The sequence below is a fragment of the Enoplosus armatus genome, chromosome 11 (genome assembly GCF_043641665.1).
Source record: "Enoplosus armatus isolate fEnoArm2 chromosome 11, fEnoArm2.hap1, whole genome shotgun sequence".
In the NCBI taxonomy this organism is placed as follows: domain Eukaryota; kingdom Metazoa; phylum Chordata; class Actinopteri; order Centrarchiformes; family Enoplosidae; genus Enoplosus; species Enoplosus armatus.
In genome coordinates, this window is record NC_092190.1 from 17,262,883 (window position 1) to 17,406,174 (window position 143,292).

Consider the following 143,292-nt stretch of genomic DNA (forward strand, 5'->3'; position numbering starts at 1 on the left):
CAAAATAAAGTGCGTCAGCGTGCGTCAAACTGAATACTAGATTTTCATTGGTTAAGGAGCCTGATTCAAGAAAGCGCACGCCCCACGTGACCGGCTGCCATTTGACGGTAAAGCCGACATGCGCAATAACATCATGGGCAGTTAACGTTAAGAGTGACAGTCGAACCGATATTAATGTCAGTTTTTATACATTTGTGAATTCCTACTTTTCTATGCACAATCGTCAGCCGTTTTAGAAGTATTTGTTTTTGGAAGCCATGCGGCGGAGTAAGGCTGAAGTGGACCGCTACGTTTCCTCAGTACAGAGTTCCTCTCCCTCACTCAAAGAGGTAAGTTGAACCGGCGGCTAACGTTAGCATGCTGCTGCCATCATGTCAGACCAGCATGTTTCAGCCCGCCGATATGAGGACACAACCTGAACACCAGGATCAAATGATCACTAGTTGTAGTTTTAATTAAGCCGACGTTTGATCAGTTGGCTTGAATGTTGTGTTCGTTGTAACCTCTGTTACGCGAACGCTAGCTAGCCGGCATGATGACGCCTCGTCTTGTCCCCTTAACCCTTAACAAATTGCGCGGCATGGGGCTTATAGCAGCGCTAGCTAATTAGCCGTGCTAGTTAGCATCACTCACACAGCTACTTCGGCTACTTGTACAGGTATTACTAGTTGTATACATTTGGAACAACATGGCTTCAATTCCGCAATACCTGCCGTTAACTCGTGTACAGCAGCTGCACGCCAAGCCCTATTCAGAAATCTGCAATTTAACTTAATTGCTGACTCTATTATCTGTAAACAGAAGTTACTGGACTTGTACATAACTTAACGTTAATGTTGCACCAAACGTTTTCTAAATCGTATACGGTACTGACAAGAAGAAGAGAAACAATAACCTAATAAATATGTAGTTTAGGTTATTTGATATTATGAGAACGAGTGCGTTAAATCACACTAAACTACAAAATATCAAGGATGACAAAATCAAGTTACAATCACAGTAATTCCATTGTGGTCCTTAATGTAAACATATCCACATCATATTACCACCACAATGTATACCTTTTAAAATTATGAAAAACATTTTTAAATTGGGGTGCTTATTATCTTAATGTGCAAATGTAACTGGCACCACAGAATCTAAATCTAAAGGAACAAGTACCAATGTAGGTATTAGACCTCAGCAAGCACAAGTCGGTGAATCATAAGTGAAGATAATCCTGTAACCATGTTGGCTAATATTTTGTTCATTTTCACCATATCAGGACTGAGGGGTCATTTGTATCTGGGATATCTCCTAATAAGACATCTAACTTTTAGTGACGGTATCCCTGTGCTTGCTAGCGAACATAACAAGCAAGATAAATATGATTTAAAGTTGCTCAAAATATTGTTGGTTCACTGATGTTCATCTTCTATGTTTTCTTTCTGCAGAAGCCAGTCAAAGGGTTTTTATTTGCTAAATTGTACTTTGAAGCAAAGGAATATGAACTTGCAAAAAGGTAGGCGCGCACACAAAAGCCCTCCCCCTGTTGTTTACCAAATGTGTTATTACTTATCACGAAGTGTCCGTTATATTGGTAGTAATTTTGCATTTTTCATTCTCTTCCTAGACATGTATCAGAGTATCTCAAAGTCCAAGAGAGGGACCCGAAAGCACACAAATTCCTTGGACAGCTCTATGAGAGAGAGGGAGACATCAACAAGGCAGTAGGATGTTACAAGGTAGGAAGAACATGTCACTGGGGGGGGAAAGTGCAAAGCCTTTCCTTCCTGAAAGAGTGCATGGCATGGTGTGCTCCTTGAAATCAAGGCTCTCCTCCAAATGTTTTTAAAAAGAGGATGGTCAAACTCTGCCACAAAACCTGCATTTAATGTTATTAATTAATCCTTGGCAGATGCTACTGTATGGATTTAATGTTATTAATTGCAGGGTTGGTGGTTAAAATTCTTGAAGAGATTGATTTTATAATACAAGGTGTATGTAACTAACCTTGATTATTGGTGGACCAATCAAACAGGTATTTTGGGCTGGTATTAATACCTGCATAGGGAGTGGAAATAGTACACATTGCTCTGAATGCAGTTGCATTTAATAGTAAATTTAAATTTAAACTAACAATCTATAAATTGTATATGCTGTCTGATCCTACTGCCCATGTTCAAGTGGCAAATTTTGACAGTCCCATTCACACCTACTTTACCATGTTATAATAACTGATTTAATAAAGGCTACTGTATGCATGCTTTTAAAAATGTTCAGAAATAAAGCTTACTGTAAGTTTCTAGTGGGCTATAACAAAACTATCAGTATCGTCCTTAGCTGATGTTTAGAGTCTGTGTTTCCCTCCCAGCTGTGGTCTTAAATATATACAAATATACATTTAAACAAAAAATCTGACATTTAATTATCACAATGTGAGAAGAATGAGGAGATGGAACGTTTTATTCTCTGATATCACAAAGTAGGGAGACAAAAAAATGAAGCATGATAAAATCACAAATTTGCATCAGAGGGCTTTACGCAGCCCTCTTGCCTCTCAATTCATCATGTTTATTCAATAACATCATGAGGCCCCACTCTCCAACATGTGACTTCACCGTGGTACAAACAAAGTAGCCATTTTACTATTTCTTTTTCTTCCCCACTTGTCATATTTTGAATGCTGAGTCTCGCGCTTTAGATTACATGTCTGCAGGCTTTTGTAAAAACCTTTGTAAAAGAGACACTAGTATGTCTGAACCTCTTTATGCGTGTACGTAGCGGTCAGTGGACTTGAACCCAGCCCAGAGGGACCTGGTGCTGAAGGTGGCTGAGTTACTGGTCAGTAAGGAGGAATGTGACAGCAGAGCAGAGTTTTGGGTGGAGAAAGCTGCCAAGCTACTGCCAGGAAACCCTGCAGTCTTCAACCTGAAGGTGAGCCTCCTTTTCTTCTGAATCCCCAGTAAGACCTTTATTATGCACTACATCAGTAAGCTGTTGAAGTAATCGAGTGCCACTATTTTAACTTGTCTGTAACTTACTATGTCATTGTATTGTCAGTGCCTTAAAGTTAATTTTCCAACTTTTCACGAAGGAGCTGCTTATTAATTAAAGGAGGAAAGGATGCCACACTGACCCTCTGTGGTTTATCTGTGCTGTTCTATGCAGGAGCGTTTGTTAAGTCGTCAGGGTCAGCCGGGTTGGAACCGGTTGTTTGACCTCCTCCAGGCCGAGCTGGCAGCGAGGCCGGCTGACGCTCATGTGAACGTGAAGCTGGTTCAGCTGTTCTGTCAGGACGGGCGGCTGGATGAAGCTGTTAAGCATTGCCTGGCTGCTGAGAAAAGGGGCATGCTGAGCCACAGTCTGGACTGGTACACAGTGGTGTTGCACACACTGCAGGTCAGTATGGAAACATAGAGTATACTTGACAGGGTTGGAGAAGCATGCACTTTTGAAAGCTTCTATGGTGTTCTGTTGTATTTATCGTAGTTAATTCTAACCTGTTTTAACTTAAAATGATGCTAAACAATGGATATCCTTTGTTGCAGGAGTATCTCGCTCAGCCCAGCGTCTCTAGTAATGAGAAGATGTGTCGGCGTCTCCAGAGGGAGCTGCTATTGGCCCACTGCAGCCTGCTGAGAATCACACTGTCTGAGAGCAGCGTGCAGCCCAGCCTCGATGCCCTCAGTGGGTAGGTCATGTTCCTAAAATCCTAAAGTCAACTTCAGTCTACTTTTTGGATTTGAGAGTAAATGTGTTTTTCCAACCTTCCAGGTGACCATTTGTTTCAATTTATTCCACTAAAGCATCTTCACAACTGCAGGAACTGTGCTGTACATTAAACTGTTTGTGTGTGTGTGTGTGTGTGTGTGTGTGTGTGTGTGTGTGTGTGTGTGTGTGTGTGTGTGTGTGTGTGTGTGTGTGTGTGTGTGTGTGTGTGTGTGTGTGTGTGTGTGTGTGTGTGTGTGTGTGTGTGTGTGTGTGTGTGTAGTTTTGACCAAGCTATGCAGGCGCTGAGCAGTGTTGCTACCCGCCACGCAGACGATCTTTTTGAGGTGTTTGTGGAGATGAGAGGTCACCTCTACCTGCATGCTGCCACACTGCTGTTAAAGCTGGCTCAGGATCGCCAGCAGACCTGGAGGGCCATTATTGACCTGGCTGCACTATGCTACCTGCTGGCATACCAGGTACTGACACACCAACTAGCCGACTGCCGTTGAGGAATGGGGCTAGCCTATTACCAGGGTCTTCTCCAAAAGCAGGTGTTGCAAAAGTGGGGATTGTCCTATAATCAGGCTGTCTTTTATTTAACAAAATGGCTTTTTTTTTGCATTGCACAGACAGGAACTTTTGAATATAGACAGTGTTTGAATACAGTTTGGTTTGTTTGTCCTTCCACCAGGTCCCCAGACCAAAGGCTAAAGTGACCAAAAGAGACCAGTCAGCCCCACAGCTTCTGGAGCTGCTGGCCAGCGACAGACAGAGTCAGGCCGGCCACATGTTGCTAAATCTGAGCACTGATTCATCCACCTTGATCAGAGAGGTCTGTGCATGTGTTGTGGTTCAGTTTAGTTAAAGGCCTGGAATGAAAAGTGCCATATGTCTCTGAAGGGCATTGTAATAAATAGATTGGAATAATTTAATTTTGCATGTGCAAAATATGATTTGTGGAGGTTTTACGCTACAAACCTCTGTCACAACCGTGACGGATGCACTATTGCTTTGTCTTTATAGTCTTACACTAACATTACTCTAACATTCTGCATCATAGCGATAGACAGCACTGGTTTACTTAATTTATATGTTTAGAAACAGAGAATCATTTTATGTTTTCTGTGTGTAGGTGGTGGAGGCGTTTGGGAACCGTAGCGGTCAGGACTCTCTGTTTGAACTCCTGTTTGGACCACAGGCCTCCACTGGTTCTTCCTTTATTGCCAATGATGACATTCGTTCCATTAACACCATGGCTCCAGAGCTCTCTCAACTGGCCAAATGGGACGCAGGTATGAAACCAATAATCTGACTGAGTACTAAAGTAGACTGAAGAGCTCATTGTTGCAGTCCTTAGTTCCAAAATATCTCACATACTCCCAAATAGTGGCTTAAATTTTTTTCTGCATACAAGCAACCGTTGTGACATTTTAAGTACTCCTACATGGTCATAACTTTGGTGCCTCCTCTGTAGGCTCCATCCTGCTGCATAGTGGTGACCTGCAACACCTAAGCTGGTTGGGGCTACAGTGGACCCTTCTGGCCCAAAGACCGGCCATGCGGGACTGGCTTCAGCAGCTCTTTCCCAGGCTCACTCTGGAAACCTCCAAACTGGACACCAACGCACCAGAGTCCATCTGCCTGCTGGACCTGGAGGTAGGTGGAATCATGTGGGCTGGTTTGGTGTGACCACATAACGCGTGATGAAGCTTTGCTGGAGAGGTTTACACTCGTTTTCACTAATATATTCAGCACATCCCAAGAGTGTTATAAAACGTATGAAAGAAGATTTTAATCATGCATGTAGATGTGTGAAACAGGATATTTTTATTTATAGAATTAAATACACAACAATGTATAATGTACAATAAACAATTGCTTGTGAAACAAAGATTTGGTACACAGAATTTGTTCTAATGTCAGTCTCATTAATCCTGTCTTTAGCAAGTACATTAGAGCTTTCAAAAACTCACAATAGAGTACAATTTCTCCCCGGGATCAATAAAGTATTTCTGATTCTGATTCTGAAGATTTGTTGTCCCAGGATCACATGTTGACAGCCACAAGTGAGCATCTAATTTTCAGCAAGAGTAGTTTTAGTATGTCTGCAGCTGAGCAAAATGGCTATATAGAGGTCAAACATTGCTTTTTTTGTTAATGACCAAATATTTTGTGGAAAGACTCTGTAGTGTATCTGTACGATTGATACACTTTTGCTACTGAGGTCTTGTATTGGTTCTGAAATTCAGTCTCTCACTCATCTGGTTTACTCCATCCAGGTGTTTTTATCTGGAGTGGTGTTCTGTAGCCACTGTCAGCTCCAGGAGACGGCGAAGATCAGCAGTGGAGTGAACCATCAGCAGCTTTATGAGCCTCGTTGCCTCCCCCTTCCCCTCCTTCGCCTGTTGACCACTGACAGACAGAGGGAGTGGTGGGATGCCATCTACAGCCTCATTCACAAACGAGCAGCGTGAGTAAAACTAGCGCTGAAACAAAACATACAGTGTAACATACAGTTTAGCACTGTAGATATTCTGCTATTGAGACAGCACACAAGACAGCAGTAGAGTGCATAATGCATTTACAGATTGTATTCTGGTTGTCAATGAAGAGTTTGAGTGGTTCACAATCTCAACATGGTCAATCCTGCAATGTATAAAGTAGTGACGGTGCCAGTAACTTGTCTTTTATGGAACATTTGGTTACGGTCAAGAGTTTGAAATCCCAGGAAACTCATAGAAGGCAACAATGAACTCTTTTACAGTTTCCACACGTGTTGATAACAGGATTAAAATAACATTGAACCTCTTGTTGATGTCAATGTTGAGGCTGAGCAGGTGTTTTTGTTGTATTTCTTCATGTAGTCCTGGCATGTCGGCCAAACTGCGGATGATTGTGCAACATGGATTGAACACTCTGAGGGCTGGGGAGAAACATGGGCTCCAACCAGCACTGGCCATCCATTGGGCTCAATGTCTCAGCCAGACGGTACACACACACACACACACACACACATGCACTGTTTCCACAAGCTCAGTGAGTAGCCAGCTAAAGTATTTTCATTTTGGGGTCTAAACCTCAGGCAGGGGTGCTTGGCTAGCAGATGGAGTCACAGGAGATTTTTAATACTGAAATAGTTGTTTGACTGTATTTTTACAGTGTGCCAAAATTCACACAAAACACTGTAATTGTAATTGACAACTAAAGCATCCAGTCACAAGTTCTTGCTTTGCCTTTGTTAGTGCTACTGCATAATGATTGGGTAATGTGCAATAGGATGAACGCATCATACTGCAGCACTTTCACAGCATAAAGGCAAAGCAACACAAGGTGTAAAGATGGACAGGTGTATGTGATGCATGAACATCAATATGAATATATCAGTATGATCAACTTCCTTCATTTTAAGCATTACTAAGATGGTCAGCGAGAAAGGGCTCCAGATCATTTGTGGGTGGCAGTCGTGCACACATAGACCAGGGCCAGAAAAATAGCACTTGGATAACTCAGCACCTTGCCAGATCCTGCAGACATGTGTGCCTTTCCACCTGCTCCTTTCTGTCACTCACAGCTGCTAAATGTGATGAAGATGTCCAAACAGACACATGTGCTGGTTCTTTGACTATGTGTGCATTTGTTTTATGGTACATCTTGTAACACCTGAAGAAACAAAAGTGCATGAACTGTTTGTCTTACCTTGTTAATGTTGTTTTCCCTGCATTAAACTTATGCAGCAGGCTTGCCTTCTCTCTTTGATGTTCAGCTATCTTTGTATGTTTAATAACCCAGGGTGATGGAGTGCACTCGTACTACGACCAGAAGGAGTACATCAGCCGCAGTGTCTACTACTGGAAAGTTGCACTTCCATTGTTGGAAAAGATAAAGAACAGACGCAGTATACCAGAACCCCTTGAACCCCTCTTCATACACTTTCCCTCCAAAGACATTCAGGTAAATGCTATTGTCAGTTTCCTTTTTTATTATGTGAAATTCTGAGTCTAAGTGGTGATGTCCACTCTCAAATCCTGATGCAGTCTAGTCTTTAGTCTGAAGATGTTGAGGCTTTTGGCTCTGCATGCAAATAACCATCATCTTTTATAAGCTATTTTTATGAATGATGTGCTTTGTCTTTCAGTGTTTACGCCTTGTGTTGTAATGCTTTTATTAGTTTATAATTGATTTTAACACAATTTTACAGGTTTTTGACATTTTTCAACTAGTAAGTGTTTCTGTTGGTCAAATGGTAGATCTAAGAGTTTGCGTTTTGATTCGCACTGAGGCCACCAAAGCAAATGAATGCACCTTTTGATACTACAGTTTTAATTTGCCAAATGACCGATCCAAGTTGAACCATTTTGGCTTACAAATTTTATGTGTCTGTGTTCCTGTTCAGATTTCTTCTGTTAGGGATTATGAAGAGGAAGCCAAGATAGCAAAAGCGGCTCTCCTTGACATTGAAGGCAAGACCGAGGAGGCCATCGCTACCTTGGAAACCATCAATAACATGTCGTCCATCTGGCATTTGGCACAGGTTAGTCATACGCGTCTACACAACATAACTGGGATAAGGTCATCTTTCACCATCTGGGTTAAACAATAGCTGTATATTTTTAATATTTTAGTTTTTATAGATGTGTACCATCTTTTTGGTTTACAAATTCAAGAGCCAGTTTACTCTTTACTCCCATTCATGGCAGCTAGTGGTCCAACAGATCTTTATAAAGCAGGAATAGTGCATTCCCAATAATCATTAATGGATATCTTGTTAAAATATACATAACGAACTTTGTGGAAGTTTAGGCATAATAAGCATGCATTTGCCATAGGCCTTTGGAGCTGTGTCAGTTAAATAATGCAAGACAGAGTAGGTGGGTAGGGTTGATTCCACAAAAGGTACTTCTGCTCAATCTGACAGCATGGTGTTGTTTGCTTTTTCACTGCATCTTCCAATGTTTGCTGCCTTGGCACCAACATCCTCTGAGCTGCTATCTGGGACAACGCCCCTAATTCCTAATATGCTAGTGCTGCTGACACCTACACATGCCTTTGCTATTCGTTTTCTATGATGTGCTGTGTTTCCTTGGCAGATCTACCAGCGGCTATCAGAAGAGGCCAGCAACGGGGTTGAGGAGACCCAAGACAGATGCATCACTTTTCTGAGAAAGTTCAGGACCTACCTGTCAAAGATCTACAATGCTAATGCAGATGACATTGAGAAGGCAAGTCCCATTTCTTTTTGCTCCAAGCAAGCTGAACCTTAAAACAGCAAAAACTGGTGACACATTATTCAGGGAATGAGTTGGCATACTGGACACAGTATATCTTCATGCTTTTACAACCCTGCAGCTATGTAACCATTTATTACACTTGTGTCCCAGCTGCCTGTTTCCATGGAGGAAGTTGTGGACCTCCTGAACGATGTGAATCAACAGCTGGGGGACAGTGGAGAGGCCATGGATGAAGAGGAGGAGAAGGAGGAGGAGGGTCGAAGAAGACCAACCCACTCCAGCCCTGCTCATCCCACAGAAACCTCTGCCACCATATCCCACATAAAGTTCTCAACTCCCTCTCCTAACAAAAGCATCGTCTCCCCTTCCAAAAGACACCTGGTAGGTTCAGGTTATTGGTTCTCATTCAGAAGACCAGCTGAGATGTCTTAATGCCATCAATATATTAAGCATTTCCTTGGGTTTATCACAGACATATAGATTCAAAACACAAATTAAGTGACTTTTCATAATTTCTTTCCCCTTTTGTTCAGATTTCTCCCAAGACACCACCTCATTGGGTGGAGGACCAGAAAAGTCTCCTCCAGATGCTGTGTCAGCAAGTTGAAGCCCTCAAGGTCAGGATAAGAAATTAAAAATCTTTTTTTCTATTTAATTCCACACTGGTTCCACTTAGATGGAATAAATGAGTGAGTGAGAACAGTGCAAGTTTAAAAGAGAAACTCAAAGCAGTAGAGTGGTGAGTATGGAAATAGATGGGTACATTATGCTAAATTTATCATAACAAAAGGTAATGAAATTATATGGGTGCATGACATTGATTAACATATTAATGGCTTAGTAAATTATGTCGATATCCTACATATTCTTCTTTTAGTGTGAGTTAAAAGTTCTGCATAGATGTGTCCAATTGACTCACTTCTCATTAATGAATCTCCTTGTTTGGCAGAATGAGGTCCATGATCTGAGACACAACTCTTCAGGGACTGCAGGCTCCCCTCATCACAAGATGTATGGGGAGAGCTATGGGGCAGAGGGCCTACAGGAGCCTTTTACCCCCGCCCAGTCCTACCATGGGGCCCCCCTAACAGGTCAGCACACTAGATAGAACCAAAGCATATCTAAATTTTATAGTTCTATATTATTGTCTAAAAGTATTAGACAGAAATAGTCTATAAAATTAACAAAATCTTTACATATTTGTATCTTTTTTTTTTCTTTCTTTTTTAAGTTGCCACCACCGGCCCCTCTGTGTACTACAACCAGTCTCCAGCTTATAACTCTCAGTATCTCCTGCGCACAGCAGCAAATGTAACCCCCACCAAGGTAATTATCACGCTTTAACATTAGTTCACAATAATAAACATGTTCAGAATATACTCAATGGTGTTTGTTTTGTTTTTTTCCCCCCTCTCTCTCTTTACACAGGGTCCAATGTATGGCATAAACCGTATGCCACCTCAGCAGCATATGTATGCCTACCAGCAGCCCACTCATACACCTCCATTGCAGACTGCCCCAGCCTGCATTTATCCTCCTCAAGAACCAGTCTTTGGTGCCCCTCTTCGGTTTGAATCACCAGCCACAAGCCTTCTTTCCCCATATAGTGAAGAATATTATGGCCAGAGTGTAACCCAACAAACCACTAACCCTCCCCTGCCTGAACCTGGCTACTTCACCAAACCAGCTGTAGTCCCTGTTCAGCCTCCAAAGAGCATCGAGGGGAAGCCTATGGACTTTGGGAAGCTCTCCTTCAGCCAGCAGGCACCTGCTGAAGTCCCCAAAGTGCCTAGTTTTGGAGCAGGGGCAGTTGCCCAGTCAACGCCTTCAGGTGCTTTTAAATTCAACTCCAACTTTAAATCCAACGATGGAGATTTCACTTTCTCAGCTTCCCAGGGTAAGCACAGTGAAAGTCTGCTTGGTCTTCTTACGTCAGACATTCCCACTAAAACGGATACTGTCCCAGAGAAACCCCCAGCCCTTGAGCAGCCCCCCAGCCAAGCAGGCATCTTCACCTTTGGCAATAAAAATGCTACTGGCTTCTCCTTTGTTGATTCTGCGCCAAGCACAGGCACAGGAAGTCTGTTTGGCAAGGTGGAGCAGCCATTTAAATTTGGGGATCTTACTAAGCCAATGTTTGGGGTTGCCCAGTCTGCAGCAGAAGAGGAAAGAGCAGTGGAGAGCGACAATGACAGCACTCATGTTGAGGAGGATGAGGATGGTCCTCACTTTGAACCCATTGTACCCCTTCCTGATAAAGTAGATGTGAAAACAGGTGAGGAGGAAGAGGAGGAAATGTTTTGTAACAGGGCAAAGCTGTATCGATTTGACACAGAGACAAAAGAGTGGAAGGAGCGGGGCATTGGAAATGTTAAAATCCTGAAACACACCACTAAAGGGAAGGTCCGCCTCTTAATGAGAAGGGAACAGGTCCTTAAGATATGTGCAAACCACTACATCAATGCCGATATGCTGCTGAAACCAAATGCTGGCTCTGACAAATCCTGGGTCTGGAATGCCATTGATTATGCAGATGAAGAGCCTAAGCCCGAACAGCTGGCCATCCGCTTCAAAACAGTAGACGAGGCATCATTTTTCAAAGCTAAGTTTGAGGAAGCCCAGAAAATTGTGCTCAAATCAGAAGAAAAGCACGATCCAGAGGAGAAGAAAGAGGAAAGCTCTAAAGATTCTAAATCACTGGCAGCCCAGTTTGCTCTTAAAGAAGGGGAATGGGAGTGCACTGTGTGCTGTGTAAGAAATAAACCCACGGAAATGCGGTGCGCCGCCTGTCAAAGTGCCAATCCCAATTCTTCATCCAAGCCAGACATTCAGCCTGCTGGTGACACCAAAGCCAGTCCCTTTACTTTCAAATTTGGGACTGATTTATCAAAACCAAGTAGTTCTGGCTCTACATTTACTGGATTTGGTGCTTTTGGAGCATCTATACCCTCCTCATTTACATTTGGCACCAGCACTTCAAAACCTGCTGATACAGTAACCAGCTCGTTTGGTTCTGGCTTTGGGGCTCAGTTTGGCAAGAAGGCAGGGCAGTGGGACTGTGATGTATGTGAAGTAAGAAATGAAGCCTCTGCAGACAGTTGTGTTTCCTGTAAAACTCTTAAAGCCTCACCTAAAACAACTGTGACAGCACAAACAGCACCAGCTGCAGATGCACCTGTAGCGCAGCCCTCTATATCTGCCGTTGGCTCTGGGTTTGGTGCCCAGTTTAGCAAGAAGCCCGGGCAGTGGGACTGTGATTTATGCGAAGTAAGAAATGAAGCCTCTGCTGACAAATGTGTTGCCTGTAATACCCCCAACCCTGCTGCTAAATCAACAGATGGGGATACAGTATCATCACATCTGCCAGCAGTGTCAGGATGTGGGTCTGGTTTTGCAAAATATAATGGGCAGTGGGACTGCGATGCCTGCCTGGTCAGGAATGATGCATCAGCTGCTGAATGTGTTTCCTGCCATGCCCCAAATACCACTCCCTCTTTAGAAGCCATGTTTGCTATAAAGGATGGAGAATGGGATTGTGACACATGTCTGGTGAGAAACAATGCCTCTGCCTCTCAGTGTCTGGCCTGTCAAACACCAAATCCCAATGATAAAATCACAACCAGCGCTGCTCCCTCAGCCTCCACATTCAGCTTTACCTTTGGAACCAAGAGTTCATCAAGCCAGCCTGCTGGAACTGGATTCACAATGCCTTTTGAAACTGGCAGCACTTTTCAGTTTGGTCAAAACAAAGATACAAACTCTTTCAAGTTTGAAGCTCCTCAGTCTGGATCTAGTACCACAAGTTCTTCAGGCTTCTCTTTCTCAATGCCCATTCCAGCTGGTGGCTTCAAGTTTGGCATTCAGGACCCTGCAAAAGAAACTCCCTCAACTGATGATCAAACGCCTCCATCAGGGTCAGCCTCCAGTTTTCTGAAAAGCATAGCTGACAAGCACAAGGAGAAAGAAAATGTTTCCAGACCCTCAGTGGGCCAAACAGAGCAAGATCAAAATCCATTAATTGCTGGAAAAACCAATACATTCAGTTTTGCAGACTTGGCACAGTCCTCTGGAGGAGACTTCCAGTTTGGCCAGGGCGACCCCAGTTTCAAAGGTTTCTCTAGGGCCGGTGAGCAGGTGTTCTCATCATTACAGGCAACCCCCACCAAGACGGATGCCTCAAATGAGCTAGAGGATGACGACATGTATAAAACAGAGGAAAATGACGATATCCAGTTTGAACCAGTTGTCCAGATGCCTGACAAGGTGGACCTGGTGACAGGGGAGGAGGATGAACAGGTTCTTTACTCTCAGCGTGTCAAACTGTTCAGATTTGACACCAACACCAGTCAGTGGAAAGAGCGTGGTGTGGGAATCCTTAAATTCTTGAAAAACAGCACTAATGGCAGGCTAAGGGTGCTGATGAGAAGAGAGCAAGTTCTGAAGGTGTGTGCCAACCACTGGATCACCACAACCATGAATCTGAAGCCCCTGGCAGGTTCAGACAAAGCATGGATTTGGATGGCCAATGACTTCTCTGATGGAGATGCTAAACTTGAACAGTTGGCTGCTAAGTTCAAAAGCCCAGAACTTGCTGATGAGTTTAAGGAGAAGTTTGAAGAGTGTCAGAGACTTCTCTTGGACATCCCCCTACAAACCCCGCACAAGCTTGTAGACTCGGGCAGAACAGCACGCCTTATTCAGAAAGCAGAGGAAATGAAGTCTGGTTTGAAAGACCTGAAGTCTTTTTTGACAGATGAGAAAACAAAGATCAAAGATGATGACAGCCGGGGAGACATTACAACATCCAGCAATGTTTCAAGTCTTGTAATCAAGCCTCACGGTGAAACCACCGGCCCCACCTTGGAGTGGGATAACTACGACCTAAGAGAAGAGGCTTTAGATGATACGGCTGACTCATCAGTCTATGCCTCGCCCATCGCCAGCAGCCCCCTGAGAAAGAACCTTTTCCGCTTTGGAGAATCCACTGGTGGGTTCAACTTCAGCTTCCAACCTGGCATCAGCCCCTCCAAGTCTCCTGCAAAGCTTAACCAGAGCAGAGCCTCAGTGGGGACTGATGATGAGCAGGATGTAACCCAGGATGAAGAGAGGGATGGACAGTACTTTGAACCTGTGGTCCCCTTGCCTGATCTGGTGGAGATTTCTACAGGAGAGGAAAATGAACTGGTGGTCTTTAGTCACAGGGCCAAACTGTATCGCTACGATAAGGAACTGGGTCAGTGGAAGGAGAGGGGTATAGGAGACCTCAAGGTCTTGCAGTCTTACAACACCAAACGAGTGAGGTTGATAATGAGGAGGGACCAGGTACTTAAGATCTGTGCCAACCACTGGATCACAGTAGCCATGAAGCTGGAACCTATGAAGGGCGCAGAGAAGGCCTGGGTCTGGAGTGCCTTGGACTTTGCGGAAGTAGGAGAGGGTCATATTGAGCAGTTGGCTGTAAGATTCAAGCTGCAGGACACTGCAAACACATTCAAACGGGTCTTTGAAGAGGCCAAGGTTGCACAACAAAAACAGGAACTCATGACTCCAGTGACATCCAGCGTTGCCACTCCTCAAGATAGTGGATCCACAGCATCTGCAGAGACTGCCACAACTGTATGTGGGAAGGCTGCTATCGCTGTTCTGGAAGAGACCACAAAGGAACGCACTGAGCTTTCCTCCGATGATAAGCCAAGCGCAGCTGGGTCTCCAAGTCCAATCAACCCCTCAAAGACAGTGGTGTCACCCCCTAAGTTTGTCTTTGGCACTGATAGCCTTCAGAAGTTTTTTGGCTCTCCTAAATTTCATTCTGAGACTGAGGAATCTGGATCTGGTTTGAAAGCGAAAGATTCTGGACATCCTGCCATGGCTTCGCCTGCAGCACCTGCATTCAAAATCCCAGAGAAAGGTAAAAAAAAATTGTCTGATGTCTGAGTAACACAACTGTTTTTGTTCATTCAAGTTTTACTCCATTGTCTTGTTTCATCTGCATCTCATTGCTCCATCATCTTCTTAGATGACCCAGCCAAGACACGTCTCAAAATGTTCTAGGACAGATATTGTATTAAGATATTCTGTACCTTTAGTAAAAGTGTATACAGTAAATTATCTACAGGAGGATTTAGTGAACACGCTGAACATGTGTTGCATACCCTCAGAGCTTGAACACATTTCATTCAACGCATTTCACATTTTCATTTTAACACATTTAGTCATGTTTTATGATTATGGTACCAGCCTCACAATTAGTTTCTCTTCGCCCAACAACCCATCATCCTTTAGGACTGGATTTTAGGCTTTTCAAAGATAACCCAATGGCTTTTTGGACCAGCACATCAACCACCCAATTTGAACCCCCAGGTACTCTAATCACTGCAGTGTGTGTTAACACTTATCAGCTGTCACCTGGCTGGCTCTTACTACTAGACAGAAATAACCTGGATGCACGGAGTGGAAAAAACCTTGAAGCTAATGTGTTGCATGTCCAGTGTGTGGAGGTGCATTTTTTATTGTAAAAAATAATTTCAGTAATTAAAATAATATTCAAGTATGTCACAAGATGTAAGTGTCTCACAAAGGAGCGTATCTGCTAATTCATCAGGGTCCCGGTGGAAACAGTGTGTAATACAGTTAAATAATCTCATAAAAGGCAAAAAAATAAAATTTAGTTTAAAACTGTGGCTTATCTTAAATCTGTAGTGTCTTTAGAATCCGTTCAATTCCTCAAGCAGGTTTAGCCCTTTTATTATGGCTGAGTGGTAATTCAATATTATCATTTACTATCTTTCATATAATGATGTTGTGATTAAATTTTATATTTTGATATTGTGGTTCACAGCTCCCATATCTAAATGGATAAAAAGTTTATATTTTTACTCAAAAGTTAGTTTGAGCTCTTAAATACTTGTTTGATATTTGCTCTAGTAAAAATGCTAACTGTTGAATTTGTCTATACAGTATTCCTCTCGCCAACCAAAGAGCAAATGTCCAGTTAAGTTTAGTTGGACTTTCTCTCATCTGAGACTTGAATCTAGATTGAAGGGCAATCAGAAGATCTCATACTGTGCTTCAGTTCATAGGGGCAGAAAGGTGTTGCTATAGATACATGAAAAATGCCACATTCCCCCAATGTAAGCATGCTAAAATATATGTGACTATGGGAATGTGGTAGTGTAATAACTGTCGTTCAATGATTAATGACCAGTCAGCATTTCATTCTTCAATAGACAGTCAAACTAGAGTTTTGTATAGCAACAGGAGACGCATCAGTAATGTCTTTTGAAAGGTGAGCTGAGAAGATTCCACAGAGAGCTTTCCCTCAGAGAGGAATGCACCGTGCAAACGTCACACGTGCCATTTTTAGTGCAGGGTGTGTAGCAACAGCATGACATGCAATTCCCCGCCAAGTCTGGCTTCTGCCAGAGACGTGCACCTAAGCAATGGCTAATTAGAGTTAAAGCTCAGGTATTTATGCTATTTAATGCTACAGTACCATGTGTCGGACAGTAAGTGGTGGAGTCACACAGAGACGTGCATATGTAAACGTTGTCTTAATACAACTTGTCTCACACATTTGTAAATCAAATGCATGCTATTCATTTTTGCCGTGCATGACGTTTGTGTGTGTGGAACTAACCCCTGTGGTTATAAAGGGATTAAAGCAGCTTAATTTCTGCTTCTCTTCTCAGCAGTTCCTTCCCAGCCTGACTATCTATTGTTCTACTTCTATCGTATCTGTCTGTCATAGGCCCAACTCAGGCAGAAGGAGGCAGTGCGGGGTCGGATGAGGACTCTGAGGTGGAGGTTTTGTATGTCAGGGAACCCACTGCTGAACAGGCGGCTTTAGCCAGGAAACTACTGTTGCCTCTCACCTTCTTCTGCTACCAGAATGAACCAGGCTACACCAGCGACGATCAAACTGATGGTAGTAACAAGAGTATAAAAGTGTGTTTTGTTGAAGTGAACATGGTAACTGGGATGGCTCATATGACTTGTTAGATTTAAATTTTGCATTTTCCACAGATGGTATTGTTTTTTATTAATTTACCATCAGCTAATTTCATTATACCAAAATATGACCACTTGCTGCTAAAAAAGCTCTGCAGTGCTTCTCGCTGTCTGCATGATTACTGTATGTACATTCCACATAACCATCCTCTGATGTGAATATATGATAAATAGGTGTAAATATAGTAGATGTTTCAGTCAAACAAATGCAGTTGTTCTGGGAGTGACAAAACAACAAAAGGTCATGATTATATTTTCTTATGCATTTGTATTTGGAGTTTGTTACTGTTGTCTCTCACCATGACGACAAAATATGTTGATGTGCTGAAAATCTGAATACTTCAGTCAGAGAAGTAGACAAAACAAAGACGGTCTTACATTGTTGCTCATTGGCATTGTCCACGTTCTGTGGGAGTGAAGTGGGAACTGTGGAATCGACATCTTTCTTGATAGCAAGACAGTAATTTAAGTGTAAGGAAATGTGTGTTGGATTTGTTTTAAATTTTCAGATGAGGACTACGAGTCAGCAGTTAAAGCCTTGAATGGAAAGCTCTACCTTGATCCACCTGAGAGAAAGTCTGCAGCATGTGGTGATGGTATGTCATATCCTGTTTCACACACTGTTTTATCCAGTTACTCGCCTTCGCTTTTGTCATTTGTCATGTTGGGTTTAATTCATTTCGCAGACAGTCTTAAGGCTGTGATAGATGAAAAAACTATCTCTCCCACGTGTATATACTGCAATATACTGTACACTAAATGGCAATAAGTATGCAAACTTAATCAAAAGTAATGCTCTCCTCACCTGCTAGTCACTCTCTAGCCCTAAACTTGTAAACTTCCTTTGTGCTGCATTCAGAGCCAGACTGCCAGGTGGTGTGGGAGAAGAAGCCGACGCCGGAGGAGGAGGAGAAGGCCAAAAGCCTGCAACTTCCACCCACCTTCTTCTGCGGCCTGAGCACCACAGACAGTGACCCGGACCACGACAAGCCTGAAGACTTTGAGACAGAAGTCCGCAAGGCACAGCAAGACCTGGTAACGGACACTTAATATAAATAGTAATTCTAGTCAAATAAGCATGCAAGCAGACAGTATCTCAATACAGTAGATTACACAGTATTCATGCATGAGGTTAGCTGCCAAGTCTTAAAGTTATGCTTTATAAGATTTCCCACAATGAGAACATAATGGACTTGGCAGAGGTGAAAAGTCAATTTATTCCTGGTGTTGGGACACCGTCATTATTATACTAAGCGGTAAACATTGTAGTTTAGTTACCCTCTTTCGGCTAAAGCTGTAAGTATATTTAGTTTAATCAGTACAAGTACCAGTGTTATTGTAGTTTTAATTCCTAAGTTGTTTCAGGATGCCCAGTTAAACCAAGCTGAAAAGGCCTCCAGCAGCCCTGCTGTAGCCCCAGGAGAGCCGACTCCGTCATCCAGCAGCACAGAAGCTGCAGGCAGCACAGGAGCTGCAGGCAGCACGTCTACTGCTGCAGGCAGCACGTCTACTGCTGCATTGGAGGAGCAGACCTCAGACCAGCCAACAGAGACTCAGAGTGGAGCTCCTAGCAGCAGCTCTCCCATTGACCTGTCAACTAAGAAGAGCCCAGAGCCCGAGTCCAACGCTGGGACTGCAACTACTACAGCTACAACAGCTAGTCAAGGTGTAAACCACTTTCTGTTCATTCAGGGCTTTCCACAAGGAGCCAGCTAGGAGACTATTTCATCATATACACTGATGCTTAATCATATATATTACTGCGAGAAGGTCCATTACATCATATTTTATTTTGAAAACACGATTTGGGCAATCTGACATTAGTTTGCTTACGCGTTCTAGGACATTTTACACAGTAAAATTACAGTGTGTCCCATGACAGGAATAAAAAATCTGCATTCAATTCAGTGTTTAATGATAACTTTGTTCCTCCCACCACAGACTCCTCCAGCTTTGGCTTCAACTCACTTGGAGGCTTCTCTTTTGCTGACTTGGCGCAAAACACAGACAAATTTGCATTTGGAACGAAAGGAGGTTGGCTTCAACACTGACATTTTCTTAAGATGGTCTTTTTGACAACTGACTGACATAGCGTTACCAGTGCATCACCACAACAAAATGATATTTCACTGCATATTTACTGTTTTCTCTTTTTATGAAGACTCCAACTTCTCGTGGGCAAATGCTGGAGCGACAGTATTTGGGTCCGCAGTGACCTCCGCTCCAAAAAACAACGGCGATGAGGAGGGCAGTGATGAAGAGGAGGCTTCTAATAATGTGGACATTCACTTTGAGCCAATAGTGTCATTACCAGAGGTACCATTTTAAAATGCCAAGATCCAATATTTTGGTTTTGGTTTTTTTTAGACATTAAATTGAAGTTCAGTGATTGGGGTACAGGACGGCGCCTCATCCTTGTGCAAAATTGTGTGTGTCTTTCAGGTGGAGACAAAGTCTGGTGAGGAGGATGAGGAAATCCTGTTTAAGGAGCGCGCCAAGCTGTACCGATGGGACCGCAACCTCAGCCAGTGGAAGGAGCGCGGCATTGGCGACCTCAAGATCCTCTTCCACCCAGTCAAACATTTCTACCGAATCCTGATGAGAAGAGAGCAGGTGCTGAGGGTTTGTGCCAACCACACCATCACACAGGAGATAGAACTCAAACCCATGAACGCCTCAGCCAACGCACTGATCTGGACTGCCACCGACTACTCAGGTACACATATAGTCAGTTTCTGCACTGCGTTTGTCTGTTGTTTCAGTCTAATTGTGATTAGCTAGCTATTGTAGAAGCATCTGTGTAGTGACCACACAGCTGTACTCTGTGGTTCCCATGTTCAGAGTGTCAGTTGTTGTCATGGAGACATGCAAGCCTATGTTCTGCTGTTAGTTCTTGTCTAAAATCACATAATTGTACATTGATAACCTGCAATGTTTTAAACCAGTTACCTTTATCCCTTGCTTTCTTTTGCGTTAATATTACAAAAAGCATGTTGTACAGTGGATTCATCAGGTTTTTGAAGGCAAACATTAGCCAATAATGCCAAAATAGTCCTTTGTGCTAACATTTGTATTGATGATTTTCAGCTGTCCCCCCGCGCTGATGGTCTCCTGTCTTTCCCTTTTGTTTTTCCCAGATGGTGATGGCGTAGTGGAGCAGCTGGCGGCCAAGTTCAAAACTCCCGAGATAACCGAATCCTTCAAGAAGACCTTCTGTGAGTGCCAGAGTCGCATAGGCCAAATTGATGGCGACGCCTCATGTATCTCCTCGCCACAGATGTCCAGAGTTCAAGAGCACTCCAGAGACACTAACCCACAGGTGTTCCTCAAAGTGGCAGCCGACGGCCAACCACTGGGCACCATCACCATAGAGCTTTTCTCCCATATTGTCCCCAAGACAGCGGAAAACTTCAGGGCGCTCTGTACCGGCGAGAAAGGCTTCGGGCTTAGGGACTCCATCTTCCACAGGGTCATACCGTCTTTCATGTGTCAGGTGAGGAGGTCATCATGTTTAGATGACTACAGTTTCACACATAATTCAAATGTGAAACTTGTGCAAAGGTACATTTGTTGATAACTATGATGTGCTGACAAATCTATGCTCTCACTGAGTGATGGCTTCTCACCAGAGTTTACTGTATATGTATATATATTTGTACTCTTTTTAATCTACAATTTCAGCAGATATTTCAGTTTCAACAGAGCTGTGTTTGAGACAAATGTGGTTCACCAGTATGGGCCGACACTTTGAATATTACATGTCATCTACTGGCATCTAACACGATCATCATCATTATCATCATCTGTGGTGTGAAGACTTTGAATTTCCACACAGCAAAAGAGATCAAAAGTGTGTGTCCTCATCATTGTTCAGTTATAAACTCCTGCTTGACAGCACTGATAGTCAGAGTGGTGATCACACTGGACAACAGAGGAAGCAGTGCCAGAGTCTGCTCTGGTTCAGGGGTAGTTTAGTTGACCACACAAGCATTCAGCACTGGGGCTGTCACTTTTTTAGAAAAGGTTTGAACAAATTCATACAAACTCTTAATTGGTTCAAATTAATTTAAACGCAGCCTGTCCAAAAATACATTGTAGACTTGACATTGTTCATCCATTTGCTGCTTCTACACTTTTACAAAGACTGCAAACAGCATTACTTTTATCCATGATTTTTTTTTTCTCCATCTGTGTGTGTCACTGTCACATGTCACTGATGACATGCAGTGGATCAGACAGACGTTGCATTTCAGGAACGCCCCCTGCATGAGTACAATAAGGCACAGCCTGTTCTTTTTTTTAATTTGAACAGATCATTTTGAAAGATCATTTGAATTTTAAATCAGAAGTGACAGCCCTATTCAGCAACGGAGCTGAGATCATCAAACATTATGCTGCTCTGCCCTCCTTTCTACAAAATCTCTATCACTCCTATCTTGATTTCTGGTCAGTGTGCAATAAGACAGCAGAGAAGAAAACAGTCTGTTAGGAATTACAACATGAGGTTCAAAGTGTGGCCTTCTCGACTCATGTTTCAGTTCATCAATGTTCAGACAGCAGTGCTACAGCTAGATAGACCTTGTGACATATTAATGTAAATTGTACATTGTTAAAATGTAATTGTTAATAATAAAGTACAATATTCTTTTTATAATTCTCCATGTAACATTACTAATAAGTTTCCCCATTGGTCTTTCAGGCTGGTGACATCACCAACAGTAACGGCACTGGAGGCAAGTCCATCTATGGCAGTAAGTTTGAGGACGAGAACTTTGATGTTCGGCACACGGGCCCGGGCATTCTGTCGATGGCCAATTGCGGGCGCGACACTAACAACTCGCAGTTCTTCATTACCCTGAAGAAAGCCGAACACCTGGACTTCAAACACGTGGCTTTCGGCTTTGTCCGGGACGGCATGGATGTGGTGCAACAGATGGGAGAGCTGGGCACAAAGGGAGGAACGCCCACAAAGAAGCTTGTCATCACAGACTGTGGACAGCTGTAGCTTTTTAAAATGTTAAGATCAAGATTTACAGCTTGGTTTGGGTTATAAAGTTATGGTTAAAAAAAAGACTCTGGATAATGATGTGTTTCCTGTGCAGTGTGTACCCTCCTGCTAAAACTGAATCCGTAGTTATTAGGCATCTGAGAATTAAACACTGATCACAGGACTACTGATCAGGATCATAGAAACTTGGCACCAGTAGCCTGGAATTAGAGGTTATTTTTGCTATCCTATAACATAGTCACATATGGGGAAACATGGCGTAGTATGCGGGAGGAGGCGAACGTATACTTTTTGCTCTGTTGCACTTGCATCTTTATCATCACCTGTCAATACATTCTCGTCATTTGTTTATTTTGTGTGTATAATTGTACATGAACTACATTTTAATGTCTTTTTTTTTTATTTTTATTTTTTAGTTCTTTTGTTTTGCATGTGCTCAATTTCAATGTGCTGGTCCTCTTCATAAGCTCCATTCGGGTATTTTTTCCCTTTTTTTTTCCAAGAAGTCTTAACTATAATTGAAAGGTGAGGTTGAATGCATCTGTTGGTTTGTAACCGTGCCCCTGCCTTCTCTCCAAATGCTGCCTCTGTGTACTTCTTTGTGTCGGGCTCCCCCAGTGATTTTCTTTGTAAGTGGATTCCACAATGTGCAGATAATTGGACTTCATACTTGCCCACATGAACTTGAGTCATCTCACTGTGTTGCCCTGTGGACGGACGGTGGCTAGATGATGACATCTGGTTTGGATTTTACCAAGACGATCCATTATAGTTTGAGATTATCACAGAGTTGAAATGGTGCTTGTTGCACCAAATAATATGCTGATAAAGGAGAAATAAAGTTGCTTTACAAGTAATGGATGTTTGTTTCAAAGGTTTTCTTTTAAATGTTTCATGTTTGTCCTGGTTTAGTATTTCAGACTATTGTAGAAACATCTACCCACAGGCTGCATTCTCACCAAACATGCATGGTCACTGTTGATATTGATTATACACTAAATGTCTACCTGTAACCTCATCACATGTGCAGTGAGCAGAGTAATTTTTCATCTTAAATTGTTTCATTTGAAGGACTTTTAAAGAGCCTGAGTTTACATTCTACACTGGTTTTTACTACTTACTGGATTTTATAGGCTAATAGCAGTATTTTTTGTCTCATATTTAATCTTGATTACTTTGAAGACATAAATAAATGGAGGGTTTCTTGGTTCACCACTACAAATATCAAGCATTTAGGCCTTCATGTTGGAGAATTAATTTTACAGACAATATGACTGAACAGTTAAACTGATGAGATTTTTAAACATTAAAATAATTGAAAAATTTAGTTTTATTTTTGGTGTCTGGTAGTTGTTTCATCCTCGAGTTGGAGCTTGTCAATACAATAGATAGGTTAGTTTGATTTAGACATCATAAAATACAAATACCCATGGTACGTCAATATCTTTATTTACTAAGTCAAAATTATGAGATAGTAAGTTGTTATACCAGAGTATGTATGCATAGGTAGATAGATAGATAGATAGATAGATAGATAGATAGATAGATAGATAGATGTAGTACCACTTTCGACCACCAAGTCAAAGTGGCAGCAAAGCTCAGAGCCAGAGCTGACCCACGGTGACGTCAGCAGGATGTAAATACGCTGCCTCGCGGCCTGATCTGTCTTTTTCCTCTCCTGTGCTCTCGGGGCGGCAAGCGTACGCTCTCTCTCTGGACGACTTAACACCGAAGCAGCAGAATGATCGTCTACAAGTGCATCATCACCAGTAAGTAACCACGTGTTATGTACTCTTTCATGTACATTAGCCATCGTTACAGTCGAGGCGGTTATTTTGGCGCTGTTGTCTTATTGGAGATAGTTGGCCGGGCTAGCTAGCTAGTTAGCCATCGCGTGTTATCATCGACTGGAAGCTAGCGCTAGCCAGTGCTAACCAAAACTCGAGTCTTTTAGCCACCCTGATGGCTAGCTAGTTAGCTTTTAGCTTTGGCCGTGGTTCAACTACCAATAAGTTGACTAAAAGTGATAAAGTGTGTCTACCGTGTGCCTAATCTTAACGGGACGCTCATTTGCGGTAATATGGTACAAGACGGGGGGTTGGGATATAAATGTAACGTTAGTCATGATAAAGTAGCGTGGCGTACGTGGCCTTTCGGCATCACGTAGCTACCAGCTGCGGTTTTATTCATGGGGAAATGCCTTGACTAGCAGATTTTTCTAGAATTAGCATTAGCATCGCTGCTTGGGAAATGTGGCACAAAGCGCGGCTTCTTCGATCTCGTTTATTTAATCACTAAAACTAGCTGCAGATCAAGATGATAACGCTCATTGGTGTATATTGAGGAATGTAATCTTGCTGCCCAGTGTGTATGTATCTTGTAGTTTATGTCGCAACCAGAGGCTAGCCCGGAGATTTGCTTTGTGTTCAATAAGTGCGGTAACAGTGTTTCCTCCCGCAGACGATGAGATGTTCTCGGACACCTTCAAAGTCAAAGTAACTGAGAGTGGGATCTTCTATGAAGTTGAAGGAAAGGTGAGTTAACGTTAGTGATGCTCATGTAGATGGGATCCGGGTATGTATGACTCTGGAGGGCTTTCTTTCCACATGGTTGGCCTAATGCAAGGCCACAATGGAAAGAGGTCTTGCCAGTAAATCTAGTGTCATTGGCACATCCACTATATCAAATCAAGGCTAAGATGATTCACCAACCTGTAAAGCATACAGGTTCCAATTAAAGCCACCTACGAGGGAAAAAAATGGCTTGATGAGGATACATTTGTCAGTTTAAAAGAAATATATTGCACACATTGTAGAGAAATGTACAATTGTGAAGATGGCAACGAATGCCACCCAATGGCTTTTAATACATCTAGAGTCAAGTACACCTTTTTTTTTTAAAGCAGCTTGCCCTCTAGTCGCACAGAACAGCCCAGTATTAATGGGACAAGATCATCATATTAACTGTTGCATGAAGCAACATATTTCACTTGTTAGACTTGTCCGTGACGATCCACTTTATTGTCCCACACCTGAGATTCAGGTTTATACGTGTGATGTGTCATGTAGTCAGTGCTCCTTTTGTGACTCATACCTGTAATGGCGTTGTCTTTACATGACATCACTGCAGTCATGACGTTAAGCACATAAAGGAATGAGTCATGTTACTGGAAGTAAGTTAAGTTAGCCTCATCAGTAACTTGACTGAAACAACGAAGCCTCAAAGCCAATGAGTTAACAGCCCTGTGACATCAGATTTTAAGTTTTTCAGTGAGAGTCCCTGTTTAACAAAAAAAAACCAAACTGATCAATTTGGGAATGATACTAGGCTCCCATTTGGATTGCACATTTAAAATTTAACTACTAGCAAGTTTTTTGCTTATTTTAACAGGTGAAGTGAAGCTCATCCCCACACCATTAAGCCAAATGTGCCTCAACTGCTCACCAGCTGCCTTATCTATCATGTTCTCACTAATCCACCCATAAATGCCCCCCCCTAATTTCTAGACCGTCACCAGGACAGACAGGCTTGACGAAGCTTTAATTGGGGCCAACGCCTCTGCTGAAGAAGCGCCCGAGATCACTGACTCGTCCTCCATTTCTGGTGTAGACATCATACTCAACCACAAACTGCAGGAGACGGGCTTCGACAAGAAGCAGTACATGATTTACGTGAAAGACTACGTGAAGGCGTGAGTATCGGTGCTGAAGGTTCAATGCACCAAGGAAGAGGACATTCAGATTTTAAATATGAGGGAAACTTGATCACATGACAAATACTGAAGAATATCACTGTTTTCATGTCCAGCATTAAGGCCAAGCTGCAAGAGACCAATCCAGACAGAGTGGAGAAATTCATGGCTGACGTCACACCAGAAGTCAAGAAGATTGTGTCTAACATCAAAGATTACCAGGTAGGTAAACGGAGTCACACACCATATTGACATTAATGCTTAAAGAAGCTCCCAGTCAACTCAGCTAACTGGGGGTGGGGGGGGGGCTACCCTGCCTTGTCTATTTAACTACGCCCCATAGTTTCTAGTAAGTTATGAGACTATCTCTTTAAAAACTTAAAAGTTTAAAACACAATTTTGGCTATTGTCTTCTGACATGCTGTCTTTGTCTCCCTGCAGTTTTTCACAGGAGAGTCTATGGACCCAAGCGGCATGGTGGGACTGCTGAACTACCGTGACGATGGCATCACACCATTCATGCTTTTCTTCAAAGATGGTCTGCTGGTTGAGAAATGTGTAAGTACTCAAGTCATGAAGCAAGCAAGGTTTTTATTCATTGAGATGAAGCTGTAGAAAAACAGGCATTGGTCGTTCAGTTTGTCTGTGGAAAGTGCTTTTTCAGTTGTGAAGCAAAGTTGGGTAGTTTCTTGATGGCCACATGGCTTCACTTGTTGCTAAAGTAATCGCTAACCACTGGCAACTGTAAATGCTGTTAGCCCTGTTAGCAGGTCCTATTAGTCAGCTAGTCTTAACAGGGTTGCTAGCTGCACGGCCAACTAGCTAATGGTGGTTACTTCAGCAACAAGTAAAGCTATCTGTCAATCTGGAAACTCCATAAATCCGAGTAAGGCAGAGTATTCTCCTTGCCCCCCTCCATGCACAGGAGGTGGAGTACTCTTGGTAGATGAAGTGTATTAATGTGTATTCCTCTTTCTTGCAGTAACTACCTGGAACTACATCTGTTTTTCAATTGGCTGCTGCTGCTTCCCAAATGGCCCCAAGAGCAGACCGAGGGAGCACTATTTTTTTTTTTTTTTTTGCATCATGACTGAACAGAAACATTCTTGTACAATTTCTTAAATAGTCACATTACGTCCCACAGCACCACTCCCAAAGGTTGGGTGAATCAAACATGATTGGTCACTGAATACAGTTTTTAACTTTTTCTTTTTGGCTTTTGCAGTGTTTGATTTTTATCCCAGGAATTGGCCCATATTCTTTTTTTTTTTTTTGTGGTTCGAAAGTAAAAGGCAGGACAGTGGGTGAAACTCTGCAGGAAAGATCTTTTCTTGTCTGAATACTGTTTTAGCAATGACCTATACAGGTTGACCTCCTCAGACCTCTTTGTTTATGGTTGCATTAAATAAGATTCCATCTACAGTGAAGACTTCTGGTTTAATTTGAAAATAAAATCTAGTACCACCACTTTTCAGTTTTGCTGTATGTTTGTGGGATGTTGTGTAACTTTTGGTATTTTATATGACCACACACAAGTTGAATTTACAATTCGTGGAGTTAAATTATACGCATTACCACAACATGTTTCATAACATTTCTACTTCAGATTTCAGCACACAAAAGGGGAAAATCTGTAGTGAAACTAAAGTTGAATAGAGCTTTTCCACAGAGGATGTTTTGACTTGTCAGACTTGTAAAACACAGGTGTAACTAATATCATTAACGAGTTTAAAATATGCAGGGAAGCCATTAGCTGTCTGGTACAACATGCTTTGGAAAATAAACAGTAATGTCAAGTACAGTATGGAAATGTATCATGAATGTGCAATGTTTAGTGTTGGTCACATTACCGTTACCCATACAAATTAAACTGCTGCCAATTCAGCCACAGAAGGTTCAGAGAGACAGACACAAAAAGCAACTGTGATTAACTTAAAAAACGAAATAACCCTTTTATGTGTGTTTTTTTCCACCTTCCACTTCCAGACAGTTGCTGGTTATTCATTCCTCAACTTCCAAAAACTTCGAAGTTCCATGAAATCCATCACTGTGAACAATGCGTCCGTTTATTAGCAGACTACAAATGAACTCAAAAACATCACATCCGACCTGCATATGTGATAAACAGTATTTCCTTTTTGATATTCAGGAAGTCACAGAAAAACCTTACAAACATCAACCAGCTTGATTCAACTTGAAGGAGCTCGGAGGAATTCGCTGGAACTAGACAGTCTGCATCTCCTCCTCTTCCTCAGCAGACTGGTAGTGTCGGTACTCTGGCTTCAGTTCCCAGGTGCTTTTGTGGGCTCCCTTGCTGTTGTATGTCCCAATTTCCCTCATGATTTCTTTCAGGTAGGTCTGGGGAAACAGATTGAGACAAACCACCTATATATGTCTTATTTGATATATGGTCAGATATATTTAGACAGATGTGTTACATGTTTTTGTGTATAATTTGCATCAAGCAAAACACACATAACACAGGTAGAAAACTGTAATCTTCATCTAACTAAATGTCCAGGGTCCTTGTTGTTTCCCTATAGCTGTCACATATGATGCTATACGCTCTCCTCCCTGGTACACCGTCTTTATGGTGTACCAGCAGAGATCTTTAAAAGAATTGTTTGACATTTATAAATATGCTCTGTTTGCTCTCTGGCAGAGATTAAAATGAGAAGATTGATACCACACTTATTACTGTCTGTTCTCCACTAAAACGATATCCGGTTTGCTGTCTACCGTCTGCCTAAATGCATGTGAATGCAGCATCATTTTCTTACCAGAAAGTGTATAACTACTGCTTTAAAAGGAATAGTTTGTCATTTTGGTAAATTGTTCTCACTCACTTTTGTGCCGTGAGTTAGTTGAGAAGATCGATACCACTCTCATATTTGTACAGCAAATATGTAGCATTAGCTACAGCCTGCAGCCAGTTAGCTTAGCTTAAACATAAAGACTGGAAACAGCTTTTACTTTTGAAACTTAAAGTATACTTTGATGCTAATTCTGTACTTTTACTTAAGTACATTCTTGAATGCAACACATTGCATCTTGGTGGTTTAATTTGTAAAAAAAAACAAGGAATAAAAATGGCCCAATGTGGTTTTCCAGGGCTTATGTGCCAGATTATTTCTTGGTAAACGCTATTGGTTTCTGCCTGTTTCCAGTCTTCCAAGCTAAGCAGCTACTGGCAGTAGCTGCATGTAGTACAGACATGAGCGCAGTATTAGTCTTCTCACCTAACTCTCGACAAGAAAGCAAACATGCGCATTTCCCAAATGTGCAAACTTCTCCTTTAACTTTAAGTTTGCTTTTCCTTTAACTTTTCCTTCGAGTGGTTTGCGGTAAGTGCTGTCTCCATCTGGCTGGATGTTGGGACAGTCCCTGTCTGCTTTCTGAATGAATGTATGAGATTGAATAAAATGCCTGGCCAATTTTATACTATTTCATACTAACTTGTGGTTTCCCTGTGACCCCGCTTGTACTCACACACCCAGCTTTGCTTCTCATTTAACCTGCTAAGATCTTTCATTTCTGTAGTTACGGTACCGTTAAGTTTCCTGAACAGGCATAAATCCAACACAGAGCAGGAGCTGTGTGAGAGAGACCATACTCTCCAACCACCACTGGGGGTCCCTGTTGAGCTTGTAGAGACGTGCCCACTGAACCTGATGAATAACAGGGATGTGATTCAAGACTTTTCATAATGGGCATTTCGGTTACTTTAGTTCAGTTAATTTGAGTGTTAGCCAAGTGCTTTAGGAGAGAAATGATGGTGCGGAGTGTATTGCGGCGTTTGACTCCTACTCAGCCGATGGTTATGCAATCAGATGCAATCAGAGGGAGAGGAGGACCTCAAGGTCTCATCAGCACCTACACATTGCTGTTCTCTGCTGTTCGATGGAACAAATCCACTGCACTGTATCAATTCATCCCATGTTTGTGTGTGTGCGTGCACACACATGTTGGCACAAATTTCAGCCACAAAAGATTGTGTGAACAGGCATGAACGTCATGCCGTGGGCGAATTGTTCAAATTTAACAAAGCAAGGTGGATAGTGGGCAGGTGTATTGTTTTTTGGTCTTTCCAGCTATATTGTGTGTGTGTGTGTGTGTGTGTGTGTGTGTGTGTGTGTGTGTGTGTGTGTGTGTGTGTGTGTGTGTGTGTGCGCTCCTCACCACAGGTTGTTTAGTGATGTCCACCAGGTCCTTAATGTTGTAATACTGGTGCTTCTCAAAGGCAGAGAAGAGCATGTCCAACACGACCTGTCGCTCAGCTCTCACCATCTTCCCGTCCGACTTCTTCTTCTTCTCATACTCCACCTGAGAATCATACTGAATATTACTACGACTAATATTAATCATAATGACACTTAATCTGGTTTGATTCTAATGTCACAAATTGATCACAATCCATACAAGTGTGAAAAAATTTATTTAGTTGATATTTATTAGTAGTTTTTTAAATCTGCACATTGCGTTAAACATTACTACACATACTGTGTATTTTCTTTATTTCAGTAATTGTACTTGTTGTTAATTGTGTGGAGCATATTTACACGTTAACATCACTCCAGCGATTTAGTATTGCACTTTCATGAAGTTAACAGATGAAAAGTCAAAATCAGAGCAGTGGAGGCTGAGATATCCTGCCTTTTAGTCTCAACTATAGGTCAAGTCCCCAAAACACTGGAGCCTACGTTTCCCATGCTGCAACTCAACTACATCTTTTGTTAAAACCCTCCTTGCCTGGTAAGTCTTTCAAAATCCTGCAGTTTGTAACACAAGCTTTCAACTCAAAATAAGTAGTCTCCAAGCGCAAGCAGAGATGACATCACTATGACAGTCTCAGTCTTTAGAGAAACACGTTTTCACAGGTTGAAGAATACTCTGTGATGAGTAAACTGAACTTGACGTGTAACATTGTCTCTTTAAAAAAAAATCATTTTAAAGCTGTTAGTTGAAAAAACAGTGGTGATCACGAAATATCTACAAACAGCAGCTGGTTTGTGAGACCTACATGTGACTTCTTCAGGGCTGTGCAGCTCAGCCCTGCAACAAGTGCAACTACTGCTTTTTACTGTCTACTCAATCATTTTGTAACAATATCACTTTATCAAATGGGTCATAACACGTTATTATATCAAACTGGTTCACATGTATACAGCCTTGCTGTTATGACTTCTCACATTGAAATCGTGGTTGGCCACAGGCTTGAAGACGGTAGTGATGGCTCTCTCCAGCTGCTGTGACAAACGCTGAGGCTTGGTGGACTCTTTAATCTGCAGCCTGTCGCGCGCGCGCGCGCACACACACACACACACACACACACACACACACACACACACACACACACACACACACACACACACACACACACACACACACACACACACACACACACACAAAGAGAGATACAGTTTGCTTTGTGTTTTCTGTGATCTCTGCTGACAGATGTGCCTGTTGGCAGGGAGGCAACTGTCAGCACCTTGAGGTGAAACTAACCAAATAAGTAACGGCAGCTGCTCTGTCCAAAGATATTCTATTTATCTTTTGTAGATTGTCATTCGTCTTGACTCGGCCAGTCATTGAACACATGCGGCTGCCCGATGTACCTGCCATAATGACCATGATATATTCGTAATGATAGATCAACCATGAACAGATGAAGCCATTATTAAATCTCTACACCTCTCGTCTTTTCTCTCATTTCTTTGTAGATGAGTCATTTCATCCTCCGTATGTTAAGAAACACAAAACATAACTCTCCGAATATGATTTGAATTATGAATCTTAAAGCATTCAGATGCTTATTTGAATCAGTTTTTCCTCTTTAATATGCACATTTATGTGGCAAAGTGCTACATGTGATCACTTCATCTACAATAGGAACCTGTAGTGACGTTTCCACCACAACTGTTTTTGAACTGTGTCCACACACACACACACACACACACACGCCACCATGACAACATAATGTCCTGCATACTCTGTAGCCTGCCATGATGGAGGGACATTCATCAGCTGCCATCCAAATGGGAGATAATAAAACTGGAGAGAAAAGTGAAGATGGTCCAGTCAAATCAGAAATTAAACACAATTGGACAAATCTAAGTTCAGTTTGTACTCTACAGTACATCACAGTAGCACCCTGTAACGTCCCAGGAGGATCCCAACCAGATGATCAGCACAGAAATCTTAAAAAGGAGGGAACACTTCTTTGCCAGTCATTAAGTGCTTTCCTGTAACGTAGTGATTTGCTGGCTCACACCCTAAAGCAAACTGTGTTGTGTGTGTTTGCCTTGGGTTGTATTGTAGCAGTGCATCTGCCACAGTGATGCGGTTGCTATAGCAATGCCATCCACTAACTAGCTGGAATAACGGATTCCAATGAAGAGACAGAAACCATTTAAAACACACAGAGTGGATTCGAGTGTTTAGTGTACACAAATTAACAGTTGCAGCGATGACTCTGTCAACAAGCCGCAACTTCTCTGCTCCTGTTGGAATTCATTTGCAGCGCTCGAACAGTTTTGTGTTGTCCAGGGGTGAAAAAAGCGAATTCAACAGCACAGTTTTGTTCATTATTCCATTCATTTTAAGAATAATTCATCATTTGTCAGTCCTTGACTGTAACACACTGCATATCATAGAGGGGTGTAAGTTGATGGGAAACTTTCATATTTTGCACAAAGTGTTGTTATCCAGTGCCAGTAACAGCTGCTGTGCTTTTTTAAAATATTGAAACTGGACAGTTTGATCGTTTGAGTGTTGGTATCTTTGTTTGAAACTGTCTATAACATCCATTTGCTGTATTTTAATTTACAGTATATCCTATATCCCGTTATTCTAACCCAACGCAACCATGAGGCACAATAACATTTCAATTCACCTCATCTGATGCGACGTAATTTGATCTTGCCAAACTGCAACATTTTCAAAGTTCACTCACTTCTTCAGCTTCATGTAGTTGTCATTGACGACCGGTCTGCATTCAGCTCTGTGCACCACCATCCCCTCCAGACTGATTTCACCTACAACAAAGACAGTGAGTCAGCCGCTCAATCATGATTCAGACACACACACACACAGTTTGTTGGAAAAAAAGAATAAAAACTCCATTTAGTTAACTTATAACTTATATATACTTTTGCTATTGAGCAAAACACCCTATAAAAAGAGAGAAAATTGGGCATGATTCATGGCATTTTTATATCATATAGCAGCTAAAAGCTCCAATATATCCGAACAGGCACTTAACAATACAGAGGTGCTTGAAGAGAAAAAGAAATATGGACACCTCACATCAACCATGGTCCACCTTTCAAGGTAATTAAACACACATGTATTGGACATACATTCTAACCTCACACAATTCTGCAATCATACAACCATCTTGAAATGTGCGGTGATTGTGAGCGCTCGCAAGTCGTAAACATGGGAATCTATCCCGTCTCTACCGTCCTTCCAATATGACATGATCATGAATGAATATGCCGTTAGAAAGGCTCACGCACGTTCACACATGTTCAGCCAAAGTCAGCCACGGAGGAGACCAAGGACCCAGCGCTCACTCTTAACGGAGCCCGGCAGAGATGGGACAAAGCGCCAGGAGGACAGTCCTCTGTGCAGCGCTGCATGGAACCAGCGTGTCCCTCCACATGAAGTCTCACTAGCAGCAGTGGAGGCTCTCTGTACTAAGAGGGAGGGTAGAAATAAGCGGGTGAAATGTGGGATTGTGCTCTCGCCACACCTCCGAGTGACCCTTTACTCTTCCAGGTGTTGCATCATATTGTGCAACGTTTATGAGCAAAGAAATAACATCCTCTAGAGCTGAAACAATTAGTCGATCAATTGTTTAATTGGACGACAGAAAATGAATCAAAGACAATTTTGTTTGAGCAAAAATGCCAAATGATTTCTGGTTCCAGCTCCTCAAACCAGAAAGTTTCTCTGTTTTATGTCATTGAAAACTCATTATATATTTGGGTTTTGAAGATGTCATCTATACTCTGGGAACTTAAACTATTTTCTGACATTTTATTCGCCCAATTATTCATTGAAAAAGCATCGACAGATTCATCGATAATAAAAATAATAATTAGTTGCAGCTCAAATACATTGTGTTCTTCTTAGCATCCACTGCATTGCTAGTTTATCAGGTACACCCAGCTAACAGTGAATGAACAATGAACAATGAATCCTGCATCTATGAATCTTATCTTATCATAGTTTTTGTTCAGAATCAGAATCAGAATCAGAAACTGTTTATTGCCAAGTAACATACATTACAAGGAATTTGCTGTGGTCTGAAGGTGCTATTGTTTTGATAACAAATAAGTAGAATATAAAAGCTAAAATAACAATAAGAATAAAAATAAAAATAAGATAAGATAAATAACAAACAGTGCAGTGACCAGAATAAAGTAAAGTAAAGTGTCCAGATAAAGTGTCCAGTAGGGGGTGAGTGCGTTAATGTAACGCAGTGGGGACAGGGGTGATGTACGTTAATATAACGTATAGCTTGCGGTAGTGTTCGGGGGGGTGTCAGTGAGAGTTTGTCAGGTTGACTGCAGAGGGGAAGAAACTGTTTTTGTGGCGGGAGGTTTTGGTCCTGATGGACCGCAGCCTCCTGCCAGAGGGGAGGGGGTCGAACAGATGGTGTCCGGGGTGGGAGGGGTCGGCAGCGATCTTCCCTGCTCTCCTCAGGGTCCTGGAGGAGTACAGGTCCTGAAGAGATGGGAGGTTGCAGCCGATCACCCTCTCTGCAGAGCGGATGATACGCTGCAGTCTGCGTCTGTCCTTGGTGGAGGCAGCAGCGTACCAGACGGTGATGGAGGAGGTGAGGATGGACTCAATGATGGCGGTGTAGAAGTGAACCAGCATTGTTTGTGGCAGGTTAAACTTCCTCAGCTGCCTCAGGAAGTACATCCTCTGTTGGGCTTTCTTGATGAGGGAGCTGATGTTCAGCTCCCACCGGAGGTCCTGGCTGATGATGGAGCCCAGGAAACGGAAGGACTCCACAGTGTCCACTGGAGAGTCACACAGGGTGATGGGGGCGGGTGGGGCTGCGCTCTTCCTAAAGTCAACAACCATCTCCACTGTCTTTGAAGCGTTAAGCTCCAGGTTGTTGCTGTTGCACCAGGTCACCAGGTGGTCAATCTCCCACCTGTAGGCAGACTCATCCTCTCCAGAGATGAGTCCGATGAGGGTGGTGTCGTCCGCGAACTTCAGGAGTTTGACGGACTGGTGACTGGAGGTGCAGCTGTTGGTGTACAGGGAGAAGAGTAGTGGAGAAAGAACGCAGCCTTGAGGGGAGCCGGTGCTGATCGTCCGCGAGTCTGAGACGTGTTTCCCCAGCTTCACGTGCTGCTTCCTGTCAGACAGGAAATCTGTGATCCACCTGCAGGTGGGGTCAGGCACGTTGAGCTGGGAGAGCTTGTCCTGAAGAAGAGCCGGGACGATGGTGTTGAAGGCAGAGCTGAAGTCCACAAACAGGATCCTGGCATAGGATCCTGCGGAGTCCAGGTGCTGGAGGATGAAGTGTAGAGCCAGGTTGACGGCGTCGTCTACAGACCTGTTGGCTCTGTAGGCGAACTGCAGGGGGTCCAGCAGAGAGTCTGTGATGGATTTGAGGTGGGACAGGACCAGGCGTTCAAATGATTTCATGACCACAGAGGTCAGGGCGACGGGTCTGTAGTCATTTAATCCTGTGGGCCCTGGTTTTTTGGGGACGGGGATGATGGTGGAGGCCTTGAAGCAGGCTGGCACGTGGCATGTCTCCAGTGAGGTGTTGAAGATGTCCGTGAACACCGGAGACAGCTGATCGGCGCAGCGCTTCAGGCAGGATGGGGAGATGGAGTCTGGTCCAGCAGCTTTACGCGGGTTTTGTCTCTTGAAGAGCCTGTTCACATCTCTTTCAAGGACAGACAGAGGTGTCGATGCTGGAGGAGTGGGGGGCGCTGTGGGGGGCAGCTGTGGTGGTAGGAGGTGTGAGAGTTCAGCCCCAGGTGTGATGAGGGGGTTGGGGCTGTTGGGCTGGAGCTGGTGGGTGATGGTGTGGGGGATGGTGTCAGGACTGTCCCATTGTCTTTCAAAGCGACAGTAGAAGTCGTTGAGGCTGTTGGCGAGGCGTCGGTCGTTAGCAGAGTTGGGGGCTCTTGGCTTGTAGTTGGTGATCTGCCTGAGCCCCCTCCACACAGAAGCAGAGTCGTTGGAGGAGAACTGGTTTTGTAGTCTCTCTGAGTACAGTCGTTTAGCTTCCCTCACCGCCTTGCTAAACTTGTACTTGGCTTCCTTAAACTCCACTCTGTTGCCACTCTTAAACGCCTCTTCCTTTTCCAACCTCAGCTGTCGCAGTCTTGCTGTGAACCAGGGTTTGTCGTTGTTGTAACTCACCCTGGTCCGAGTTGGTACGCAGCAGTCCTCACAGAAGCTGATATATGAAGTCACAGCCTCTGTGTACTCATCCAGACTGTTGGTAGCAGTCCTGAAAACATCCCAGTCAGTACAGTCCAAACACGCCTTCAGGTCCTCTGCAGCTTCACTGGTCCACTTCTTGCGGTAGTGTTGTTGAGAATGGATGAATATATCATATAATGCAATACAGTGTAACAGCACCACAGTGTCAACACAGACAAGGTTGTCATGCAGGACCATTATAATGTCGGACACAATAGAGACACTTCTTTGTGGACTACAAATACATGTGATGTTTCAGGCATCCCTAACATGTGCTCTCAGTTTAGTCTCAGGTCGTTCAGTTTCATGAGATAACACCTGTGTTTTAAAGTCCACTTCCTCCACTCACTTACTGCTTTGGGATCATCCTAAATATGGCAAACCTGGACAAGATCCACATGGCCACATGATCAGATTTGACCTTTCATTAATACAAACGCCACAAATCACCCAGTCACTACAACGCTGGACAGGCTTTCTGAAAGGTCTCTGAATGCCTTCGAGCAGCCAAAGCCCAAACCTGAGCCGAACCAGACTGAAGATCTGTGTTCAGACGTGAAGACCTCGATTTACCAACGCTTCGCCATCCAATCTCACACAGCAGGAGAGGATCTGCCAGAAGGAAATTGCCCACATCCAGGTGTGCACAGCTGGCAGAACTTGTAGCTGTAATTGCAGTAAGTGGTGCTTCTACAGCTGAATAAAGTAACTTAACATGAACCACGTGTCATCGAGTTTAGTTTTCTATTTTTAACAAATGTGCAAAAGTGTATAATTAGGAGAGTTAGACTGATCAGTGCTGGAGAGTAACTAAGTACATTTACTCAAGTACTGTACAATTTTGAGGTACTTGTGTATTTCATGCTACTTTATACTTCTACTCCACTACATTTCAGAGGGAAATATTGTACTTTTTGCTTCACTACAATTATTAAAACAAGCATAAGATCAGCCTTATCCTTTACGTTGGGAGACGGGTCAGTGCAGCGACCAGCACACCACTTTTACACGGAATAAATAAATAATTGCCGTTTTTTAATCAAACTTCAGTACAATTTTGTTACTTGTTACTTTTCAGAAGATTTTACATGAAAACAATACATGACAAATATAATATATAATTATAAAATACAACGCGTTATAGATTAAAGCAGAGGCTCTGAATATTTTTGGCTTATGACCAAAAGGACAAAAAAGCAGTGACTGGCTGGGGCCCCTTCACACATTTCAGTTCTGCCAAAGAGACATTTGTCCTCTAAAGTTCTCATATGGTTTTGATTTTACTACTAATAATAAAGAGGTCAACTGATTCAATATTTCACAAAAAAGCAGTATTGGGAGCCGCGTTCATTGTTTGTTTGTTTTTTTCCTTTGCAAATTTTGAATCGACTGTCCAGGAAATGGCAGAGTCCAGTTGGTGAGCGTTGGCGTTATATTGGCAGCAGCTCGGTCTATTGTGCATTGTTTTATGATTTGGCATCGACAAAAGCCAGCAGAGAGAGAGAAAGAGACAGAGAGAGAGAGTGAGAGAGAGAGAGAGAGAGAGAGAGGAAGTCTACAGGGAGCTGTAGGGGTCAACAAACAGGTGGCGAGGCACTGATGATGAACAGATTGACAGGCCCAGATGACCTGAGGAGGAGGGAAACTGTCAAACTTATTTTAACGTTCTCTTACTATTTCCATAAACAGCTGAGGATCCTCAGGTGTGAACTCCTGTAGAGTTGGTAAATCCTCTAGGGATACCTGCCAATCCCCTCCTTTGTCCTCACGCTTCCCCCTGCATATATTACCAAAAATATGTAAGTCTGTACGCACATGCACAAGAAACCTCTTTTCAGACTGTGCACAGATCGAACCACAATTAAATTTAAGGGTACTTCACTGCTCAGACACTGGAACATTTTTCTATTCATTAATTATTTAGGCCTCCATTTATTGAAGTAGTGCTTGTAAAGTCACTTTTTAACCATTTATGATTGGAATACCAGAAATGTGGAGAAATAATTTAGTGGTAGTTAAGTTTGATTAAAAAATGGCAATTATTTATTTATTCCATGTAAAAATAGCGCGCTGGTCGCTGCACTGACCCGTCTCCCAACGTAAAGGATAAGGCCGATCTTATGCTTGTTTTTTCTTAACGTCAACAAACACCACAAAAAAGACCAAAACCCACAATGTGTTAGTCCATCTCTCAATAACTGTTGGGGACTATTTTCAACTGTGGATTAAGTATTTGCAGCAGCATGTGTATGTGGTATTGACACAGAAACAACTACAGTTCCCATGTTATTTGTAATAAAAGGAACATATCAGCCAGTGCAACAGTGTGGCTCATTTATGTGTTTTTAATAGTTTTAGGACAACAATGGAGTTATAAAATACACAGTACCAGGATTTGGTGGCTATAGAGGCAATACTTTTCAGTAGGATTCATTGTTTTTTTATGGGATTGGTTGGCGATTGTTTTTTTCAACAAATAGAAAAAGGACACAGCATATTCTACTCACATACCAACACAGATACCTATACAAGGTGAGAAAAAAAAGACTAGAAAACAGAATAAAAAGGTAAAAATATAAAAATAAAAATATAAAAAAAGAAAGGAGGGATTATGTGTAGCTTAGTGAGATGAGGGTCTAGAGGATAAACTATAGTTCAAGCCTTCTCTCCAACAGAGTAATAAATAGAGGAGGAGCCATGGACTCATCAGCCTTATCTTAAAAAAAAAAAGGCCTTGATGTATTCAGTGTTAACCACAGCTGAACAAATGCAGGTGCAACTGCCACAGTCACCATAGTAACCATCACACGCCACCTGACATCACGTGTCATGCAAGAGTCCGTCTTTAATCTTGAGGCGACAAGCGCTTTGCAGTATGTGTCACAGATCTCACTAATGTTCATCTTTGCCTTTTCCACAAATGGATGCAATTATGTGCAATTATTGGCTGGTGAGTGCCAGAGCGTTTGCCAGCAACACGTCTAAAAACACACCCACACGCAAGAAACATGTGTGCACACACGCACGGGACTACTGACACACACCAACATCCCTGTTGCCCAGTAGTCACGGTCGAACACCCTGTTTGATTTCACCGAGGCCATAAAGAAATGAGGACAGTTTCCCTCCTGCCACTCGTGTCTCCCTGTTGTCTCCCTCCAGAGGGACACCGTATGAAGGAGGAAAGTGCCTTTGTAAACATGAAAAGACACATATACTGTAGATGGAGAGAGACAGGACCAGCATGGGATGTGGACGGAGCACAGCATGTGTAGCTCAAGGCCTCTGTGTGTGGGATGAACACTTGAGATAAATAGTAGACTCCTGCACGTTAGCTTCACTATAAACTCTTAAGTGCTAGATCAGTGTTTTGGTCCACACCTTCAGCAGACATCCAGTATCCTAATTCTCCCACGCACCTGTTATTCAGAGCTGCATAAAGACTTGATCACATCTATCTGATGAGGAAAAGCTGAGGCTGAGACCTAACATCACGTCACATCTGTTTCCATGCAGCCACATGGTGGATTTCCATTCTGTCGGGCAGCTGCTCCTGCTGTCATTTAGATTCATTCAGGTGATTGAAGAGAATTTGCCACCAATTTTCTTTTATCGTGACTTCTTTCTTAGGTAGGAACAACATTTACGAGTGGTCCAGACAAACAACACTTGTTTGACTTAAAGGAATAGTTTAACACTTGGAGAAATGCGAGAGTTGAGAAGATTGATACCACTCTCATGTCTGCCCTTTAAATATTAAGCTACATCCAGGAGACGGTTAGCTTAGCTTAGCTTAGCACAAAGACTGGAAACAGCTAGTCTGGCTCTGTCCAAATGTAACAAAATCTGCCTGCCAGCACCTCTAAATCTCGCTAATTAACACCTTCTATCTCGTTTGTTTAATCTGTACAAAAACAGAAGTGTAAAAACAATAAGTTGTGGTTTTATGTTGGGCACCAAACAGAAACTTCCCTGTGTCCAGGCAACCAGCTGAGACTTTCTGCAACAGAGCAAAAATGCTTATATCCCAAAATGTTGAACTAGTGTTCATCATGGCTTTACAATTTTTGGAGCGGTTGGTATTTTGGCGTGACAGCTTCCATGATGGCTTGTTCTGTGTTTATTTGAAAAATTCTCACGCTCCTCAGGGACCAAAGGCAAGTCCCTGTCCAGGTGATATCCTCCGTTTCCTATAATGACGTTATACCACCTGTAATGAGAGAATACCATCAGAAAGAGAAGAGAAAGTCATGGTACAGCTCTGTGACGACACACCGCTGACAGCTGTAGTAATGTGCTCTCATGGTTGAACTTCTTGAGTAAAAGTGTAAATTTGGACGCGGTGGTGTTGAGCAGCAGCTTCTAGCTGCTGTTTGGATGTATGTGCTTTGATTTCCAAAACATGAACAAAATATTGGCAGAGAGATAACAGCCTATATGCACTTCACTCTTCTCCCACATTGTTGTGTAACACACACACACACACACACACACACACACTTGCTCTCTGCCTGCCAATCATGTCATACTCTAAATTACAGAGGTCTGAAATTAACACAAACAACGTCAAAACAAGAGCAAGCAAGTGCAGACACATCCTACATCCTAGATACTACTCAGTGATGATCCACAGTAAGAATAAGACCGACAACTGTTCAGCAATCATGTCTTAAATCTGACACAGGGCCTGTTACAGTCTGTACCGTCTGTATCTCTGCCACTGAGGATCTACAAGAAAGTTGAGGGAGTTCACCAAAAACATAAGGACTCGTCCAAAGGGCACCGTAAGACATTAGGTGTTGGGTGGAGCTATCCATCAACTGGTGTCACCATGATTGGGCCCTTCAGCAAATAAATAAATAAATGAATCAAACTTCAGGAGTTTATGTCACGACTCTGTTGTGGTTCGGATGCAAGAGTTTCCGGAGCTGTGAGTCTTGTCTCGTCTGGTTTTCAGCAGTTGTTTCTTTCAGTTTCAAACTTTCAATAAACATAGAACGGAAGAACAAAAGATGCTTCGGTGAGACTAAATAAGAGTCTGACTGATGATTGTGAATTTGAGATGATACCCACAGTGATTTCATGGTAATGCCGGCATATTTTCTTGGCTTCAGTCTTGTTATAATGTTGACACCAAAAACAAACCAGCAGAGTACGTAAGTGGAGCTTTTTAAAGTGTGCCATATTAATACAGTGAGATCAGGATAAGACTACAGAATTAAATCCAAAAAGCGGTAATCTTATTCATGAATTAAATAAATATACATGAATAAGCAGTATGATAAAAGGGAAATCAGTAAAACATACATAAACAGGTAGCTGGAAAAGGTAAGACCTGTATTTGCTGTATTTAAGACGCATACATATACTTAAAGGCATCACACATTTAGCTAATTCTTTAAGAGCAGAGAAAAATGGCCGAGTGAAGGTGGTAGAGGAAGAGAGAGACAGATGCGAGGGAGAGGAGGTCACTCGTCCACCCCCTCACGCTCATCTCTTACTCTCCATCTGCTCCGAGGCCCTTTCCTCAAGGCTCTGACCTTCCTAATGTTAAACACAACAAACAGCTTGCCGCCCACCAGGCCTCCATCCACCAACACCGTCTCTGGATAAACTATCCCTCCTCATCTATGTTTCACCATACATCAGCCTCAAACACACCGAGCCTACATACACTAGAGTTAGAGCAACAAATACAAATGCGTCGGTCAAAGACCAGCATGTAACATGGACACTGCTCTTCAGTATTGTAAAACCATTTTTTTTCTTTGCGAGGTTTACTTGAAAACATACTCATGCCTCTTTGATTTCTTTGGAGCCTTACGCTCCATTCAGTGTCTTCAAAAAAAAACATCTGACACAAACACAAGACCTGACCCTGGCTTCTGTAACTGTGCCTCAGGCTCACTCTCCAATGAGACTTTTTGGCATGATTTCATTGTTTCTCTAAAACAACACCTCCTTGCCTCGGATCTTGCCTCAGATCTGATTGAAGCCTGGTGACCTTCTGTATCTAAACTTTCTAAAAGACTTTAGAAAGACACGGGGTCAGGTGTATAAAAGATGCATATGCACAAAAATCATGCACATGTAAACAGGTGTTTATTCAAAAAAAAAAAAAGATAGTGCTGTGTGCATACGATGTGTTGCACCTTTCACTTTCATTTACCCTCCTCTGTTGGAGTGCGATGTTCCGCAGTTAAGGAGACAGAAATCAACATCTTTCGAATAAAACATTTTGTCCCATTAGCCACTGAGCTAACAAGGAGCTTGCTAATAGTCAGATTAAAAAATCTCAGACAAACACAATGAATATCTCCTTAAAATATTTTTGGCTACAGGCTAGAAAGCCACCACACTGAAATGCCTGCAGGAAAACCCTCCAACAAAGGATGACTGGGCTGCACTTGTAAATGAAACAAAGTGTATAGAGAAATTGACCTTTATTTTAAGACTACAATATGAACAATTTGCAAAAAACTGGAAAAATAGACAACATGTGCTTATAACATGTAACCCATTACATACTTCATTAAAAGACCATGCTCATGTCAACTATTTATTTACTTTAGAGGCATAATTTTATTTTCCTGTGTTTATGACCTTGCCATATTATCCTTTGTTGTGAAGCCCTTCTGAAGTCTGTTTCAATATGAGCAATGCAAACTACCTCATTACCAATCTGATATCACGGCTGGTGATGGTTTATAAGTTCAATTGGTGTAACCGCTGTTCTTTTCATTGACCAGTCTAAAGACAGTATTGAAAGAAAGTATTGATGTGCTAACTGGACGTGCCTACATCCACCTGCTGTTAACTGCTGTAGGAGTGGCAATCAGGCTTGTGCATGTGCATCCAGTTGGATAATTATTGAAATGTATAAAACAGAAATGTACATATGCACTGCTTTAGAAATCTGATTAAAAGAGAGTGTTTGCATTTCTGTGTCTTTCTGCATGCACAGAGTTTTATGCATACAGCACATGGACGTTGGCGTAACTTGATCCTAATATGTCAGTCCCTCCAGAAATGGGGGATCTAGCAATCAAATTTCATGCATCTGACTGCCCTTTACTCTATCAGGTATAAAATGCAACATATAGACTCTCTTTACTCTTTGCTTTCTCCTTTACACACACGCACACAGTAGTGACAGCCTTGCCTACACATGATGACAACAAGGAAGCAACAGGAGGGGGTGGGGGGGGGGGGGTGAAGTCACTGATTGGATCTCCAAATATAATTTTCCATTAGAGCTCATCTCTACCAAGCCCAGAGGCTGCTTCATTAAGGAAATTTAATGATTCCATTCATTAACTTTGAAGTGATTTTCCGATGTCTGTAAATGTATTCCGCCCACTCGTTTTGATTTCAACATGGACTCGCAGCATCCATATGCAACAAGTGGGCTTCAAAGTGCAACTAACACAGAGAAAGCTGGTGGACAATTGAATTACTAGTGGACTGGACTGCTGTAGGTCTATTTCTTACCCTTAAAATCTCATTGGCTGTTTGCAAGTTTTTCAAAATGGTGCCAGGTAAACAGGGTGTATTTTAATATTATGGAGAAATTTTTAAAAATGGCTTCATGTTTGATGTGGCTGGACGACAGTTACATAATATTTTTAATAACATCTCAAAGACCACCTTCATACCTTTGAATCTGTGTGCAATTTTATAATTTATAATAAATTTTTTTGATGTTTGACTTGACTTGATGATGATGATGATGATATAGGTAGTTACTGTGTTGGTTTGTTGGTAGTATGATGCCACCTTTGCCGTCTTCACATCAAGGACCACAATGAAAGTTTATCTTGATGTCTTATTGTGTCATCCTTGACATTTTTGTTGTTGTGTGTGATATCATGTACTCCTTCTCATAACGTCAAGTAAACTAAAACAAAACAACAACTTATGCTAACATGCTCATAATGCTGATGTTCAGCAGGTATAATGTTCACCATCTTAGTTTAGCGTGTTAGCATGCTAACATTTTCCTATTAGCAGTAAACACAACATGGAGCTAAAGCTGATGGGAATGTCATTAATTTTGCAGGTATTTGGTGATAGATTGTTGACGATATAAAGTATTGAACACATTCAAATTTTAACCTCATGGTGGCGCTAAAGGTAAAGCCAGGGGATCACCAAAATTATTACAATTCAGTCTGTGGGGCACGTCGATGTCCGTTCAAAATTTAATGGCAATCCATTCAATAGTTGCCAAGGCATCTCACTTAAAACCACAAATGTCAACCTCATGGTGGCACTAGAGGAGAAGTCAGTCACTGTTACTACAGTGATACAAACCACTTTAACATAATATATAATATAATAATATCAAAATTCAACATTCAAGTCTATTATGTAGACCATGTGACATTAATGCACCATTGAGACCCAGGGAGATGTGTCTGATTTTTAAAAAATAAAATGCTGATATCTGATCAGTTTGATCTCTCAGATTAACTTTACCTCCAGCACACACGCAGACAGTAGATAGACTTCCATAATGAATAAAGCAAGAGACTGACAGCTCTGAGACCCTATTTTAAGTGGTTGCCATGTCAGCTTCACAGCAGTCAGTGACTCCATGTTACACCACAAGCTCTTGGAGCAGCTCTATGAATAATTCACCACCTTTAAGAGGGAAGGAGAGTCCTTCCTCACAGCATTTTGGGAAATTTCATTTAAAACGTCTGAAGCTGTCACTTTGATAAAGAGACACACACAACAGCTGTGACAAACAGATTCTCACTGACTTTGAAGATAACGATCGTCCTCGATGAGCCAGTTTTAATGAACAGGAGGCAGAAAGCAGGTCAAACCTCCCACAATCCTCTCTGCTGCATCTTGGCCTCGTTTGCAATTCCAATTGAGTGTTGTTGATGATGATGATACCACTAATCGGTTATGATTAGAAAATCGCAGCAGAGACAGAGAGAGCTGTCACTCTGGGATCTTCTCCCAGATAAACACTCATGCGCAGACACAAACAAAAGCAGCATTTCAGTAACCCACATCAATTATTGCTGCAGTCACTGTGTTTGAATCAAGTGTTTCATTTATCTTAATGAATCTTCAATCATTCCTCCATTTACAGCACTAGCTCTGAGGTGTAACTAGTTGATAACCTGTTACACATATGTGACACACCTGTTGCTCACTGTTTCTTTTAAAGGATAAGAAGCAGTCTACAAAGTGTCATCAATTAACTCATATTTAGTTTGTTGGGGAAAAGAGCAATAGCAATGTTGAATATGTTTTTCATGCTCTTGCACACAGACAAGCAACCATACATGTACATCCAGTGATCAGGGTAAAAATTAAGATAAAAGTCCTTCACTTTTCCTCCTACTTGCAAACTTAAAACTAAAATCTTTCAAGTTTCTTTTCATTTAAAAATGCTCATTTATGAGAGCTAGTGTGGTCTGTTAAGTTGCTTAAGTCTGTTGGGGTTAGGGTTTAGTCGGGTGCAATACAGAGACAAAGAGCATCTTCTGAGATGTGTTTTAGAATGACTGTACAATATCTCATTGGTCACGATAAAGGACTTTAAATGAAAAAGGTAGGACTGTGGGTGCCAAGAGGGCAGATCTGAGCATCACAGAAACCATACGGTCGTTGAGCTTTTCTCACCGACGTGGACCAGAACACAAAGCACCTCATTAAACTGTCTGCTTAGTAAGAGGCTGGTCTTTGGAAGAAAAGCATTGTTGGCTTGACACACAAAATAAGAAGTAACCATCAGCCCACAGTAAAGTAAAGTAAAACACTTACCGACCTATGAGTGAACTTATATGCAGCACTGGTTAGAAAGTTGCATCCACCCATCAGCGTTTGGTAACCTTGGACTGCTGGAAACTGGGATGGATATTTTTCACAATTTACTGATGTTTTATAGACCAAAGACTTAGACTAAGTTAAGTGAAACCATAATCTGCAGATTAATCGACAATGAAAAGAATCAAAAGTTGCAGCCCTAAATCTAATCTTTCAACCCAGTGCCCTGCTACTCTTTTATGCAATGTTCAGTACAGCCAAGTAATTTAATAAACAATATTTTCCCTGCAAATCAAGCCCACTGTCTCTGCTGCCCTGCGGTGACAAATACTGCCACAACCCAGGTATTTTGTCATTGCCAGACTCCTGTACAAGTGCTGATAGATTATGCAAAATGACTGGCACTGCCTCCCTCCATCTAAAGTAGGTTACAAACCATCTGGACTGAAATATTTCTAAAACAGGATATTGTGGTACACATTTGTGGTAAATGGACTGCATTTATATAGCGCTTTTCTACCTTAACGAAAGAAAAAAAACACACAGACTGCACGCAAGGCGCTGGCCTGCCAATCGGTAGCAGTGTCTTGCACAAGGACACTTCAACACATGGACAAGAGGAGCTGGGGATCAACCGGCAACCCGGGGATTAGTGGACTACCTGCTCCACTTCCTTAACCACAGCCATAGTGTGCAGGCTGTCCGCCTTTGTTTGTACATTTGTCTTTGTGTGTGTGTCTGTGTGTGTATAAGAAATAACAATAAGTTAGTGGACAATACTGAGATTTCAACAAAGGAGGATTTTGTTTTGTGCCATTTTCTACTTTCTTCTCCCATGGTTTTGTAATTTCTTATAAAATGGCGCCTGAAGAAACACTGAGGGACATGAAATATGGCAAAATGAAGGTTACTTACGACACAAGAAACACACAGTTAATAAGTGAGTCACATTTTTACACATCTGCTCTAGGAGAGACACTGCCATGTGAAACACACACAGTGGTTGTATGAGGCATTTGTGCCAGTCTGGCGCAGTTCCCCTGAGGGGGGCTACAGGCCGAAGCATTAGCCAATTCAAAACCTGTCCTTCATGACCAGACCACCATTGACTGTAATTGGTCCATTTCCTCCACAGGACCCCAAAGCCAGCGCACATACAAGACACACACACAAGCAGCATTCGTGAAATCAGAGGACTGCTCGTTACCATGCAAGAAAGAAAGACATTTACAGAAATGCATTACCTGTTGCTTTCATTTACATAAGTAAGACAAGCACTCTACTTTTTCCCCTGTCATAACCAGAGACGAGACAGAAAAAGCACGCTAGTAAACGCCCAAATTAAACTGGACTCCTTTTCAAACAGATTCCAGTTCACATGTCGTGCTGTGTGGTAAACAGATGGATTTGGCTGCAAAAGGGAGTTTCACATTCAGACTCACACGAGCTGAGACAGTTTCACGCCACAAGAATTATGGAAGCAACCCCCCTCCATCTGGTGACAGGAGGGTGTGTGTGTGTGTGTGTGCACTAATTGCTAGAGCTCAGCTAGTGCTAATTGCTAGATCTCTCTTTTTATCAGAGATAATTAGGGAAAGAGAGCAAGAAAGAAAGAAAGAAAGAAAGAGCTCCTGGAGTTCGTACTCCTCTGTTGTTTGCTCTCATATTCCCTCTCTCTCTCTCTCTCTCTCTCTCTCTCTCTCTCTCTCTCTCCTCCCTGCATGTGACGCTGTCTGCCCACCCACTCCTAAAGGGAGAGAGAGAGAGAGAGAGAGAGAGAGAGAGAGAGAGAGAGAGAGAGAGAGAGAGAGAGAGAGAGAGAGAGAGAGGAGGGACAACGAGCAGCACAGAGAGCCAGTCTGTTTTCAGCTCCCAGTTCACTGTAGCTCCTCTGCCAGACAGCATCATCACACACTCTCAAACACATTCACCCTCACTATACGACGGCTGACAACACCTTTTCATTTTCTCAGCAGCAACAGCACAGACTCACACAGCCAGATCCAAAAGAGAAGAAAAAAAAAAAAAAAAAAAAGAGACTTGATTCGTACGGCACACACACCAGCTCTGAAGAGGCTGGGTCGAGGCTGGAGAGGGTGACTGAAGAATGGAATGGAACCTCAGAAGGATGGAAAGTGAACTGAGGCACATCAACCCGGACCTGCTGCAGCCCAGCAAGAGCTTCAAGAAGCCCTCTTCAGGCACCATCACCCTCAACGTAGGGGGATTCCTGTACACGGCCCACCGGACCACCCTTGCCAAGCACCAGGGTTCCTTTCTCGAAGAGCTGGCCAACGGTAAGAAGCCGGTTCAGCACACTGATTCCATGGGCAACCCGTTCATCGATAGAGATGGTCCAGTCTTTCGCCATGTGCTCAACTATCTCCGAACCGGAGAGCTCCAGCTGCCTGACGACTTCCGGGAGGCGGGGCTCCTGCGACGGGAGGCCGATTTTTACCGTCTGAGTGAACTGGTGGAAGCCGTGGTCGACTGGGAAACTCAGAGGGCGGCCCAGCGGGAGGCCGCCTTTTTGGAGGTGACGGATAGCCATGAGAGGTCGCAGGGCCTAAAGGTGTACTGCAGCGACCCAGTCTTCATCGACAAGGTCAAAGCGCGGCTGGTGCAGATCTCCAAGAGCCGCTTGGACGGCTTTCCAGAAGAATTTGTGGTGTCGTCCAACGTGATCCAGTTCCGCCACTTCATCAAGTCAGAGCCGGGCTCGCGGCTCGTACTGAAGGAGGACAGCACATTCTTGTGCACACTTGATTGTCTGAAACTAGAGACAGTGATGTTAGCACTGAAATCAGGCTTCAAGCTGGTCACCAGCCTCGACAGCAGCAAAGGCTCCGTGGTGGCAGCTGAGGCCCTGCACTTTGTCAAGTAGGATGGAGGGAAACGGCAGGGGGGGTGGGGCAGAGAGGGAAAAGAGTAGTGCCTGATTCCATGTCCACCCCACTAATGTAAGGTATTGGCTTGAAGATCTTGTAACGTGCTGAGCTGTAATGTGTCATTGGGTGGGATGGACTGTATCTTTACTGCACAATGCTGGCTTACAAACACAGGATCTGATATGTTTGGGGGAACATTGGGTGATTCTACAATCACTATCAGCCGAACGGCATTTTAGCATCAACCTTTACACGGTTTTGTAAGCTAGTATTTATAGAATTCAGAATGATCCAGATCAACTTAACATTTAGGATTTTATAAATTGTATTTGATTAGGTATCACACAAAAAGTACCACTCTGTAATATGGAAGACAAGAGTGAATCGTTCCATAGAGAAGACGAAGGGATCAAACTGAGATTCTGAACATCGACAGCTTTATCAGTGGATTTGTCTCTGCACAAGACCTGCTTCTGCTGCTTTGTCAACGGCTACAAACGCCTTCAAAACCAGCCGTGATGTGCACTGTTGTGCCACTCAGCTTTTACTACACTCTGCACGCGTGTGCGCGTGTGTATGTGTGTGTTGCTATACACTGTGTGTGCTGTGTTTGGTTTAATAGCTTGTGTTTACTTTATTAGCCTCTCTGGAGCCTGAAGGGAAAACCACAGCACATTATGGTGGTTTTGGATGGACTAACAAAACCTCACATCCAAATCAGACTGTTTCCTCAGATCATGTCGACAAGTTGAGTTTAAGTGCAAAGAACCGTGATTATTGTAAGGGCTTTGAATCAAGCATGATGCATGTGCACTAAATAAACTGTGTGTTTGTTAGTGCTGTGAGCCTCTGTGAAGTCACAACAATGCCTATTACTTTTCAATGTAATCATTTTACAAATAAAAGTGACATTGAAACTATTGGAAAGTGTTTTGAAGTGAATCTGCAAAAGTCTGTCATTGGTGGTGTAAGAAGCCTGTAGAATACAGCTTGTAATAATGTTGAGAAGTTACTTTGCCTTAATTATATGCAACATCAGAGAGCCAGTATTAAAAATGTACTGGAATTATGACTATTTGCTTGCATTCAATAGCATAATAGGTATACTGATCAGCCATTAATCCTGACCCACATGAGCATTATTAGCGTCAAGTTTCCAGAATCTTCTGATATAAATAAGTGGTGGAGACACACTGAACTGGCTCTCACTTTCAGCTTCATCAAACCAGAATTCCCTGCATAAATTACTCCTCTAACACTTCTCTGCATGTGCTAAACACTATTTTCCACGTCTGGAACAATCTAGAAGATGTGCCAAAAATTCAAGGATCACAGGGACAAAAATAACACTATGTGCAGCATATTCTATGTTGTTACACATATTAGGTGTCAGAACAGTAGAGGGTGTAATGTTCCTGGATTTCTGCTCCCTAAAAGAAGACAGATCAAAACCCCTCATTTTGAAAGTGGCTTCAACTGATCGATGCCCCTGAAGGATTGTCAACGGCAGAAGCCTACAGAAATGAACAGCCTTCTTTAGTGATAATCTGATCTATCAGGCTGCTCAATTTCTTCACATCACGATTATGACTTCAAAAAGAAATCGGAGTGCAATGCAGAGTATGTGTCAAAACATAATGCTGTCTGGCTTCAGACTAAAAGGAACGGCTTAACCATATGATGTATAAGTAGGAGGAACAAACTAGAAAATGTCTCTCTGTTTTGCCCAGTCCTGTGACATTTATTACTGCTGATCATGTCCTGAAGTTCTTTTTATTTCCACCGTCACTGCAACTTGGAGAAAGATAAACATAACAGTCTGCGCTTCTAAACGTTAAACACCACGTTAATGATCAACTAAAAATGTTGTTTGTCAACCGCCAGCGGCTGAAGTTCTTACTTTGCTGCACTGTTGGGCTACAGGTGCAGGAGTTGACCACACCCAACAGTGATACTGAGGGTGATCTTACACTTAAACAGACTTAACCAGATGAGGGTCGGTGAAACAATGCTTTTCAGTCTGGTGTTAAGTTCATCTCTAAAGTGATAATGTTGAACCTATTTGTGATAAAGGCCTTTGATTTTCTGAATTTGTCTTAAGCAAACAATCTTTCAACAAGCCGAAACTACTTCGTTTTTTCCATCCTGTGCATGAAGACACTATGTAGTAGTCCTAGTGTCTTACAGGGATCCTGCTGGACCCCCTTCCAGATGAACAGAGTAACCTTGGAGCCGGAGAGTGTTCAGGGACAGCAGACTTGTAAACTTGTGGTCAGAATTTGATGACAACGATCATTATTGATTTGTTTAAAAAAAGGAAACTCTCACAATGTCATCACACAATAATGTCCATCACACAGTGTCGGTTAACACTTTAATTAAAACATGTTCAGCTCTGCTCTCACCTTCACACCACCTGCTGTAATGACTGACACAAAGTTGTACTGGCTTGCTGCAACCACAGTCCACCTGCCTTTAGGGAGCCTCCCAGTTCCCAGTAAAGATATTTGGTATTTTAAAAGTAGGCCAGTCTGTGAGATAAATCCTGCCCTTTTCCCTCAAGGAGGACCTCTTTTTATCTCTCTGCATTGCACTCTGATGTGTGTCATCATCAGTGTTGGTAGTATTTTTCCTCCTAATAAGCAGTGAAAATATTTACTATTCCACCATCAGTAATATTATAGTTGTCAAAAGTGGTAACTGCAGTTATTCCCCTCTAGCCATGAGTTGACTTACTGGAACAATATGATTATTCCCCTCTTCTGATTTGTTTTTGTCATAATTAGTCTCCCTCTTTAAAGGTGATGCAGGAATGCCCTGAGCTTATGGCAACCTCAATGAACTAGTTCAGATGAAAAGAAATGGGAACAAAGTTGACTTTCTGTGGGTGGAAGTATTTTCCCCACCACTACCATGTGAAATGGTTGACAAGATGTCTTAACATTGAAGCTGCTGCTTTGATTTAATCAAGTAAAAAGGAAGTATGGTAGACCAGATGTGACAAGGGGGGACACTTCTAAAAAAAGGAGGATCAAAAGCCAAAATATCCAAATTTTCAGTCTCTAGTACGACTCAAGCTCCAAACATTTGATAGACTTCTCCTGCCTGGTAAATGCCAACACCTTTCAAAAACCACGCCCCAGTTTGAAACGCAGATTTTCTATTATTCCTTTTTTGTTTCCAAGCTCAAGTGTCACTGTTTTCAGAGGTAGAGCTCCTCATGACGAGTCAACTGAACTTCATAAACAGTAAAATCAGTACCCCTTTATATAAGCAATTAAATACATACCCTAAAAAAATTAATCAATATCAAACTAAATACATTCATATCTGGAGGGAGGAGAATGTCAAAGAGTGAATTTGAGCAACATTTATGTTGAGCAGTGCAAACTGAAGAATACAACTGGACCTACCACATGTCATAAGTCAATAGGCTGATTATACTGGGTCACAATAAAGGCTGACACTCGTGTGTAATGGCTGCATTTAATGACAAAAAAAGCTGCTTCCGCAGTAGGCGACGCTGCTGGTGCCAAAGCAAACGCAAGACAAGTCTGGTTTGGTTTACGTCCAAACAATGTGAAGCAGGGATACGTCAAGACCCATTTATGGAAACTTGTGGGAGTGGACATGTTTAAATTTAATCATTCCAAACATTGAAAAGCATTCATCTCCTCCAGAGTTCATTCTGTGGAGTGGAAAAACCTTTGTGAAGCAAGTTAAATTGCCTCCTTCTGCCTGTTGGAACTGTAACTATGCAGAGTTGCCTTGTACTGAGTTAATTAGTTACCGAGCACACCAACAGTCAGCCACCTTTGAATGAAACGGCCTCTCTCACGGTACTTCTAACTGTGCTCCCGCCCTCCATGGTGACTGAAACCATCTGCTCCAGCAAGCAACGTCATCAAACCGCTCGACCAGCCGCCACCACCCACGTCATGACTCATACTCCCACATCACCCTCTGACATCAGGCGAACCTCTTCCTCAGCCCACTCCTCACAAACACAGACAACAAACACACAACGCACATGTAACTGTGCGACAAAGTGAATGTGAGCGCCTTCAAGAGGAGATAAACTCAGTGAGCCAGGGCTGTTCAGACGTCAACATCAAACCTGAGGCCTTTTTTTAATTGCATATCAGCTCCATGCATTTTTTATGATGGTGACTGCTTTAATTATTAGTCGCAGGGTCAAAGTGATCCACGCCTCATCAAAAGGCAGCTCTGAGCGTTGAGGGAGGCAGGAGGTGCAGGCAGAGAAGGAGGGGAGAGGTGGTAACAGCAGTGAGAAAAGCTCAAATCATACTACTATCAACAGTCTGTCTTTTCACCTGTTGCCAGGCAAACTCAACTCCTCCATCGCTCGCTCACAAGCTGCTCTCTTTCTCTCCTTAACACACACACCCCTTCTCATTGCGATGCCTTCGTCGTGTGGTGCCACTCGGCCAGAAAATGACTAACATAACTCAGATTTTTAGCTTTTAACTCCAGAAAGTGAAGCGATGGCAAAGGAGGAGGAGGAGGAGGAGGAAAGAGAGAGATAGAGAGAGACAGGGTGATGAAGGAGAAGAGGAGGAGGAGGTCAGACCCCTTCCACTTCTACTCAGAGCTCAGACAAAAGATGCAGTGCCAACTATTATTCAGTCAAAAAAAGAGATGAAGGGTGGATGATGCGGGGTATAATAATATATCTAGATATAGATTATGTTTTTCATGAAATAATATAACTATATCTAGAGTGAAGCTGCCAATAGTTGATACTTTAAATCTGAGCTTTTTCATACTAAATGTTCAAAAAGTGTTTCCCTCAAGAACTGTAGTTTTTCCACGGGGCATAAAAGCCTGTGAAACAGCATTTACATAACGCGTGTCTTGGGAAGCATTTGGTCTCAGATTCAACCCTGAACATGTATTTTTCTTCAAAAAGAAAAACTATTCTGCTCTTGTACCCTCCCAAAAAAAATGTAAACTTGATTATAGCATATTCTTAAAACAACTTCAGTGCAACAATAAATTCAATGTTCTCATGCACTACCAGTTTAATGTTGATATATTCTACTATTTAAAATCACAGGAGTTACATGAAGGTGGAGTGTGTGATTTTTTTCCAAACAAAATCACGACAAATTGGCTGACACACAGAAAACCTGGGGCCATGAAGTATTTTTCCAGCATACATGGAGGAGTACCGGATAGTTTCTGCGTCTCTGGGCAAACAGTGAAGCTTCCATGTGTAGTCTGCTGTGTGCACTGTAGTAAACGGGCCACACGGTACATACACACTGCAAAGATAAATGGCAAATTATCTCACTAATATAGCGCTTTTCAACCTTCACAGTCTCATTCACCCATTCACTCACACACCGATGGCGACCGAGCTGCCATGCAAGGTGCTGGTCTCCATCGGGAGCAACTTAGGGTTCAGGGTCTTGCTCAAAGACACTTTGATGTGTGAGAGGGAGTGGGAGGTCAATATATATAGCAAACATTTACCCCGCGGCCATCTAACAGGTTGATCCAGCCACACATGCCAAGTAGTAAGTGGATATATAAGTGGCTGTATTTCATGTATTTTATAAGACGGACAAGATTTAGCAAGTATAAAGTATTTATCAGCACATTCTCTACCACACATCTGTTTCTTAAGAGGACATTACGACTGAAATTAAAATTTGTGAGAAAATACCACATTTTCCCTTCTTAACCATGTCTCCTGTCAAATCTGAATTATGACTAACTGGAAGCAGCTGTAAGTCTCACACCTAAACTCGTACAGTATGCAGCATTAATCACACAGCCTTCCATTCTTTCCCTTCAACACTTCACTGCTCAGTTTGGGAGCGCTGGGGCTCGTCTTCAGGACGCAGAGACATGCCATGCTCAGCTCAGGCCTGATGCAGACAATGCAAAGCAGAAACTCTCCACTGAAAGCCAGACAAATGGTGGGTGAGCAGCTTTTCTTTTCTTTTCTTTTTTTAAAGGCAAGTTTTGTTACTGCTGAGTACAGTCCTCCCACACAACACAAAATGATTTTTCTTGCTCAGACATCTCACACAAAAGTAATACAAACATATGGACTGTGTGACCTGTGTGTGGCGGAACCGCCATCATATTAGATGTGGACAACACTGACTGGCTATTATTACATTTTTAATAAAAGAGCCAGCTCATGCAATGGTCCAGCAATAATGTGATGCTCCTTTATTCATGTGTCAGCGTGCATGACTCCCCACAAAGATAATAACCGAGTGTAATCTACCTCTAAAAGCCCACTGGTGCAGGTCAGCTGAGCCTCTGGATGTTAAATACAGAAATGGGCTGTTAGGTTCCTCATTTGAAATGCAGCAGGGACGGGAGGAAAATAAAACACACAACAAGCTCTCCAACTCTCCCTGATACAAAAGGACGGATTGCCGAAATACGAGCTGTAATGCCAGCATCTCCTTATGAAATTACAAGTGAAGAGATTCAGAGGAAATTATAAGAAAAATGTAAAATCACAGCATTTGACTACAGTCTACAGCCGTCTTTGCATAGTTACTTTAAATATTTGCCTTGTTTTAAGTCTAAAAAGGACGCAGGGGAATTTAAACACACTTAGACAAAATGAGAAAAATAACTAACTGAAAACTGGGAGAAAAGACTTGAATGAATATGTGCAATGAATGCGTGCAATCTACTGTTGCCGTTAGGAGACGTGACATTACCATTAACATAACGGGCTCTGCAGACACAGCGGCAAGGGTCATACCAGCGACAAACTCCTCAACACTTTTCACCTGCAGCTTCATAGACAACAAGACTTAAAGAGGTTACCTTCCCTCACAGTTCCTTCCAATGTGCTTTACTATAACCTTTTCAGTCTTTCAACAAGCCGCTGCCAGAGACTCACATCATATCTACTGGCGAGAGAGCGTCACGTTTTAGCCCTCTATCATTATTCTGGGTGTCACGTGTCTCTTGAGTGGGAGCACAGCAGGGGTTGGACAAACCTTTATTTCATGGAGACAAAACAGCAATGAGAACACATATGACGTTTCTCTAGCTAAACAATTGCTGGCTCACGCTCCTATTTTCACCTTGGGCAATAACAAACATGCATCTCTGAGAAGAATAGCAGGCCTTGAGTCACAGTGATTCAGCCCTGTGCTTCACTGTAACTGCAGGGGGAAAAAAACAAATGTGAAATCTGCATTTTTGAGCAACCTGCTGGGTGCAAACAATTTTTATTCCACAAATGCAGACTTTTGTGATAAAATACAACAGATTTGTTTTTTACATACAGAGAGATGAGTTCATGCCAAGAGAACAGCTACAAACCATCTGCCTGCCCACATAGACAATCATGCTCTCTGGTTACTGGAGAACTCTGCTACCACATTTCCTATATTTCAGCGACAGGTGACACTTTTCTCCATGTGGTGAAAACACGAGTGACATGCTTCCCTTCCTCACTTATCATCGAGGTGCCTTTGAACAAGATGCTTCACACTAAAATGCACCAGAGGAGTGGTACAGTGCCAGCTAGTAAAAGACTGTGGTTGTAATGGCTGTAGATGTGTAATTCTTAAGCTTTACCATAATAACACAATATTTGGCAAAATTACAAATTTTACAACTATGTAATACAATTCTTCTCTGTAATTTACAATTAATATGATCAATATATTCAGCAAAGGAATGCACCATTTCTATTTCAAAGCACAATAATTCCTACACAGTCAATTAGTGTTTGACAATAATCTGTATAATAGACAAATACATTAGAGCCTTTAAAGCTGATGTGCTGTTAAGAAACAATGCATTCTTACACTCTCAATGTGTTGCTGCCAGTGTGAATGTGTGGAACTGTATAAACATGAGAAGAAGAGGAGAAAAGAGCACAGAGCTCAAGTGAATGTTCATGGATAAATAAATGCCGCAAAACAAATGTTGATTTCAAATGATACCCATGATACTCATATTTCGAGAATAGTATTTCTTCCATGTAATTTCTGGAGGTGCTGTGAGAGAGCAGAGAGCAGAGGGCAGTGCAACAGCAAAGAGCTTACAGCTTCAACCGGCTCTGACAGTGAGTATACCCAAGAGGCTTGAGCTCCCCGACAGCAAGCCTCCCCGTTGGATTAACGTAGGCAGAACACAGCCTTCACTCGCCGAACAAGACTGCTCCTTGACGTCAGCCGTGGAAACAGCCCAAACCATACAGCTATTAGTGCATAACTTCAAGTGCAGCGGGGGGAACTGCTGAAAGCTGATGAATGCCAACAATTCATACTGTGTGCCTGCAGAATCCTTGTGAATGAAGTCAGATACAGTCCTGAAAGCACGTGTTGTTACTGTCGTCTGACTACAAAGTCATGCTTTTCAAGAGGTTTTCCAGTCAAGAGATTTTCCTGTTTAAACCCTCAGCGATTCATGAGCCACACTTTTGGAATGAGTCTACAAAGCTAAACCAGCCACACTCCTTCAATAAAACACCTACGACAGTCTGCGCAGGATCCGACAGCCTGCACAGTTCCAATGGTTTTGTGCATGTTATTACACGTCAGGGACTTCAAATAACACAGCAGGACAACAGCAGTTTGTCCCTTTCAAAACGACAACGCAGACATTACAGAATCGCAGCCCACATCTCTGCTTTTGTCAGCAATTAACAAGGTCTTGCCTGTATTTGTCAGTGGAACTTGTTGTGAAGAGAGAATCCACTGGTTTTTGGAAGTATGTTTCCCCTGTTTTTAAAATTTTAACCAAATTTCCAGAAAATCTGCAAAAGAAAATGCGTTTCCTTCCACTACCAGTATACAGTTGGTGATGCTACTGTTGATGCTCAACACAGACACACAGAAGTCTGCCGGACAAAGTAACAATACTATACGTTGTGGCCATCAGTTTGAATTATTGCATCTGAAGAAGGTGCAAGTCAGAGGCATGAGTCGGAGCGGTAGCAAATTTAAAACGCTTTGTCATTGCTGAAGAGAACAAAGCACAGCGTCAATTCAAAATTGACCCGGAGTCCGAGAGTGAATTTATTTTGGCTGCAGACCTGCAAATCTTTAAAGGCTCTGAAAGCTTTTTTCTAAATTAGTCTTTTACTGTGAGCGAAGAAGTTGCACATAAAAACTAAGTTTTGGTTATTTAACATTTAACAACTGTATTTGCGTTTTTGTGGTTTTAAAGTGGGTGGGGCTTAGTTGGGGAAAGTTGATGTCACATCTTTCCATGCACCAATAAAAGTTTAGCAACATTTGCTTGAGCTGTCAAATTTGATCAAACACACAGTCCTGATGAAGCAGATTAGCTGAGTTTTTGAGTGCTAAACTCTTAATAAATAACACGTAAGGATGTTTTTATCAAACCTTTAACACTGATTATTACTTTTTCAGTCATGAATACTGAATATTGAAGTGAAATTTGAGGGGCTTAAACTCCCGCTCATCATTATCAGTGCACCAAGCAGAATGAAGGATTGGATGTTTCCTACCAAAATGTACCTTGAGAGTCGTAGTTAACTTTGTAACTTATGTCTCTATGTACACAGGCTTGTGCATTTGATATTCTAATAAAAGATTTGGATATTTTATAATTGTATAAGACAAGAAGAGTTGAATCCCTGATGAGTAAATAGCACTGTTTTTAATAAACAAGCACAAGAGAATAACTGACCATTTATTGTGCTCATATTCAGGTATGAAGAAAACACAAAGCATGCACGACATAAAACTAAAAAATTCTTTATGTAAGAAACTTACTGACTGTAAGATCACTATAACAGTAATAGTTGTAGCAGCACCAGTTGAGAACACAATGTTTTTGGTCTTTTTGGTTATTAAATAAAATTCCAGTCATGGCATCTTGTCCAGTTTAAGCATCAAAATATCTTTAAGAAAAGTCCTGCTAAAACACAGCTTTGACATAAGTTCATGATGACATACATTTCAGTAACGGTGAATATCAGGTTTGTTGTCTGCCTTCAGATTAAAACATCTTTCTCTTGGACCTGATGATGAAGTTGTTACAGGAGAAGCAGAAATACAAATACCTATGTGTGCTTGATAATACAGCAACTAAGAAATGTGCGTTGACAGAAAGAATTCACACCCTAGTGTTCAACAAGTATTCCGCATACCTAAACTGAAGGTCTGTGTTTAAAACAAAAGTGCCAAAGTATGTAGTCAAAGTTACAACAGAGTAACTCCTGGGATCTATAGTTTACACATTGACAATATGAATGCAGACACTCTGTTCTTGGTTTTTGAGTCATTTCAAAAGGACTCTGGAATTGCAAAGTTTTGGAGAAAAGCTTCACAGAGGCAGCAGAAGGAAAGCCATACTGTAACAGAGAAGTACATTACATCTGGCTTTCTGTTCTCCCCTGCACGCTTCTGTGGCAACTAAAGCCTGTTGCTTAGCAACCTCTTAATCAATACCTGGTTCTTGCCGGAACAAAGCAGAACAACGAGAGGAGAAATAATGGAGGAACATTTAGCTAGGAGCCTTACAGTACAAAAGCTATGCCAGACAACCATTCGTGTACGCATCAATCACTGACGGTCACCATTAGCAACCTCTGGCTATTGTTGGTTCATTGAATACTTGTATAACAGAGGTGGAGGAATGTACTATACACTGTCTGAAATGTTTGGATTACAGGGATTAGACACCGCGTGGCAGGGTGGATTACATATTTTCTAACAAACAGACATGGGCCCAACTCTGTCCATGTCTGTTTGGTCACAACAAGAAGTCACTTGATGTGTGTCATTGCCATACAGTTTTCTTATGTCATTATGTGCTACTTAAACACAATACTAGTTGTAGTTATTATACATCAGGTTAGTTATGTTGGATGTAGATGCATTTCCATTAACTCCACCTTGGTAGAACAAAATCAGGGAATTATAACAAGGTTGTCCTCTCAACTCAAAACTCAACTGAAAATTACCCATTTGGGGAGTGATAGGGTACTTTTTCTTCATTATTCTGTGAAAATCCTAAACGAGCAGAGAAGTAGTGATCTGAGGGTTCGTTTGCAAATGATATGGTCGTCGCGATACTGTAGTGGAACAGTAGCACAATATACAAATACAAATATTAAATATAAAGTGTTACAAGGAGCATAGGGATGGCAACGTAGTAAAAAACGAGATATAATACATTTCTTTGTTTTGCTTTGTATTTAATTTGGTGACCTGATGACAAAGTGATCACATAGAGAGGTAGAAAGGCAAAAATGTGGATGTTGATTATATATTTGACTTGATTTTTCACGCTTACATCTAATTTTTTTTCTTAAAAAACCTGCTCTGTCCGAGGTGTCAAGAATCAGTCAAATATGAGTAGGTGTGAGGCAAAAAGTGTGCGAGTGAGAGTGCAAGTGCAGATCAAACCAGTGCAAGTGTGTATGTGCACGTACAGTGTGTGTGTGTGTGTGTGTGTGTGTGTGTGTGTGTGTGTGTGTGTGTGTGTGTGTGTGTATGTGTGTGTTTAAGAGAGCGAGACTCTGTGAGTGGGAGACTGGTGTCATACAGTACACCGTTCTGTGGGCGAGTGGGGGTGGAGCTAAGCGTCGGTCAGGTAAATAGAGACTACACACCACCACATCTCAGAGGACATTATCCTACTTCTTGTTTCCAGTGCACTTTCACAGTCGAGCCAGCCATCTGTAGCACCAACACCTTTAAGAAAAAACCAAGAGGTTTTTTTACGCATCCTGAATGCCATGTTTCCACATTCACAAACACAAGAATATTATACCGATGATCCTCTCTGACACTGGTACTAAAACCCAAAGTTTTAATAGATCTTGAGTAAGAATTGATTTTTTACTCTTAATACACATAATCTTAGCCAGAAATGTCCGTGCAGAGCATGAAGTGTTGCTGTCTTTGGTGGTAATAAAAGACTGAGGGTAATAGAAAAAAACCCTTGAAAAATAGAAACTGAACAATCCATTATCACATGTAGGAGGTATTAATGCACATGCACACAAGTGTGGGTGAATCTAAAGTGCATGAGGGAGGTGACAGAATAAACCTTGTGGCTGCAGGATGTACCCTGATGAAGAGAAAGCTTTATTTCAATTTTCATTACAGTTTTGAGGCAACCTTTACAGACAATGACACGATGAGAAATCATCTGCATGAATATGCAGAAAGGTCCTTTCATTTGGACTGTGGTTATACACTCAGTTGCCAGTTTATTAGCTATGACCTAAAAGTAATGAAATGTAATCCAATAGTCCTACAATAAATCATACCTTAATGGAATTTCAGTTTCAACTGAAACTGTTTTAGAGAGGTGTCAATTGACCTGTATGATCATTTTGGAGGCTGCAATTTGTGGTGCTGTTGAACTGTATTGCGTTATACTGACAGGTGTTTCTATTATTTTGTCTACCCCCTTTATATCAACAAGATTAGGCTAAATAAAGGCTCCCTCTGGTTCATCCACTAGCGTTCTCTCTTTCTCTTAGACTATTTGTGAACGCTGACAAATGTCATTTGAACATCAACAAAATTAAACAAGCTTCCCACGGGCGTTCACATCAGTGAAGGTTGGGTGATTTGGTTGAAATCTATATCACAATATTAAAGAGATATATCTCTTTATAGTATCGATACATAAACATTTGGCAGATCTATGCAAAATAGTCAAAATACCTTTCATTGCAGTCAAACATATTCCGCTGTTCAGCTCTTCCAACACGTCAAACTAAATTGATTTTGTTAGTTTTGTCACAGTCGCATGGCTGTCATTGTTCTGTTGATGGGTTGGCAAGCATCAAGAAGGAAAAACAAAACATGCAAGGTTGTTGAAGTGATGCAGAATAGCCAGAAAGTCCTCGTGTCTGTCTAGACTGTGAAGGACAATGAATGTTATCCCTCAGGATGCCGGGCTTCAGGAGGGTCTGCATCCTTCCTCTGATGTTGGGGAACATATTGTGGCTAGTGATAGTAGCTAGCATAGCCACAAGGCTCAGTGTTAATTAATTTACCAAATAATTCCTCCAGTCCTACCTGTGCCATTACAGTCTTTAAAGACGCTGTGCCTGGAATCATTTATTTAGCAAACGCTAATACAATATGATCACAAGATATGATTCCACTGAAAGTCGCTAACAATAATAATGATTCCTGATGCCGCCCTAGTTCAGATTATAGCACACAAGCAAGGCTCTTTGTGCTGCTTTCTGACTTCAGCCCCATAGTGATCATCAGGATAGGGTTTTGTTTTTTGCAATGCTGACCACAAACTACACAAATAGACAGGAAACATGATGAGAGAGAGGAGAGATGACATGCAGCAATGATCCCCATCAGAGTCAAACACGTATAGACAATGAATTCGATAATGAAGTGTTTCTTAAAAAACCTAATATGCGTATGTGCTGAGGAGCAATTCACCATTTAGACTGTCCTGATTATATTTCCAAACATAGGAGAGCTATAAAAGGCATTCACTGCAGGAGGAACCAGTGCTACAAAATATGTTTTTAATGCCTTTGTTGTAAAATCTACATGAAATACTGTGGAAAAAATTCCAATAAGTCAATTTTAATGCATTTCCAAACTAGGGAATCTGGTTTGTACCAAATTTGACTCTTTTTCCTCACCTCATTAGTAAATCTACCTCACAAATATTTCTTTACTCTAATTAAATTTTCAATTTTATACAAGGAAACATAAAAAATTATATTCTCTGATTCAAAATGCTGGAGGACAGAGTGTCCACTGTGGACACAGATGGTTGTACAGGAACGAACTTGTATTTAGTTTCTGTGAGCTGAAAAAAAAAGAAAGACACAGAAGGTACACTCTTACTTTCTTTGTTTTCATCTGCACTACATCCATAAAATCAGAGTTAGTTAAGATTATGACTGGACGTTAGTGAATAGTGAATATATGAAAGTGTTCCAGCGTATTTCTTCTACTATCAAGTGTGTTATGATGTTTCTCTTGCTACGTGCTCTGCCGCTAACAGAAATAATCTAATTCATGTGCTCCTCTGCTTGCCTGTACCTTGTTTTACTGTCTGCTCAGCTGCTTAATGAGGAAATTAGTTTAATGTTTTCCTGTTTCTCTTGGCTGTTACTTTATATCAATGTGATAGCTGATTCGTGACAAGCTCCCTCTCTGCTCCTCGTACAAACATACACCATGGAAGCTTGATGGTGATTTCATTTTGTGTTTCTTTGCCTGTTTCTACGGAGAAGTGGGAGAAAGTTCACATGCCAGGGGGATCTTATGAAAGATTTACTACTGAATTGAAACCGTTTCACACAGTGGGCTGGCTTTGTGATCCCCTTCAACACCTGGCAACATGCTACCTGGACAAGACCCTGATGGCATTACAGTGAACAACTAGAATTACCGCCATGTAAGTGGCAAAGTGGCATGTAAAGATGGATTCTTATAGAGTATAGCTACACAAAATGCAGTGCTTTTGTTTTCTTCTGGCGTCTCTCTATGTGTCCTTCCAGTCAACATGCGTGTGAAATCTGTAATTGCTCAATTTATTCTTAAATTATCACAATGACAATGATGATCAGACACAATGACCTTTGACCTTTGACCTTTGAGTCAAAAGTGTCACCTATTCAGCGTCCGACCAACTGTGAAATATGGTCACACTTTCTCCTTCTGTTCCTGAGCTATGGTGTTAAATAATGGCCAAAAAAGTCCAGGACGTTATGATGTCACAGTGACGTTAACCTTTGACCTTTTGGGTAAAAAAATGTCATCACTACATCATTGTATCCCATCAAGCCACTAAAACAACAAAATGCCTCCAATCAACATTAACCACAGACATGGAAATTCATTTAAACACATGACTGCACTGAGTAAAGGCATCTGAATCTATAGCCATCCATAGGCTCACAGTTTGGACACAGCGCCCCCTTCCTGTCAACAACGGCAGCCACTATTGTCTTGTACTAATGAGGCCAAATGTTCTCAACTCTTACAAAAGCAAACTGCAAAAATGTGTATTGTGTAAGAAGCGGAGTCATAGGTCAGTGCATGTTGATGAAGTGGGACTGTATTGTTAATAAATAATGCAAAAATGTTTGATCAACATAATCGACAGATTACTCAATATAAAAGTTCCTGTATTTAACATGTGAACGTGTTTTTGCTGCTCTCTGTATATAAGTCCTGTCACACTGACAGCCTTCTTTCACTCTGAACTGCACTAGAGAACTATACACTGTTTTACTTGGTTTACACTTTGGAAGTTTTGGTAATTTGCCATCAAACCACTTTGGGCATGATTGGAGTATGCTCAAAATATGCTTTTGTTTTTGTTTTTATGCCAACACCACCCAATTACACGCACCCTTAGCAGTACCTGAAAGATATTATGAGAAGGAGTCATTTCACTGTTACCGAGCACTGGCACCCTGGGGAGGTACAGAATTGCTTTTGACATTTTACTGATTGGAACAGCCTGCACCCTGTTATTTATTTACAATTATAGTCTTCACTGAATTATGGGAACTTTTTTACGTTTTATTTGATTCCTTTTCCATTGTGTTTTGTTTTCCGTAATTACCCTTTCCATTGTCTTGAAAGAATGATTAAATCTGCTTAATTAACATTTGCTTTTATTGGTGTGATGCGTTAAAGTGATCAAATAGAACTATCCCAATAAAAGTAACTCCCTAATCTATTGTAATTCTCGAGTCACACGCGCACAGACACCCAACCATACAATTGCATCTATTTTTAAGCTCTGGGTCTGATGCAAATCCCTGCAAATCCCTCTGCCTCATGTATATGTATGACACATCGTGCCTGGCAGCAAACGTCCTCCATAAATCAGAAGCCACTCTGAGTATTCTCATGAATTTTACAGTGCGATCAATGTAGAATCTATCAACACCATCTTTCCTTCAAAACAAGAAAACCCAAGAAACTAGAAGCTCTAAACTCTGTAAAATACCTTCAAACTTTTTGCCCATTTTCTTCAATGCATACACTGTTTTTTATGACAAGCGAATTGTCATTAAAATCCAATTTCAGACGTTTGTGTAAAGCCTTACTAATCTGCAAGGACCTGCAGCAAGAGTCTCAGATCATATCTGTCTAGGACATGGACATTTGTTTAGCTCACAAACCACACTGCCCTGTGGATTGTCACAGGAATCACACACACTGTCAAATCTATTTCAGTTTGAACCCTCTGGCCCCTATCAAACATGTGTTGGAGATGAAATTATCCAGCACAAAAGAGACAGAGAAACGATGGGGTTTGAACAGCTGAGTTGGAGACTGACCTGTGTCGCACTGGCTGAAGACAGCCATGGTCGGTCCACCCACTGTGTGCATAGTGAAGGGATGATCCTTTGGGACCTGCAGTGATGCACCCTTCTCCCCCACAGCGCCCAGGGCAGTCAGCTCCTCATTCAGGCTGAAATGTACCTGAGCAACAACAGCTGAGTCAGGGGCCCCGCTGACTAGTCATATTAACAACCAGCTCTTTGATTCATCAGATAAGGTCAGATATGATAAGATGAAGCGGTATTGATCCCCGTGAGGAAGCTGGGCAGCAAATAGTGACGGGATACAAACAAAGAAGAAACAGGAAAAACAACAGGGAAAGGAACGTCTGTCAAATCAGCCGTGAACAACATCTGCAGTATTAGACGAAGCTGTCTCACCTCTGTTTTGCCTTGCTTCCTGTCAGGTGGATGAGAAGACAGAAACAAGTGTGCATCACCGATACTGATAATCACAAGGACAGGATTAATACATAAGAAAAGCACCTGTATTAAAAGCTTTTCACTACATACTTTCCAATGGTAATCTTTCCAACTTCTCCCTTCTCTGTGGCCTTGTCCCACTGCAGAGATAAATACTTGGGAACCTGATGAGAGATAAGTTGATTTAAACACTATCATTAGTAAAACTGACAGCATTAGCTTTATTAGCTGGCATACAGTCCGTTGCTTATTAACTTACACGACCTTATTTTGTCTAAATACATCACAGGGTGGATGACTAACAAACATTTGTAACAGTAGAACTTTTAATGAGCTGGAATAAAAGGTTATCCTTTATGTATAATCGCCTGATCGCCTCGTCGATTCATTTGATAATTTAATAATCTGCAGGTGGACAAACCTTAACGAGCCACACGCCTTTACTTTGTTTGACGCCCGTTAGATTAACCTCCGTCTTGTCTGACATAGTTTCAGCGTTATTTGAGTTTGTACTGACGCAGACAAACAAGAGGCGACAGGCTGCGAGTTAACGGCTCAATTTAGTCAGGAGGGCCCAATTAAGTGGAAAACTACAAAATAAAATTTCCTGTTACATCTTTCAAAATAAATCTCCGATCAGCGACACTGATAGAAATAATTGCACAGGAAGACTACAGGCAGCATGTTGAGCCGGAGTCGTTAATAGCTTTTATATTATGCTAAAATAGTCTGCTGTTGATTTGTACTTCTTCCACTGTTAGCTGCTGCACTGGTCCAACTTTATTCTCTGAAAATAAAGTTTTTTTATTTTATGTAACTGGATGGAAATCTACAAAATTCTTGTATGTGTATGTGTTTCCCAAGTGTTTATTTAAACAATGAAATCACAAAGGTCCAGGGGCCAACCACCAAAATGCTGAATTCTTAACATCCAATCCGGTAGCCTATGTGGAATAATTTGAAACTCACAACAGCTCGATTAATTTACAACAACTATTTGATCTTTAAAGACTTCATTTGCCATTTAACTGCAGGACAAAGAAATTGAAAAAAAAAAAGGAAAAAAAAGAGTACCGAATGACAAGTCAGAGGTTAATGTCTCAGGTGTGTGTAGTTTTGGGAACTGCGGGTTACCAATTAAAATGACATGACATCCCACCAGTGAGGTAATCGCACAATAGTGTGGCAATCTGTTTGTGCTAATATAATCGATTCTATCAGTTGTAATGTAATGTGATCAATTTGATGTTAGAATATGCACCACTAAAGCACAATATCAACTAAGACAATAAGGGCCTTAGTTTGTGTTAAATAAAATGACCACACAATGCAAACTTGAGCCATGTATTATTCCAGCAGAGAGATACTGTACACCACGCAAAGAGAGGGGGAGGACAAAATATCCTTGTTATAATTTGGATTAAAAAGGGCTGTGAACTGATATTGCCACAGGAGCTCAACACAACTTCCAATCCCTAAAGTCCAGACCTCTGAATCAGCACCCACATCTTGGATTTAAGTTAAACGAAATTATGATTCAGTCTGATTATCAGACCACTAAAGTCCAGGCTCAAGCATGGCAATTAATGCACAACACGTCCATGCTGTAGGTGGCTTTCTAGATGAACTGTAGCCCATAAGTTCCTTTCATCACTAACATTTAAACCACACAAATCATTAAACAGAGGGCTTACACAGTCTTGTCAAAATGATTAATAAAGCAGCAGATTTGGACTGTGGCAATAAATCAACAAGTCAATTTGCATTTAAGATTTAGTGAACTGCATAAACAGTTTCTGGCAATAATAAGATGTTGATGAAAAAAGCATTTCTTATTTAAATTTTGAAAGACAGGGTGCACAACAGTACTGAAATCGAACATAGTAGCGTGTTTTCTTTTTTTTTGTTTTCTATAAATGAATATAATTAGGATTCATATGCATTAATATACTCTTACCCTTTGTCATTTATCATGATTTAAAAGGTGCATGAATATGTGTTTATTTGAATGAAAAGCCATTTAAACTGTTGTAAAATGAGACATTTTTAACAGGCTGGCAGCATCACCATGTGGATCAACAGAAAACCTGCACTCTTTTACACTGATACTGTCAACAGTCCAGTCTCCTCACCAACATGTTGAAGATGATCTCTAGTCAGCATCTGATACTATGATATACACCTTCTTCCTATTTATGTTTAAATTAATATGTTTCATAACCTCTACAGTATCTCCACAGTCCCCCTGTCTGCCTCTCAGCGTATATATATCAGCAGGGAAATCAAATCCATCAGATTTCTATCCATCACTGGGAAAATGAATGTCTTGCCTGCCACTGACCGGTCATGACATATTTTCATCAGTGATGTCTGAGCTTGATGAAGTGTTGGGCGGTTCTGGTTTACACATGACTCCTGACAGTTATAATCAGTTGGGAGCTTCCTTTTCTAGAACAACTACACAATTTATAATGTGATTAAAACATTGTATGTTTGGGTTTTAAACCTCATATAATCACAAATAGAAATAGAAACATAGACCACCAAATGTATGGTTATGATATAGCCTCAAACCTTTTCATCGAGATTATTTCTTCTTCTGGTACTTCATTGTTTACTCTACGTGCACTATGATACAAGAGGGTGGGAGTTACAGAGGAGAGTTTCTTTTGTTTATATCATTTTTAATCTTTATTTAATATGCCATTAACATGTGATGCTTTCTTGTTAAAAATGAGGTTTCCCAAATAATATTTAAAAAGCCTTTTCTGGCTTGAAGTCACTGCTGTTATGGGTCATATGAAGAGGAAAGCCAGTTCAATACTACACTAATTATTTCAAGGTCATTAACATGAATCATTGGAGTGTGACTCGCATGTAATTAGTGCACAAACTGCATCAGAAAAAAACAAAGAAGAAAAACAAAACATTTATGACAGATTATTGAACAAATCTGTCATTTTACAGTTGAATTCCTGGTTCTGGGCATCTCTTGAAAGAAAGAAAGAAAAAGCTTTGAAGAAATCATGTTTCTAACAGACCATTCTACTTCATTACTGCAATGTTACTGAAACATTTTGATATTTATTATATACAAGTGATCAGTAGTTTATAGTTTCTCCAATGCCTGTAGATCCCCTGATCATCTTTGGAGAGAACTGAATAAACGTTTTCTCATTTCTGAAGTTCATGTCAGAGTGAAGAGCTCTGTGTAAAGAAACACGGATTATCTATAACACAGCATCTTAGTGGTGGATAGCATCTGGAGTAACTAAATACTTTTACCCTTCACCACTGCCGCTGATTTGTATGTATTGCCACCTTGTGGGCAACTACTGGAACTGGACATGGTAGTGCTGTATGAACAAATGAATGTTGTTTTGCATTTGAATGTTCTGAATAGGAATAAAGCAGGTGATTGTCATGATGTGGATGCAATACTTGTTGTTGCAAATCAGCATGCCAGAGGTGTCACCAATTTTTTTGTATCCTCTTCCTCCTTTGATTTATGATAAACACTGTATAACTGGTGTCATGGAACTGGTCAACTGATATGTTTTATCCAGCACTTTGGTCCAGAGCATAATGTATTTTTATTTACGGTCCCCAGAAGATGAATCTTAATTCTCTTTGGGACACAATGACCCTTGCTATAGTTCCGCCATCAGGGTAAAATGTCCAGATTTACATAGGAAATTAACAAAAAATTATTAAAATTACTTAGCATGCTCCCTAGTAATTAATCTTATTCCACTTCTATCACTCTGACACTGACTTTTCCTGTAGCACCACTAGGCCAAAGTGTACATTTAACACGCAAGATATCTCATGATCTAATAGGAAGATAAACAGATAAACACTTTTCATTTCACATCTCATGGCCTTCCCTCTAACACTACTGTAACCCCACTATCAGTAAGATGATGAAAACAACAAAATAGCCTTGATGCTAACAGCCTTTAGTGGCTAAATGGAACCAGTGTTCAGCTGGTTTAGTTTTTAGTTTTTGATTGTTATGGAACCTGCACTCTCAGCACAGCACACAATTAGCTGAAAGTAAACACTCACCAAGCCCTCCATGTGAAAACACTGCACCTGTATTGTCCTTGGTGGATATGGTAATTGTGTGCATATTTTATTAACAATAGGCAGCAAGGAGTTGTGGCACTTGGCACTGGTCTAAGGACTTGGATCAATATAACTTCCTGTGCCCCAAATGGATCTCTCCGCAGTGTGACCCAGAACAAACCAGCCATATCTGTGCAACACAAAGACTTCACTCAAAGAAAACTGACCAGCCGTCAGCACATTCACATAAAGCTTAACACACAGAAAGCTCTCATCTACGTCAAGACATGGAGACACGGCCTCCAAAGTGTCCCGGCTGCTGGCAGCAGTTTATCAGCATCATTGGAATGTGTTGAAAGTGTGTGTGTTAGGGTGTGTGTGTTGGACAATGAATCCTAACTTCCTCTTATTACCAAAGTCTGAAGCTCTGTGAAACTCCAGAAATCCTCTATCAGTCCTCTGCCGGTTGAAAGATTCAGAAATCTCTTTTCATCAGGGATAAAATGAACTTGGCATTGAGTGGCTGAGGGTTTTGGCTTTCCTCTCAAGGTCATCCTCGCTTTGAGGTTGGCATTTCTTTGCCCACAGTCAGGGTATATTTCAGGGGCCAGAGTAGGGAGATAAATCAGCCACAAAATCAAATGCCAACACACCGAGCTGTGTGCACTGACAAACCCTAACCTTCAGATGCTAATAAACATTCTTACATTAATACCATCATATTATTTTGATAGATTTTGGTCAAGTAGCTGTCTCACTGAAATTACATTTTCTCCAGAACCTGACATGGTTTTTCATTAATGAAATATAAAACATGATTCCCATTGTTATAATACAATATGTTGAAGGGCTGTTGCCATGGCAGCTCCCACTTGGCAGATGCAGTCTTTAAAATAGGACACCAAAAATAAAGGGACATTTTCCAACAAACATAGATATCTTGTTGGGCTTTGTAGGGCTTTAAGAGTTGTTGTTCAAGGTTTCCTGCTAGAATTCAATTATTTTTATGTACCAGTAAGAGATTTCAAATTCATTTTTCCTGTCTTTTCCGGTTTGTACACCTAGATTGCTTGGCCAATACAGTGCCAGTTTGGTTTTCATGCACGCTCGATCACTGATTTTCCAGTGAAGAGAAAGGGAAGAAGATTTCTATTTCACAAATCTCTCCTTTTGTGTGACACTGGGTTTACTGCGTTGTCGTCAGAAGAGCCTAAATCCTAGATGAATGGATTCATCCAGGTGCTGAAAAGGTTTCTCAGGGATATAGGTCCATCCTAAGTCATTAGCAAAGTGCAGTGGTCTGTGCAAATTGTTTGGTCTTGCAGTAACGCTGAAAACCTCCTGTTTCACTTCATCCCAAAGGCATTTTACCAGGCTGACATCTGCAGACTCCACTATAATAAACTGAAGCATGTGTCATGTTCCTGGAGCCATGCTGTGATGATGAGCGCTTTGCGATGTGGCAAACTATCCTGCTCCATCAAAAACCCTGAATTTACAGTATGTCTATATACAGGTGTATGTATAGGCTTTGTGTGGCATTAAAATGTTGCCCATTTTGTAGTAAGGGAACCAAAAAACAGTCCACCAGTAGCCTGTACCTTTAAAAAAAGGCCAAATAGATCAATTTAAGATGATGTTTTTCCTCTTTTCAGTCATCTGATTACAGTGTTGTCAATATAATTTGATTTATGGCAACGATCTCTGTAAACTCCAGACCTTTACTTGCAATCATCATGAAAAGACAGCTATCAAACCATCTCTTGAGCCTGTCTGCATGCTCATATTGAGTAGCAAACCACACGATGAACTTTCTAGACCGAGCCGGATGGATTTCATGAGGTGTATCTAGAAAGTCGGCCGCAGATTGTTTCTGTGTTTCATTGTCAAGCTGAATAGTCCACAGGATTAATTAACTGGCTTGTATTTATGATGAGACTCTTCTCTTGAGAAAATATTATTTTCATACACACTTGTACACTGAAGTGTGGCCCTCTCTGGTGGAAACGTTGTGAAGTACTGTGAACAGCTTTTGAGAGGTGGAAGGTTAATCCGGCAGATTTCATATATTTATATATTTATATATTGTATATATGTATATTTCTACATTCTGCATGATGTAGACAGATGCTGTTCTGTCCTACAGCACATCTCTTATCTGGTAGCAGCAGCACACCATTGCTGCAACTTCAGATTTAGAGACAGGAACAACTGTCAACAAGTATAGTTCAATATTGTAAATATCAGATGTATATAGTACAAGTTCTATATTGTTGATGAAAATGCATTCTTTAGCTGTGTATGTGAAATATATAAATATATCAAATACACTAATTGACCTGATGGGGGTGCTATAATTGAAGGTCTTTTTCTCAGTAAATCATAACTTCCAGAAGGAAAGACTCATTTTCACTTTACCAAATGCTAAAGGAAGGTGAGCAACTATAGGAAATTGAGGCATTGAGTCATGTTTGTATGTGTGATCAACAGGATATGCTTCTACAATCCTGAACTTTTCTTTTAAACTTTAAACTCCTTAAATATAATTTACACAGACATATTTCTGAAACCTATTTTTGTATAACATCGTTATGTTGTGTAACATCTCCTTGTAGTCTGAAGTAGTTTTTACCAAACATTGTTTCTGTCGACTTGAATGTGAGTCTGTGCATCCTTAGATTCTCTCCTTCATTATTAAATACAGTATTTCCACCAGCTGCTCTCACGTTTCCCTTTCACTCGTCAGTCAGGCATGCAGATCTAAAGTTACAGCTCTGATTAATTCATTGTGCTGGCTCTATGCTTGTCTGTCAATGCAATACTGAATTAACAAACAACCATTTTTATAATGACACAGCTTCTTAACATTAAAGCTTAATCCAGATTTCTATCGTACATTATTGTCTATCTGCTCTTATTGAGGAGTGCTTCACTTATATACAATCACACCCATGAAACTGCCAAGTAAAGCCTCACTGCGTATCATTTCATAGTAGCGCATATGAGGGAAACATATGCTATATTATTTCACACTGTGAACATACTTTATACAGTGCCTACCACAAACTAATGACTTTTAATGATTGAATTTCACTGATGAGACAGTCAGAGATCAGACTCCAGAACTTTGTTTTGACATGACAGAGGAGTCTTCCAATAAGTATTGAGTCTGCTGGTTGTTGTACATAAGGAAAGAACATGTCCACAGACCTTTACCCTCATTCAGCTGGAAGACCAAAACAAACACTGAAAGGTTATGTATAAGACTATACATTCTTGACTGGGTGGATTTCCATGTGACATTTACCTGGAACAAATAAAAGGTGGTCTGACTTTACTCATGACAAAACCTCCCTAAACCCTGTCACTTTAGCATTTATACTTTTTTTGTGACGTTACAAAACACGTTCAAGAAAAGAAAAACTGCCTCAGTAAATCACAGCTGAAATATCTGGATGCATTACACTTTTAATGCGCCCTTGAGATATCAAATTATCTAGGTATGAATGTGTGAAACTATATAAATAAAAGGCAGCTTCTTTCCTGCTCTGTTCAGCACCATGGCATCTCATACTGGCTTTTAGAGTTCACAATATTTCTTCTGTATTTATTACAGGCACGTTCAGCTGTGCCAGGTTAGGTTTAGACTACAATATGTGTGGGAAGAAAAACTCATGAATGAATGTGGTGGACCTGGGTATTTAAACATTTGGTAACACACACTGTGATTTTCTGCTGGGAGGACCGTCCAATACAAATAAAGCCAGCATCTATTCCTGCCTCCATTCAGAGCAGGGAGGCTCAGTGGACACAAGCCCCAGACAGAGACACAGACACCCTGCCCCGCATCACTGGGCATGGCCCTGAACTCTCCACAGCCAAAGCCTCTGTTGTTACAAGAATTTTAGGTTGGTTTCACCACCGTCATCACCACTCTGTCTTTTTAGGCTCAAAACTACATGTACTTCAGAGGACCTTGGCTGACTATATTTAGCTTTAACAAGGCTGAGGGAGATATCGTCTAAATTCACACCACATACAGTAGAAATGCAGGAGAGTTTTTTTAACTGAAGTAAAAGTTTAGTGAAGTTTCTTTCTAATGTGGAGCACATAAACAGTAAACCTTGAATTATCATTCAACTTTTGTGGAAACTCTCATCCGGAAGAGACGGAGATTGGCTGTTGTAAACACAGTCAGTATGGACAGTAACGATAAGGTTTGATTGTCTGGTAGCTATAACTACATTACATTACGTTCATTCGACAGACAATTGTACCCAAAGGGACTTACACTTGATAAGACAGGAGGTGAATTGAATCACCTGAGCAAAAGCCACCCCTCATTATCCAGTTGTCCTTGAATTAAATCACAAACAGCGGATGTAAGGAACATCTTTCAACCAGCTATATAGAGAGCATGAAATTGTTATTGTATGAATACATCGTGGGTTATTACTTTCACTGAGAACAGAACAGAGTGTTTACAAAATGAAAGCAGAGTCCAGAGTATAAATTGTTCATTATTGTTGGGGCGGTGGCACAATAGTGCCGTGTGTTTTTTTTGTTGTGGAGTGCCAGTGTGATTTAAAGCTGCTGACAGCACCAGACGCTTACACTGCACTAGGCTCCTGCTGTCTCTCGTCCTCTGTCGTTTGTATCGATGGAGATAGCCTGTCTGCTTGCCTGACAGTCTATCTCTACTTCTCTTCTCTGCCTTCTCGCTCCTCCGCCTCCTTCACTGACCACTGCTCTGTCCTTCCTCTCTATTAGTTACCTCCACTCCTCCTCTCTCTATTTCTAGCATCTCCTTCCATCCCCTCCTTCTGTTCGGGGCTTTCACAGACAATCAGAACATTTACTTCCCAATGGCCAAAACTAGCAAACTGAATGAAACATCTCATTCTTTTACTTTAACTAACAAAGGACAGATCTTTCAACAAACATAGATGCAGTATTTAGCTGCATGTAGATCTGCAGATCGTTTAACCTTGGGCTTACTTTTAAGCTGCAAAAGTAAGAGTGGATGAATCAAAGGTAATACAGAGAAATGAGATGTAGTATGATGCTCAGGCTGAACAAGCAATGATTAAAACTTTGAAATCATTCATGTGATTGAAATATATACAGCATTAAAGACTGTGGAGCCCAAAATAAGGCCAGTAGCTTCAAATTTAGGACGTTACAATATTTTCATGGGAATGTCCAGTGGTGGAGGTGAAATATTCAGATTCTTCTCTTATGTGAAAAGTACAAATAACACACTCTAAAACTATTCTGTTACAAGTAAAAGTCCTACATGCATTCTGATGTTTGAGATGAAGCTAATTTTTTAACTGTTTTATATTTTCATCATGGATCATGGATTATTTTATTTTTATTTTTTATATTATGGTCCCAATTAAACAGAGCTCAAAGTGACACCTTCAAATGTCAGTTTACTATGATTCATCAAAGTGTCACATTTGAGAAGCTGAAACCATTAAATGTTTCAGGCATTTTTGCTTGACAAATGACTGAGACGATTAATCAGCCATCAAAAAGAAATGCTGATAAATTATTTGATAATTGACAAATCAACTTCTTGATTAAGTGACTAATTGTTCAGGGTCAATTTTTATATACTGTTGGGTAGTTTTCTTTTAATGCATCAGGTTTTAAAAGCTCTTAATTTGTATAGTAACTAAAGCTGTCAAATAGTGGAGTAAAAAGTACAATATTTCTCTCTGAAGTGTAGTAGAGTAGAAATAGACATGTCATGAAATGGAAATACTCACGTAAAGTACAGATACCTCAAAGACAGACTTAAATACAGTACTTCAGTAAATGTACTTAGTTACATTCTACCAATGGGGATGTCTTATCTCTGAGGAACCAGTAGAGTGGTGGAGAAGGTCTCCTGCCATTTAGAGATTAAATTGAGTTTTCCAGCATGTTTTACCTGTTTAATCCATCATAACTTAAATCATTGGTGCCCTCCTGTAAGAGAAAATGTGCTTTTAGTTAACAGTGAACAGAAAAGACCAGAACGCAGAAAATGACAGTTTAACACCAGAGTTCACTGACCTGCAGTGGCAACATTACAGACCAACAAATGTTTACATTTTCTCTCAGCCCCTCACTCTCTCACATGAGAGAGAGAGAGAGAGAGAGAGAGAGAGAGAGAGAGAGAGAGAGAGAGAGAGAGGCCCCAAACAGTACCTGTGTGTAGAATAATCCTTCAGTGTAGTTAACACCTGTGTCTGCAGAGAGATCTAGCAGCTCTCTCTGTCTACCTTTGTTTCAGAAACACTGTTGTGATGTTGATGTTTTGCTCAATCCACTACAAATGCCCAGGAGGCTAGGATTTCATTGAAAGTATATTTACAACCTATATCATTTTTGTTTTATCTTTTCATCTGGTAATTACTGTACTCATTCACATTGTCTGCAGGCAGAAATCCACATCCCTTGATTATTATCACAATGTAAAAATCACATCAAAATAAAATGTATACTCAGATAGAATGGGGTTGGGTTGTTAAACATCTGTGTTAAATACACTGTATTTTACTAGATGAACAGATGTTTTCATTTGTAAAATCTTGATTTGGAAATTGTCTGCTGTCAAATAAATGTTGTGGAGTAAAAAAAACACTATATTAGTCTCTGAAATGTTGTGTAGTATGAAGTAGCATAAAATGAATAATACTCAAGTAAAGTGCAAGTACCTCAAAATTGTACTTGAGTATAATATTTTGCAGTACTGGTACACTATAGTACTTTCAGTAAGTCTTAGTGTTAGTCTTAGTTTTTTCTTACCTACCTCATTTTTGTTTTATTTTGTTGTTCATTATGTTTAGTTTTTATTGTAAAGCACCTTGTAACTTTTTTTTGAAAGGTGCTATATACATTATGTTATTATTATTATTATTATTATTATTATTTCATTATGTTATTTGTATCGTGAATTATGTCACTGCTGTAAACTCCTGTGACATTGCAATTTTCCACTGGTATTAATAATCTATCTATCTATCTATCTATCTATCTATCTATCTATCTATCTATCTATGTATTTTTCTATCTATGTTTCCTTGAGTTACACAGAAACTACATTATCTATTGTGATGTGCCAAAACTGGTTTTTGAGGGAGCGCCCTCTCCTCGGCACTTTCCGGCATTTTTCGGTGATGTTGATGTTGGGCTCGTCACCGCCTCTCCCAGACTGCTTTATGTCTGGCAGCAGAGACCATGCGCGGTCGCCATATTACGGAGCACCCCTCCCCTTCAGTCCCGTCACAGCACAGAGCCACAGCAGCGGTGCGGGAGGCTACATACTGAACAACGCTACCGCTGGGGAGGACCAGTGATACAGCAAAACCAAGACCAAAACGAGGATTCAGTGGAATGGATTAAACCTTTGCACGCCGCTAATAAGTGATTGTATTCGGTTTTACATCACTGTGCACCGGATGAAAGGTTGTTTGTTTTCATTTTCTTTCCTTTGAGCAAATTCAGCAGCTAAAACGGTCACTATAGTCTGTGTTTAGCTAGCCGGTGATGGAGACTGGCAGCTAGCTAGCTGACGTTACTCCTCTGTCAGGCTAGCATCTAATATAACGCTAACTTGCTCAGCAGCTATTCTACTTTCAATACGAGCAGCCATTACCACCTAGCTTCTCATTTGAAACCCCACAAAATGTTAGCTTGTGCTTAACAAAGGCACAAACAGATAACGCTGGTAGTTAGCCGGCAAATTAACGTACAACTGGCATCAGCTGACGTTAGCTCGCTAGCTACTCAGCAAGCGGACTCTAGCTTCTTTTGCCTGGCTAACTGTCACCGGAGAACAGTGAATCGTGTATGGCAGGCTGCAAATATTGGCACAACTTTGCCTGATATTTGCGAACAGCCGATACTTGGTTTAAATATTTATTTTTGATCGTGTTGTCTGTTGACCGTAGTTTTGTCAAAACGGCGCCGTTAACGAACTGCAACCTTATTGCATACTGTCAGAGACCAACTACCCCCCGGATTCTCTCGAAATGCATCATCCGGACCCTGCAGGAGACTCTGGCAGTGTTAGAAAGATGGCGCACCCGGCTGTCTTTCACAGAAGGGGTAGCAACACAGGCAGCGGGAGCGGCTCCGCGCTGTCAACACCGGCAAACCCGGTGGTCAATAACAGCCACGTCCCAGCAGATGATTATCAACCCTCCCTGTTGATTCAGTGCCAACCTCCTGCTGGTTCATCCTCCCCGGGTCCCCATCATATTCCACCCCACAGCCTGAATCTGCATTCCCAGCCCCAGGCCACACAGTCGACTGGAGCGCAGATAAAAAAGAAGAGTGGTTTCCAGATCACAAGTGTGACTCCAGCACAAGTATCTGTGAGTACCAACAACAGTATTGCAGAGGACACGGAAAGTTATGATGACCTGGATGAGTCCCACACAGAGGATCTCTCTTCTTCTGAAATCCTGGATGTGTCCCTCTCCCGAGCTAATGACATAGTGGGAGCAGAGAGAAGCTCTTCTGAAGAGACATTGAATAATTTCCATGAGGCAGAGACCCCTGGAGCTGTCTCCCCCAACCAGCCTTCAAACCCCCATGCCCTGAACCAGGCTCAACAGCATGGTGGGAGCATGGTCAACGGGACTGTGCACCATCACCATCAACATCCTCATCATCCTAACCATGCCCAGGTCTACCCTCTGTCCTCTGGGAGCAACCCTTCTGCCCTAGCTTCTGGAGCTTTACCTTGTGTCACCCAGAAAATGCCTTCTAACATGGGGGTCTCTCAAGAGAATGTTTCCCAGGCTGCCCCTCCAAGTATTGTTGCTCAGCCTGTGGGGGTTATGGCCCCTGGATCTGTCCCTGGAATGCACAGCTCTGCTACGGGCACTACAGTTAGCATAGTTAATCCCCAGACCAGCAGTGTTAGTAATGTGAATATGTTGAGCTCTGCCAACGTGCCTGTGAGAGGGGGGATCAGCACAAGTGCTAGCAGTAGCAGTGGTGGCTTCCCTCTCAATGTGATGAGCAACAGTGGGGGGAATGGAGGTGGTGCTGTTGCAGCTGGGGGTAACCTTATAACCACCACTCATGTCAGCATGATCCAGCAACACCAAAACATCAACTCCAACATCGCTATGACTACTACAACAACTGCTGCTGCTGCTGCTGCTGTCAGTGCCTCTGGAGGGGTGGGACTCTCCAGTGGGATCCAGGGAAGAGTTGGATCTGCTGTGCTGCAGCCTGTGAGTGCCCCTGTCACAGCTTTGGCCTCAGCACCTGTACCATCCATGCCTGCCCCAGTTCCAACCCCTGCGGTGGCTACCACCAGTTCTCGCTTCAGGGTGGTGAAGCTGGACTCTAGCTCTGAACCTTTTAAGAAGGGCAGATGGACATGCACTGAATTCTATGATAAGGATACCCCAGCTTCTGCTCCCAGCTCCTCTGCATCTGACACTGGGTCTCTCAGCATACGTCAGTTTGTCTCTGAGAGCTTTGTTGGGGCCTCAGAGAGGGAAAGCACAAGTAGTAGTTCTGTGAGTAGCACCATGAGTACATTGAGCCATTATACTGAGAGTGTGTGCAGTGGAGAGGCTGGGGGACCCACAGTACCCCAGCATGCCCAGGATTATGCCTCCCCACCCCAGGGCTTTCAAGGAATCCTCCCCAGTGGCTTAAGCATGGGAGTGTCCCAACCCCACATGCACCCCCAGGATATTACCCATTCACATGTGAAGACTACTGTGGCCCCCTCTGCTCCCTCAAACATTCATCAGCCTTCTCCCATGCCAGGCCACCAGACCACCATTGGACTCCCTACGCCTGCTGCACACCAGCAGCATCTCACCTATGCCCAGGCAGTTGCTAATCAATCCTTAGGCTCCACACAGGGCCTCATGGGTGTTCAGCAGCAGAAGATAGGCTATGCCTCCCTGCCACAACAGCCACCTGCTACCCCCCAAGCAACCCCAGTGCAGGTGAGGCCAAATGAGTACACCCAGCCACACCAAGGTATCCCCCAGGCTGCTGCTTCTCAATCTCTGTCCAACCAAGCTGGATCAGCTCCCTCCGGGCCAGCTAATGAAGCGTGTCAGATGATTGGAGGCCCGCAGCAGTCACAGGCACTCCATCACACTCAGCCCCAGCAGCCCTCTTCCCTTCAGGCCACCACCTCCAGTATGCCCTCTCATGTAGGAGTACCAGGTCTTGGCCAGCAGCCTCAGAGCCACCCCGGCCATCTGGATTGCCAGCAGCAGAAGCCACAGTCACTCTCAACACAAATCCAAAACCCGGGTCTGGGCACCCAGCTGCCCACAACAGTCCACCAGAGACAATTGTCTGCACCAAGTGTGCCTCCTCCCAACCCTCCGAGCGACCCCCAGGCCCAGCCCCAAGCCCACAACACTGGGAATAGTGGTAGGATGCCCCCACAGGGTGTTCCTCAGAGCCAACAGTCTTGTGTCAGCTTGTCCCAGGAACACAGCAGTGCCCAGGCCCTGGCTCATGCTGCCCAGGCCAGTGCCCTCTATGCTAGTCTGCCCACCTTCACCACTACCCAGCTGCAGGACGCCCAGCGGCTGCTCCTCCAGCACCAGTCGGCTTTGTTGGGGCTGCCCAAGCTGTCCGGAGGGGAGTCTGGATCTGGATCCAGCACTGGCCAGGGTCAAGAATCTGAGGGCAATGCCGCTACCGCCAGTGCCTTAACTGCATCAGCTGGTCTCAAGACTGTTGATGGAGAGGAGGATGGGTAAGATATTCTATTTCATTACTTCCTTACTTTGTTTATATTTATTTGATGACTTGTAACCACATTTCTGATGTGTATGTTAACATGGGCACGAACATTTTAGCACTAGTCTGGAATCAAAGTAGGTTACTGAGAGATGCCTCCTGTTAAATGTGCTTTTGTAACCCAACTTAGCATTCAGAGTCTGTTTGAAGCTGAACGATTTCACTGGTTGCTGTGGCAGCTGTGAGGGAAGAAAAGTGTTATTGTTTTCCTACATGGGCAACAGACAGTAGCCAGGCGGCCACAGTCTGTCAGTCCTCTGTCAGTGGGACACAGTGCAGGCCTCAGCTGGATGTGACGTCTCTTGTCTTTTATCAAGTGGCTGCAATGATTCGACATTTTACCTAGCCTGCCTCCTTGCTTGAATCCCGACACTCTGCCTTACAGGGCACAATTTCTGCTGGGTGCACAGTTCGCCGTACACACTGCCTCAGCACATTTGTTGTTGAAAAGCAGGAAACAAGGCGGAGGTTGTATGATTATTTAATTAGAGATAGGACAAGGCAGGTAGCTGCAAATGTGGTAGAAATGAACACAATAGTCTAGTTCTACAGATGAAACAAAACATTACAGACAGTATTTCATTTTGTTTTACAGTCCATCTCACAAAGCAAGGCTTAAAAATACTCTTTCAACCTTTGGATGAACTCATGAGGAAGACACGGTGGTTAACAGTATAGTGCAGTAGTCCTTTTTCTTCACTAAAAGCTTATTGATTTTTTTTATCTGTCTCTCTCTCTCTACTCACCATCTCTCCTTTTCCTCCATCTCTCTTTGTCACTCCTCCAGTCACTACAGTTGTGCTAGTGATTTATGTGATGAACCAGCCTTACAGTCCTCTGGAATGTCCTCCCAGTAATGAGTTTTAAGAACTGATTTTAAGGTTACAGGGGAATTTTAATCACCTTGCAGCAGCCACAGGAAATTGCTCACATTTCAGTCTCTCTTACAATCTTAAGCTCTTTTTCCTGACTTCTGAAAACTTTGTTATTACCTCAGTGTTTAGGATGATTTGCATATCTGAGCTATAATAATGAACAGGTAGGAAGGAGAAGCCAAGATGAGTTGATTACTGGGATGGTTTTCATTAGTGTAAAGGGTAACATGGATGTAATGATGTTGGTTTTGTTTCTGCTTGTCTTTATGGGCCAGTTAAATGGATACTGAAGGATGGCTACTGTTATCACATGATGTTTAACTCTGAGGAATGTGAAATCTATGGGGATCAGGTGGATTATTGTCTTTGATGATAAGTAGCATTTGGGTGAAACCAAAGCCCTTGTTACAAATGGGAAGATTGTCTTGGTGAATTAGGCTCACGGTTCATTTCTCTGTATTTTACCTACTGTCACACGAGTGCAAGTAGTTGACAGTGCCTGCAGTAGTCAGTGTTTCCTTTGAAGCAACTCTAACTGGAACTGGCTATTTCTCTGTCATTCTTAACCAATGAACCTCCATTGACAAAAAAGTAGTGCAAACCCAGAGATGACAGCACAGCCTCATCAGCTGATGCAAGCACACACTAGCTCATGTGCACTTACTAGGCATGTCCCAATCAAGGCCTTTTCCCCCAGAGTAGTAGTCATTTTATGTTTGATCATCTGCTTGATCCAGTTTGTTATATATATATACTTTTTATTCTAAGACTAGACTAGATATACATACATACATTTAGAAAAAGTTCTGTTCTCCAGGGTTATATGTACATTATGTATAGCACTGTTAAGTCACTTTACTCAATTTCCTTGTGATAAATGACACAGATGGATGGAAATAAAAAAACTAAACCTGATGGAATGTATTATTTCCCTGGAAAATTTGTGCTCAACATGCATGAGCTAATACTGAGCCTCCAAAAAGCTTTTCAACAGCTCATTAGCTCGTCTAACCATCGTTGAGGTCAAGCTACAGTAACTTCACTGATCAGTGTTACTCTTTCATCATCACCCACATAACAATTTACAAAGCTGGGAGAACCCGAGGTGTGTTATGTTTTATTATATACTGTATAGTCCAACTTTTGGTTTTGTGCTGCTAGAATCAGTTTCTGATTGATTATTATGAGCAGCATTTATTGAAGTTGAGCATTAATTTAGAAGTTATTTGCAGATTTAAAAAGTCCTGAATGAATGGTTTTTAACGTACTGTTAGAGTTTGTGAAAGACAAGTAAGTGATGTATTTCAGTTGTATTGGTTGGATTGATTGGTTTTCACATTAAGTCCTTTGGACAAATGGGGGGGAATATCATAAGGATTTAAAATGCAGGGGTTGGACTAAAGGATTTCACACTTCACACACAATCTAATTAGCAACAAGTATTATGCATTGTGAAGTTCATAATATTTGAGTTTTATTTGTAGGGTTGTGAGAGACGTGTTGATTCCACTCTGGAAGCTGTCTTGAGGCTGTCTACAACTTGCATATGTTGCACCAATGTTGACTTGTGTTGAGGAGAAACAAAACCAAGTGCACTGCACAGTGGGTAGTTCAGGGAACCTGGGACATTGAAGCATTCCCAGCAACAACACACAACCTGGATGTCTCTGCCTGTTTTAGAAAACTTGATACCTCTGTCACTCACCTTTTAACTTAATGAAATCTAATTATGGCTGGCATTATTATTTTCAATTTGCAGTAATTTTTACAACAGAATTTTGGAAAATGACACTAATAGTTGATGCCCACTATCATTAAGTTATCACACTAAATTTCATTGTGGTAACACAGGAGTGACTGGTATTAATTACTTTCATTTTCTGGCTGAAAATGATGGTAATTTTGTGTGAAGAGGCAGTAAAGTAGAAGTGACTGCACCTTTTTGAATCCACTTTAATGGAAGCATTTCTAAGACCTGGGACCATTTTCCTTTGTGTACTAATTGCAGAGGAGCCAGAACCTCTCATAAAATCTGATTTGTTCTCTATCTGGTAGAAATGTATACAAGCGTGTTCTGGTTGGGTGTGTGTGTGCCATGTTAGTGGTTATACAGTTCCTATGGTCTGCTGTGTGGCTCCTGTCAACATATTTTCTGGTTTTAATGTGTCAGATGACCCTGTCCTCATAAATCGCCACCTAAGGCGCTGCTGTAAAACACCAGAGTATCTTTTAGAGAGAGAGTGTGTGTGTGTGTGTGTGTGTGTGTGTGTGTGTGTGTGTGTGTGTGTGTGTGTGTGTGTGTGTGTGTGTGTGTGTGTGTGTGTGTGTTGAATGTGGAAGGGTGTCAATTGTGCATTTGCTCTATCTGCACTGACAAGTCATTAATGGGATATGCTCAAGATGGGTGGGTGGTCTGTATGTGTGTGTGTGTGGGCAGGCTGCTGCTTGACTGCTGGGATTTATAGGCCATTCATTGTAAATCAATGATGAGAAAACGGTGCCAAATGTTTAATGGCATATGCAAAATGTAACTTATGTTACTAAACATTAAAATGTTACAGTTTGTTTAGTAGATTGGCATTAACTTTAGTGCATGGTATTAAGTTTTGTTCATTATTATGTCTGTTGGAGATCTGGCTGTGAACTCATTTCAGATACTGTATAAAGCCTCTTGTTTACAGTTTTTGAGTTCTAATTAACAGATTGGATGTTTTTGTTTTGGATGTAAGACTCATTTCTCCTTTACTCCCTCTAGTTGGTATAACTTCCAGGGAAACACTACGATGATACGTCCGCTCAGATGTCAATAGCATTCAACAACGGTATCGTGTTGAATAGTAGAAGTACTGTAGCTGTTGATCTGACAGCCCTATGTTTAAAAAAAAATACCCCAGGTGTCGTGTTGGTGGGGGAGTGTTTCTTCAGCTGCCATGAATGTATTTGACTGGCCAACGGCGTGCCAGTGATAATGCATTGTGGCAAAAGTTGAACCAGGTACTCTGTCTTTGCAAAACTGGCCTGGATCTATTTGCCGAAGCCCCTGCTGTGCCAATGCAATGATCTCATTGAAATGAATGAGGATGCAGTGCTATTGTTGGTCTGAACACGGCCTAAGTGTGTGTGTGTGTGTGTGTGTGTGTGTGTGTGTGTGTGTGTGTGTGTGTGTGTGTGTGTGTGTGTGTGTGTGTGTTTGAATGTGTGAAGGCTCAGGGGAATGTGGGTTGGCTGGCAGCATGATTGCTATCTCTGCCGCTGTCTGTTTTGAATGTAATCTTCCCCCTGGCAGTGCGGGGAGCCAGTGTGTGCTGGGCCTGTTGCTCATTGTGTGGAGATCAACGAGATCCCCAAAATTCACAACGCACAGAGGAAGTGACCCAACCTGACCCTACCCAACTTAGTCAGGTCTACTGCAGCTGGTTGAGACCACTGAGGACACAGCAGACTGGACCAGATGGAAAATGTTTTAAAATAAATTATAAGCCTTTGCTGAAAAGTGATATTTCATATACCTTTGATCTGAGCTGATATAGTTGTTCCTAGCTTCATTTGGTCCATTTTCATATATGAATCTGATTTATTTAGCAATTTTTCAACAAAAATAACTTAATTTGCTTGTAACAAAACACAGAATGTGTCAATGATGCGCTCCTTGTACTAATTAACATAACAACAGCCCTTAATGATTTCAGTGTTGCTCATAATAATAGCACTTTGCTTGTACAGCTATTTGCTTAACAGTACTGAAAGTTTGTAATTTTTAGAATAATAAACTGGTCAGTCACTGACAAAAGGCTGCTGAATCCAAATTATTCCTCTGATTAGAGCAATCCTTTTGTAAAGCTATTTAATCAAGCCATACAAATATTTCCCAGATCATTTTGCAAAATTGAGCTGGAAATGAGTCATGGACTTAATATACACTCAGGTGCCAAGACTGGACAGGTGCTGTGCCTTTTTTTTTTTTTTTTTTAAGCAGTGAGAATTGTTTAATGATGTTACGACAAACACTCAACCACAGTTATTTTTCGTAGCAAATGCAACAAATATTGTGGCATTGTTTGGCTGTTGCCTTTTTATATCTGGTTTGTCCACAGTTGCACATCACTGAAGTGTTTCACTAAAAGTAAACAACATTTGTTATTTGTTATGCTGCTGACACCTCCCCCATTCCTACCACATAGACCAAGCCAGAGAACACCAGAACACAGCAGAGCAGCAACATGCTGTGTATGAGCGGGAGGGAGGGAGGGGGAGAGCAAGGGAGGTCTCACTACACGCTACTGAATGTTTACTATGTCTTTCTAAGCCAAGCGGTAAAAGCATGAATGGCAGAAGGAAGCTAACCAAGGAGATTGTGAGCAGTTTACTGCGTGTTGATGAAACTGAGGTTGATACAAACCACTCGTATGTGCATGTCTCTCTATAAATCACCCCATGTCTTTGTCCTTATTTGTATGCTTTGTGCAGATGCGTCATTGATTTCATTTGTCTCTGCCCCCTTCTCTCAGATGGCTTATTTTTCCATCAATAAACAGGATTGTTTCACTTAAGAGTGCGTGGGAAAACTAATGGCTTGTAATGGATGATAATGGATTGTGTTTTAGCCTTTCATCTATGAGAAAATTGCCCGCCCACCCCTGAACACACACAGTGCCATGGTAGTCTAACCCTGACAACAAACTGCTCTCTCTTTTTATTTTTGTACCTGTACAATGTAGGCTGCACTTAGATTTCTGCCTCAACTATTATTTATTTGTTAGTTTATTTATTGTCCACTGAGGGGTCTGTAGTGCAGTGTCTTTGGTCATCACATTATAATTACACTCAAAATGGGTTGTCCCATTGAGTTCACAAGAGGTTCAATGTTTGCCTCTCTGTTTCTTGTTTGAATAAGACAAAAGATAATAACTTTGATAGCGCTGCAAATGAAAAGCATTAACCAAAATACATATTGTTGTGCTGATTCACTTCCTTATTAGTTCAGGAGGACATAGACTTTGACATTCCTCGTGTCCCTAGTAGATTGTTTGGTCCAGTGCTCAATGCTAACATTTTATAACAACATTGTCAGGTTTTTGGCCTCATGCTAATAGCAATAAGCCAATATTGTTTTTGGGATCTATAAAAAGTATTTTACTGTTTTTAATCCCATGGATGGTGAAGGACTTTTCTATAGGCGTCAGTGTTTCCCCTAGGATGGAGTTGTAGCAGTGGAGGTGGAGGGAGGTGCTGGGGGGTTACTAAATGTCTTCCGGCACCAGAAGAGCTCTTGAGGCCTATATAAGTACATACAGTATCTTGAGCATCACTTCTCTTTCTGTTTAAATGTTGACATCTACTCAGTTCTTGTTGTTATGATCGTTGTGCTGACATTATCAGGTAAGCGCAAAGTTTCTCGTTTATATGCTTTACTCACAGGTGTGTGAATTGACCTGGATATGAAGCGTACGTAGCACAATATACATACGACGTTTGTTTCTAAAGAGATAAAACGAAGCCCTCTCCTCTCTTCCCTTCTCCTTTCCCCTCCTCGCTTATCTTTACTTCGTTTCGCCTCTCGTAAAAAAAGAATAGAAAAAAAAAGATTGAAACAGGGAGACCCTTGAGAAACAAGTACTTGCATGTTAACATGGGGTTTGAATAATTAGCTCTAAGTGGGAGACTCTTGCTGGAGCTACTGTGTTGTTGTAACATGCTGTATTAAGGAGGGTTGGGCTGCTAGACGAGGCTGATGGCTGACTGTCATTGACCACTGAGCCCTCTACCATTGTGATTTACATTTTTTTTTTTTGTAATTGGATGATCTGTGTAATGAGGTAGCTTAAGCATAGGCTAATAGGCTATAGGGAGGAAAACTAAGGAAAGACCGGGTGAGTAGGTGAGGAGGGGCTGTGAATGGGCTCAAATGTAAAAAAAAAAAACAAAAAAAAAAAACACAGTAAGAGTTCATTCATCATTTGTCATCAATAAAGGAGGATTAATTACTTTGTGTTAATTGAGGAACATGTGTGACACTATGAAGTGGTGCTGATGGAGGTTTCATGTTCAGCCACACATTTTTATTCTAAGGCTTTAGTGGACTGCCACTGTCATCCCCCTAAACATGCAGGCAATGTGCTGAATCATGGCCGACATTCCTGTGGCCAGAACACTGTCCAGTCAGCTCCAGGAATTACACACTCACAAATAAAGAGAACGCTGTGGATGACTTTGCTATCGGCAAAGGCATTCCTGCTTTTTTTTTACTGCTTTTATTCAAAGTAACTGATAAAAAGACTTAATTCATATCAGTGTTCTCAGTGCTGACAGGCTGAACAGACCAGCTCAATAGTTTCTTCAGGCTGTGCACAAAACTATACAAACTATTTGCATGTGTGCGGTCACCTGATGAGATGTGAGATGTCTTGCACACTTGACTGACTTGTCAAACATAGCTTTATCTATACTGAGATGAGTGTCCTAAGTTAAATATTATTCACTGGATTTAACGCTGTTTTAACTACATAAGGCGAAGAATCAGCGAAGACTGCAGCATCTATTATTTCCATTATTGTTTAATCTCATTTATTATTTACTAGATTAATAGTTTGGTCTATAAAATATCACAAAACAATCCCAATTTCCACAGTCAAAATGTTGTCTTCACATTACTTATTGTAGGAAGTAAAGATAATTTCATTTCCTACCGTAGAAGGCTATGAAAACCAGAAAATATTCACAATCAACAACTTAAAGGACTGAATTGGATTTTGCTTAAAAGATTATTTCAACAAGTAATTGGTAATCAAAAGGTTGCAGATTAATTGACTAATGTTTCAGCTCTAGAATCCACACACTGCATGTCAAAAAGGGAGAAAACATCTTGAAAAGGCACCAACTGAACCTTGGTCTGGTGACTGCAAAGAAGTGCAAAAGAAGTTGAGAAGGACAGATACCAGCAGACAAATGATGTAATACTAAATTTCTACTGGCAGCAAGTGTTTTCAAAACCTCTTTTGGATCAGTCTCATGCCTGTGTGAAGCCAGACTTGGGACAGGGTCAGCATTGCTTTGCAAAAAGACTGTAAGCATGCAGAAACGGCTAGCCTGGGTCTGTTTTAAAATCACTCCTTTACAATTGAGATTTCCTGCTCAAATGTTAGAGCCAGTGTGTGTCACAGGGGTAACTGTGTATTTATCTGGTTTGCTCAGGTTGACGGTGTCAGATAGTTTCGGCCTTTCTGCTCGGCTGTGATGACGCAAGAGCTCTATCCAGAGTGTGTCTTTTCCCATAGGGTTTGATATTCATTCTTGCTTTGTGTGAGCTAATCCCCTTCTCTATGCTCTGTGGCTGAATGAGGAGGGCTGCTGGTGGGAGGAGGGTGCAGTTTTTTTTTTTTTTTTATCTTTTTCCCTCCAATAGTCTAGCCAGCTGCTTCTCTTATTAGCATGAGTAAAGCACAGAGACACTTGGCTCTTCAACATGTGTGTGTCCGGTACTTTAATGTCTGTGTTCTTTACTTTTCATTTCCCATATATTGAATTTATTCAGGTACCCCACCCAAGAAATGTTTTTTCTCTAGTATTTTAGATGTACGACTATTTATTTATAAGTCTGCGTTGATTGAGCAACAAATCTTTTGAAGCAGATTGTGTATTGTCAGTCCCCACTTGACTAAAAGTCAGAAGCCAAAAGTGACACAAAACGTGTTTTTAATTAATTTAATAACGTATCTTATACATTTCCTTTGGTCTCTATTGACACAGTCACTGTAGCTTTTCTGCCTGCAAACCATTTTCAGCTCTGTAGAAGGTGCTGTACTACCCCCTGCTGGTCGGCAAGCTGTGAACTGCCCACATACTTCAGGCTCATCATGTGTATGCTGTTTTTAGGCTCAAAAGCACCATATTTGTCAAGGCCTATAAGTCTTAACATTGACTGGTCAAATGACCGTGGGAGAGTGCTCAAGTACCACTGCTGTGAACGCTCCCTTTCAGGCATGCTAACCTTGGTGCTGGGAGGAGAAAGTGAAGCAGCAGAGCCACAAAATCTAAATCTATGTTGCCACATGCAGAATGACCTCTTTCTGACCAAGTGGTCCATTGTCGGTGCCATGTGTACGGGGTTAGTCAGCTGAACAGATTATCATAAATTTGTTCAATTCTGCCAACACAGTATGGAAATCCATTTCCCTTTTAACCTTCTTGGGCTTGGAATGATTCTTCTTGCTGAGTTTCTTGGCCAATTAACTTTGAATCATATTAGCCATTTTTCCAGTCCTATTATAATGTGTGTGGGTTTTTTGTGTGAAGCTTGTTTTGAAGCTTGCATGATATATGTAGTCCAAAATAACATTTTCACTGTGTGGTGCTACAGTTGAACGTTAATTGGTTTGAAAAGGTTTATGTATTCATGTGCTGGCACTTTTAATATGCATCAACATCTGAGACTTATGTGGGAGTTATTGAGGTCACAAAGCAGTCGAAAGAGTCGTTCAAGTTGCATAAATGGCGATGTGAGTTGTTGTAGATTTTAGGATGAAAGGAACTCATAAGCAGTATTGCAATCCATTCACAGGAAGTAAATTAATGAGAGTTAAAAACGTTTCACAAAACAAATCTCAAATCAAACTGGAAGGGAGGATCGAAGAAAGAGGACGAGCAAGTGCGGTATTTCAAACATGTTTGATATTTAGGAGTTGAAATCTGGATGATTATGTCAGTACTTTCCGCAGGACCACAAGAGCCAATGAGAAGGACCAGTCTAGACAAGTCCCTGGAACAGCTGTCAGTGTTGCTAAGCAACGGAAAACATTCTAGCCCTTGAGGCTAACGTTAGCTAGCATACTGCTGTTGACAGATATTAAAACTAAAATCTCACCTCCAGTTCTTGTTGAAGAATAGACAATTTTCTCATCCAGACTGGTTTAGCTTTCTGCTTTCGTTTTTTGTCACTGCAAAGCAGCGGTTTGGATTTTAAAACTCCTGTAGTCTGAGCCTGGCTGTAATGAGCAGGGGACTGTTAACAGCTGCTGTGGAAAGCACATCATGGTGAATTCCACTAACATTTAAAATAACGGCTTCAGTGAGACAGTGAGCAAAACGAATCAAACCTCCTTTGTCTACTAGCAGACAGAGATGACAGCTTGCAGACATAATGAGGCTTTGTGCTCAAAGAAATGCAACAAGTGACTCAGCTGGCTTGTTGAGTCTGATTTTTTGTCAGACAAGCAAGGCACAACAAAGACATGGGGTATTGACTTTGGGATTAATTGGTGGCATTCTGACAGAAATTGAATGCTTCTAACAGGAATCCAACCTTACAACAGGAGGTCTATTCAGGTCTTTTGTGAAGTTTAATTGGCACTGAGGCATGCATTGGTGCTAGTATTTGCCACCAGATGGCAGTGTATACCAGCCCAGATCTCTGAAGTCTTCTAACAGCCTGTGGGATGTGCAATTTAGCCTGGCAATACAGCACTGTGTATATATTTTCAAAGAAGTCAGATGAATGTGTTTGCCTTCTGAATTTTGAATAGAAATCTAGTGTAATGATAGAGCATGTTGCCTCACAGTGTTGATCTGTGATTGAGTCAGCAGGTTTATGAATGTGTATTAATTATGTGTATTTCAATTAAATATATAAGGGTAATTTTCAGTGTGACGGGGAAGAATCCTACTATGGGAAAACTGCTTAGAAACATCTCAAAGGGAAACAGTGTGTTATGCTCAGGAGGAAATTGAATGAATCCTAAAGGTTATCTGTGAGGTTTTGGTGGACTGGGAGCAGTTTGTTAATTAGATTTTTGAGTCTTTAATTCCATTTTTATTTCCATTGTAAGGTCACACACAACAAGCTTGTCTGTACTTCCTCACCTCCTGGTATATTGTCATTAATCTGCTTTTCTTTTTTCTGTCTTTCATGTTTCCCTGTGGCCTGCATTTTTGTTGCAACAGGTAAGATGTTTTTTTTGTTTTGACTCAGTGATCCAATTTTTAATTGAACATGGTTATGAGATGTGCATTAAGCTGACTACTGATTCTCAACTGAACATGCTGAACCAACTGGCCTCATTTTACTTAAAGTAAATCTACGATGTGAGGTTCATTAACATCAGACTGTGAAGAATGTAGCCTGATTAATTGCTAATTCAGATGTGAGTAAAGGAAGTGCATGAGGTTACATTTTATTTAAGGAAATTCCCCATTTAATATTGTTAACGTCCACTTGATATCAAATCCACTGTGGCAGCAAACATACGTCTCCAATCAGTCTCTCATTTTTCTTGAGGCAAGTTACAGAAAGCTCCATGAACAAAATTTACTTAAAGTTACAGGAGGAGTTACAGAGGACTGTTGACTTGAATTCTGATTTGTCACCAGAAGAATCAGAATTAGAATCAGAATCAGAAACAGTTTATTGCCAAGTAACATACATTACAAGGAATTTGCTGTGGTCTGAAGGTGCTATTGTTTTGATAACAAATAAGTAGAATATAAAAGCTAAAATAAGAATAAAAATAAAAATAAGATAAGATAAATAACAACAGTGCAGTGACCAGAATAAAGTAAAGTGTCCAGGTAAAGTGTCCAGTAGGGGGTGTGTGCGTTAATGTAACGCAGGGGGAACAGGGGCGGTGTACGCTAATATAACGTATAACTTGTGTTTGTGTTGGGGGGTTGGGATCAGTGCAAGACTTTGGCCGTGTTCATCAGGTTGACTGCAGAGGGGAAGAAACTGTTTTTTGTGGCGGGAGGTTTTGGTCCTGATGGACCGCAGCCTCCTGCCAGAGGGGAGAGGGTCGAACAGATGGTGTCCGGGGTGGGAGGGGTCGGCAGCGATCTTCCCTGCTCTCCTCAGGGTCCTGGAGGAGTACAGGTCCTGAAGAGATGGAAGGTTGCAGCCGATCACCCTCTCTGCAGAGCGGATGATACGCTGCAGTCTGCGTCTGTCCTTGGTGGAGGCAGCAGCGTACCAGACGGTGATGGAGGAGGTGAGGATGGACTCTATGATGGCAGTGTAGAAGTGAACCAGCATTGTTTGTGGCAGGTTAAACTTCCTCAGCTGCCTCAGGAAGTACATCCTCTGTTGGGCTTTCTTGATGAGGGAGCTGATGTTCAGCTCCCATCGGAGGTCCTGGCTGATGATGGAGCCCAGGAAACGGAAGGACTCCACAGTGTCCACTGGAGAGTCACACAGGGTGATGGGGGCGGGTGGGGCTGCGCTCTTCCTGAAGTCTACAACCATCTCCACTGTCTTTGAAGCGTTAAGCTCCAGGTTGTTGTTGTTTTTGCACCAGGTCACCAGATGGTCAATCTCCCACCTGTAGGCAGACTCATCCTCACCAGAGATGAGTCCGATGAGGGTGGTGTCGTCCGCGAACTTCAGGAGCTTGACGGAATGGTGACTGGAGGTGCAGCTAGTGGCGGTGTGGATCGCTGTTACTCCTTCTGAACACAGTTATAATATGTGTTGATAGACAAGTTCTATTGGACTTTGGCAGTTGTTGCTACATTTCAGCAAACCTTTCCTCTATATAACTGTAAATCCATACAACAGCTTTTTTATTTGTGGTCACCATTTTAGAATTCTTGCTATTTTGGGTCAGCTTTGACCAAATTGTCCAGATGTAAACTCAGAAATATCATACTCATTAAGGCCACCCGAGTGAGTATTCCAGCAGTTTGTAAGGGTGAAGACTGTATATGTGAACTGCATTCACTACCAGGTATCCTCTGCTAATCATTGGTCCCGAAACAGGCCACAAACCAGAATCCTAAATGATGTCGGGGGTGGTGAACTGTCACTATGAAATTGCCTTATTAAGGTTTCTCATAGTTGGCATATGACCTTATCCTGGCCTATGTGTAGTCGGAATAGAGCAGAAAATGAAGTTCATGTATCCTGAATATAAGAGCAGAAGGCTCATCTCCATGAAAGTGCCATGATGATGGTGAGACTGTCAGACTGTAAAGCTGTGCAGGAAACAACTAGTTTGTTTGTTTGTAGCTAAGCTGTGCTTATGATAGCTCTGCTGTCGTCAGAGATTTAGGCCCTGACGCTGGAGTCATCACTAGTTAATCCACTCACTGCCATGTCCTCTTCTCTTCCCTTGTAATCTTGCATGTGATCTCTCACACATACACACACACACACACACACACACACACACACACACACACAAATGAGAAGGGGTCAGGATCTGTAGCGCTAATTGTTCCAGAGTTATTGATTTGATGAACTCTTCCTGACCTACTTCAACAGTTGATTTAAAAGACAGAGTAAACAGAGCAGGGTCATGATTCTTTTCACTGTAAATGAATCTAGCCATTTTTTACAAGCTTTTTACAGCTTTTCTCTGTTAACAAACCAGCAAATAATGGCGGTGAAAGACATGAAAAGTTGTTGAATTTTATTTTATCAGTGTCAGTAGAGAAACTTTTAGAGTTTTTTTTTTTTTAATTAGCCTGGCCTGAAAAGTGAGCATGACACTTCAGAGGTTGGAATAAGTACACTTGCTTAAAACTGATCCTAAATAGACAGCATGTAATTGGATGGCTGATACTGTGTGTTAGGTTGTATTTAGTTGGACTAGTCATTAAGGTTAATGTATATCTCATCAGCTCACAAATAGAAACGCAGGTTTCCTGCTGATGCATTCAGTCGGCCAAAAGCATCCGTGTACATTAGCAGTACATACGCCCACTGCTTGTATGGATTGGGCTGAGAGACCTGCCGATTGTGCTGGTGGGAGGTTTGTTGAGATGTAGACTAGGGCATGAGAGGGAGATGACTCACTTGGTCTCGTGGTTCTGTGGAGTATTAAGAGAAAAACAGCCTCCCACCAGCCAACACAAACACACACATCATTCTGTTATCTACAAGGTGGAGGCGGTGTAGCAGGTGTGTGTGTGTGTGTGTGTGTGTGTCGTAAAGCTCTATGACCCAGACATCAGTGTGAGTAATCTGTCCTCCATCAGACTCTAACAGATGATAAGAAGATAAAACATTTTTTTTATTGTTCAATTCAAATGGAAGAGGGAGATAAATGGAGACTCTCATCTTTGTCAGGACCAATCTGAGTTTAAGACCTCGGACATTTTCTAAGAAGTAGTGCCATTGATTCCAACCACTTAAAACTCCCTGAAGATACCCCAGCTGACTTGATAATGGTTTCTCTGAAAAACCTGAGGCACAAAATCTTGCTTTCACAGTATTCCTCATTGCTTTATATAAATCAATTTCTGACAACAGCGAATATATAAACAAGCTATAAGGTGTTATTATGTAACAGTAGCCTGTTTGGAATATACATTTTGAGTTCACTTATTTTTAATTTCAACTACCAACAAGTTATATTACAAAGTAGATGTTATCAAAGTCATTAAAAGAGTTAGTATTCTTATATAGTGTGATACTTAAAGTAAGTAAAGAAGTCTAAGTAAAATTCATGATTAAAGTGTTACATCAAGACAGGCCTGAATTAAACTGTGTTGATGTGTTGGCAGGTACATCCATTCTGTACGGACATTTCTGAATGGAGATATGAATCCCTACATTTACCCTCCAACCCCATAGTGTGCCTTCTCTCCTCGTCTTTATCGCTGCGGTTAGCATTATTTCTGTCCTCTGTTGTCTGGACTCGGAGCGCTGTGTGTTCTTTGGCTGCTAATCCTTTTAATGCCAGGTTTCACTCCACATTACTCAAACCTGCTGCTCACACACACACACACACACACACACACACACACACACACACACACACACACACACACACACTCTCTTATGTAACTTGGATCTTCTGTGTGTGTGTGTGTGTGTGTGTGAGAGAGTGTGAAAAAGAGAGAGTCGGGACCTATTCTGAAACAGGTCTAAATAAATAATGCAGATGTTGTTTTCTGAGCAGCTTACTACAGATAGCATTTAGCAGCAGAAGTTCAACCTGCTTTAATTGTGACATTGTTTTTTTTAATTTTTTTGGCTTGAATCATTTATGAGGATGCTCGAGGACCACACCTGTTTTTTGTTTGTGCATGTTAAGCTCATTTGCTAGATGTGATTTGCACATTTTCCCTGTTTTCTGATGAATCATCAGTGGTGCTTTAGGTTATACATTTATGCCTTAGGTTATACATATACATTTTTGAAAACGTGTATATTTCCTTATTTTTTTAGTTGATAAACAATAACATTACTTTTCTTAATGAAGGGATCAAAGTTTGTTTCAAGGCGTTTGAGACATGTTACTCTGTTGGTTAGCTAAACTGAAGTGCTGTAAAGCAGACTGCTGTAGGAGTGTATGACCCAACCAGAAGTCATGTGAAAACTGATTCACCACACCTGTTTTTTGTTTGTGCATGTTAAGCTCATTTGCTAGATGTGATTTGCACATTTTCCCTGTGTCTTTATGTGCAGAATCGTCATCGGTGGTGCTTTAGGTTGGTCAGATAGTCCAGTAGATCTGCTGTGATGTGAAGTGCGAGAGGATATGTTTCCTTCCATCATGTATCCTACAGCTTGCTGTTTAAGTGGTATATTGTAAAAATGCAGTTATGTTAGACATATCAATATTTTTTAATTGCAGAAAAGCTGATTATCCAAATGCACAAATATGACCTGATGATTTTCAAAATTTAGTGGAAAGGTTCATCAGAATATCTGGTTTGAGAATCAAATTGAATGTGCTATCTGTCTAAACACATTGCAAAAAAGAAACACACAATTTACATCAGTTAAACCATATTTATGTATCTTTTCAAGACAGACAAACATTTGTCTTTTCATCTGTCCACAACTTTTTTGAGACTGTACTAATGCTGAGGCGGTGGATCCAGACATTTCTAGCTCTTGTGTCTCTGGCTGACACTCTCTCCCTCCTTCTCTCCCTCTGCCTCTCCCCCAGTGTGTGTGAGTTTAGAGCGAGGACTAAGGACTTGCTGCTGTCAGCCCAAATGCTCCAATAGCACCCCTCTCTCTTACGTATAGAGGCCGAAATGGCCACTCATCATTCCTCCCTGCCTCTCTGACTGACTCACTCAGTAGCTCTCTGTCATTCTCCATAGTCAGGGTGTGACTATGGAAAACCACTGCCAGGGCTTACTGGTAAAGTCTGTGTGTGCTTTCCACTATCAAACTACAGCTCAGCCAAAAGCCTTTACAATTCAACAATTCAATAGGCCTCTTTTTTCATCGCTGGGACATGCCAGGCCCCTTTTATTAACTTTTAGAGATTGCATTTTCCCTGAAACGCAGCAAATGTGAGTGCAGTTCCACTTCCTGTGAGTAAGACACATAATTAGCACTCCTCATCATAATCAAAAGGAAACAATAGTGGATAGTTAGTCCTATTTATGAAGTAGTGTTGTAATGAAGCATGTTTATTTCAGTCATGCAGGTAAAGAGCTTTGGAAAGCACTGCTTGGGTACATTACCATGGAAATAAACCAAAGCCAGACTACATTTTAGTTTTTGGCACAGGATTTAAGTCTGAAAGGCATCCACTGTGAATTATTACTCATTGGAGCCTGGTCAGGTATGCACTGAACCAGTGAGTGAACTATGGCCAGTGTTTAGATGATGACTTGCTACTTGTTGAAACTCTAAACTTCCACAACAGCTATCAAAGCTACTCATTGTGGATCTAAAAAGAAGCATGACGCTGCCACTGCATTCAAAAATTGGTTTTGTTGGAAAGTTGGATGGAAATTTGTCAGTGTTTCATGTTTTTCTGATGGTCTTGTGTTTGTGCACTTGGCTGTTAGAACAGTATGTCTGAGTGAACGGGAGACCTGCCTGTTGAACTGGTGTTGTGGTATAGTGTATCTTTTACACACCATTTAGGGTGGACAGGTTAAAGTAATCAGTGTATCCAGTAACTAGCGTGTGTGTAGTGTGGCAGCTGTTGGCTCTTGGCCAAGTCACTTTTTGTGACGTTAGCCTGCTGTACAGTAGCCTGATGCTTGCAGTGCCGGACTATACATTTGGCATCAAATAAGCTAATGTTATGATAAAAATCATCAAATGTTTGTAACAGCTGTATTTCACATCACGTGGCATTGCAGCGTTAGTCCTAGTCCAAGAGGTGGTGGTTACGTCCATCCACTGACAGTGTGTATTTGGACTGCAGGTATGTTAGGCTAACGGGACGCCACATATACATTTTTGAAAACGTGTATATTCCCGTATTTTTTTAGTTGATAAACAACAACATTACTTTTCTTAATGAAGGGATCAAAGTTTGTTTCAAGGTGTTTGAGACATGTTACTCTGTTGGTTAGCTAAACTGAAGTGCTGTAAAGCAGACTGCTGTAGGAGTGTATGACCCAACCAGAAGTCATGTGAAAACTGATTCACCCCAGCACACCAAGTCAGTTAGGACAAGTGAAATCCCCCGCATTGTGCACATCCTTTACCTGTTGTTTCTTGGCCGGCCGTCTCTAAGCCGGCGGAGGCTCTATCAGTGCATGTTGTGTTTTCTGCCTGTGGAGGCACTAAGCCATCTTAAGGCAGGCTTTCAATGAGAAATGACAAGATAAGACCCTGCAGCACAGGGTCTCTTGTCTATCACGCAGAGGGCTGGCATAGAAAATGACATGGTGTAAAAAATAAAAATAAATAAATAATGATTTTGTTAATTTTGGAACTGCCAGAAGTGTCAGAGCTGCGTTTGCAGATTTGAGGGTGACTTTGACCTCTCAGTGATTCTGACAACCTTCGTGTGACAATGAAAATATGTCGTCTTATTGGTAATCTCTGTCTCCCCCAGACTTTTGGGACAGTCTGTACTGTCAAGTCCCCTTGTACATCCCACCCAAACTAGACATTTATATTGCATCTACATTACTGTGGTCTCATTGATGAAAACTGCACGATTCTAAAGAGACACTCGATTGTATGCTGGTCTGTAAAGAGATTTTGATTGGTAGTATTTGGGATGGTAGAAGGCTATGCAGAGGTTCAGTGATGCTGAAGAGTTTGAGGCTCAAAGTTTTATTGTATATCTGTGTCTCTGGCTATAAAGGGAAGAGGGCTTATAGTGCAGGAGCGGGGAAATCACCGGGCCACATGCTAATCTCTGTTGAGGGTTTATGTAACTCCCAGAATCACATGATCACACGTCACCACCCGCCCAGCTACCGTCGGTACTCAGAAATTCACTCACTAGTCAGCCATTCAAACACAAATGGATGACATAGACAGAGGAAAAATGAGGAGCACACACATGCACAGTCATCATAACCTGGCATGCTGCCTTTGATTCCCTGTGCAGCTGCACTCACTAATGCATCTATAGGGCGTGACCCAGGTCTGCTCACTACATTTAAGAAGGATACGAGGGTTGTCAGAAAACACTAAACAAAGAAGTTTGGGAGGCACTGCTCTGTTACTTTTGGAGTGTACATGATCCTGCTGACTGACGTCTCCATGAGAGTGCGGGGAGTACGAGTGCAAGGCCATGACGAGATGGCGATGAAGCTTTTGTTCTGGGAGCTGGAGCAGCATCTCAAAAGGTAAAATAAAGACTGGGAATCCCCAGGGAGGCAGTACAGTGTAGCGCTGCTTGGACCAATCACTACAGTAGCTGCACACAAAGGGGCTGCATGGCTATATTGTCCTTTCCATTCAGTCATTCATGGCTTTGAGGGCAGCGTTAACACTGAGGGATACTTAAAGCAGATCCTATAAACTGGTTTCCTGGGCACTCAATTAAATTTAATATCTATAGTAAAAATATTGGAGGGTGCATTAATGTATAATTGCAGTATAAATTTGTGCCACTTACAAATATCTCAAGGCGACTGAGTAATTAAACCCACAGCATGTTTCTTTTTTTGTCACTGAAGTGCTTGCCATATTCTGCTGTTTTGTAACATCTCTTGTTGCCATCACATTGGTCCATCTGGTCCATCATTTCACATGAAGTCACCCTCTCTACAGTATGGCAACACATAAATACCACAGTATAATAGCTTTACAAGATGAGCCTTGCTCCTTTTTCTTGTTTTGTATTTTTTATTTATTTATTTTTTTTTACAAACTGCACTGAAAACTGGAAACTCTGAAGTTTACATTGGTGCTACACAGTTACTAGTTTGTTAGGTACACCTGTACAATCTAATGTATCAGGTGTCGATTAAACTCCATGGTAATTTTAAGGGCATAGTTAGAGGTTGTGTTGTATTAGACTGCATTATCTTGAGAGGTATTTCTAATATTGCCGCTTTTGGGTATGTAAGCTTCTTTATTTTTTTTAAAATAACCTTACTCTCTGTAACAGATTTTTGTTCAAGCTTTGATTTAGTTTTATTCATAGTAAAAATGTATGTTTGATTGAAATGATAAATTAGGTAGAGATGTAATGCATATTTGATTGTGTGTTCTCATATTTATTTAAAATGCCCTAGTAGACCAGACCTCTCTTGATGGACCTTGAGCATTAGTCTGCATACAGTTTGGGTCATTTCTGTCTTGGGTTGCCTCAGTAGGTCACTGGGCTAGTGTTGTTTTACAGCAAAGTAACAAGGCCATCAGTTGGCTGACCTGCCTTTTATAACAGTCTGTGATTGCCCCCAAGCCTCACAGGAACAACATCATAGGTCAACTCCACTGGTGATATTGCAGTAGAATTGAAATGTTTAATGGTTATAAAAGAATGAAAATATGAACCTGACAAATCTAAGCAAGCCCTAATCAGCATCAGAAAACATTAACTTGGCAACAAATCCAAAGTGTGTGTGTTTCGGAGTGTGGCCACATTAGGCGTGGGTTTTATTCCTCAAGAGCTGCAGTTGCACTGGCTATTTGGGTCTGGATAATTGGCTAAAGCCTCTTCCAGTCAAAGAAGAGACCGGAAGAGATAAGTGTGGCTTAGAGGCTCTTATTAAGCTATTTGGCTTCTTGTTAACGTGTTTGATTGAGATCAGAGGTGAGCAGAAGCTGAGCGTCTGATTCACGGTACCAGTGCCTAATAAGCCAGGATGTGTGCTGTGATACCCAAATTAGCCTAAACCCCCATTTTACAGGTGACGGCTGACTTTTAAATCACTTATCACATTTTAAAATGGACTTCAGCGTAGCTCTAGATGACCTGCATTATCTTTTCTGGACCTTACATACCTGTGACCTCCCCTCCCTATACACCTGATCTTTATTATTTTATAAGCTGAACATTTGGCTTTTAGTCAGTGTTTCAAAGGTTCTCTAAATTGGTCGACCATTTTTATATTTGTTTCTTTATTGTCTGTGTGTGTGTGTGTGCATGAGATCAGAGGCAATGTCAAGAATGTGTACACATGATTTTGAGGGTTTTGGGTGTGTATGGAATTTATGACAGTGGCCAGGGTGTGTAGGGAGGTGTGTGTGTGTGTGGGGGGGGTCTTGTTTAGAGGATGTCTGTGGTGGGAATTTCTGTGTGGAGTTTTAGGTGTGTCTGTGCAACCAAGATACTCCCTCTATAAAGTGTTGTGAAGGTGTGTGGAAATGTTGTTTGAGTTAGATTGACCTCTCTGGTGTCCCTTGTCTTGCATTGTCTTAAAGACATTTGACAGTAATCTCTCAGTGAAATGGGTCATATAATATGTTCCAAACAGCAGTCGTCAACTTCATCTCGGGGGGGAGTTCGAAATCGACATGTTGTGATCAAGTCAGTGACGGTCCAGGCATGTCTCCAAAAGAAGCTGCTTGAGAATATGCCTGTTGCACCTTATTTTGGAAGTGGTGTGATGGTGCCTTTGCAATTGATTTATTCTGTCAAAAATATCTCCTTATTATTTTGCACCAATTAAAACCACATAAGTATGTAAGTGTATGAAATATGTCATTTCAATTGTCATATAGTCCAACAGAAATTCTAACAGAAGTTAAACCAGTTGCGATTAATATGTCTTTTTAGTATATTTTGACCATTAAGACAGTTCTGCAGTGCTGTGCAGGGCCACATGGGGGCAACATGCGTATAGACATAATATGGAAGTCCAAAGCTTTTTCTTTGAATACCTGCCCAGAGATTAATGGCTTATTTCTATCTGATTATTATCCTCTGGATGTTGATTATATACAGAAATGTGTTGAAAAATATGGTGTATTACATTTTTGAACACCCAAATAATGTTGGGGTAACCATGGACAGTGTGCCTCTGTATACTAGTTTATTGTTCCCAAATCAGGGCAATTAATTCTGCCGAAAGGGCTATATTATAAAAATGCTGTGGTGAGCAATTTTAAACATTCGAAACATCCCTAAAATTGAGGTAAATGATGCATCAGTGCATAAAATGTCATGTATTAAATACACATTTGTGACCTAAACCTCCAAAACGACTTATATTCGATATGAGAATATATGGTTTTTGTATGAGTGATAAATGAGGACCAATTAAGACCAAACTATCAGCCTAGGGATTCCCTGTAAGTGTTACCCAGGGATGAAAAACACTTAGCTTCCTTGTTAGGGAGATAAAAACAAGATTACATCTCTAAGGTTAAAACAGGTTAATTTCTTGTGTTAATAATACCAACAAGGCAGCACTAGCGGTTGGCACATTCACTTTTCAACAGGATGATTCGTGAGTATTGTCGCTGTAGTTTAAAGGACCAAAATCTTGCCCTTCCCCTGCCTGTTTTTCAGTACTACAGCTCTTTCTTCTTCCCTTCCCATCCGGTTTTCCCCGGTTTCATCCACCTCCTCTCCGTTCTTGGAATATTTTATGCAAAAAGCATGTCAGCTGAGCGGCAGGTGGGGGCGTTCCTGAATAAATTATTCAAACGACCTCCGTCTCGACCAATCAGGGAACGTCCTCTTTGCTTGTCGCTGGATGAATTATGCGGGCTTGTCCCGAGCTGCAGATTTTTTTTGTGTGTGGAGCCGAGATGAGCTGACCTTGGCTTGTATTTGTACCGCTGCGGTCGGTGCACGAGCTTCACCGGACAGAACATAGAATAGCGCGTGTGGATGTGTCTCGCGGAGCTGGTCGTGTGGAGGTCGAGACTGGACTCGGGGTTGTTTTTTTAGCGGACTGTGAAACATGACCAGCATGAATTCGCCGTGCTACACCGTGGCTATGGATCTAGGCGTCTGCCAGCTGAGAAATTTCTCCATATCGTTTCTGTCGTCGCTATTGAGCGCAGAGAGCTCGCACGTCAAGCTCGACAATAGGTAAATACTGTGTTGGGGATACTGTGTGGGAGCGCTGTCCTCTGTATTCAGGGCTCAGCTCCCTTCACTTGCACCAGTAATGTCATCGCTGTGTGATGGAGGCAGTGCTCAGTTGATGGATGCTACAGTATCAGCACCACTGCCATAAACGCTTTGTAGGAAAGGGCATTAGGACTTGTTCCACAATGACACCAGGGCGTTGATTTAATAGAAATTTCCAGAGGCTTCCTGTAACAACCCACATTTCTATAAAGGGAAGAAAGGCTGGTTCGCCATAGGCTGCGGCTCTCCTTTTTTTTTTTTTGTATTACAACACCGATCGGTTTAAAATGTGTTATTAATTTCTATTTTCTTCTTTTGCAGCTCGTCAGGAGCCAGCGTTGTGGCCATAGACAACAAGATTGAACAAGCAATGGTGAGTTTTCAACTTGTTTCTCTCTTTACACTTCGGAAAATGTTACAGAGGCTTTAAATCCATAGTATTATATGGGATGGATGTTTGTTTGAAAGATAGGACTTAATTTGGGAATATATTCAGGGATAGGAGACTTATTGTGATGAAGTAGTACATTGCATTCCGTTACATGCTGTTTGGTTATCTGCGTAGTTTTGTGCGGGACAGGGACAATAGTGTATTCATTTAAATATCTGGCAACAAAGCAATAAAGGAAGCTTTTGTTTATTACTGTGGAGTAAAATGAATGTTACCTGGTATTGTACCGTGCTGGGTACTTTAAGAAATAACCGTGTAAGTTACGATAGGGCCGAAATACAGTTTGTGCTAATGTGAAAGTGGTTAGCTTAAATGTAGCTGGATGGAAACTAACCTACCGGTTCCCCCAAGCCAACCGCTTCAGACAACGTCACGGACGACTTATTTAAGTGGCTTTTTTTTATATCAGTGCAACAAATGTGCTGGCTCACTCGTGGTATTATAAAATCAGGTCTGGGAACTCAGAGCCTCTTTCCCAGGAAACCGATCGGAGTTTTATTTTCTGTTTCACTGTCTCTGTTGTTGTCGCTGCTGTCAGCGCTGTTGCTAGGCAAACTTGAAGGCTCACACGCCTGGTTATAAATATCTCGGCCTCTGATTGGCCCACGCTTAAATGTGGGCAAGCCCAATGACGTAGCACCTGGGAATACTCTGTTTTTTATCACATATTATCACCAGATTAGATTTGATATGGAATCATTTTTAAAGATCTGTTTCCACCTCTGCCATGATGCATGTATAGTTTGTAATATCTGTAAGCAACAATCATTTTGTACATATTATTTGTGGTTCTTTGTGGTTCAATCACACATTTCAGTACTGAATATGTTGGCAGCACTGTTAATCATTCATATAATAGATAAAAAAAATGCTTTTAAATGCTCTTTTGTCACATAAGTGCGATTTCCCTCCTTTGGACCAGGACCGCATATGAGTTTCTTTTTCATTTCTTGGCATTTTTGTTACTAGTGTTAGATTTATTTCTTCTATGTAATCTAATTTCTGGCATCATGAAACACCTGAGACACAAAGAATTTGCTGTACTGGGCCATAGGTTAGATAAGGTTGAGAAGCTTTGGGTTAGTGCCTGACTCTTCTTTTATGTGAATTTGATGATGTTTTCCTGTAGTCATAAACCCATATCTCTGTCCGTCTCAGGACCTGGTGAAGAGTCACCTGATGTACGCCGTGCGTGAGGAGGTGGAGGTCCTAAAGGAGCAGATCAAGGAGCTGATCGAGCGCAACTCCCAGTTGGAGCAGGAGAACACCCTGCTGAAGACACTGGCCAGCCCAGAGCAGATGGCCCAGTTCCAGGCCCAGGTTCAGACCGGCTCCCCGCCTGCCCCTCCGACTGCTGCCACACCGGGACCCCCAAGCGCCGCCACCCTCGCCCAGCCCACCTCGCACAGCTCTGGCCCTTCGGCGTAGCCCGGTCTGCACAGACAGACAGACAGACTGACTGACTGACAGTTTTTTTGGAGTTCTGCTACAGCAGCAGAGCTAAACTTTGCCTTCTACAGCAGGAGGTGACGCTGTTAAGACAAGAATTTGCACATATTTATCTCTCAGAAGGATGCAGCCAGCGGGACGAGCGTTGCAGGGCTGCACGGCACAGTGGGGGGTGACAATCTTGAGATACTGTATGGGGGGTGGTTGGTGTCGGAGAAGGATTGAATCATCGAACATTTGCCAAATAACCCTTGGACATATCAACTAGAATGTCTTACCAAGAAGAAACAAAAGAGCTGATCAGTGGCGACAATATACTTAACTATAGATTTAAAAAAAAAAATCACTGTGCCTGTGTCTGGATTTTAAGTGATGTCGATTTAACTGATGACGGCAACAGAGGAGTAGGAGCTGGAGGATTGTATTGGTTGTTACTTTTTTTGCTGAATGATGTAAATAAAAGTGGTTCTCTCCCAAGGCTAGATCCTAAAGTTACAGGTTGAGAGATTTGAGAGAGAGATGGAGAAAAAAAAGCCTTCTCAGAGTGACAAATGAAGAATGTGAGCAATTATTATCACGACAACGTCCCCATCTGGAATGGGGGAGTCGGGGGGGTGGGGGGTGGGAGGGCATTTTGAACAACACTTGACAGAATTGATGATGTTACTTCAACTGTGGGTTGGTGGGACGAACAAAAACGGTTTCTTATGGAGAGGATGATATTCTATTTCAGTATTTCACTTTCAAGCTCCTCATTTTGCCCTTGACAAAGCTCATCATTGCTGTTTTCTCAACCCTGCAGTGGCATGTAATTCAAACCTTATTTGACAGGGTTGAGACATTGGGCTAAGCTGCATTTTCTCTTTTCCTAACAGTTTGATGGGCAGAAGATGATGTATATTTCTGTATAGTGTAAGTACCATGTAAAATAGTGAGGGGAAGGAGAAAAACAACAGATGCTATCTTGGCCACACAGATTGGAGCGGGTTGAGCGAAGAATGTGCTGGTCTTGCCCGGTCTGTGTCGTCTATTTTTAATGCTGTATTTTCAAGACTGTGGATCGACAGGAGTTTAGGTTATTTAACTGACAACACACAGCCGACATTGTCAATAGCCCTTACTGCAACATTAACTCTTACTGTTAAACCATCTTCACCTGGCTCTTTTTTTTTTCTTTCTGGAGTATTGCACCTTTATGATTTGTTTCTTACTTTTGACAGTGAAGTACTTCTGGATGAACAATATCTTAAAACTCAACATTTAAAAGAACAAAAAAACAAAAACAAATACAAACTCTGAAGCTGTATTTTCTTTTTCATTCTGTGTATGAGTTGTATGCTCATGTTCTGTGCATGTTTCTGCAAAGACCGGATGAGATATTGTAACATACATACCACAATTGCACTTGATAGCTGCACTTCACAACTTTCAATAAACATGCTTAAGGAAGAATAACCACCTGGTCACCCTGTCTTTCTTATTCTTCCTCATGGCTGCTGAGCTCCGTCAGTCTGGCGGGTGTGACCGCACCGAGCCTCTGAGTGCTCACAGGCACTTTGTCTCTATGAGAATCCAGTCACGTGGAGTCATGCTGCTTCCTACATGCGTGGTATGTAGAGTCTCTGTTATTGAATGACTGCCTACTATGTTGTTGAACCCTCTTGTTAGTAGAGAGGTAAAAGCCACGGCCAAGTGGTGTTTGGATTGAAGCTGCTACTGGGTGGCCTTTTCTGATTTTCATTTAGATTAAATTAAGGTTCAACCAAAAACATTTGGAAATGCTTACATTCCTGATAATTTCCTAGGAAGTTTGGTACCACTTAATGGTGGAATTTCAATAATTTGTCTACAGGGTAAGCATACCATTCAACATACAGTATATTAGGAATAAGATTTACAACAATCAACGATTGCGGCTATGAGACCTCCTGTACTATATAATACATGCTCTTCTTCATGAGTGACTGTGATACACATGCCTCAGATGTTGCATAAAACATGATTCTTTGATGTCTCACGTTTCTCTGATGCTGCTACATATTGTTTATGTCATGTTGTAGCATGGTCCATTTAGGCTTAGCTAATGTTGCCATACAGTTATAGTACAGCTACTACTTTAATTGATGGAGCCCTCATCTACTACAGCCAAACCCCAACAGGTTGTGAATATGTGTGTGCAGTTAAACACAGGGAGAAAAGCAGGAGTAAAACTGTGCTCCCTAAATACTTGACATTTATTTGAAAAAAGATTCTTCTCACATAACACAGACAAATACTTAAACAGACAGATATGGCACATTGTCAGCAGGAATCACAGGCCGCACACACACACACACACACACACACACACACACACACACACACACACACACACACAGGTGTCAAATGAGTGATGAGACACACATGTTCTCCAGCCGGCGTGGTTTTAGACTGTCCATAGAAAAGCTGTCGGTACCACAGACTGCAACACTGTAAACGCTGATCGAGGGCAGGGCGATGTCCCAAGGAGGGGCTGGTGGAGGCGGTGGTCGGGGGGAAGCTTCTCTCTCTGAGATCTGCTGGATCCAAAGCTTTGGCGTCAGTCTCTGGGCCTCTGGAAGGGGTCGGGGGTGTGCAGGTGTGGGTTTAGCCAGGCTCGGGGGGGAGGGGCTTGGGGGGGTCCGCAGGCTCTTTCTGGATCACATCCCCATACGGATGCTCTGGATGATCTGAAATATGGCTGAGAGCAACAGACTGTGTTTGTTTCATAAATAAACCCACCACGTTCTCCTAGAACATTCAGTAAATATTCTCAGGCTGTGAATGGACATAATATGGTACATAACAGGACATTTTTACACGTCACAGTAGGAAAGGCACAGGTGTAAATGATCAAATGAATGATGGCTGAATTCCTTTTAGCTGCTTCAGTTTCAGGCCCTGGTATCATGCATGCTGTCATGGCTTACTGGGACACGTGAATAGAGCAGAGCCATTGTTAATGTTATTAGTAAAACCTGTGCTTTTTCTACTATGAAGCCAAGATGTCTGCTGTGAAAAAGGCTTATTAACTCTAATTGTGTTTAATAAACCAGATACAAGGCATACTGTACTGCACTCGAGATTGGACCACAAAGAGTTCAATACACTATTACAAACTCTTATGATCGTATTTAAATTGTTTGATGTTTTTTTTTTAATATCTTCAAATTCAATTTAGTTCTTTCCAGATTTAGGGATCGACCACCATATTAGCTACATTACTTTACTGCCATATTAGTGTCATTGACCACCATATTAGCTACATTAGCTTACTACCATATTAGTATAACGGATGACCATATCAACTACATTGTCTTACTCTCAACAAAGCAAAAAAAATTACATAAACACACACTTTCGTCTGTGCATACCTGATCCACACACAACAAATACAAAGAGGGCAAGCAGCCAGGGACCCACAGGATATTTCTCCTCTTGTGGCCGCTAAGGAAAAGACACACACACACACACACACACACACACACACACATACATAGTACATTAGCATTACTGCTACAAGCGAAATGTGACATGCTGCAGAGTAAAAGTAAAACAGAGCAAAGAGGTTTCCTCTTTTCCACCGCTGGCCACGTTGTTGTTGCTCCAGCTTTTCTGCTTGGTCCTCTTTGTCCTTAGACCTGCCACCACTGGTTATCTTAGACGAGATGGTGATGTTGCTCATCAAAATATCCACAATAACAACTTTGTGGTTGGGCCGAATAAACCCAAGTGTCTAATTATAGACTGTAAGGTGCTGAGTTAGCGTTTTTTCAGGGTTTTTTTTAAATTGTGGCTCATGCGGAAAAGATGAGTGGAACAGCCTGAGTCGTCAGTCTAGACTGATTTAGGGAGAAGCCATCAGCTGAACCAGATGATATAATCTGTTTGGACATGTTACACATTTGTTTGTCGTTGGAGAAGCAGGTTGTTACAGTCAGTGACACAGCGATGAGCTCAAGTGGTGACAAAAACAGCGGTGTGTGTTTATCCCGTTACTGAGAGTGAAAACAGAGCCTGAGCAGCTGCGCCATTTGGCTGTTAGGGTACTGTACTCCACAACCCACGTGAGAAAAATGGTGATTTGTGGTGAAATACTGCAGTGTAATCTTGTAAATGGCCAAAACTCTATTCTGGCCTTAAGTCTCATTCACACCAGCATTATAAAGCTAAGACTAGGGTTAGATAATAAATTGTCAGACTGGGATTGTTGGGTCGTTTTTGCGAGAGAAAGGGATGAGCGTGCTCTGGAGCTTTTGATCGTATCACACAATCTTCCTCAGCCTTCCTTTCTTGACCTTGGAAACTATGAGAGCAGCTGCTAAATGAACCTTGTGGTGAGCTCAAGACTGAACGTCTACAATTCCACAACAATTGGGCAAACTCCATCTGCTGACAAAGGTGTGATACAATCAAAGGTGAGATTGTTTTGTCTGAAAATAGCAATAAAATGTCCATCACATTTCCCCAGAGCCAAAGGTGGTGTGTTCAAATTGCAGTACAAAACTTACAGTTTACAATGATATAAAACAGAGCCAGGAAACCCTCACATCTGAGAAGCTACAGTCAGTAAATGTTTGGCAAACTGGCTTGATGAATGACTTGAATGATTCATAGCTAAGACATAAGACATCAATTGTTTGTTCCATTAAATGTCAAAACACTGGTGGAAAATGACCATCATAACTTCCCTGAGCCCAAGTTGACATCTTCAAATGACTTGTTTGCTATCAAATATTTGATGGAAGAAAACTATTAAATATTCGCCTGTGAGATGCCGAAGAATTTCTTTTGGCATTTTTACTTTAAAAATGATTGGAACAACTTACTGATTATCTATTGATTGATTAACCTGGGTACCTTTTCTAAAATCCCTCATACTTACTCTACAGTTTGGCATGCATTCAACACATATTGCAGCACCGGTTTCCAGCCTATATAATCATTATATATAACACTTATCCTCACTCTTGTACTCCAAACAAAGTAACGTGAAGTTACACTGCGGAGGGCGGTATCGAGCAGAGTGAATCCAGCCTGAATAAATGACATTTCAGTGAAACAGCTCAGCGTGGTCATAACGTGCACTGAATACACCCCAGAGGTGTTGCTGTATGACATATGTGTAATAAGCAGGGCACACTTAACGGCCGGCTGGCATCATCATCACCACCACCATCACCATCATCATGCTGCTGTATTCATACCGGAGTGAACGTCACCTATCTGGGCTAATGTCATGCTGGCATCTCGCTCACCAGCGTCTTGGCTACGTTTCCTCTCTGCGTGATGTTCTTGCTGTGTTTCTCGTTGGCCATGCGGATCCTCTGTTTAGCCACCATCTTCCGGAGCGATTATAATACCTGGGATAAATTAGCCTGTTATCTTCTGGAGTTGCAGGCTATCGACAGCACCCCTGCATCAAGCTAGGAGACCTCTGACACAGTGAGACCGGAAACTCGCTCGATTCTCTTTCAAAATACGAGCGTGGATCAGACGGACGTTGTCGGCGCACGGAAAGACATTTTGTTTTATTTTACAAAACCGCAGCTGGTGAATTTGTATTCGACAGATTCTTTTTTGTCGTGTTCCCCAAACTCTCACAGCAACGTAAATGTGAAGTGTTTGTCAAAACGTTTATTCTGAAGGTAATCACAGGAAGTTAGGTGGCTCATTTTGGGTGTCTTCACACAGCTCCTCTTTGCACCTGGCGGAGATGAGCGCGTGGCCAGGGGCGCGCTTCAGTCATCGATAATGGACGATAATTGATTACATTTGTGGGGTCGGGGGTAAAGAAATCATGACAAGTCTGTTCTGTCACTACCATGCGGTTGACAAAGTAAACTGCACAAACACTTGTAGTCTGGAGGAATGTTTCAAAGAAGATGCTGCTGTAATTGACCCCTGTGGGAAATTCACATGTTACAGCTCTGTACAAGGCACAGGCTAAGATGTAAAGAAGCAGATTAAGACCAATTTAAATGAAACTAAAGAAATTACATTGAAAAGCTATGGTCTACACACAGAGAAGAATATCTGTGCAATATGCATAATATGCAACAATAGAGCAGAATAGTTCTTCTCCTCTTCATGGTAGGATTTAATCATTCAATTTCATTTTTGATTGTTATTACTGCTAGGTTTTTATTTCTTTTCTTTTTGATTAAACTCTGTATGGGGAACTGAGTGTTGCTGGACTATTCAGGAACTGATGCTTATTTGTGTCTCAAACGTCAAGCTGCGGCTGCCTTGTGTGTATTTATTTTTTGTATTATGTTGTGTATATCTGTGATTTGTTGTGGATTATATTCAGTGTTTTTTTTTATTTGTGTGTGGGCGTTCTGATCTGTTTTGATTTTGTATCTCTTGACATATGGAGGAGGATACACACTATGACCAATCCAATTACAAACAGGAGAATCGTTTAAAAAAAACAACGAAAAGAAATCAGAAGATCAAAAAACAAATTAATATACACTCAGTAAGTACACCATCTTAAACTACTGCAGTGTAATTCAACAGTCCTGTTATTATTTCTACCTTCATGAAGGTTCAAATGTTCAGCACCACAAATTACAGCCTCCAAAACGACCCCAAAGTTAATCAACATTACAACACAACACACAAAGAAGCTTCTAAGTTGGAAATTGCAGCCCCGGTGCAATATTTTTAATGAGACAGAATAATTGGAGTGAATGAATTATTCCAGTCCTAATTCCACACCACAACTCTGCACGCTCCAAGAGACTCCAGCCACTGAAGCACCTTAAATTATAGCCTTTATTTCTATGCATAAAGGGGAGAAATAACCGGTTGCTGGCGGGATCTTTTAAGCTCGGTATGATAAGCTGCAACTTTTTCCACATAATGTATGGCTTGCAAACAGTAGCCTTGTCCAGTAGATATCGTAATAAAAGCAAACAAATGGGACCAATATACATTTCAAACTAAAGGCCAGCGTGGTGAATGAGGACTCAGCTTTACTCGGTATGATGTGCACATGTTTCTGAATCAGTTACAGCTGACTTACATCATTCACTCCATCTGACAAGACGAGCAAGCTGTCTGCTCAAAGAGAAAGGAGGCCAGAGAGAGAGAGCGAGAGAGAGAGAGAGAGAGAGAGAGAGAGAAGAGGTTGCCTAGCAACTGTATTAACGGGTTTGCTTGGGGAGGGACACACAAACTCCACCAACAGGGAGAAGAAGAGATGGTCTGAACTCGTCTGGAGAGTGGATTGACACGTGTGTTACACTGAAGGGAAGGATCTTGTTGGTTTGTTGGTCTGATTATTGATTATTACTGATACTGATTATTAAACAATGCATGCAGCTTCATCACCAGGCAGAGTTACGTGTTGACAATCAGCAGTGCATCCATCCACCCAGAACTTCAGAACTGCAGTGTCAGTGTCTGTGTCTGCAGTTGCCAAGTTTTGGCTTCACAAGCTCCTCCTGAAACCACAAAAAGTGTTTATGTCTCTCTTTATGTGTGAGAGAGAGTTCTCGTGAGGAAGCAAACAGAGGTCCTGGCTGCAGATCAAATGTCCTTGTGTGTTCAAAGTCACCATCAATGCATGACCTGGATTTCAAGCTTCTCTCTTTCCCATCCCCGGGGTCTCCATTGTCTGTGTGTGTGTGTGTGTGTGTGTGTATGTGTGTGTGTGTGTGTGTGTGTGTGTGTGTGTGTGTGTATGTGTGTGTGTGTGTGTGTGTGTGTGTGAGAGAGAGAGAGAGAGAAGACCAAAGTTCTCCTGTAGGAACGAAGAGTATCAGTAAACCAAGAACAACATGGACATGAATGACAGAGAGAGTAGAGGGAGGGGCTAGGACAGTAACAAAATATTACTTTTTTTCGCTGTATTCAGCTGAGATGAAATGTTCAAACCCTAAAACATCAACACACTAATACATCCAATTCTCCATACATCTCTTTGACATCCAGATGTGATCATTTCTGCAATCAAACATCAATGAAAAAACTCCACCTGAGAAATCTGTACTGGTACTTTGTACTACAAAAAAAAACTAAAGTCTGCCTTACAGTAATGAATACAGGTATTTACACCCTTAAATGGAATTAAAGTTAAAATAAATAAATAAAAATGCACATGATCTTTATTGATTTTAAAGTAGTGATTATCATACTGTTTGTTTTTGTGTATGATTTAATCTTATTCCAATTTTGTTTTTTGATGAATAAAGACTTATCTGTACATATATCTATATAAAAGGTTTATAACCAATGTCACGTGTTTATGTAGCTGGGTGTAAATTTAGTCAAATTCTCTCAGCACTTTGGTTTGCGTTTCCTGTCTCCGTATAAATCCTTCTTTACAACTTTCCTCAAACTCATGTTTTCCATCAGGCGGTGAGAAAAAAAATTGCTTGGAAAGGAGGAAGGACATCTTTTTTCAGTTTTCAAAACCACCCTTTCCTGTCAAAATGGCCTTGAAATGAATACAGTAAGTTATACGCAAGAATGTGAGGGGGAAATGCAAACAAGGCTATGCTAAATGTACAACGTATTCATTTATCTACAGGTGGTCAAATGCACAGACCAGACGTCCTCCATTTGTTCAAACACTGTGTTTTAAATGTACACATGAATGATAAGAGAACGTGGCAGTAAACACTGATGTAAGTACAGAGTGACCTATATGTTCTTGCTTTCAGTTGGACCAAACAAAATGCAGACAGCTGCGAGGACGCCGTTTACAGATGCTCTGGACGATAATTAGGCCAAAAATCTGCAGAAATGTTAACGTGAAGGCACATGCACGTGCAACACAGCAGCTGTAGTGGACTTTAACAGGGGAAACATCTGACATCTCATCCTCGCGTCAGGGAAGCACATTAAAATAAATACAATGCTTAATTTAATTTGAAGTGAATTTCTCCTGCGGTGCAAAGCTGCCCTTCATCCGTTGTCACTTGAAAGCACCTCCATTGTAAGAAAACCCCACCCAGACTAGCCTTGTTTTGGATCTGTTTTCAGAGTGTAACATTGAGAATGTTTGACCTAAATTCTGTCTTGTTTACCTCAAACCTGCTCCTCTAATTACAGCCCAAACGCACCTTGCAGAGCAGAAACACGTAGTTTAACCGCTGCACGAGAGGAGGGTAAATAGCAGTTAACGCTAGCAAAATAAACCAGAAACGTGAGGGATGAATTCAGGTAAAGAGAGACGAGGGTGGGGCATCGGTGGAGGAGGGAAGGAAATGTTTGATGTCTGCATGTGAGGGTGTGACATGAACAAAATAAGCTCTGTATGAAAACATATAGGCGGGTTGCTGGGTTGAAACTCATTACGTCCCAAACAAGCCCCCTTCTTTTCTTTTGATTGCCAGGCTCATTTGCTGACCCACTGCCACTGGCCTTGATGCTGCCGGTGCCAGACAGAGCTTCATCTGTCATTTCACATGCAGTCTCCAACACACCAGCAGCTCTGCTATGTTCAGTCTATTTCATATCAGCAAACATTGATGTCTAATCTCATTGCTGTCAGCATCAGTAAATCACTGAATCCACCAGTGCTGCTGTCATGAATTGGAAACAACACTAACTTTTCCTGCCGTGAGCACGGGCCTTTAACAGTGCTGGAAAAGCCAAGAAAACCTCCAGCTGTGTGTTTTTTCCAAAACAAAGTCAAATACATGGGCAGGACTTCCACTCCCAAAATTAGAAAAACCTGCCAGTGAAAATATTTACTATTAACTATAATTCTCCAGGGAGCTCCAACATACACAATGCATTTGGTACATGCCATGGAAATAACATGTCCAGTTTCTCACAAATATATACAAATATGGTCAGCACACATCATTTTATCCTCTTCTAGATTTGTCAAGCCTCTCTGCTAAGTTTGGGATGCAATGTCCTTCTTCATGTTAATTAATAGCCCATTTGTAATGTAAAAATTGTAAGTTTTATGCACCTTGCTAGCTTACTAGAAATACTTGAAAAACTAGTTTGTGACCACTATTATGTGTGGGTCCCCGTTTAGTTTGTTTATGTGCACGAGGATGCACAAGCATGCAGGAGAGCTAGTGGTTTCACACTATTCCACTGATAAACAGGCAGCATGTCAAGAAACACAGTAATGTGCCAACAATGGCAGGGAGGATTCATGGAGGTAAACAATGCAGGTTTCAAACTTTAAACTTCAAAAAAGACATGAAGAAGCGCTCAAGGACACATGCAAAGCACCTGGATGTAAGCTTTGTTTCCACTCCACAGGGCACCTTAAACAGCAACAAACATATTGTACATTAGGACGATTTATTGGCTGGATGCAGTGACTTCATGGTGACAACAGGAAGTCACTGCTGCTGGCTGAGAAACACACCACACATAACACCCCATAAAACAACCAATTGTTGTTTTTACACTTTGTTTTTTGTACATTTCAACAAACAAGATCTAATGTGGATTTTGTTACCTTTGAACAGATCCAGGCTTGCTCTTTCCAGTCTTTAAGCTAAGCTACGCTAACCACCTGCTTTATACTGAGGTATTTTGAATACAGTTTCATATTCTGGTGTTTTTATTTCTCTTTATTGTAAAATCATATATCTATCATTTATGTCATCACTTCATGACATATTCTCACTAAATAAACAGTTTTCAACAATAATCTAACTGCATCACACATCTTATGAGGCGAGGATGACACTGACTGGCTGACATCTGATTTCAAGTGAAAGGCTTTTGTAGGCTTCATATAACCGTCTCACCCTGGAGGACAGACAAGGGAAAAGTGATTAATTCAGTGATATGAAGGTCATTTGGTGTTCTTTTGGTGAACTGAGTCACTTATTACCTGGTAAATGATTGGCTGCATTTTGTACACTCAGAGAACACATTACAAACTTGAATCAATATGGTATTTCTCAAAAAGGAGGATTTCACAGTGCGTCACAGGAAGGCACGAAATCAGAACAGTGAATCATACAACATGAGGAGGGAATGAAAATAGGAAGCAAAAGAGCACCGGTTTAAAATAAAACAGAGGGATAAATATATACGTGACCACAACGCAGACATGATTTTCCAAAAGTGAAGTATCTCCATACAAGAAAACCAAAAGGAGCAGAATAAATCCTGGCATCCCACTCACCTAAACTGGTTCAACTGTCCCCTGAGACTGGCAGAGTGAGGTGTAGCAGTGCTCTGCACCCCACCCCCACCCTCTTCTGCTATGTGACCCACTTTGAATGCCATACTCAAGGACTGCCTTAAGATGTGTGTGTGTGTGTGTGTGGTGTTTGCAGTTTTTCGACTCTAGATGTTCTCGTAAATGTATAATAAAAAAGAACCTAAAATATGCCACTACAACACACACAAAATAATTTCATCCAGTAAGAATGTAGAATAACTATAAATTATATGAATTATATATACATATTGAAAATAATCAAATTATACAAACATTATACATATACATAATGCAGCAGCAAAAATTAATAAATCATTTTTTATGGAGCAAAATTAGCTAACAATTTTTTTTGTGTTTTCCTGTGACACACTGGATAATTTATGACCAATGAACCTACAGTTCTTGTTTACTAAAGCCTTCATGCTATTTAAAAATATCACATTAAGAAAAGTGGCTTTTGTAAACTTACACTCCAACACTCCAGCTCTTAGTCAGATCAGCCGATATCACCTCTGAGCGTCCAGGACACTTTTTATTTATTCACAGGGGATAATGGAAGTCATCCGAGATGTATGAGACCAAGGTGACTTTGTTTTGTACCCCAATGTGTCCCTTATGGGTGGTTGCAATGCTGAAGAAACATATCTGCTTGCACGTTTCATAAATATATGGGGGCATATGTTGAGGAGAAAACTGGTAGTCTAGCACTAACAGTGAAAAAAGATGGAGATGTTGGTCTTTCTTAAGCTTATTATATCATTTTTTTTACACACACCTCTTACCCATGATGCTGACGTCATGTTTTATCCTTGCTATATTTATTTATTGATTTTACTGACCACTTTTTCATTGTCAAAACTAAGCTGCTGATGATGTTCGCCTCGGTACCTGGCAACATCTGCGGGTCCTGGGTGGATGTATAAATTCTTTTGAACCAGGACATACAGTGTCTCCAACCTTTTAGGCCACAACGTCTCATTTTTAGACATAACACAAACATTCTTTCACTAAATATCAGACTCTGTTCCCCCTTTTGGATGGTTGCTATAAGTGATGATCTGACCAATCCGCAACGTTCAGTACCACAAACCCTAGATCTGCGGCCCAGGAGCCACACCTGAAACTAGACTCCTGCACTTGAAACGCAGGTGAAGTTCCTGAGTCCCAAAAACGCTTCCTGGATTCTTGGAAGTTCCTTTGGTCTAAAAGGGTTCATCTGAAACCGGATTGACACACAAACACACACCCACATGCATGTGTTAAAACGCCACACATGGATGGACACGCACACTGGCTGATTTGCTCATGCCAGAGCGCAGAGTCACTTGTGCACCCGCCCACAGTATCTTCAGGGGCCCCGATTTACACTCTGCTTTTCAAACATGACGTTAATCTGCTCTCACTGTGACCTCATACATAATCCAGCCAATGACAGACACCGTGATGAGTCAGACTCAGTATCACTTCCTCTCACTCATCCAACTTTCAGCAACAGCTACTCATCAGGTGAAGGTGCGGAAATGGGTTTAATCTGTGTTGTTAAAACAACTTCCAAAGAATCTTAACTCAGGGTCCTCTCACTAGATTTTTCTCCAGGGCTTTTAACCACATGTCACAGTCTTCATCAGTGGCAGGGGTTTGCTAAGCTGTTGTGGAGATAGACAAAAGCAGGAGTTACATTTTCCCAACCTATACATGACCAGTTTATCACATGACCTAAATTACATACTGAAGTCATGTGATCACAGCTGAGCACACACATCTGCTGATGAAGACTGAAAAAAACCTATTAAGTGGACCTTGAGTTAAGATTATTTTGTTGAATTACTATTTCAAGTGGTGGTAGCTCATCCCTCATTGTCCTGACGATTAGTACTCCCAACACTTCTTTGTTTGGGTCTTCTGGTGGTTATGTAGCTCCAGCTCGCTTCATGTTGTGCTGCTGTGTTGTGGCACAAAATCAGTGCGCTGGTTTAGCAGCTAACCGCTGCTGTTTGACTGACCAACCACTAGTTAAACAAAGCAGCCGCAGACAAAAGAAGCACAATGACGGCAGGCCTGAAAACCCGAGAGAACGCAAGAACAAGGGGCAAAGGGCACAGACACAAATACTCACTTACAGTACGTGTGAAGGCAAAGACGTACACATACACACACACACACACACACACACACACATCTCACATGCACTCACACGTGGGGAAAAGCCCAAAGTGTAAATGCAGGAGCCAGCAAAAATGCACAGCAAAATGAGCAACAGAAAGCCATGCAAACACTTTCAACTCATTCTCTTCTAAAGTGTGTCTGGCCCCACATTGTTGAGTGAATGAATGTAGACAATGAAAAGACTCTCAGGATGGTGAGATGATGTGTGTGTTTGTGACAGAAACTGCTTTGATGATAGGCTCTGTGGAAGCCGAGGTCCGGCCTTTTTTCCCCCAACATTCCTCACTTCTACAGCATCTCCCCTGTCTCTACTTTCCTGCCCTCGGCAATCCCTCGTTTATCTCTCAGTCTTGCTTTTCTTCTTTTGGTCTCACTTCTCTCTCTTTTCTTCTTTTTCCTGTTCTACCTGCAGTATTTCCCACCCACCTGCTTCTTGTTTTCTAAGCGTTATGCTGTTTTCTTTCTCCACTCACCATTCTTCTACCGTAGAGTCACATAATTGTACAACTGTAGTGTACAATTACTGTGACAAGCAAAGCGGGACATTAGAGTTATATTTTGTCTTGGTGTTCATCCCCTACAGGAACACACAACTTCTGAAGCATGCAAACTTCATTCATGTGTTCACCTTCTCACAGGTGAATGCTGCGATACAACAATACAGACATTACTGACGTTCATATATGTGAACTGATGGGTTTCATCATTGCAACACTTAATAGTGGCTCAGTCATTACAAATGCAGATTGTCTGTCAGAAAACAAAAATTCACCTTCCCTGGAGGACACTAATGAAGGGGGCACTGTCACTGCAGACAATTATTTACTTTATTTTATTTTTTCATTACTTTGTTTTGGTAAATATAATCTGACCAAATAGTACACCAGTTGAAACAAACACTAAGGATGTATATATGTATAGTAATTTCTTTGCAAAAATGAATTTCGTCTTCAGTTAGATTTAAATAACCTCAGGTAACTGTATGGCCTCAGTGTTGCTCTCTATTCCTGTATCCCAAACGCTCTCTTCTCCTTCAAGATTTATAAGACTTATTTGGTAACCCTGATAGATCCAGAGGTGCTGTGTTTTCAATACTGTAATATGTGCAGCTCCATTCTTGTTTTATGAGTCTGGATGACTAAAATAATTTGCTGAACGCAGCTAAAAGCTGTGTAGAGCTGCAAAGAGGGGGGTTGATTCTCAGTGGGATTGCCAGTACTTGCTATATCTTCACATACAGTGACTGGGAGTCTTTAGTTAAATGCTAATAAGGAAATATTGCTAGAAGATAAGGCATCTGTAAAGCTAGTTAAGGGCAATTGTAAGAGGGTATTTAAGGACTTCAAGATGTTTTCAAAGACCTAAAGCTGCACATAACCTTGAAAATAAGACATCTGCAAGAGAGATGGACATGCACTGGTTAGGTGTGATGAGGTTTACTTATCTGCTGTCAAGTTTGTAACCTGAATGGATTATACTGTAACTAAACATTTGAATTAGATTAGATCTCAACCTGGTTTCTCCTTCGTGTTATTGTTCTCCCTGTTGAGAGCCCTCTGTGAAAACTGATTTGAGTCTGATTTTGCATTTTAATGTGGAATATTAAGAAAAAGCTTTCATTACTTGATCTCCCTGCACCATTTGAATATTCTTCCTCTAGGAATTCCACTATGAATATGCAAAAGCTTGACAGACACACACACACACAGAGTTAAAAAACCATGAGTCAGATAACATACATGAGCTAGCTTCAACTAGAGTCAAACTGAATCATCATCAAGGACTAAAGAGCACCAATTTATGCTTATTTTTATCACGAGAATTTGAGCTGTGTGTTTTGGATAAACATGCTGGAAAATGGCCTCTTCCTGGCGACCCAAGCCTGCCACGGAAGAGTCCCAAACTGTTTAAAGAGCGCTGAGTCTCTCTTTCAGACAGCCAAAGTCAACACACACACACACACACACACACACACAGACACCTACTTTCACACAAACATAAAAATGCTCACAACAGGTTTCTATGGCACCTCACTCTCGTGTACAGATTCAAACACAATCATGTGCTGCTTTTTGGTTTGTGTGTGTTTGCAGTTGTGTGAGTGACTCTCTGTGCACCCGAGGTGGTGCTCACAGGTGATGCCAACCCACAGCAGAGAAACTGGGTCAGCATTTGGCAAGCCAAGGACACACACACACACACACACAGATACACACACAGATACACACACACACACACACACACACACACACACACGCACACACACGCACACACAGACCTTCTGAATCTGCCTCTTCCTCCGTTTAGCTGGTATCAGAGCCCAAGCAATTGACATAATGCATTCCCTATTCCCGCACCAAAACCATAACAGTTACGGGCCTAACCTCAACCCTGACCTTAACCTAAATCTAACTCTAAGTTATGGTGGTGCACTAAGTGAACATTTTTCTTTGAGGATGGCACTGGAGTCATCTGTCGGGTATCTTCCTGAAAGTCCACAGTGAATTTCATGGAAGTCTTGTAAGTAGCTGTTGAAACTAAGAAACTGTCTTATTAGGAATCCTCCGGACAGGCCTGATGAATGTTCGTCTTTGAGCTTCATTCAAGAGTTCGAGGTAGAGGATCAAGAAAAGTGGCTCTTCCTAGAAACACTGGATAAATACAATACACTGTGGATTGTTTGCTATAGCTCATTATTCTCCCTGCCATCAATGTGTAAGGTCTGTATACAGTCTGTGTTTTGATTAAACACCATGTGACCACAGCCATAACAACACGGACACCCTGTGGGAACATAATCCACATCCAGTTGGGAGGGAAATATAACAAAAAACTAAAGAGGTTGTAACTCTAATTTTATTTCATTTTCCCAGATGACAATACGTGTGTGTGTGTGTGTGTGTGTGTGTGTGTGTGTGTGTGTGTGTGTGTGTGTGTGTGTGTGTGTGTGTGTATGGTGAAGTCAAGTTCATCTGGTGTGTTTTGGAAGTTGCGGAGGAACCATTTCTGTTTGTTTGTCCTGATGACATCGTCATCCTCTCGTTTGGCTGCATGAGGACAACCAAACTCGTTAGCTATAATGACATTTACTGACAGAAACAAAGGTGAACAAAAGTGGCACAAATTCAGGTGAAGATGTTCCTGCTTAAAATGAAAATGTTGCAGCTTGAGTAAGATTTGTGGTGAACCTGAGTTGCATGACTCCACGTGACTATTGAACAGAGACAGGAGACAGCCTGGAGGACAACAAGCAAGAAACAACTGGAGTTGATGATACTTTTCGAAAACATAATGTTTCAATCAATCTGAGCTGTCGCACACTAGACAGGTGCGTGCTGGCGCAAAAGACATCTGTCATTTGGGGAGTACACCCACTGGCTGACAATTTCTGTAACTTTCCGAACAACAATCTGACACACGCACTCCAAGCAGCAATTGGCCAGGTGTGTGGAGGTGAGAACGTAGCTGAACTTCTCTCTCAAGCTCTCATTTTTCAGTCTCACAATGCTTTCAAGGAGAGACGGCCCAAAAAATGACCTAGACCTGATACAACACTTTAAAGCATATCTCCCTGCCCTAGAGCGGCCAATCAACAAAAGATGCCATTCCACAGACCTGCTCATTTAAAATCAGTAAATAAGTAATGTACATATCATGGTATATATAACTATAACTGGATCGAGATACCCTCAATGCAACAAAAAACGACTTTTACTACTGATGTTCTTGTTCAATCACGATGTAAAACTCTGTTCTTTTCAAATTCAGCTCTACTGTAGGTTACTGTAGGATGTTAAGCACCAGTATAGTACTGGTTCCTCTGGGAGATGGTGTAACTAGAAATCCACATTGATAGCAGTAGCACCTCTGAGGTAATATTTAGCTTGGTTATTTGTGTGTGCATGTGTGTGTGTGGGCAATAGTTAAATCAAACATTCCTCATCTGGATGTGAAAGAGGACCTCCATGAGTGATGCAAGTGTGTGTGTGTGTGTGTGTGTGTGTTGGTTGAGGGGGTGACGCTGCATAGGAATGTGAACTCCATCTCCTCTTACTGTGTTTTATTTCTGTGGATGTTTTAAGAAAGTGCGTCTCATCGGGTCTCCGTGTGACAGAAAGAGTAATAATTAATAAGCATTGGCCTGATGTGACCTGGAAATGCTTTGACACTTTTCATGGAGATGAAAGGAGTCACACTGCAGAAAGTCACTGGCTGGATGCAGGATTGTGCCTCGTTACAAACAGGTGTTGAGCAACAGGCTTTTCTTTTATAAAAGGCAATGCACAGCGAAACAATAACGCCAAGGTGTTCGATCCCCAACATTAGCATGCACAACATCTATACGCTCCCCTGTTTTTCTATGGGTTTGATTCAGCTGTGATACTGACTGTAGTTGCAAAATAGAAGAGAAGAGAAAGTGCAGCCATTTCAGGTTTTACTGATTAATATGTTCAAAAACTTACTAAATGAAATGTTTTCATTTAGACTATTTTATCAGCACTTGGTAGTGGGAGCAGGATAAGCACAATGAGAGCCTCCCACCGTTTCTCAGAAAAGAGTGACTCATCAGCCAGGTAGCTAGCAGACTGTGCCGTCATTCCTGTTCACTGTACAGACATGGAAAAGAAAGAAAAATCAACTTCATATACTTGTTTTCCTTTTGCGTTTCAGGCTACAGTCTCCTGCTTACAGAATAAACAGCAAGACGAGAAAACCATCCCATACTTTGCCTCCTGGGCAGCATCAGAGATGTGAGTCAGGTGAATAAATTCAAGCTGAACGTGCAGGTGATGATGAACAGTGCCAGTTGTCTAATGGTGCATTCAGATGGAACGAGGAAGTCAGAAGTTGCACGAATGCATACAAACTCACAGTTTACTGTGACAACACAAGATGTTGTCACAGTAAACTACAGCATCAGTTTTGCCCTGTTGTAATGTACTTTAATGAAACCCACCTGTTGGTTCCTGCAGAGACTTGAAACTTGCTTGACACATAGTAGTTTATATATAGTAGCCACAGTTTGGCGTTATCTTGCTTTGTTAATTACATTATCATTGTGTGGTACTGTGGTAGTCTCATGAAATTTGTGATTTGAAACCAAACAAACAGGTTTTGTTCTGACATATTTAAACTAAAATCCAAAACAAGAGACTGAATTCTTGACAACATACAGCAGCTCAAAGAGAGTTTGAATCTGCATTGCCACAAATGAAGATCATTCATTCATTCAGAATGTTGTCTACAATTTGTAGTATTAAGGCCCTCTTACATACGCACGCACGCACGCACACACGCACACACACACACACACACACACACTACGGGGGCCATCTTTGGCTAAGCTTGTCCTTTGTGTGATGTTTAGGTGCTTCGGTTTCACTTGGACAGACAAAGAGCTACTGTGGCTGCAGACTGGCCTGTAGATGACACTGCTCACAAAGATGGCTCTCATCCAGTAGCTCATATGGCTGTGGCATGTGTGTGTTTGCGTGTGTCCTTTGGGAGTGATACGAGACACCCCGAATGATCACTGAAAGTAGCGTTAATGAGCGCATGGTGTGGGAACAGCTAATTAATGCACACCGACCAGCTGACGAGGGTCCTTCTTTGTGTCTCATTCCTGTCTTTAAGTTACTAGTATCTGACAAGTAACAAGAATACACCTGGAGCTAACACATCAATACAAATAACTAAATAACTAAGTGAATACATTAACACTAACTAGTAAACCGTAGGCCTCCAAATATTGTACTGATGAAACATTAGATTTTATTTGCTTCTCTCTCTTCCACTTCGCTCTCTCCCTCAGACTGGTGATGTGTAGGTTACACAAGTTTAATGTAAAGGTCAATAACAGTAAATTAAATGACCATCCCTAATCTAAACCTGATTTGTGTTCACTGGCAAGATTTTGCAGGAAGTAACATTAAGTAATGTACTGCAGTGAATAGTCACAGGGAGGTCATTGAGGTGGTCTGTTTGACGTTGTGTCCCATCACATGCTTCAAACCAGTGTATTTTCTTTTCTTTTAAATGTACCCAAGACCACGACCATGTCCTAACCTTAGCCAAGTGTTTGAGCTGCATTAACATACCAATAAAAACCTCATAAGGCAATGACTCGTGTTGTATTTCAGTGATGGACTCGGCAGGAGTCACTATTGTTTGACAGGGTATTCAAATGTGTCTTCTGATGTTACATAAGACTGCCAAGCTAGCTTACATTACATACTGTATATTATAAACAATATATTATATATATAGCATGCTAACATGCTAAACTAAGTGACCATGATAAACATGAACTTATTCTTGACATAATAGATTAGGTGAAAGTAAACACCCCAATGAGAAGTAGAGTGGCGTTATCTGGTGATGTGGTAGGAAACATAAGCAATGATGCTTTTGCTTTGCTACCTGCAGTTAAAGTTTCAATGCGCACAGATTTAAGATAAACATTGAACCAGAGTATCTTACATTTTCTAGGTCAGTTTGGAAACGTAATTTTATCAGTTAACAACAGTAACCAGCCTACATTAAAATTTCGGTCATATCAAATAAATGAATGTGGACCCACAGTCTGAAATAAAGTGAATTAAACTGGCATCCATCACAAAATCACATCCAACACAGTATAGGGCCAGACCAAACTGTTCAAACACACACACACACACACACACAGATACTCTGTTTAGGGTCTGTGTGTGTACACATTCCTCTTAACCTTTCACAAGCACCAACACACATTCCTTCAGACCACTTTCAAATATACCAACACATATATGATACACAGGATGTGTACACAGAAATACAAGATACCCTAACAGATTAATGGTGACGTTTGCACAAGGCTCGGGCTAAAACAGGAAAAAAGTGACAGACATTTTACCAAATGTCTCAACAGGATTCAGGTATGAAATTTGTGTTGATATGAGTTTTGATGAAGGTTGAGAGCTTAACTTTGCTGTGAGGAAATGTCAGTTTGCAGTTCAAACTATGCATGGAAGCCCAGACATCAGACTGTTTCCACCCAGATGGAAAATGCTGCATGAAGTGTCCTGACAGCAGACTTCCTCCCATCTTTGTGGCTAAAACAAACTGTATTTGTGTACATATCAATGATAAATAACTTGACCAACATATTAGCCTGTTGTCAGTGTCATCTACCGCTGATATGACTGATATGAGTCACTTTTTATGTTATATTGAGTAGCAAAGGACAGTGGAATTGTGTTAGAAAGGCCAGATATAGACTGGAGGAACAACTACAGTGACCAATAATATTTTCAACAAACATGTGGGCATATGGGTATTATTTTAAGACAGACTTGACTATCCTGTAACACTCACAAACAGGCGATATGCCAACTTTTCCAGCTCATTTCTTCCTATTTCAGGCATTTTCACCTAGATTCTTCCATGCACAACTTGAACAAAAGAATGGTGGTCAAATGTCAAATGAATACTACAGATTAAATATCACAATATGCGCTTAGCCTTCGTATCGGTGATCCTTCACGGGCAGCAAGGAGGAGCAAGGAGTGAAGGCTTCATATTTGTGTTTCTGGCTGTTTCATATCGTAACGTATTTTAACATAATTAACCTCATTGGCAGCTTCGGTTTAAAATACACTGAGTTACCTCAACTCACATATTTTTTCAGTGGAAAGAACATTTCGTTTTTTTGCCTTTTAATTTATGTACCTGGCACGTCGTTAATCTCCACTTATTTCAGTAAGATGGAAAGTGTTTACTGGTGAATGAATGGTGATGTTATGTACTGGAGGCCGGATGGCTCGGCCAGGTCAGCGTACCAGCCATGCCAGCATTTAGTCACGGCAGTTAACTGGGTCAATAACCCATAATCCTCCATGTGTCCTCCTGTGACCTCCTCCTACATTCATTCTGTTTCTGTATCTGGAGGACAGGAGGAGGGACGGAGACGAACACAGAAACAAAGAGGAGAGGACAGACTTTTTTTGTGTACAAGGTGACTCAGAGCCTCAGCTGCAGAGCTCTCTTTCTTTTCTTTCTTGTTTGTGTGCCTGCTTCCTTTCTAACCGATTTCCTTCATAAAAATCCAATTAACATTTTCCAGCACGTTAACCTCCGTTGCCATTTGGAGCTGCTAATGTGTGAAGATGTTTATATTAGACTTTTCTTTACAGGTGGTTGAGGTTATCCAGATTTTCAGTCTGAATCCAGGGATTAGCTATTGCTGGATTACAGTTACACCTGGTTTTTAATCTTTCAATTAAATGAACACAGACACATCCTGCTCCCCTCTTGGTGCCGGCAGCCTTTTGCTAACAGGAATATTTTCAGCAGGAGAAGTAAGAAGGTTAACGTGATGAGACTTGATATCTCTTCCTTTCTTCCTTCTCTGCTTACTTTGTATTCTCTCCTGTGCTCTTCCTGTCTGTCTCTCTTCCTCCTTACTTTCTCTCATCCTCTCCGCAGACACACAGCTGAGATGTGGGCAAACCACCAAAATGTGTGTGTGTGTTAGAAGCTGTGCCAACCTGAACCTGCTGACCTCTGATAGGCCCTCAGCTCTCTCTCTCTCTCTCTGCAGATGAGTTGGACGTCAGCCCTCGCTGTACGATACAGCCAGGAAACACAAACAAGTCTATTTGTTATATTAGCACACCTTATTATCTGATTTACATAAACTTAGCATGGGAGATAAACTACGCAGGTTGTCCTTTACCCCAAATGTGGCTGCAAGATGGAGTAAAATCCTGAAAATGATCAGATACTGCATCACAAAATGAGTCACTCACAATTTTTGTTTCAGTCTTAAAACACTACAAGCTATTATTTTTGAACTCTGCATCTTGTTTCCTTCCTGTCTTTGACAGCGTCATACCTGTTGGCCTTCATCTCTGTGTCGCCATGGACACAAATATCCGTGAGGATTGCGACACTGTCATCCTCAGCGACCGTGTTTGTTGGTATTGGTTACTGCAGCTTTGTCTCGCCAGTGATCCCACTCAGCTTCCACCAGTTGTGGGTTTCCAGGTGGTTGACGGGTGTCTATGTGATTTGTTGCAGATCATGTGGGTCTCTTCTATCCTTGACGATTCAGTGGTGTTACAATCTGGTGGCTCCACCATCAGTCTGGACAGTATACTTCTGTCATGTCAAAAACCGAATAGCTGTCATCAAATGTGGTGTGTATCCTAAAAAAAACGTTCCTATTTTCTACCCTATTAATCCCTTCTTTACCTTCAAAGATTGCTATTTTCTGTAGTTTCTCGTCTCTCTTCCAAACCCTAACTTGAAAGATAGCACCAGTGTGGTTTTATATGTATCCTTTGGTCACAGATGAAATGTCTACATTTGCAGCAGTCAGAAGCTTCGACTGTGTGCTCTGCTGCAGGTTAGCTTCGCCCCTGAAGGTCATCCACTCTGCCTGTTTCCACATCTACTAAAAACAGCTTCCAACAGCCTCTTTTGCTTTTGTCTTTCCAAAACAAAAGCCAGCAGATTTGATATTTTTTAAACACCCTGCAGCTCCTCTGTTTCCCTAAACAACCTCCAGCTTTCACACCTGGTTACAGGCCACTGAGGCTGGAAAGAGGAAATGATGTATGGACAAACAATATCTACTGTATCACCATGAGATTCAGAACCAGCCATAGTTCATTTACGCAGACATCACCATCGTATTTTCAATTTGCAGCAGTGCTTAAAATGGAGTAACTGATGTGGACTTTATTTTGTAAGTCATTTGTATACTGTACAAAAAACCTATATAGTATCTATATATCTATAGGTAAGTATTCATGAACAAACGTCTTTGTCATGGGCTTAGAAGAAAAATGTTTGACCAGATAGAAGTTTGTGATCAAAGGTGGGTCTAGAACTACCAAATACACACTGTTTCATTCCTGTGCCACATTAATATCACTGTCCTCTGTGAGGCACAAATAATCTCTCAGCATGTTTCAGCTGGAGAGTAAACGTATAAAAATAAAGCAATATACAAAAACAAAAAGTCAGAGGAGCGTCGATGACAGTGCAGTTATTTTGCAGTTGTTTGTCTGTCTTGTGATAGGCTACCAGACGACAGCTGCGAGTGTCTGTTTGTGTCATAGGAACATCACAAGATTTGAGTCATAGAATAAATGCATCTTAGCCTAAATCACAAAAGAGAACAGCTTCTTCTGCTCGCTATTGAGACGCAGCAGATTCACTCAGAGTCAGCTGCCCAAATTAAATCCCACTCTTAGTTTAATCAATATGAGGAGCTTTTCTCTGCGCAAAGAGAACGGTGAGTTGAGATTTTAGAGGAAAAATACAGCGTCAGCATCTAACTCGATGTTCCCTCGCTGGTCAGTTTAATCAAATCAAACCACCAGCAAAGACCCAGAAACTTGAGATGTACTATATTAGATTAAATTCCCTTCATATGCTGCTCTGACAGACACTGAACTGATGTAGATATACTTATAAGGCCTGGGACGTCATTAGAGATCCAGCTGAAAGATGAGGGTACACGCACGCGATGCCTTTGTCACACCCATGCAAGAGATGTCACTGACTGAGAAACGGCGACATAAATTAATAATGAAAAAGATACCTGCTCTTGTTACAACACAGGTGCTGATCTATGATGACACTCGACAGGCAGGTGTGACATGAGGTCATTTAGGTAACACACTGGAGGCACCAACATCTGCTGTAACTGGAATAGATCTGAATCAACACTGCATGAACACATGGCTACTATTTCATGACGTATAATGTACACATCTTGAAAATAACATTGTCAGCATTATTATGACAGAACAGTAAGACTAACACTACTCTCTCAGTCAGCAAGCAAATGTCCCGCTACATAATACCTCAGTTAATCATCATGATACTATTTTACTCACCTGTATCGGTGTTACAGTGGTGGGAAAGAACTAAGCACATTTACTTAAGAACTTGGCATTAATCGGTATTTCTCATAATGGCTTTGAATCAAGTGACTATGTGTAAAGGGAAAAGCAGAAGCTTATACAGACCACGGAGAATTATCCGCCAACTCTGCAGCTTTTTAGCCTCTTTGATCTTATTGTTGCAGCGGCAGGCAGCCGACAAACCCTCTGTCCTACTGCCCAACACACACATTAGACAAACTGAATACTGTGTGTAGTAAGCGAAAGAGAATATAGGGACTTGTCTATCCACTTAATAAGGATAAAGATAACATGTCAGTCCCTCATGTCTTCTGCCTTCAGTATTGTGACACTGACTGATTTATTTGTTTGTCTCAATGGTCTGTTTGTCTTACCAACAGTTTGTCATAAAGCAAGATATTTCAACAACTACTGGCCAGAGCTGTGAGATGTACCATGCATTTTGGGGGAATGAATACTCCAGTAGCTCCACTGTTGGAGCAGTTGGGGGATCAGTGTCATGCTCACCTCAACGGTGGCTGCTGGTAATCTTATTTCTTCATCCACATTTTTTCTAACATCCAGCCTACTGTTGTCCATCCATCTCTCTGGATAATGTGCCACCGCACACCATCACCGTGTTCAAAACTAATAAAAGCAAATAGTTCCCTCTTGTGTCCATTTTGTGCCATCACCCAACCTATAGTATCAGTACTACACTGCTGTGAAGACCTCTGAGTACAGTGATACTCCCGCTGGGTCTCCTGCAACAGAGAACAGCAGAAAGCATGTTTTAATTTAAATACTTTTATAATTGGTAACAAACATACCCATAACATGTTCACAAACACACACACACACACACACACACACACACACACACACACAGTAAAACATAGTTTTAGAGTATCACAGGTTGAGTCAGGAATAGTGAAATCACACTGAAATGCTGAAGAATAGACAAACAGATGGAAGGTAGCATTTAGAAGAAGGGGATGTAGCTCAGTGGTAGAGCGTGTGCTTTGCATGTACAAGGCCCTGGGTTCAATCCCCAGCATCTCCATCACAACTTTCTTATTTGATAACATGCTCACACTGACTGATCCTGTTATACCTGTATCTATCACACAGCAGGTGGACGGGACGCTCCCCTCCAGGTTCCTGTTGGGACACTCATCAAACCCTCTGGAAAGACAAAAACATTTACTTCCTTTCTCATTTCATTTTCAGCTGCCAGAAAAACCTCAGAGTGGCTGTGTGTGTGTGTGTGTGTGTGTGTGTGTGTGTGACAGTGTATGTTGTGCAGCGCCTGATGAGTTGAAGGGTGACAATTTTGAATCCGTTGCTGGTTGTCGACGTCCCGAACACAGGGCCTCAGAGTCAATCCATAAACCAGGTTGGAGACATGACAACAGTCAGACTGGAGGCTTGTTTTCTCCGCTCTGTGCATGATTCAGTAGTATGCAGGGGGAACTGAAGAGTGGGATGAGGGGTAGTGTGAGACAAAGACATTTTCAGAGCTGATTGTACATGGGGGTGCCCCATGTTCGAAATAAACGCCAGAAAAGTGCTCTTAGATTCCCATAAAGTAGATAAAACACGATAAAGTGTGCAAGAAAACGTGACGTTGAGCCGGTCGAACAGCAGCGACATGCCACTAGTCAATCGTCATAAGACACTAAAACAAGAGTGCCACAAGCCAGTAAAATGGCAGCAGCATACCAAAAACCATCAGTGACATACTTTTTGATCTCTGCGTCACTCCACTTATAGAGATGTCGTAAAAGCGCTCTTAAATGTTTCCATGAAAGCAATGAGTTACAGTTTTTATGAACCAAACCATACATAGATGTATGTACAAGGGGGATGTAGCTCAGTGGTAGAGCGTGTGCTTCGCATGTACAAGGTCCTGGGATCAATCCCCAGCATCTCCATCACTTATTTGATAACATACACAGTGATTGAGTGATCCTGTTATAACTGTATTTAGCACACAGCAGGAGGACAGGATGCTTCTCCATCATCACCTGCCTCTAATAATAAACACAGCTGTATGTACTACATAGAGGAAGGCTTGCTTTGAAGGTACTCTATGTAACAACTTACATGTATTAACGGCTTTTTATTGCCAATGTGTGAACGGATTGTAATGTAACTTTAAAAAAATGGGCCTGTGGACTGATTTCTATGTAAGGGACTTGGGACATCAAAACAGTCACAGTTACGTTCATTCTTCAACTTCTGTTGTTACATATAGTATCTATCTATCAATCTATCTATCAATCTATCGATCAAATGTATTTTTGGACATTCAAAATTATATTATGGATGTCTGGAATGGTTTTTCATTTTGGATATCTCAAATTAAAAATATGACTAGTAACAATTGGATTGTAGATATCTGAAATGAGAGTTTTTCCCTTGTAAGACTTCTATTGCAGATATCCAGAATGTTCTTTCTAGGTATGAAACATGTAATTGTGGAAATCTGAACTTGAAAAGCCCAATACACATGAATGGCAAAAGTGGCGTCATTTGTCCTAGGAAGAATGATGCTGTGGATATCTGAAATGTTCTTTTCGACTCGGAAGAATCAAATTATAGATGTCTGCAATATATATCCAGTCTAGCTAGTCAATATTAAAAAATGTAATAACTAAAATGCTGAGAAATTAGAGGAAAACAAGGGGGATGTAGCTCAGTGGTAGAGCGTGTGCTTTGCATGTATAAGGTCCTGGGATCAATCCCCAGCATCTCCAGTGTTTTAATAGCTTTAATAGTAAATAAAACAGGTGAATGCGCTGTTGAAAAATGAGGATTTGATTGTAACTACAGCATAACAGATGGACACTGGAGAAGTTTTTTTTTCACGTATAAGAGACTTTGACATGTCGCAGTAGGATGAGCACAGGTGTAAACGATAAAATGAATGATGGCTGAAAATAAATGACGTTCATCAGGAGGCATTTCCAGAATTAAACCACATTTATTGCTTTTTTTTTGAGTAAACACATTTTTCATTTCCTATCTCAATGCATTCATCCATCAAAACAAATTAACATTCTGCAATCAGTTCCACTGATCATGTCTTTCTATAAATGTATGAAGTTACAAAAATATAGACTTAGTTGGAAAAATAATAAAATCAAGTCATAAATTCAGTCAGGTTATAGCCTCATAGCCTGAAACCTCCAACAAGTGTAAGCTTTACAAAAGATCATGACATGTTTGACATGTTTTAGCCCAAAAGTATATGCACTTTACCTTACTTTTAAAAAGAAATTAGGTTTTTGTTCATTTCAGTGCAATAACATACGACAGGACTTTTCAAAATGGTTCCCGCTTACAACTGTATTATTTGACAATAATGTCATTAATAAGAAAAGGTGCCTAAAAGAAAGGAAATAAATCCATAAATGAGTTTCAGAACTGAAAACTACAGGTGATTTGTTGACATTGGGCTAAGACATGCAAAACATCTGTACTGTTCTTTCACCTGGTATTAACAGAGGCCAGAGAGGCGCAGCTGAACGCCTTTGTGTCATCCACCCTTAGATGTTACATCTGTATTACACTACACTGCAGTGGTTTTAAATCGCAAAAAGAAAAACATGTAATTGACTGTCCCAACACATACAGGTTCCGAGGGTATAAATTCTGCTAAAACTTGAGTGAGAATAAATACAGTACAAACACATTTCACTAACGCTGAGATGGTAGGAATTACGAGAAAATAATCGGATTTGATCGGAATGCAATGGCTGCTTTGCTGTCATTTTGGCATGTTTTTTGTTGCATTGTGCAGTTCAATCTGAGCTTTCTGCAGCTTCTTTTATTCCTGACAACATAAAAACAAGCTCAGTTCATCAACAGTCAGTAATACAGCGGCAGCACATGCAATACTGTGAATGCAGCTGCTCCACAAAAACAAATCGTGTCGTAATGTAACATGTAACTCTGGATCTATATCTTAAACACATCACAGCTCTCAGTGGATTTGTGTAACGAATACTTCCTTAATTACTGTGGAACATCTGACTAACAGTCACTGGTGGTGGGATGTAATCTTAATCTTTGACTCCATGGAGATGCTTAATATCCAGACAGGGTTGTGGGAGGTTTCTGATATGATAAAAGACTGATTTAAACTTTTAGTACGTCTCTAATAAATAACTTAAATCAAATATCAATTATATAAAGTAATACAATTCCTTTAAAAATATCCTTTCCTTTTGAAAAGTATTACTTTGATGCCCCAAAAAGATTTTGATCTGAAAATACAGTAATTTACAACACATACAGATGGATTCAAAAGGATCAAAATAAACTGATATAATTTGATGATATAATTATAATAGAATACTGGATTTAAACACACAGTGATAGACAATCATGCCATACATATGCCATATTTCTTTCATTTAAGTAAGTGCAGTAGTTCATAAGAAAGCAGTGAAAAAGTTTAAAATGTCTCACAATGTGAATTAATTCTTTAAAAATGATTGGCTGCACATCAGGCAGTCATCACTGCTTCAGGGGGGGCAACCTTCCACCAAATGTGACTGAAATCTGTGGAGTTTTTGACAAATCCTGCTCACAAACAAACTGAAATCATAATGTCCTCGATGGAGGGAAAAATATTACATATATATGGAATATTTGTCGTCTATCACTCTCCTGGCTGGTCGGTGGACTAAACTAAAAGAAAACTGTCAGTGCAACATTAAAAAGTGTTCCTTGTCAGACTTGTTCACACACAAACACAACACAAAAGATCATCAACAGAGGAATGAACATTTCCTTTATGCTTAGCTAATCACTCTTCCCTCATTCATTATTTTAAGTACAAAATCATTTCCCACTGTGGTGACATGTTACTGTCCTACTGGTCAGTTAGTTATGAAGAAATCAGAAGTTCAGACCTGAGATAAACTGAGTTATGTTAGTTTCTTAGTTTCAACATGCAGAAGCATGCACAGGTTGGGGTTGTAGTACAGGAGAGTCCAAGTGTTTAAAAAAATAAATAATAATAATTGAAACAGTCTCAAGAAGTCGGTTTAGTGTGATGACTCTCCTGCTGTCAAAAGATGTAAAAGGGTCTGGATTAGTTTGGGGGGTGAGAGGGGATGCTAATGAAATGGAGGACTGTTTTAGTCATATGTAAACAAAGTATGATGATTTGCATTGTTTTACGTTTGCAGGAACGTTCAGTTACATGAGAAATGAAGCTTTTGTTCCCTTTTTATTACCTGCAGCTTTCTGACCTGGTGAGTTCGGTTTGGCTTCTGAGGAAAGGTACTATCAATCCGCACTAAGTGCCTCAAGCTGTTTACTTTGTTTAAAACACAATTCAATTTTCATACTTTCAACAAATGAATTTACAGTGGTTGGAGATGAAAAGAAAGAACTTGCTGTAAAATACTAAAAGGAGGTGAAACGCTCTGCCCTCCCCCTCCCATCTCTCTGTGCAGCCTCCCAGTGGTTTTGACTGGTTTGTTCTGGCAGTGCTTTCATTGCTCTCTCCACTTTTTGTCGACTGTGTGGCGTCGTCCTGTCCGCTCCTACGTAGTCGACTCCTGCTGGATCTGGATGTAACAGGCCTGCAGCAGAGTAATTTAACTGAGGATTAAGTGACTAAGGACTACCGACTGATGATGATGAATATATTACAGAAACTTAAAAGCACCAAGATTACACACACATCTTTTAAGGAAGCACAATCCTCTGAATTTGTTATTTTAGTAACTTGACCTAAACGTGACTGACCCATGTGCACTGAGCGATGGCAATTTACAACCATCACGCTGCCTGAGCAGCTCCTATGGGCAGAATGCCATCAGATTTCAAAAGATTGTCACCTAAATGTTTTTCCAACCGTGGCTTACATTCAAGAAACAGAGAACGTGTACCATGTATAAAACTATTATCTGTACGTGTGTGTGTGTGTGTGTCCGGGGGTCCCACCTTCAGTGTGGTGAACATCAGTCCCAACTCTCCATGCTGAACGTTGGGATCCATCAAATCTTCTATCAGACTGACCTCAGCTCCCAGGTTCCTGATCCTGGAGAGCAGAGCAGCAGAAACAACGTGTTCAGTCACCAGCCTGCAGCGTCTGCTCACCTCTCCATGTTTGAAACATGATACTTTGTCATAATACCAAAGCCAAACTGATCAACAAGCTAGTTGTCAGTTAAACAATTGCCTGAGTTTTTCTAGGTGCAAATTAGCTACATTAGCTGTGTACAGAATAATAACTGAATGGCATTAGACAACAAATAAACAAAGGGTGTGTGTATGTGTGTGGTAACACACCTCGCCCTGAGCACCAAATAGAGGAAGAGAGGGAGCAGATCATCCATGCACCACAGGAAGTTGTCATCCAGCATAGGTTTTACTTCCTGGGTCAACTCCTCAAACGTCTTCTGGATGACGAGCAGTTTGTCTGACGGAGTGAAGGTGGTGCTGCATGTGTACACAGACGCACATTTTTATTTATACATTTATTAATGCACTTTCAATTTTGTTGCACTGTTATACAAATACAGACTTGTGTTGAAATACTCTTACTCATACATCTTGGATATTGCTTGGATTTTTTCATTATTGGTGGTAAAACTTTTTAAATCACTGAAACCTCTTCAGTCCCTCCGGGAATTTGCAATCATGTGATCACAAGAATGAATGCAAATTGTCCAATCACAATATTTCTGAAAAAAAATGAAGGTCTGATGCAGAAAAACAGTCACAAGCCTCAATGATCCAACTTCTTACATATATATATAAAAAAAAAGGGATTCCTGCTTGTTCATCTGCTAATCACACTGCACCGACAGTGAATCAGTCACATGGAAGCTACCTGATTTGTTGGAGTGTCTCGACAGCGGAAACGAAGCAGGCGTCTGTACTGCTAGACACAATCTGTGACAAAAGAAAACCAGTTACACAAAAGATGCAACAGCACACTTTAACCTTATGTTGGAATCACAGGTAATCCATGAGGAGTAAAAAAGTATATTTAGTGTCTGACCTGCTTTTTCTCTCCCAGAATTGACATCCACACTGGCCAGAACTTCCTACAAGAGATTATAGATTGTGACAACAGACAAGAGTGTGTGTGTGTGTGTGTGTGTGTGCGTGTGTGTATGTGTGTGCGTGGTTATCTGTAACACACTCTCTTCGTAAGCATACAGCTGTCTGCTTTAGAGGTGGCCAACATTTTAAAAGGTATTTAAAAACCTGGTTACCAACAACCAGATCTTCATCGTCAAACTTCATTTAGAGACAGCATTTGTGCGTGTACAAACAAATGTGTGTGTCTGTGTGTGCTTGTTGAATGTACACACTCACTCCTGCACTCCCAGGAAGCTGAGCAGTGACTGGTCGGGCTGTTTGTTGAGTCGGAGGATGCGCTCCCAGTACTGGGCCTCCTCCTGCTCCTCCTGCAGGCAGTACAGGGTAAAGAGAGGAGGGTAGAGTCGAGGGAGGAGCAGAGGCAGGAGCAGAGAGGAGCAGCTCACCACCATAAGACTGCAGGGAAACAGGGTGGAGGAGGAGGAGGAGGAGGAGAGAAAGATGAAGGCTCTACAACAACCTGTATTTTCTAATAGCACTGAGATGAAGAAGCTGACAAAGAACTTCTTGTTTCAACGGTGATCCATCTGGATGAGTCTTGTTTGGATGTCATCTAATAAGCTAACCATTAGGTCTATTTATGTGTGTGTGTGTGTGTGTGTGTGTGTGTGTGTTGACACTCACCCTTGCTCTGCTTTGTTAGAGTTGTGTCTGCTCTTAGATGGAGAGGCGGGGGGGTCTGGGATGATGCCTCCATCATCTGGTAGCCCCGGAAACAGAAACCTGCAACAATTTTAAACATACGTATATTTAATTTAATGCTTTATTTGTGTGTTCTTCCTTGTTTTGCTATCTGATCTCTACATTGTGACAATATGCTTTGTTTAGATTGTGTCATAACATGCTGAAATATTGTCAGTGTGGTCACTCAGCATCTGATGTGTCACGTAGAAAACAACAATAAAACAATTTCCCTCCTGCTAGCCTTCCTGAGCGGACATCACACATGAGAAGACGACAGCCCTCTGTAACACCTGAGCCAGGTGAGTTTCTCCACAAACACAACAGGAGAAAAACCAGGGCTGAATGTACCATGCAACGCACACTAGATTCCAGTCTACAGAAGGCTGTGGGCTTCATATTTAGAGACAGAGGCGAGAGAGAGGGGTCAGCGTGAGGGATCTACAAAGACTGAGCTTGAATCTACCGGACAATGCTGTAGAAATGTGTGAGGTAGGCCTGGACCTCCTGGACGGCCTGCCGGAGCAGCCTGCGGTTGGATCCCACACCGACGTAAGTCATCCTATAGACGGTCACCAACGTCTCCACCAGCCAGCCCAGAGGGTGGAGAGGGGTCTCACATGCCTGACATACAGACACATGGACATGCACACTTAAGTATTACACCAACAAAACCACTGACAATGGAACAGATACTGTTTTCCTTGATTCAGTCTGACACTAAGGCAGCACATACACACGATTCACATTAATATTATTATTATTATACACTCCACAACACTGTATTATGTACATCCAGCTAAAACTAATTCAGTCTCATACAACAGTCCTGTAATAACCCGCCCCCCCCTTCATGAAGGTTATAGAAGATGTAGTTTGTGATGCTGCTTAATAGTATTATGTTACACTGAGAGGTGTTTGTAATATTTTGTCTACAAATCAATGCACATATTAGTATAAAGAAAGAGAAAGACAGTGATAGAGTTTCACACACACACACAGCCACTTGTACCTTGATGAGGTATCTTCGTATGTTGTCATAGTTCGCGGTGGTGATTGGTTCTCCATGCTGAGGAATAAACTCCAGACACTCCAATACTTTGCTCTGAGACCTACTGAGGTCTGGGCTACAAACACACACACAAACAAACATACACACACTTATTTTGACATACAGCTGTATCTATCTAAGAAAGCTATGATACAATTTACATTTGCCTCTGTGTGTGTGTGTGTGTGTGTGTGTGTGTGTGTGGCGCTGTATCTACCTTTGTCGCCGTGCACTTGTTATAGTGACAGCGATGTTCTCCCAGGCTGCAGTCCTCTCTCCTCTCCCAGCAGCATCACAGCCCAGTCGACTCCAACACTCACCAAACACACAGACCCACCGGTGACCTGCAGGCACCACGTACTGACCCAACCTGCTGCACATGCACACATCGAAACATTTATTAAAATACCAAACAGAACACGAGCAGCACTAGACGATACAAACTCTGTGAAAGACTTCCTGTCGTGCTTCCGATGACACCCATCAGCCTCACAATAATATTCACACGCCTGAACAGACGAACAAGCAGAGAATATCACAGAATATCAAGGTTTCACAGAGTACACAGTAACACTCACAGCAGGCTGTTTCTCTCTTTGTTTTCTGGTTCATCGACGGCTGGTTTGGTGTACGTTCCAACCACCTTCAGCCCAGCGGTCCACTCTCCGCTGAACAGGCCCTCCAGGCAGTCCCCGTTAGGCAGGGATAAAACACCCTGAAGAAGAAGGGAGAGGGAGTAATGAATGTAATGGCCATTAGACGTGGGCAAGAAGAGAGCGTGACAAACACACAGCCGGAGCGCACAGACAGAAGGAGACAGAGATGCTTTCTACCTTCCCGTTGGCATTCCAGTCATCCGAAAACTCCCCATGGAAAGCCGTGTCGTCATCTGACACCAACAGACCCAGACCCTGGTGGAAAACACACAGCGCATCAAACTACACAAACAACGATTAGACACACAGGTGATTCATTCACTACGACCACAGAGTCTGGAGGTCTAACCCTTCTTTCAGTTTGACTTAATGGCCACACAGGCACACATTGAAGTACATGCTGTAAATAAACAATCGCACATGCTAATCATTTTATTCACTCTGTTTCCATCATCTCATTGTCTGAGGTCATTTACAGTTGATGTGAGACATTCAAAGCTCAGTGGCACCACCTGCTGTCTGTAAGTGGAACTACACATCAAGACACACTGTTATCCACCTACTTAAATCTCATATTCTTAAAAATAGAATCAATGATAAGACATATGAGATGATAATTGATAGCAAGAGGGCTTATATCATAAACACAATTTACTGGCCTCGAATCTACTGGGTAATCCAGATTTAAAGCGCCTCAGGCAAAACTCCCAATCAAGTTTCACAGTTACGCAGACTGATGCCCGTCCTTCCTCAGATTGTTGTGCAGTTGAACCTCTGTGCATCCAGCCACGCATGTGTCAGAATGACGAGGTGGATAGTTCAGGGTGGACTTACACTCATCTTGTTGTCTCTGAAGGTCCCTTCATAGTACACACCATACTGGGTGACAACCACGGCGCTGCCGTGCCGCAGCTCGTCCAGCCACAGGCCCATGTACTTCTCACCTCTGGGAGGAACACATGAGCAACATCTAAATTCGCTCACTGCACATTCAGTACAGTCAAGATAACAAATGAGTATATGCAGAAATGGTTTTAAGTTAGATTCCACTGAGAAGTAAAACTATAGCTCTTGTTTTAGTTGACCTTATTATTACAAATAAGGTCAACTAAAACAAGAGGCCTTAGGGGAAACTCCCTAGGGAGGGGGGCATACTACAACTAGTAAATCTGGATTCTATATAAATAGGAAGCTTTCTTGGGTTTGAGCCAAACCATTAATCACACCTGGTGATGTCATCATGGACTCCGTATCCTGTCTTCCTGTCATGGACCCACTGGCCAAGGAAAACGCTGGAGGACGTCTTGGCCAGCTTACCGGAGCTCAGCATGCCGTAACCGTGCCGCTGTCCATCACAGAAACAGCCCTCGTACACTTCACCACTGGCATACCTGGTGTAGATCCCACAGAGCCATGAATATATACATATATATGTATATATACACACACACACACACACACACACACACACACAACAAGATAGTGGCAATCTATATGTTTTTGTGCAGAGCAAGGCACTACGACTCCCAGGGTTGTGGGTTCAATTCCCAAAATGCTGTGAAGAGGTCATGTAGGATTCCAGTCCCAATTTAGGTGACTTGTGACCTAAGTCATTGCTGAGTCGGACATGAGTCAGACTAAAGACTGAATATTGCCTTTACATGTGTCACTTGGTGTCAAGTACTGCTACTTAACTACAGACATGGCCCCTGTGACTCGGGTATGTCCGGTATGCTACTCTCTATCTTACTAAAAAGTCAGTAAAAAACAGTGTACTGACTTGTACTTGCCGAAACCATGGATCTTGCCATCTCTCCAGTGTCCTTGGTAACTGTCAGGCTTATTCAGCACTTTGTTAGGTATTATACACTCTCCATAGCTGGAAAGAAAAGTAATAATTACAATGTAATCTTTGCTAGTTAATCACATAGTTGTAAATAGCAAAAATCACCAGCTGGTTTCACCGTTTCAGGCATACTGGATGTTCAAAACTTTGAAAATATTTAATCTTCTGATCAAAGGTCTCTTAAGGGAAGAGAGATGTAACATATTGGACAAGAACAACATTAATTACACGTTAACCAGCTCTTTAGTACTACACCAGATTAATGTACTTACCCATCCTCCAGTCCACTCTTAAAGTTCCCGCTGTAGGTCCGTCCATCTGGCCACTTCATGGTGCCTCTGTAACGGCAAATATATTTTACTATTTGCACATAGCCAGTTTTACACTCTGTAGCCATTCAATTAGCTACTACCAGACAGAATCAACTTAAGCCTTTATTCTAACAAAGTCTGGATTCAACAAAGCTGTCTGTTCAAAAACCCTGCACATGTTTTGATTGCTCATTCATTCACTTGCACACTGTTCCTCTTTGTCCCACAGATCTCTACTGATTTGAGATTTGAGATTTTAACTAATTAATACGTATGTCAACATTGTGTGATACTAAGGGTAAGAGCTGGGATTCAATATTCTTCCTCATGGTGCATTCAAGGACACTCCAATATCGAAGAGAACCAATGCACACACTTGAACATGCATTTTATGAACACACCTATATGCAAACATTATTCAGTACACACTGTAGCTGCGGAGGTGGAGATAATAGGCACACACACACACACAAAAAGAGACAAACAAACACGCTCTCTAACCGGCCATGAACTCGTCCTGCCAGCCAGCCCCCAGTGTACTGGGCGTCTTTAAACCGTCCCTCTCCAGTGAACATGTAGGAGGCCGTGCGAGACATCGCAGTCACCCCCGGTGATGACCCCTGACCTCCACCCCCCAGCACCTGATCCACTGCGTGGTTAAGCGATCGCAGCCACTTGTTCTGGAGAGAGAGAGAGAGAGAGAGAAAATAAAAGTTATGTTTTTAAGAAAGAATGGTCATATGAGAAAGAGGCAGAATAAGAGCAGAGAGATGAAAACATCATAATAAAACAAAAGAATCGTAATGCATACAGAGAAACGTCAGTGCCTCCTGACTTAAGTCAATTCAACTTATAAAATGGACATATTCTGTTCTTGGAGTCACACATGAGAGGTGTTGTTGTAGATTGGCCATTGTTGAAACCCTCCCCAACTATATGTCCTGGTACTGCATTGTTCCCATAATAACGCCTTCTACCTTGTCCAGCCTGTTTCACAGATTGCACCGCACTATGCCATGTTGCTCCAGCACCTCTGGTCACTCAAACAACAAAGATTTGTTGGTCACACTTGATGAACGACAAGTAAATCATACAGAGATAATAGGTTTGTCTCCATCTGCTGACGTAAAGACAATTAATCTTATCTAAGCCAAAACCCACACTGAAGAAGAAATGGGAAGACTGAAGAACTGTGCAGTAAAAAAAAAAGGTTTATTGATGTTTTTATACCAGCTGGGGTGGAATGAATAACTTTAATCTTTTGAAAATCTCAGAGGTGGAAAACCGAAAATCATCAGCATACTGGGAAAGTTGTTTTTTAGTTGTATTTAATGCTTGCAGCTGACAGCCAAAACAAGAAATAAAAGCCTGTTAGTAGTACAGTACATTGAATAGAAAGGTGAATAGTAATAAGATTTTATTATTTATTCACAAATCCCTTCAGAATTGATGACAAAAAAATCATTCTACATCAAGCAAGCTTAATTGTTTTTTTCATAATATTGATATATATTTATTTTTCTAAATTTGCAGCATAATTTAAAAAATACAATTTGCAAACAACTTCTTGAAGTGGATAATAAGTGTATAAATCATAAATGTACCTTCTCTTGTGGTGTCGAGGCTGCCAGGGTGAAACTCTCCTCTGGACAAGTGACTTTGATGGCGTAGCTGAAAAAACGAGAACGATAATAAATAAATAATTTTTTTTTACAAGATGATAAAATGTAAAAATCAAAGCAGAAAGTATAACTGAATAAATCAAATCAGGGTTGATAACGCAAAATGATAGAAGATGTTTTGATCATTTGGAACAGGAATTTAAGATACCCGCTTTTACTAGTGCTTTTGGGGGGAACAAAAAGATAAAATTTTACATTTCAGGTTTAAGCAGGTTAGTATCTGGGCTTGGACTCGACTTGTCTCATATACAATAAAGAACTAGCCACTGTCAGCCAGATGTTCCAGCTATCGCATGAAAATGATAAAACCATTTTTCAATCAGTGACACAGACATCAACCTTTACTCCTTCCCCGCTATAGATGATGTAGTTCCAGAGGAGACCAACCAGCAAGCAACCACAGAGGCTGAATGTTCACCAGCTGAGGCGCCTTAAAATGCAGTTCATCTTATTAGCCACTAGATGCTGGATCCAAGAGATGGAGTCAAGAAAAAGGACATGAGGAGAACAAATTTAATTTCCTCCAAGATGTGTCTCAGGGGAAATGGTTGCTTTCCCTGAATATTATGGTTTAAAAAGTGGTATGTGTCATGCCAAGTTTACTGTAAATTACTGCTGCAGTGTTTGCTGCTTGTTTCAGCTCCATCCATCACCAGACCAAATAAATAATATGGATTTTCTGAGCTGTAAACTCAAAAGATCCCTTCAGACCTATGGGTGACATCGCAGACCAGACTGAGGCTATAGCATTACATTACTGCACTCTTATGTTCATTATTCACCATCATTAACACTGTCATCCATGGACTTGTATTCAGCATTAGTCATGTTAGCTTTGACATTCATTTTGATGGATTTTTAAAACAACAAACTCACAGTCCGCTGCTGTCTTCAGTAACTGGTTTCACCCACAGACAGGTCAGAGGATAGACGTGGTGTGTGGAGAACTGTGGAGAGAGACAGAGCGGCGCTATTTTATCACCACCTTTCTGCTTACGTAGGACACCGATACTTCACTTTATCGCAGAATACCAAATCAATGTTTTCAGGGACGACCAAATCCAGATCATGTGTGTGAGCGAGAGAGAAATGAACCAATAGATTTGCATCTTTACACGTCTCACTGTAGTTTTTAATATGCATGTGAGTTAGAGAAGGTACACAAAATATCTGTAATACTGTATGTGCATGTGAGGAATGTCACTGTACACCACGTCCTGATTCCTAAAGTCATGTATTCGTCAACGGTTTCCTCCATGGAGTTTTGATTTGAGTTGGTATTTCTTTCAAGATATTTATTGAAAGTAAATGAAACTAAACCAGAACACACTCGACGATACTAAACCAAACTTTTATTGATAATGCACAAAAACATGCAAAACCTCTGATATGCTGCTTTGAGTTTCATTTTTACAGTTGAATTTAACAAAGC

At 41.5% G+C, this 143,292-nt stretch overlaps 7 protein-coding genes and 3 non-coding genes across 13 annotated transcripts in view; 7 read left to right on the forward strand and 3 right to left on the reverse strand.

The window, feature by feature from the left end:
• The first annotated feature begins 257 nt into the window (after positions 1-257).
• ranbp2 (RAN binding protein 2) lies at positions 258-22,797 on the forward strand. Of its 3 annotated transcripts, XM_070915194.1 has the most exons (31): positions 258-329; positions 1,434-1,501; positions 1,613-1,724; positions 2,764-2,916; positions 3,151-3,381; positions 3,531-3,673; positions 3,974-4,169; positions 4,385-4,525; positions 4,826-4,985; positions 5,168-5,349; positions 5,973-6,163; positions 6,558-6,681; positions 7,483-7,644; positions 8,087-8,224; positions 8,781-8,912; positions 9,072-9,302; positions 9,455-9,538; positions 9,871-10,012; positions 10,153-10,247; positions 10,350-14,829; positions 15,204-15,281; positions 16,669-16,845; positions 17,438-17,524; positions 17,788-17,963; positions 18,294-18,361; positions 18,431-18,594; positions 18,870-18,962; positions 19,090-19,244; positions 19,371-19,644; positions 20,066-20,421; positions 21,628-22,797. In XM_070915194.1, the coding sequence occupies exons 1-31, from the start codon at positions 258-260 to the stop codon at positions 21,931-21,933; spliced, it is 9,171 nt and encodes a 3,056-aa protein (XP_070771295.1). In that variant the 3' UTR covers positions 21,934-22,797. The 3 variants fall into 3 exon arrangements, with proteins under 3 accessions (XP_070771295.1, XP_070771293.1, XP_070771294.1); XM_070915192.1 differs by having other exon boundaries at positions 18,294-18,594; XM_070915193.1 differs by lacking the exon at positions 15,204-15,281 and having other exon boundaries at positions 18,294-18,594.
• A 793-nt stretch (positions 22,798-23,590) lies between these two features.
• On the forward strand, positions 23,591-27,094 carry tpt1 (tumor protein, translationally-controlled 1). Its single transcript, XM_070914305.1, has 6 exons — positions 23,591-23,705; positions 24,397-24,470; positions 25,443-25,627; positions 25,744-25,849; positions 26,069-26,185; positions 26,610-27,094. Exons 1-6 carry the CDS (start codon positions 23,678-23,680, stop codon positions 26,610-26,612), a joined length of 513 nt encoding a protein of 170 aa, XP_070770406.1. The 5' UTR covers positions 23,591-23,677; the 3' UTR covers positions 26,613-27,094.
• A 756-nt stretch (positions 27,095-27,850) lies between these two features.
• On the reverse strand, positions 27,851-65,954 carry LOC139292668 (general transcription factor IIF subunit 2-like). The gene is made up of 8 exons (XM_070915030.1): positions 65,889-65,954; positions 65,558-65,631; positions 65,426-65,444; positions 65,042-65,186; positions 32,580-32,661; positions 30,817-30,916; positions 29,807-29,950; positions 27,851-27,985 (listed from the first exon to the last, which is right to left on the reverse strand). Exons 1-8 carry the CDS (start codon positions 65,952-65,954, stop codon positions 27,851-27,853), a joined length of 765 nt encoding a protein of 254 aa, XP_070771131.1.
• On the forward strand, positions 47,982-48,758 carry kctd4 (potassium channel tetramerization domain containing 4). Its single transcript, XM_070914887.1, has one exon. It carries the CDS (start codon positions 47,982-47,984, stop codon positions 48,756-48,758), a length of 777 nt encoding a protein of 258 aa, XP_070770988.1.
• An 11,605-nt stretch (positions 65,955-77,559) lies between the features above and the next one.
• Positions 77,560-104,856, forward strand: LOC139292394 (TSC22 domain family protein 1-like). 2 transcript variants are annotated; one of them, XM_070914724.1, is made up of 3 exons: positions 77,560-80,276; positions 102,693-102,744; positions 103,981-104,856. In XM_070914724.1, exons 1-3 carry the CDS (start codon positions 77,560-77,562, stop codon positions 104,248-104,250), a joined length of 3,039 nt encoding a protein of 1,012 aa, XP_070770825.1. In that variant the 3' UTR covers positions 104,251-104,856. The 2 variants fall into 2 exon arrangements, with proteins under 2 accessions (XP_070770825.1, XP_070770826.1); XM_070914725.1 differs by lacking the exon at positions 77,560-80,276 and adding an exon at positions 102,078-102,329.
• A 2,093-nt stretch (positions 104,857-106,949) lies between these two features.
• serp2 (stress-associated endoplasmic reticulum protein family member 2) lies at positions 106,950-109,631 on the reverse strand. Its single transcript, XM_070915198.1, has 3 exons — positions 109,548-109,631; positions 107,664-107,736; positions 106,950-106,990 (listed from the first exon to the last, which is right to left on the reverse strand). Exons 1-3 carry the CDS (start codon positions 109,629-109,631, stop codon positions 106,950-106,952), a joined length of 198 nt encoding a protein of 65 aa, XP_070771299.1.
• Positions 109,632-129,493: 19,862 nt separating this feature from the next.
• trnaa-ugc (transfer RNA alanine (anticodon UGC)) lies at positions 129,494-129,565 on the forward strand. The gene has a single exon. It is a non-coding gene; the product is annotated as a tRNA-Ala (tRNA).
• A 799-nt stretch (positions 129,566-130,364) lies between these two features.
• On the forward strand, positions 130,365-130,436 carry trnaa-cgc (transfer RNA alanine (anticodon CGC)). The gene has a single exon. It is a non-coding gene; the product is annotated as a tRNA-Ala (tRNA).
• A 753-nt stretch (positions 130,437-131,189) lies between these two features.
• On the forward strand, positions 131,190-131,261 carry trnaa-ugc (transfer RNA alanine (anticodon UGC)). The gene has a single exon. It is a non-coding gene; the product is annotated as a tRNA-Ala (tRNA).
• A 2,719-nt stretch (positions 131,262-133,980) lies between these two features.
• Positions 133,981-143,292, reverse strand: part of LOC139292060 (alsin-like) — a 21,873-nt gene continuing 12,561 nt past the window's right edge. Inside the window, exons 22-40 of the mRNA XM_070914200.1 lie at positions 142,737-142,807; positions 141,783-141,849; positions 140,680-140,858; positions 140,140-140,205; positions 139,802-139,900; positions 139,248-139,412; positions 138,856-138,967; positions 138,199-138,276; positions 137,944-138,080; positions 137,583-137,738; positions 137,327-137,441; positions 136,781-136,938; positions 136,258-136,356; positions 135,850-136,029; positions 135,530-135,575; positions 135,359-135,420; positions 134,815-134,964; positions 134,467-134,563; positions 133,981-134,102 (exon numbers count right to left, since the gene is read on the reverse strand). Coding sequence (XP_070770301.1) covers positions 134,064-134,102; positions 134,467-134,563; positions 134,815-134,964; positions 135,359-135,420; positions 135,530-135,575; positions 135,850-136,029; positions 136,258-136,356; positions 136,781-136,938; positions 137,327-137,441; positions 137,583-137,738; positions 137,944-138,080; positions 138,199-138,276; positions 138,856-138,967; positions 139,248-139,412; positions 139,802-139,900; positions 140,140-140,205; positions 140,680-140,858; positions 141,783-141,849; positions 142,737-142,807 — 2,076 coding nt within the window. The 3' untranslated portion in view covers positions 133,981-134,063. The remainder of the gene's footprint in view (positions 134,103-134,466; positions 134,564-134,814; positions 134,965-135,358; positions 135,421-135,529; positions 135,576-135,849; positions 136,030-136,257; positions 136,357-136,780; positions 136,939-137,326; positions 137,442-137,582; positions 137,739-137,943; positions 138,081-138,198; positions 138,277-138,855; positions 138,968-139,247; positions 139,413-139,801; positions 139,901-140,139; positions 140,206-140,679; positions 140,859-141,782; positions 141,850-142,736; positions 142,808-143,292) is intronic.

What these genes read in the sequence shown, in the direction of transcription:
- LOC139292668 (XM_070915030.1), bottom strand. Translation starts at nt 65,954, where the DNA reads ATGTCAGACAAGACGGAGGTTAATCTAACGGGCGTCAAACAAAGTAAA. An exon ending in CTTCAGCCAGTGCGACACAG is followed by an intron (nt 32,662 to 65,041) that starts GTCAGTCTCCAA and finishes TCTTTGTTGTAG; the next exon opens with GTGAAATCAGTCTGGAGGGG. An exon ending in AACTACATGAAGCTGAAGAA is followed by an intron (nt 30,917 to 32,579) that starts GTGAGTGAACTT and finishes CGCGCGCGACAG; the next exon opens with GCTGCAGATTAAAGAGTCCA.
- LOC139292394 (XM_070914724.1), top strand. Translation starts at nt 77,560, where the DNA reads ATGCATCATCCGGACCCTGCAGGAGACTCTGGCAGTGTTAGAAAGATG. An exon ending in GTTGATGGAGAGGAGGATGG is followed by an intron (nt 80,277 to 102,692) that starts GTAAGATATTCT and finishes CTTCTTTTGCAG; the next exon opens with CTCGTCAGGAGCCAGCGTTG. An exon ending in ACAAGATTGAACAAGCAATG is followed by an intron (nt 102,745 to 103,980) that starts GTGAGTTTTCAA and finishes TGTCCGTCTCAG; the next exon opens with GACCTGGTGAAGAGTCACCT.
- tpt1 (XM_070914305.1), top strand. Translation starts at nt 23,678, where the DNA reads ATGATCGTCTACAAGTGCATCATCACCA. An exon ending in CTACAAGTGCATCATCACCA is followed by an intron (nt 23,706 to 24,396) that starts GTAAGTAACCAC and finishes TTCCTCCCGCAG; the next exon opens with ACGATGAGATGTTCTCGGAC. An exon ending in GTGAAAGACTACGTGAAGGC is followed by an intron (nt 25,628 to 25,743) that starts GTGAGTATCGGT and finishes TTTCATGTCCAG; the next exon opens with CATTAAGGCCAAGCTGCAAG.
- serp2 (XM_070915198.1), bottom strand. Translation starts at nt 109,631, where the DNA reads ATGGTGGCTAAACAGAGGATCCGCATGGCCAACGAGAAACACAGCAAG. An exon ending in GAAACGTAGCCAAGACGCTG is followed by an intron (nt 107,737 to 109,547) that starts GTGAGCGAGATG and finishes TCTTTTCCTTAG; the next exon opens with CGGCCACAAGAGGAGAAATA. An exon ending in ATTTGTTGTGTGTGGATCAG is followed by an intron (nt 106,991 to 107,663) that starts GTATGCACAGAC and finishes TGTTGCTCTCAG; the next exon opens with CCATATTTCAGATCATCCAG.
- kctd4 (XM_070914887.1), top strand. Translation starts at nt 47,982, where the DNA reads ATGGAATGGAACCTCAGAAGGATGGAAAGTGAACTGAGGCACATCAAC.
- ranbp2 (XM_070915192.1), top strand. Translation starts at nt 258, where the DNA reads ATGCGGCGGAGTAAGGCTGAAGTGGACCGCTACGTTTCCTCAGTACAG. An exon ending in AGCTACAACAGCTAGTCAAG is followed by an intron (nt 18,595 to 18,869) that starts GTGTAAACCACT and finishes CTCCCACCACAG; the next exon opens with ACTCCTCCAGCTTTGGCTTC. An exon ending in GACTGCCACCGACTACTCAG is followed by an intron (nt 19,645 to 20,065) that starts GTACACATATAG and finishes TGTTTTTCCCAG; the next exon opens with ATGGTGATGGCGTAGTGGAG.